General features: G+C 41.3%; 1 protein-coding gene and 1 long non-coding RNA gene across 3 annotated transcripts; one reads left to right on the top strand and one right to left on the bottom strand.

Moving 5' to 3' along the window:
- The first annotated feature begins 57326 nt into the window (after nucleotides 1–57326).
- Nucleotides 57327–105035, top strand: IL1RL2 (interleukin 1 receptor like 2). Its single transcript, XM_030838718.3, has 11 exons — nucleotides 57327–57405; nucleotides 58172–58240; nucleotides 59037–59268; nucleotides 62130–62325; nucleotides 74408–74567; nucleotides 78061–78135; nucleotides 90775–90904; nucleotides 91679–91815; nucleotides 95535–95678; nucleotides 102449–102610; nucleotides 104218–105035. Exons 1-11 carry the CDS (start codon nucleotides 57327–57329, stop codon nucleotides 104634–104636), a joined length of 1803 nt encoding a protein of 600 aa, XP_030694578.1. The 3' UTR covers nucleotides 104637–105035.
- LOC115843093 (uncharacterized) lies at nucleotides 100347–109222 on the bottom strand. 2 transcript variants are annotated; one of them, XR_011377898.1, is made up of 4 exons: nucleotides 108980–109222; nucleotides 106681–106795; nucleotides 104096–104300; nucleotides 100347–100560 (listed from the first exon to the last, which is right to left on the bottom strand). It is a non-coding gene; the product is annotated as an uncharacterized lncRNA (long non-coding RNA). The 2 variants fall into 2 exon arrangements; XR_009566237.2 differs by having other exon boundaries at nucleotides 104101–104300.
- Between the last annotated feature and the right edge of the window lie 19209 nt (nucleotides 109223–128431).

Here is a 128431-nt window from a genome sequence, read left to right as displayed (position 1 = left end):
AAGGTTCTGACTGTCCGTTTTTTTTTCTTTTCTTAAAAAAATTTTTTTCTTAATAATTATTTTTTATTTTAATAACTTTATTTTATTTTATCCTACTTTATTTTATCCTCTTTCTTTCTTTCTTTCTATTTTTTCTCCCTTTTATTCTGAGTGTGTGGTTGAAAGGCTTTTGGTGCTCCAGCCAGGAGTCAGTGCTGTGCCTCTGAGGTGGAAGAGCCAACTTCAGGACACTGGACCACAAGAGACCTCCCAGCTCCATGTAATATCAAACAGTGAAAATCTCCCAGAGATCTCCATCTCAACACCAGCAGCCAGCTTCACTCAACGACCAGCAAGCTACAGTGCTGGACACCCTATGCCAAACAACAAGCAAGACAGGAACACAGCCCCACCCATTAGCAGAGAGGCTGCCTAAAATCATAGTAAGTCCACAGACACCCCAAAACACACCACCAGACATAGACCTGCCCACCAGAAACACAAGATCCAGCCTCATCCGCCAGAACACAGGCACTAGTCCCCTCCACCAGGAAGCCTACACAACCCAGTGAACCAACCTTAGCCACTGAGGAGAGACACCAAAAACAACGGGAACTACAAACCTGCAGCCTGCAAAAAGGAGACAGCAAAACAATAAGATATGCAAAATGAAAAGACAGAAAAACACATAGCAGATGAAGGAGCAAGGTAAAAACCCACCAGAGCTAACAAATGAGGAGGAAATAGGCAGTCTACCTGAAAAAGAATTCAGAATGATAGTAAAGATGATCCAAAATCTTGGAAACAGAATAGAGAAAATGCAAGAAACATTTAACAAGGAACTAGAAGAACTAAAGATGAAACAAGCAATGATGCACAACACAATAAATGAAATTAAAAATACTCTAGATGGGATCAATAGCAGAATAACTGAGGCAGAAGAACGCATAAGTGACCTGGAAGATAAAATAGTGGAAATAACTACTGCAGAGCAGAATAAAGAAAAAAGAATGAAAAGAACTGAGGACAGTCTCAGAGATCTCTGGGACAACATTAAACGCACCAACATTCGAATTACAGGGGTCCCAGAATAAGAAGAGAAAAACTAAGGGACTGAGAAAATATTTGAAGAGATTATAGTTGAAAACTTCCCTAATATAGGAAAGGAAATAGTTAATCAAGTCCAGGAAGCACAGAGAGTCCCATACAGGATAAATCCAAGGAGAAATACGCCAAGACACATATTAATCAAACTGTTAAAAATTAAATACAAAGAAAACATATTAAAAGCAGCAAGGGAAAAACAACAAATAACACACAAGGGAATCCCCATAAGGTTAACAGCTGATCTTTCAGCAGAAACTCTGCAAGCCAGAAGGGAATGGCAGGACATATTTAAAGTGTGGAAGGAGAAAAACCTGCAACCAAGATTACTCTACCCAGCAAGGATCTCATTCAGATTTGATGGAGAAATTAAAACCTTTACAGACAAGCAAAAGCTGAGAGAGTTCAGCACCACCAAACCAGCTTTACAACAAATGCTAAAGGAACTTCTCTAGGTAAGAAACACAAGAGAAGGAAAAGGCCTACAATAACAAATCCAAAACAATTAAGAAAATGGGAACAGGAACATACATATCGATAATTACCTTAAATATAAATGGACTAAATGCTCCCACCAAAAGACACAGATTGGCTGAATGGATACAAAAACAAGACCCATATATTATGCTGTCTACAAGAGACCCACTTCAGACCTAGAGACACATACAGACTGAAAGCGAGGGGATGGAAAAAGATATTTCATGCAAATGGAAACCAAAAGAAAGCTGGAGTAGCAATTCTCATATCAGACAAAATAGACTTTAAAATAAAGACTATTAGAAGAGACAAAGAAGGACACTACATAATGATCAAGGGATCAATCCAAGAAGAAGATATAAAAATTGTAAATAATTATGCACCCAACATAGGAGCACCTCAATACATAAGGCAAATGCTAACAGCCATAAAAGGGGAAGTCGACAATAACACAATCATAGTACGGGACATTAACACCCCACTTTCACCAATGGACAGATGATCCAAAATGAAAATAAATAAGGAAACACAAGCTTTAAATGATACATTAAACAAGATGGACTTAATTGATATTTATAGGACCTTCCATCCAAAAACAACAGGTTACACATTTTTCTCAAGTGCTCATGGAACATTCTCCAGGATAGATCATGTCTTGGGTCACAAATTTAGCCTTGGTAAATTTAAGAAAACTAAAATTGTATCAAGTATCTTTTCCGACCACAACGCCATGAGACTAGATATCAATTACAGGAAAAGATCTGTAAAAAATACAAACACATGGAGGCTGAACAATACACTATTTAATAACGACGTGATCACTGAAGAAACCAAAGACGAAATCAAAAAATACCTAAAAACAAATGACAATGGATACACGACGACCCAAAATCTATGGGATGCAGCAAAAGCAGTTCTAAGAGGGAAGTTTATAGCAATACAATCCTACCTTAAGAAACAGGAAACATTTCAAATAAACAACCTAAACTTGCACCTAAAGCAATTAGAGAAGAACAAAAAACCCACAATTTAGCAGAAGGAAAGAAAAGATCAGAGCAGAAAAAAATGAATAAGAAATGAAGGAAATGATACCAAAGAGCAATAAAACTAAAATCTGGTTCTTTGAGAAGATAAACAAAATTAATAAACCATTAGCCAGACTCACCAAGAAAAAAAGGGAGAAGACTCAAATCAATAGAATTAGAAACGAAAAAGGAGAAGTAACAACTGACAATGCAGAAATACAAAAGATCATGACAGATTACTACAAGCAACTCTATGCCAATAAAATGGACAACCTGGAAGAAATGGACAAATTCTTAGACATGCACAACATGCTGAGACTGAATCAGGAAGAAATAGAAAACATGAACAGACCAATCACAAGCACTGAAATTGAAACTATGATTAAAAATCTTCCAACAAACAAAACCCCAGGACCAGATGGCTTCACAGGCGAATTCTATCAAACATTTAGAGAAGAGCTAACACCTATCCTTCTCAAACTCTTCCAAAATACAGCAGACGGAGGAACACTCCCAAGTTCATTCTATGAGGCCACCATCACCCTGATACCAAAACCAGACAAGGATGTCACAAGGAAAGAAAACTACAGGCCAATATCACTGATGAACATAGATGCAAAAATTCTCAACAAAATACTAGCAAAGAGAATCCAACAGCACATTAAAAGGATCATCCACCATGATCAAGTGGGGTTTATTCCAGGAATGCAAGGATTCTTCAATATATGCAAATCAATCAACATGATACACCATATTAACAAATTGAAGGAGAAAAACCATATGATCATCTCAATAGATGCAGAGAAAGCTTTTGACAAAATTCAACACCTATTTATGATTAAAAACCCTGCAGAAAGTAGGCATAGAGGGAACTTTCCTCAACATAATAAAGGCCATATATGACAAACCCACAGCCAACATTGTCCTCAATGGTGAAAAACTGAAAGCATTTCCAGTAAGATCAGGAACAAGACAAGGTTGCCCACTCTCACCGCTCTTATTCAACATAGTTTTGGAAGTTTTAGCCACAGCAATCAGAGAAGAAAAGGAAATAAAAGGAATCCAAATTGGAAAAGAAGAAGTAAAGCTGTCACTGTTTGCAGATGACATGATACTATACATAGAGAATCCTAAAGATGCTACCAGAAAACTACTAGAGCTAATCAACGAATTTGGTAAAGTAGCGGGATACAAAATTAATGCACAGAAATCTCTGGCATTCTTATACACTAATGATAAAAAATCTGAAAGTGAAATCAAGAAAACACTCCCATTTACCACTGTAACAAAAAGAATAAAATATCTAGGAATAAACCTACCTGAGGAGACAAAAGACCTGTATGCAGAAAATTATAAGACACTGATGAAAGAAATTAAAGATGATACAACTAGATGGAGAGATATACCATGTTCTTGGATTGGAAGAATCGACATTGTGAAAACGACTCTACTACCCAAAGCAATCTACAGATTCAATGCAATCCCTATCAAACTACCATTGGCATTTTTCACAGAACTAGAACAAAAATTTTCACAATTTGTATGGAAACACAAAAGACTCCGAATAGCCAAAGCAATCTTGAGAAAGAAAAACGGAGCTGGAGAAATGAGACTCCCTGACTTCAGACTATACTGCAAAACTACAGTAATCAAGACAGTATGGTACTGACACAAAAACAGAAAGATAGATCAATGGAACAGGATAGAAAGCCCAGAGATAAACCTATGCACATATGGTCACCTTACCTTTGATAAAGGAGGCAAGAATATACAGTGGAGAAAAGACAGCCTCTTCAATAAGTTGTGCTGGGAAAACTGGACAGGTACAGGTAAAACTATGAAATTAGAACACTCCCTAACACCATACACGAAAATAAACTCAAAATGGATTAAAGACTTAAATGTAAGGCCAGACACTATCAAACTCTTAGAGGAAAACATAGGCAGAACGCTCTATGACATAAATCACAGCAAGATCCTTTTTGACCCACCTCCTAGAGAAATGGAAAGAAAAACAAAAATAAACAAATGGGACCTAATGAAACTCCAAAGCTTTTGCACAGCAAAGGAAACCATAAACAAGACCAAAAGACAACCCTCAGAATGGGAGAAAATATTTGCAAATGAAGCAATTGACAAAGGATTAATCTCCAAAATTTACAAGCAGCTCATGCAGCTCAATAAGAAAAAAACTAACAACCCTATCCAAAAATAGGCAGACGACCTAAATAGACATTTGTCCAAAGAAGATATACAGATTGCCAACAAACACATGAAAGGATGCTCAACATCATTAATCATTAGAGAAATGCAAATCAAAACTACAATGAGATATCATCTCACACCAGTCAGAATGGTTATCATCAAAAAATCTAGAAACAATAAATGCTGGAGAGGGTGTGGAGAAAAGGGAACACTCTTGCAGTGCTGGTGGGAATGTGAATTGGTACAGCCAGTATGGAGAAGAGTATGGAGGTTCCTTAAAAAACTACAAATAGAACTACCATATGACCCAGCAATCCCACTACTGGGCATATACCCTGGGAAAACCATAATTCAAAAATAGTCATGTACCACAATGTTCATTGCAGCTCTATTTACAATAGCCAGGACATAGAAGCAACCTAAGTGTCCATCAACAGATAAATGGATAAAGAAGATGTGGCACATATATACAATGGAATATTACTCAGCCATAAAAAGAAATGGAGTTATTTGCAGTGAGGTGGATGGACCTGGAGTGTGTCATACAGAGTGAAGTAAGTCAGAAGGAGAAATATAAATACCGTATGCTAACACATACATATGGAACCTAAGGAAAAAATAAATGTCATGAAGAGCCTAGGGGTAGGACGGGAATAAAGACACAGACCTACTAGAGCATGTACTTGAGGATATGGGGAGGGTGAAGGGTAAGCTGTGACAAAGTGAGAGAGTGGGATGGACGTATATACACTATCAAACGTAGGGTGGATAGTTACTGGGAAGCAGCCGCATGGCACAGGGAGATTAGGTAGGTGGTTTGTGACCACCTAGAGGGGTGGGATAGGGAGTGGGGGAGGGAGGGAGATGCAAGAGGGAAGAGATATGGGAACATATGTATATGTATAACTGATTCACTTTGTTGTAAAGCAGAAACTAACACACCATTGTAAAGCAATTATACTCCAATAAAGATGTTAAAAGAAATCTCATATATTAACGCATGTATGTGGAACCTAGAATAATGGTACAGATAAACCAGTTTGCAGAGCAGAAGTTGACACAGATGTAGAGAACAAACGTAAGGACACCAAAGTGGGGAAACCGCGGTGGGGTCGGGATGGTGGTGTGCTGAATTGGGCAAGTGGGATTGACACGTATACACTGATGTGTATAAAATTGATGACTAATAAGAACCTGCAGTATAAAAAACAAAGAAAACAACTAATACTAAACTTTCTGTGGGTTATTTGTATGGAAATATGTTAATATAAATGTTTCAGACATTACATGAAATTTCTAAAACTCTTATATGTTCTGGTGTAATGTTATAAGTCACAATTCTAGTTATTACTTTAAAATGTATATCTCAAAAATAACTAAATTTCCTTGTCAATTGCATTATTATGACCTTTCATCAAATCTTTAACCGTGGTCATTTTTAAGTCTTTTGTCATTTACAGAGAGTTCTGGGTGTACTCTGATGCTTTTGCAAATATGTTCCTATAAAAGGGTTTCATCTTCAAGGAATTCATGGAAAAGACTGACAAGTACAGGTTTCTGGTAACTGACTATACTGCTGAACTGAATAAGTATTTTCCGAACTCTAATGGAAAACTGATGAATTCATAAAAGTGCTAACAAAAGATCAAGATGAAAAAAAATTACATGGGACTGAGTGAACTGATGAGGATGATTATAATTTTTATGACTTTCTGTTTGGAAAAAAAAAATCCCACAAGGACTCAGAGGCAAAAAATATACAAATCAACTTTCACTGCAAAGTAAAGGAGCTATTACAGTGGAGGATTACTGGACTGAATGTCAATATTATGACATAGTATGAATGTGTTTCATGTTTGGTAACTGCAATCATTGTTGCTTTTGTTGTGATCATACATTTACAATGCTTGGTGTCAGTTTATTTATTTTTTGTAAAAATAAAATACAGTGTGTGTGTGAAAAAAAAAAAAGAGATAAAACAGTCTGAGGGGCTTCCCTGGTGGCGCAGTGGTTGAGAGTCCGCCTGCCAATGCAGGGGACACGGGTTCGTGCCCCGGTCCGGGAAGATCCCACATGCCGCGGAGTGGCTGGGCCCGTGAGCCATGGCCGCTGAGCCTGCGCGTCCGGAGCCTGTGCTCCGGCAACGGGAGAGGCCACAACAGTGCGAGGCCCGCGTACCACAGAAAACAAAGAAAAAACAGTCTGAGGAAAGGGTAATGATTAAAATTTTATTATCAGAAAAACAAAGAACAAACAAACCAAAAAAAAAAAAAAGATTACATAGGAGTAAAGTGATGAATGTGGTTATATTTTTGGTTTTGTCTAAAATATTACTGGCTTTTAATCTGTGTTTTTCCAGGTAAAAAGAAAACTTTCTCCTTAAGGTAATTATGACTTATGGGAATTTGGTAAATTATACCTTTGTAAGGAAAACTGAAGCAGTTTTCTCTCTACCTGATCCCTCCAGAAATTGGAAACTCTTAGTTCCAGCAGCTTTATCAGATAAATTAGGAAGGCCACCTCCTAACAGGTTCAGAAATCTCAAGGTATTTGGGGGACCTCAAAAAGGAAGGAATTCACCCAAATTTGTAAGATAAAACCTGTGACTAGCCCTTGGTGTGGTTTTCCTAAAGGCCTTTTCGAAGGTTCAATCTGAAGACTCCTTATGGAAAGTTTCAGCACAATCAGTTTAAAAAGAGCCTATGTGATCAATTAATCACTCATTTTGCAAACAAATAATTTTAGTTTGGCTGTATTTGGTAGAAATGAGGATAATTTTAGAGAGAAGATTATGTTTCAGTAGATATTAAAGTCTAGTTTTGTTAATTGTGGTCTGTATTTACTAAGATTCACATCCCAGATAGTTCCTTGCTGCAAAGTTTAATGGAATTAGTAAGAGGACACTCTAAGTTTGTTTCTGAAGCTTATCTCAGTAATCTGTCTTTGGATGGAGATGAGATGCCCCATGACCTGCAACCAGATGATTATGCATAATTTAAAGGACTATCTCCAACCTAGATGGAAGGACTTTTATCAGATACTCTTAACTAGCTCATGCACAGCAAAACTGAAAGGAATTGAGTCTTTGATTAATATTTCCACTCAGAAAGGGCCTCTGCACTGGACTGGCCTATAGAGAGGATTGTTGACGTTAATATCACCTTAAAACAATGCTCAGAGAGAGGAGAAACTATCAGACCAGGATAGGAAGAAGATGACCTCTGAAGTGGAGAGCTGACCCAAGATGCTGGACCAGGCTTATATATCAATTACTTTGATAATTGCTCACACATTTGCTTATGAACCAACTGTATTTCACAATCTTATGCAGAGATTGACCCGATTGGGAGGTTTATAATTAACTATACCCAGTACTTCTTGGTTACCTTGGTGGATTTTTCCACTCCATGGCTCTTACTGGCTAGCCCTTAGGGAATTTATTCTAGGAGAAAGAAATTATAGTTCTGTTCAGGCCACTGTTGACATTATTGGCCAGGGGAGGTGGGATCCCCTCCCCTGGCCAATAAATAATACCTGCTTTGATCCTGGTCATAAATGTAAATTTTCTTCTAAAGTTACTCAAGCTCAATCACAGCAACAAGCAAAATTTCAGCCAAAGAATAGAACCTCCCACAATTATGGGATGGATTTATGTGGTTAACACCAGGCTATGGTCATTGAAGTTTAAAGGCTCCCTTATGTTGGGAACAATTAAACCACACTAAGGATATCCAGCCTAGTAACATTAGGAAATTGGGCTGGGTGCCCTATGGACAATGCCAAGATATAATTTCCCTTAAAGATAAGGTTTGGTACAGAATAGACTAAGTCAGATGACCTGGGGATATATTGGGCTGCACCTAATGGAAGTTCTTAACTTAAATTCTTACTTATGACCTTAGTAATACTGCTAGCTATATTGTTTTCTATATTTCCTATTTTACAAAATTCTTGCTTCTTGTATTACCAAATGTATGACAGACTGATAAAAATAATGATGACTAGGCAACTTGAAACAGTTGATCAGATATATAGTTCTATGTAAGATCAATGATTGTAATAGTGTAACTCTAGATATGGGAAGAAGCAACAAGAGGGAATTCTTTCCTGGACCATAACAGACTAGCAGGACAGGTGGTCCAGAGACTTTTGGCTACTGTTAATAAGGCCTAGTCCAGTAATAGCACATTGAGTGGCCTATTAACAAAATCCTCGCCTGACCTAGGAATGAACATGCCTAGCACCATGGGACGAAATGGTCATGAAATGCCTTCCAAACCATGGTCGAACTTATGACCATGAGGGGGCCCTGCAGACCAAAACTTGGCACTAGGTATCTGCCTCTGCAAGGATTGAGTCACAAGCCACTGCAGTTCCTGACCTTCAACACACCCCGAAGGGAGTTCAGGGTGGAGATCAGCAATGAGGCACTCCGTGTTCTGAGAAAAACTGGCACGACAGGCCTTCAGACAGTGAGATATTCTCAGGAGAAGCTTTCATGAGCCCAAATTCTTGCATCTCCTCATATCTAGAAAAGCACTAAAATCATTAATGGTGACACCTGCTTTGTCCATTAAGGAGAGAAATGTATTATACAGTCAAAATGGAGTAGCTGTGGTTCAGACATCCAAGGTAAAACTGGGTGGCCATTGTGAATGTCATTTCATATACAATTCTGTATTGCCAAGAACTTGAATTCCCTGAGTTGTGTCGGACTCAGATACCACCAGCCATTCTGAAAGCAGTATCTGCTGGTGAAACTGAACAGCACCCTGTGGGTTCCTCGGTCAAGTTTATGATTAACCTCTCTATCCAAAACGTTACTCCTTTTTTTTGGTCTGCACCTGTCCCTCCTCAGCATTGAGGAGTATCAGAGAAAAGGGGGGATTAGAACTGAGTAGAACCCTGCGGGCCCCCCATCCAGTATGGAGACCCCACCTTGTCTCCTGCCTCTTGTTTATAGAAAAGCTGAAGTCTCCCAGGCCTCACTGAGTCACAAAACAGCAGGTTGAAGCAGCTAATGATTAGGAAAATTGAGTCACAGTGTCTGATGCACATTCCTGAGTTGTTTTACAGATACTATAACTGCCAACAGAGGGAAAAAGCCAACTACATGATGACCAGACTGCAGCCATGACATATACTGCTCTATCTTGAGCAGTACTGAGTCTAGGGCTAGCACAATTCCAAGAACGGCCTTAAGAAAATGGGATTAACACTATTGCTCATAATAATCTATACCTTTGTGGGCATCATAATAATCGTAGCTTGTTCTTCCAGTATATGTAAACGGGCAACTACAGCTGTGAGCAAAGCGATGCTACAGACCCACGTCGACATCTTCCATGCTAAGAATACCACGCCCTAAGTCGGCAGGAAGAAGTTACGGAAGATGGACTTTCACCCATAATCCCATAGAAATAGAATGATGTTCTGACAAGGGGGATTTGTGAGCAGCTTTTGGCAGGAAAGCTCTCTTTGCAGGAGGTCCCTTCGTCTTGTCACTAACCTCAAACCAGGCGCCCCCATGCTCTACTCATCTCCAGCCCTAGCACACCTTTCAAATCTTTTGATCACACAATATCTTACCTAATCTGTTGGTTCTTTCTGTAGAGATCAAAGTAGAAATGAAGAATAAGTAATTAACAGATGACCAGATCTCTTCCCTAGCTTCACTTTTAGTAATCGTGTGAACACACTGTGTGAACAAGATAGCATATAAGAAAAATCACAAGAGGTCAACAAGCCTGCACACCGTGGGAGATGGTGACAACTCTGACACCCTATCTCCATGATTAACTGAGATCACTTCCCTTGTTCCTTTTAAAAACTTCCATGGCTGAGCAGAATTTTCAGAGGTGGTTTTGGGGGGACACTGAGTTCACCGTCTACCCAGATTGCTGGCGTTCTGATGAAAAGCAACTTTCCTATCAATCTCTCTCTCTCTCATTGATTGATTTTCGAATGGCAAGCAGTCAGATCAGATTCGGTAACAGCACTATTCAGACCTTTTCTGTCCAGGTGGGATATACCTCTACCTATCCTGAAGAAATGGTCACGAACACCAGCAGGTATCTGAAATTTCCTGCAGCTCAAGGCATTCCAGTCCAGTCCTTGGTGGTGCAGGTTCCTCTGGGGAAGCTTAAGAGCACTCTTTGGGTTCTTTTTAGCACAAATCATACAATTCTGAGTGACTGGCTGGCTGGCCTGTTGTAGGTTAGGCCCCATTATCTATTTTTGAATCCATTAAGGTGGCATCTCTCCCAAAATAGGTACAGCACAGTGTCCAAGAGTGCCTCAGGAATCAGAACAATCGTACACTACATTTTCAGCCAGGTGAGGTGGGATCCAAGGGAAACCCCACTCTTTGTCCTTTTCTGACTCCACTGGCTGGTATTTTGACAAGTCAATCTGTGGGAGAAGTGATCCCCTTGCCTCAGAGCATATTGTTTTTGATTAGGTGTCCCAGTGTCCCTATTTAATGGGTTTCGTACTGGCCATGTGTTTTTGGCCTTCCCTTGGGCGTTGTTAGCACACACATCTGTTCTTACCTTTTCACAGACCTCGGAGGAAAGTGTTCTCTCTCTTTTCCTGGGGTTTTCATGAGCACCATCTGTAGGCTTAAAGCGTGTTTGGGTGGGACTCTGATGTCAAGCTGCTCTGGTGAAAAACTTCAGGGTGAGGTCTATCAGAAAGCTAATCACCTCGTTCTCTACGGGCAGTTTTACCCTGGACTCCTACAGGGAATCAGGTGCCTCAAGTCCAAGGGAGCCCCTGGACCTCTGAATTCATCAGAGTGTTCCTCTCTTCCTACCCTATGAGAGGCTCTCATCTTTTATTGTTTTTCATCTTATGATTTAGCCTAGGGTAATCTGATTTCCAGCGTTCATGCAGTAAGGAACAGGAAGTGCATTGTTCCTTCCCCAACAGTGGCTTACCTCTCTTCGGGTTACTCACCCTCTGGGAATCCGGTGTTGCTGCCAAAAAAGTGCATTTTGTTTTGCATCTTCTTTCTTCCGTTGTTATTCCCTATTGAACATTTTAAAAGCAACATCTACCAGTTGAAAAGGGTTCACTCCAAATGTACCATCTAATTTTTGCCACTTTTCTCCTGATATCTGAGGCACTTTACCTCCCCCCCCCCCACCAAAGAAGGTCAAATGTACCATTCTAATATTTCCAGGGGCTTCGGGATCTGAGTTAGTATAATGTCTGTAGTCTTGATAAAGCTCTTCCAAAAATTCAGAGGGGTCTCCTTTTTGGGCTGAGTTTCTTGAATTTTTCCAACGGCTTTTGCTTTGGTTCCCCTTTTTCAAAGCCCTGCACTAATAAGTAGTTCTCCAACAAAGGCATTCTTCCTTCATTGGCGTCTCAATTTGGTTCAGCTGTCAAGTTGGCTTCAGGTGTAGAGGATCCTCCCTATAAGGAGGGTTGCCATCTTTCCAACTAAACGAGTCTGAGAAACCCAGCCAGCTGGTCATTTGCATTTAGGTCCCTATGAGATGATGGCATAAGGGACATTATTCTGCCCCAGGAGTGTCTCCTGGCCAAAACTGGGCGCCCTGTTGGATCTTAGATGGTAATACCAGACACCATATCCCTGTGCTCCAGGAACTAACACAGGATTTTCTAACTGATCCCTAGAAGGAGGGATAGTCCTGATTGCCAGGGTCAGGAATTGGGGCTGGATAGACATGGAAGGTAGTGGAAGGGTTGGATATATTGGAATAACATCTGGAGTGGCAGGGACAGCTAGCTCAGCTGGAGGAGTTAAGGTTTGAAGCAATATATCCTCACTCTCATTACCTTCCCTTTCTTATTTTCCCTGATGTAATGATAGCAGAAATGCTTGTACATAAGGAATTTCATCATTCTTTCCCACTTCATTACAGAATAGCAACCATAAAACCATAAACAGCAATTGATAATTTCTAACCATTAAAAGGATGCCTTTTTGCCTAGGCATCAACCAACTGGGTTGAATTCTGGGATGGGACTTTTGGAGATTTTAGGAACAAAGTGGAACCTTTCTCTTCTCCTCAGGAATGTCCCACAGCCAGGTCTTTTTTCCTTTTCTATTCCTTTCCTCCATTTGACATCAGTAAAAGTTTTAAACATCACAAAATTGATTTGGCTATAAATGGAGAAACAGTACCAAACAAAATGAAATGAAGAAACAAAAAGACAAACAGAAAATACTAAATAAACCCTCAAGTTTGGTCTTGGGGTTTTCCATATACCAATGACACAGGAGACCACAACGATGTAATGAACACAGCAAGGGTAGCAGTAAATGGTGCACAGGGTCCCAAGATAACCCCCTAAACCTCCTGTGGAGATCCTAATTGTGGCCACACATTATTACAATAAAATATCATCTTCTAACTCATGGGTTCATGGTTATAATCAGATCACTTACCCAAAATGCACATCAGAGTACTTTCTTTAGAGATGGGGAATGTTTCACCTATCTTTAAAGACAGAAATTCAAGAGAAACAAAACACAAACAGCACACACAAATGCTAGCATACAAAGAAGCAAACTAAAGGCTCCAATCAAGATGGCAGAACAGAAGGACATGGAGCTCACCCCCTCCCACAAATACATCAAAAATACATCTACACATGGAACACTTCTTACAGGATACCTACTGAACACTGAAAGAAGATCTCAGGCACCCAGAAGTGTAGGAAAGATCTCCCCGTAACTGGGAAGGATGAAAGAAACAGCAACAACAAAAAAGGAGGAAGTGGGATAGGACCTGAGCCCCTGGGAGGGAGCTGCAAAAGAGGAAAGGTTTCCATATCTTGGGAAGCCCTTTCACTGGCAAGGAGATCAGCCGGGACAGGAATGGAGTTTCAGAACTAGGAAGAGGGTGCAGCAGCCAGTGTGTGGCAGGCAGAACACAGACAGAATGGCCCAGAGGATACTTGCTAGCTCACTGAAGTCTCCGGGCCTAGATGTGCACCTTTTGGTATGTGCTAGGGCTAGGTGCTAAAACCTGGGTTTCAGAGAACAGACCTGGGGAGAGGACTAGGGTTGCCTGCTCAGAGCTAGCCTGAAGGGGCTGGAGTGTGGTGTGTGCCCTGACTGGGTGTGTGTGTGTAGAAGAAGCCAGGGCCTGCCATAGAAGTGAAGCGCCGTTGTTGAGGGGAGCGTGAAGGGAGGGGTGGGGTTTGCTTTAGCAGCCTGTGTCTGGGTGCCACCTCTATGAGCTCTGGGAGTGCACACGTGCCAGTGGTTTGCCCAAGCACAGAGGTGGGCCTGAAATCAGAGTTGAGCCCCAGGGGCTGCATGACTTAGGAAGCAGGGCTGAAATCTGAGTCCTATTTCTCAGCTGTATGATCCGAGGACTTATGCCACTGCCACAGGCTTTGTAAACTCCGCTCCTGTGGGACATCTGAGTGGACAAAGTGTGCTCCCGGGGCTGGGATGGGTCCAGCCTTAGCATTCGTGGGCTTTTTGGGTGCATGTTCACGGTGGCAAGGCTGTAGTCTGGGCTGCTTCCATAGCTCCCTAGGTGGGTCCAGATGTGCGACTACTACGGTCCTGATACCTGACTTCAGTTGATTGGTGCCCACAGATCTATGCTGGTGGCTTCTGAACACAGCACCTGAGGGACACCAGGGCTGATTTCCTGCATTCCCACAGTGGAGGCAGGGCTGAGGGCAGTACCAACATCAAGGTACTTTGTGAGCCCCCATAATAGGCTACAGGTGACACCACAGAGCACACTCCCCTGTGGACAGCTCCTGTGGAGGAATACTCAGTGGCTCCTCACCCAGTAGGAGTGCTACAATCCTGCCTACCTCACATTGCAGCTTAGAAACAGATCTGGGGGCTCCTACTCCAATATCTAGGGAGCACACCCTGAAACTGACAGGGCAGTGATAACTGCAGAGCCAAGAGGAGGTCCCACTCAATATCCAGTGAGAGCTCTGGTCACTACAACACCAGTCACACAACCTGATGTAATGGAGGTAATGGCTAGCACACAGGGAAGATGCAGCAGGTGTCTGTACTAAAAACAACCCTTGTGACAAAACAGTAAACCCACAAAGGCTATACAGGGATGCTCTCACATAAAAATAGCCCTCCAAGACCAGAGTAGATAATTGTTTCTTCTAAACTCGGAGTAAGAGAAATAAGTAAAATGAAGCAGATGAAACACTCCCAATGAAAAAATCAGGAGAATTCTCCTGAAATAACAATGAAACAGACCTCTTCAGTATAATAGATATCGAGTTCAAAAAGGAGATAATGAAAATACTGAAGGATTTAGGAAGAGCTATTGACAGAAATACAAATTACTGTAAAAAAGAGCATAGAAACTATAAAGAGTAACCAAGAGAAATTAGAAAACTCTTTTGCTGAGACAAAAGCTGTGCTGCTAAAGGCAATAAATAGCAGATTGAATAATGCAGAAGAATAAGTGATCTAGAACATAGAATAATGGAAATCACCGAATCAGAACATCAGACAGAAAGCCAAATGAAAAAAAAATGAAAGCAATATAAGAGGCCTATGGGATAATATAAAGCATGCCAATCTATGCATAATAGGGATCTCAGAAGGAGAAGAAAGAAAAAAGGGGATCAAAATGTATTTGAAGAAATTATGGCTGAAAACTTCCCAAACATAAAGAAGGAAACAGATACTCAGGTACAGGAAGAACAGATGGACCCAAACAAGATGAATCCAAACAGACCTACACCAAGACATTATAATTAAAATTGCAAAAGTTAAGAATAAAGAGAGGATTCTAAAGGCAGCAAGAGAAAAACAGAGCTCATTACAAGGGAACCCACATAAGGGGGTTTCTCTACAGAAATCTGCTGATTTCTCTACAGAAACGTTGTACGACAGGAGTGGCAAGATATATTCAAAGTCCTGAAAGGGAAAAATCTGCACCCTAGGATACTGTACCAGCAAGATCATTTAGAATAGGAGAGATAAAGAATTTTTCAGACAAACAAAAACTAAAAGAATACAGCAATACTAAACATACCCTAAGAGAAATATTGAAAGGTCTTCTTTAAATAGAAAAGAGGCAAGAATCTATAGGAAAGAGAAAAATCACAATTGGAAAGTAAATCACTTAAATGAGCCAGTAAACAGATTTAAAAAAATGTTTTTTAAGTTCTGTGAAAGTGATGATAACCACAATAACAGCAAAAGGATAAACATGAAGATGTAAAAGAGGACATCAAAATTAAAAAATGTGGGGGAAGAGAGTAAGAAAACGTAGATTTTTTTTTTCCGGAATATGTTTAAGCCTATATGACTATCAGTCAAAACAAGTAGACAGGGCTTCCCTGGTGGCACAGTGGTTGAGCATCTGCCTGCTAATGCAGGGGACACGGGCTCGAGCCCTGGTCTGGGAGGATCCCACATGCTGCGGAGCAACTGGGCCTGTGAGCCACAACTACTGAGCCTGTGCGTCTGGAGCCTGTGCTTCGCAGCAAGAGAGGCCGCGATAGTGAGAGGCCCGCACACCACAATGAAGAGTGGCCCCTGCTTGCCACAACTAGAGAAAGCCCTCGCACAGAAACGAAGACCCAACACAGCAAAAATTAATTAATTAATTAATTCCTACCCCCAACATCTTCTTTAAAAAAAAAAAGTAGACATAAGAAGGGGTTAACAAACTTGAAAAACAGGGTAACCACGAATCAAAACCATACAACAGATTTACAAAACCCAAGAAGAGAACACAAGCATAGTACAAAAGAAAATCATCAAACCACAAAAGGAAAAAGAAAGGTAGAAGAAACTCAAAATCAATGGGAAGACAAGGTTTAAAATGGCAACAAGTACATATCTATCAATAATTACCTTAAATGTTAATGGACTAAGTTCTCCAGTCAAAAGACAGAGTGGCAGATTGGATTAAAAAAAACCAAGAACCTAACATATGCTGCAGGAGACTCATTTTAGGGCAAAGGACACACATAGATGGAAACTGAAGGGATGGAAAAAGGTATTTCATGCAAACGGAAATGATAAGAAAGCAGGGGTCACAGTACTCATATCAGAAAACAGACTTTCATACAAAGGCTATAAAGAAAGACAAGAAGGACACTGTATAATGATAAAAGGATCAATACAAGAGGATATTATACCCATCAACATATATGCACCCACTATAAGAGCACCTAAATGCATAAAACAAATACTAACAGAAATAAAGGGAGAAATTGACAGGAATGCAAAAATTGTAGGAGATATTAACACCCCACTCACATCAATGGACAGATCTTCTAAACAGAAAATAAATAAGGCCTAAATGATACAACAATAAGACTTAATTGAAAATTTTAGGACATTACATTTTTTAAAAACCCAGAATACATATTCTTTTCAAGTGCACATGGAACATTCTCTAGGACTGACCACATACGAGGGCACAAAAAAGCCTCAACAAATGTAAGAGAATGGAAGTTATTTCAAGCATCTTTTCTGACCACAACAGCATGAAACTAGAAATCAACCACAGAAAAAGAATCAAGAAAAATAAATGATTACATAGAGACTAAACAACATGTTACTAAAAAACCAATGGGTCAATGATGAAATCAAAGAGGAAATTTAAAAATATCTTGAGACAAATGACAATGAAACACAACCATATAAAATCAATGGGATGCAAGAGTTCTTAGAGGAAGTTCATCTTGATACAGGCCTTCCTCAGGAAACAAGAGAAATCTCAAATAAGACAACCTAACCTACCACCTAAAAGAATTAGAAAAAGAACAAACAAAACCTTAAGTCAGCAGAAGAAAGGCAATAATAAAATCAGAGAGGATATAAAATAGAGATTAAAAGAATAGAAAAAAAATCAATAAAACCAAGAGCTGGTTCTTTGAAAGGGTAAACAAAATTGAAAAACCTCTGGCCAGGCTCACCAAGAAGAAAAGAGAGAGGACCCAAATAAGCAAAATAAGAAATGAAAGAGGCAAAATTACAAATGATACCACAGAAAATTAAAAAAAAAGAATACTATGATCAATTATATGCCAACAAACTGGACAGTCTAGAAGAAATGTATGGACAAGTTTTTAGAAACACACAGCCCACCAAAACTGAATCAGGAAGAAATAGACAATTTGAACATACTGATCACTAGAAGTGAAACATAATGTGTAATTTAAAAAAAACTTCCTGCAATCAAAAGTCCATGACCAGATGGCTTCACTGGGCAATTCTACCAAACATACAAAGAAGAACTTTTACCAATCCTTCTTAAACTCTTCCCAAAGAAGAGGAAATGCTGTCAAAGATATTCTATGAAACCACTATCACCCTGATACCAAAACCAGACAAACACCTAAAAAAGAAAAATACAGGCCACTATCTTTGATGAATATAGATGCAAAAATTTTCAGCAAAATATTAGCAAGTCAAATCCAACAGCATGTAAAAAAGATCATACACCATGACGAAACTGGATCCCTTTTAAAATCACATTAAGAAGGATGTCCAAGGACAAATTGGCAGAGTAGAAGGACCTGAGTTCACCTCTCTTGAAAACACCAAAATCACGACTAACTGCTGAACAACCATCGACAAAAAGACTGGAACCTACCAAAAAATTATTCTACTTCCAAAGAAAAGGAAGCCACGATGAGACAGTTGGAGGACCGAATCTGTAATACACTAAAATCCCATACCTGCCAGGTTGGTGACCCACAAACTGGAAAATAATTATATCACAGAGGTTCTCCCATAGGAGTGAGAATTCTGAGCTCCACATCAAGCTCCCCATTCTAAGGGTCTAGCATCAAGAGGAGACACAGAGCATCCGTCTTTGAAGGCCAGCAGGGCTTGATCACAGGAGCTCCACAGGACTTGGGGAAACAGACTCCAGTTCAGGGGGGCACACTCAAGGTACAGTGCATAACAGAACCCAGAGGAAAAAGTAGTGACTTCATAGAAGATTAGACCAGACCTACCTTCTGGACTTGGAGGGTCTCCTGGGGAGGCATAGGGCTCACTGTGGTGGCAGACAGTGGTGGCAGAGGTACGGGGGAGTACTCATTGGTGTGAGCTGTCCTGGAGGCTGCCATTTTGATGCCAAGACTTGACCCAACCCAAGAGCCCATAGGCTCCAGTGCCGGGACACCTGAGGCCAAACAACCAACAGAGCAAGAACACAGCCCCACCCATCAGCAAACAGGATGTTTAAAGTCTTCCTGAGTCCCCAGCCACCTCTAAACACACCTCTTGACATGGTCTTGCCGACCAGAAGGACAAGACCCAGCTCCACCCACCAGTGGGCAGCACCAGTCCCTCCCAACAGGAAGCCTGCACAAGCCTCTTAGACCAGCCTCACCCACCAGGGTGCAACATGAGAAGCAAGAGGAACTACAATCCTGTGGCCTGTGTGACCACAAACACAGGAAGTTAGACAAAATGAGATGGCAGAGGAATATACTCCAGATGAAGAAAAAAGATAAAACCCCGGAACAACTAAGTAAAGTGGAGATAGGCAATCTATCTAAAAAAGAATTCAGAGTAATGATAGTAAAGATAATCCAAGATCTCAGAAAAAGAATGAAGGCACAGACCAAGAAGATACAAGAAATATTTAATGAAAAGCTATAGCATATAAAGAACAGATGGAGAATACAATAACTGAAATGGAAAAATACACTAGAAGGAATCAATAGCAGAATAAATGAGGCAGAAGAACAGGTAAGTCAGCGGGAAGACAGAATGGTGGAAATCACTGCCACAGAACAGAATAAAGTAAAAAGAATGAAAATAAATGACAACCATTTAAGAAACTTCTAGGACAACATTAAATGCACCAGCATTTGCATTACATAGGTCCCAAAAGGAGCAGAGATAGAAAGCCTTGAGAAAATATATGGAGATGATAGCTGAAAACTTCCCTAACATGAGAAAGGAAACAGACACCCAAGTCCAAGAAGCACAAAGAGTTCATATAGGATGAACCTAAGGAGGAACACGGTGAGACACATAGTAATCAAATTGACAGAAATTAAAGACAAAGAGAAAATATTAAGAGCAACAATGGTAAAGCAACAAATAACACACAACGGAATCCACATAAGGTCATCAACTGATGTTTCAGCAGAAATTCTGCAGGCAAGAAGGGAGTGGCATGACATATATGAAGTGATAAAGAGAAAAGCCTATAACCAAGAATACTCAACCCAGTGAGGCTCTCATTCTGATTTGATGGAGAAATCAAAAGCTTTACAGACAAGAAAAAACGAAGAATTCAGAACCACCAAACCAGCTTTACAACAAATGATAAAGGAACTTCTCTAGGAGGAACAGAAAAGGCACAACTAGAAACATATCAATTATGAAAGGGGAAAGCTCACAGGTAAAGACAAATATACAGTAAAGGTAGAAAATGATCCACATGCAAATATGATCTCAAAACTAGCAACCCTGAGGAGAGGAGAGTACAAATGCAGGATATTGGAAATGCATTTGAAATTAAGAGAACAGCAACTTTAAAAATCTTGTATATATATCGACTGCTATTTCCAAACCACATGTTAACCACAAACCAAGAATCTACAATAGATACGTACACCAAAAAGAAAAAGGAGTCCAAACAACACAAAAGACAGTCATCAAATCACAAGAGAAGATAACTAAAGAGGAAGGGAAGAAAAAAGTCCTACAAAAACAAATCCAAAATAATTAACAAAATAGCAATAAGAACATATATACTGGTAATTACCTTAAATATAAATGGATTAAATGCTCCAACCAAAAGATACAGACTGGCTGAATAGATACAAAAACAAGACCCATATGTATGCTGTCTACAAGAGACCCACTTCAGATCTAGGGACACATATAGACTGAAGGTTTGTGGATGGGAAAGGCTGTTCCATGCAAATGGAAATCAAAGAAAGGTGGAGAAACAATACTCCTATCAAACAGAATAGACTTTAAAATAAAGACTGTTACAAGAGACAAAGAAGGACACTACATAATGATCAAGGGATCAATCCAAGAAGATTTAACTGTTGTAAATATATATGCACCCAACATAGGAATACCTCAATATATAAAACAAATGCTAACAGACACAAAAGAAAAAATTGACAGTAACACAATAATAGTGGGGGACTTTAACACCCCACTTACATCAAAGGACAGATCATCCAGACAGGACAGATCAATAAGGAAACACAGGTCTTAAATGACACATTAGACCAGACGCACTTAATTGTTATTTATAGAGCATCCTATCTGAAAGCAGCGGAATTCATATTCTTTTCAAATGCATGTGGACAATTCTCCAGAGTAGATCACATGCTGGGCCACAAAGCAAGCCTATGTAAATTTTTAAAAAACTGAAATCATCAAGCATCATTTCTGACCACAACACTATAGGTTAGAAATCAAATATAAGAAATAAACTGCAAAAAAACACAAACACATGGGGCCTAAACAATACGGTACTAAACAACCAATGGATCACTGAAGAAATCAAAGAGGGAATAAAAATACCTAGAGACTAGTGAAAATGAAAACACATCAATCCAAAATCTATGGGACACAGCAAAAGCAGTTCTAAGAAGGAAGTTCATAGCAACACAGCTTACCTCTGGAAACAAGAAAACTCTCAAAACTAACCTTACACCAAAAGCAACTGGAGAAAGAAAACAAACAAAACCCAAAATTAGTAGAAGGAAAGAAATCATAAAGATCAGATCAGAAATAAATGAAATAGAGACTAAGAAAACAACAGAAAAGATCAATGAAACTATATTTGAAAATATATTATTTCAAACTATATTTGAAAATATATTATATTTGAAAATATAAACAAAATTGATAAACCTTTAGCCAGACTCATTAAGAACAAAAGCGAGAGGGCTCAAATCAGTAAAATTAGAAATGAAAAAGGAGAAGTTACAACTGACACCACAGAAATTTGAAGGATCATAAGACTACTACAAGCAACTATGTGCCAATAAAATGGACAAACTAGAAGAAATGGACAAATTCATAGAAAGGTACAATCTCCCAAACTCAACTGGGAAGAAATAGAAAATATGAACCAACCAATCACAAGTACTGAAATTGAATCTGTGATTTAATACTCCTAACAAACAAAAGTTCAGGACCAGATGGCTTCACAGGTAAATTCTACCAAACATTTAGAGAAGAGTTAACACCTGTCCTTCTGAAACTATTCCAAAAATTGTAGAGAGAGGAACACTTCCAAACTCATTCTATGCGGCCACCATCAGCCTGATACCAAAACCAGACAAAGATACAAGGAAAGGAGAAAAGGAGGGAGGAAGGAAGGGAGGGAGGGAGTGAGGAAGGAAGGGAGGGAGGGAGTGAGGAAGGAAGGGAGGGAGGGAGAGGGAGGGAGAGGGAGGGAGAGCGAGCGAGGGAGAGCGAGCGAGGGAGAGCGAGCGAGAGCGAGGGAGAGCGAGGGAGAGCGAGGGAGAGCGAGGGAGGGAGAAAGAGAGAGAGAAAGAGAGAGAGAGAAAGAGAGAGAAAGAGAGAGAGAGAAAGGAAGGAAGAAAGAAAGAAAAGACAGAAAATTACATGCCAATATCACTGATGAACACAGATGCAAAAATCCTCAATGAAATACTAGCAAAATGAATCCAACGATACGTTAAAAGGATCATACATCATGATTAAGTGGCATTTATCACAGGGATGCAAGGATTTTTCAATATCTGCAAATCAACCAGTCTGATATACCACATTAACAAATTGAATAAAAACCATATGATCATCTCAATTGATGTAGAAAAAGCTTTTGACAAAATTTGATGCCCATTTATGATAAAAACTCCCCAGAAAGTGGGCATAGAGGGAACTTACCTCAACATAATAAAGGCCATATATGACACCCACAGCTAACATCATACTCAATGGTGAAAAGCTGAGAGCATTTCCTCTAAGATCAGGAAAAAGACAAGGATGTCCACTCTTGCCGTTTTTATTCAACATAATTTGGAAGCCCTAGCCATGGCAATCAGAAAAGTAAAAGAAATAAAAGGAATCCAAATTGGAAAAGAATAAAAACGTCACTGTTTGCATTATGACATGATATATACATAGAAAATTGTAACGATGCTATCAGAAAACTACTAGAGCTCATTAATGAATTTGTTATAGTTGCAGGAGACAAAATTAATACACAGAAATCTGTTGCATTTCTATACACTAACAACAAAAGATCAGAAAGAGAAATTAAGGAGCCAATCTCATTTACCATCGCATCAAAAAGAATAAAATATCTACGAATAAATGTACCTAAGGAGGCAAAACACATGTACTCCAAATATCATAAGATGCAGATAAAAGAAATCAAAGATGACACAAATAGATGGAAAGGTATACAATGTTTCTGGATTGGAAGAATAAATATTGTCAAAATGTCTATACTAGCCAAAACAATCAAATGACTCAGTGCAGTCCCTACCAAATTTCCATGGCATTTTTTGCAGATCAAGGACAAAACACTTTAAGATTTGTATGGAGACCCCAAAAACCCCAAATAGCCAAAGGAATCTTAAGAAGAACAGAGCTGGAGGAATCAGGTTCCATGATTTCAGACTATACTATGAAGTCAAAGTAATCGAAAGAGTATGGTACTGGCCCAAAAACAAAATTATAGATCACTGGAACAGGATAGAAAGCCCAGAAATTAACACACACATCTATGGTCAATACTCTATGCAAATGAGGCAAACATATACAATGGAGAAAACACAGTCTCTTCCTTCAATAAGTAGTGCTGGGAACCTTGGACAGCTACATGCAGAAATATGAAATTAGAACATTCTCTAATGTTCTTTAAAAAAAAACACCTCAAAATGTATTGAAAACCTATGTAAGATGAGATACTATAAAACTCCTAGAGGAAAACATAGGAAGAATATTCTCTAACATAAATCATACCACTGTTTTCTTAGTTCAGTCTCCCAGGCAATAGAAATAAAAGCAAAAATAAATAGGACCTAATCGAACTTATCAAATTTTGTACAGCAAAGGAAACCATAAACAAAATGAAAAGACAAGCTACAGATCGAGAGAAAATATTTGCAAATGATGAGCCTGAAAAGGGATTAATTTGAAAAATATACAAACAGATCATTCACTTCAATATCAAAACACTAACAATGCAATCAAAAAATGGGCAGAAGATCTAAAGACATTATACCAAAGAAGATATAATGATGGCCAAGGAGCACATGAAAAGATGTTCAACATTGACAGTTATTAGAGAAATGCAAATCACAACTACAATGTGGAATCACCTCACAATGATCAGAATTTCCATAATTAAAATGTCTGCAAATAAATGCTGGAGAGGGTGTGGGGAAAAAGGAACCCTTCAACACTGTCACTGGGAACGTACTTGGTACAGCTAATATGGAGAAGAGTATGGATGTTCCTTAAAAATTACAAGAACTTTATTTATGAAAACCAAATAGAATCACAAACTCAAAAACTAAGAAAACAAACTTATGGTTAAAAAATGGAGAAAGGTGGTGGGTAGGGATACATAAGGAGTTTAGGATTAACATACACACAGTACTATATACAAGATGGAAAATCAACAAGGACCTACTGTATACAACAGGGATTCAACTTAATATACTGTACTAACCTATATGGATAAAGATCCAGAAAAAGAACAGACATATGCTTATGTATGAGTAAATCACTCTGCTGTACAACTGAAAAAAAAACATTGTAAATCAACTCTACTCCAATATAAAATAATAAAAATTTTAAAATGATTGGAAAATGTTGTTATGCATATTTTACCACAATCCAGAAATTTGATAAAAACACATAAAAATAAATAAAATACTTCAAAATAAACATGAACACATAGGTGAAAGACTTATATACTGAGAACTATGAAACATTAATAAAGGAAATTGAAGATAATTCAAAGAAATGCAAAGATATTTCATGCTCTATGATTGGAAGCTTTAATATGGTTAAAATGGCCATACAACTAAAAGCAATCTAAAGATTTACTGCAGTCCATATCAAATTACCCATGACATTTTTCACAGAACTAGAACCATTAAGCCTAAAATTTATATGCAACCATGAATGACCTAGAATCGCCCAAGCAATCCTGAGGACAAAGAACAAAGCAGGAGGCATGACCCTCCCAGACTTCAGGTAACACTATATAAAGCAACAGTATTCAAAACAGTGAGGTACTGGCACAAAAACAGACCTATGGATTAATGGAGCAGAATAGAGAGCCCAGTAACAAAACCACACAGCTATGGTCAATTAATCTTTGAACAAAAAAGCAAAAATATACAACGGGGAAAAGATAGCCTCTTCAGCAAGTGGTGCTGGGAAAGTTGGAGAGCTGCATGTAAATCACTGAAATTAGAAACCACCCACACACCATACAAAAAAAGGAACTCAAAATGGCTTAAGGACTTAAATAGGAGACATCACACAATAAAACTCCTAGAGAAAAATGTAGGCAAAACATTCTGACAGAAATGGTACCATTGTTTTCTGAGTTCAGTCTCCCAAGGCAATAGAAAGAGAATCAAAAATAAACAAATGGGACCTAATCAAACTTATGACCTTTGGAACAGCAAAGGAAACCATTAACAAAATGAAAAGACAACCCACAGAATGGCAGAAAATATTTGCAAACGATATGATTGACAGGGCGCTAATCTCCAAAATATACAAACAGCTCATTCACATCAATATCGAAAACACTAACAACCCAATTAAAAAATGGGCAGAAGATTCACATAATACGTTTCTCCAAATAAGACAGATGGCCAAAAAGCACATGAAAAGATGCCCAACATCAATAATTAACAAAATGCAAACTAATGAGGTACCACCACAAGGATCAGAATTTCCATAATTCAAATGTCTACAAATAAGAAATGCTGGACAGGGTGTGGAGAAAAAGGAACCCTCCTATGCTGTTAATGGGAATGCACAGTGGTACAGCCACTATGGAGAACAGTAAGGAGGGTCCTTAAAAATTAAATGAACTTATTTACAAAACAGAAACAGACTCAGAGACTGAGAAAACAAATTTATGGTTACCAAAGAGGAAAGGTGGTGGGGATGGGTAAGTTAGGAGTTTGCAATTAACATATACACGCTACTGTATACATAAGGCATATTCAACAAGTACCTAATATATGGCATAGGGAACTCAATGTAATACTCTGTATAACCTATATGGGAAAAGAATCTGAAAACGAATAGACATAATTGTAAGTAAGTCACTTTGCTGTACAACTGAATCCAACACAATACTGTAAATCAACTACTACAATAAAAATTTTAAAAAGTAAGATCATAAATGTTATATTATGCATACACTGTAATACTACAATAAAGAAATCTGCAAAAAGTAAAATAAAATACAAAAATATTGCATCAAAATGAATAAAATACTTAGGTACCAACCTCACAAAGGAGGTCAAAAACATATGCTGAGAACCATAAAACATTAATAAAGGAAATTGAAGATGATGCAAAGATATCCCATGCTTCTGGAATAAAAGCATTCATATTTTCAAAATAGCCATACTACCCAAAGCAATCTACAGGTTTAATGCAATCCCTATCGAATTACCCATGACATTTTTCACAGAACTAGAACCAATAAGCCTAAAATTTATATGCAACCATGAATGACTCAGAATCGCCCAAGCAATCCTGAGGCCAAAGAACAAAGTGGGAGGCATAACTCTCCCAGACTTCAGACAGTACTACAAAGCAACAGTATTCAAACCAATGAGGTACTGGCACAAAAACAGAACTATGGATGAATGGAACAGAATAGACAGTCCAGTAACAAACCCACACAGCTACGGTCAATTAATCTTTGACAAAGAAAGCAAGAATATACAATGGGGAAAAGTATCTTCAGCAAATGGTGTTGGGAAAGTTTGACAGCTGCATATAAATCATTGAAATTATGACACACCTCTCCCCCATACACAAAAGGCAACTCAAACTGGCATAAGGTATTAAATAGGAGACCTCACACCAAAAAACTCCTAGAGAAAAACATAGGCAAAACATTCCCTTACAGAAATTATACTGTGGTTTTCTTAGGTCATTCTCCAGAGGAAATAGAAAAGAAAAAAAAAAAAAAAAAGAGGACATAATCAAACTTCTGCATCCTTGCACAAAGGAAACCACAAACAAAATGAAAAGACAAACCACCAAATGGCAGAAAATATTTGCTAATGATGCAACTGACAAGGCACTAACCCAAAATATACAAATACCTCATTCACATCAATAGCAAAAACACTAACTACCCAATGAAAAAATGGGCAGAAGATCTTAATAGACATTTTTCCAAAGAAGACATACAGATGGCCCAAAAGCACATGAAAAGATTCTCAAAATCAATAATTAGAAAAATGCAAATCAAACCTACAATAAGGAATCACCTCACAATGATCAGAATTTCCATAATTAAAATATCTACAAATAAGAAATGTTGGACAGGGTGTGGAGAAAAAGGAACCCTCCTATATGGTTGGTGGCAATGTAAATTGGCATACCCATCAAGGAGAACAGTAAGGAGGGTCCTTAAAAATTAAATGAACTTATTTACAAAACAGAAACAGACTCACAGACTGAGTAAAGAGACTTATGGTTACCAAAGGGAAAGGAGATGGGTAGGGTTGAATTAGGAGTTTGGGTATAACATATACACACTACGATATACAAAATAGATAATCAACAAAGAGCTACTGTATACCAGGGAACTGTTCTCAGTACTCTGTGTGTCTTATATGGAAAAAAAATCTGAAAAAGAATATATATATATATATATATATTTATATATATATATATGTAAATCACTTGGCTCTACATGTGGAACACAATATTGTAAATAAACACTATTCTAATATAAAATAAAAATCTTAAAAAATGATTAAGATGATAAATGTTATGTTATGCATATTGTACAATAAATTTTGAAAAAAATTGAAACGAAATTTTAAAAAATCATATCAAAATAAATAAAGTACTTAGAATTCAACGTGACCAAGGAAGTGAAAGACTTATATGCTGAGAACTATGAAACATTAATAAAGGAATCTGAAAAAGATTCAAAGAAATGGAAGAATATCACCTGCTCTTTTATTGGAAGCATTAATATTGTTAAAATGGCCAGGAAATCTACAGATTTAATGTACTCTCTATCAAATTATCCATGACATTTTTTTTTTTTTTTTTTTTTTTTTTTTACAGAACTAGGACCGATAATACTAATATATATATGGAACCATAAGTGACCCAGTATCACCACAGAAATCCTGAGGACAAAGAAGAAAGCAGGAGGCGTAACCCTCCAAGGCTTCAGAAAATACCTCAAAGCTACAGTAATCAAAACAACATGGTACTGGCATAAAAACAGACCTATGGATCAATGGAAAAGAACAGAGATAACAGTAATAAACCCACACACCTACAGTCAATTAATCTTAGACAAAGGAAGAATATACAATGGGAAAGAGACAGTCTCTTCAGAGAGTGATGTTGGGAAAGTTGGACAGCTTCATGTAAATCAATGAAATTAGAACACACCCTCACACCATACAAAAAAAGGAACTCAAAATGCTTAAGGACTTAAATCGAGACCTCAAACCATATAACTTTTAGAGGAAATCATAGGCAAAACATTCTGTGACATAAATCATACCACTGCTTTCTTAGGCCAGTCTCCCAATGCAATAAAATAAAAACAAAAGAAACAAATGTGACCTAATCAAACTCATGAGCTTCTGCACAGCAAGGTAACCATAAATAAAATGAAAAGACAACTTACAGAATGGCAGAAATTATTTGCAAATGATGTGACAGACAAGGGACTAATCTCCAAAATATACAAACAGCTCATTTAAATCAATATCAAAAACACTAACAACCCAATTTAAAAAATGGGAAGATCTACATAGACATTTCTCCAAGGAAGACATACAAATGGTCAAAAAGCACATGAAAAGATGCTCAACTTCGATTATTATTAGAGAAATGCAAATCAATACTACAATGAGGTATCACCACAATGATCAGAATTTCCATAATTAAAATGTCTACAAATAAGAAATGCTGGACAGGGTGTGGAGAAAAAGGAACCGTCCTACACTGCTGGTGGGAATGTAAAGTGGTACAGCCACTGTGGAAAACAGTAAGGAGGTTCCTTAAAAATTAACTTATTTACAAAACAGAAACAGACTCACAGACTCAGAAACTGAGAAAATAAACTTATGGTTACCAAAGAAGAAAGGTGTTGGGGAGGGATGAATTAGGAGTTTGGGGTTAACATACACACACTACTAAATACAAAATAGATAATCAACAAGGATCTACTACATAGCCCAGGGAACTCTACTCAATATTCTGTATAACCAATATGGGAAAAGAATCTGAAAAAGAATAGATTTATGTATAAGTACATCACTAGGCTATACAAGTGAAAGTAACAAATCATTATAAATTAACTCTACTCTGATATGAAATAAAGTTTAAAAAAAGTGATTAAGGTGATAAATGTTAATGTTATGCATATTGCACAATACAAAAATTTGGAAAAATGTAAATTAAAATAAAATCACATCAAAATAAATAAAATAATTAGGAATAAACCTGACCAAAGAGGTGAAAGACTTATATGCTGAGAGCCATAAAATATTAAGAAAAGAAATTGAGGATGATTCAAAGAAATGGAAAGATACCCCATGCTCTTGGATTGGAAGCATTAATATTGTTAAAATGACCATACTTCCCAAAGAAGTCTACAGATTTAACGCAATTCCTATCAAATTACCCATGACATTTTTCACATAACTAGAACCAGTAAGACTAAAATTTATACAGAACCATAAATGAGTTAGAATTGCCAAAGCAATCCTGAGGACAAAGAACAAAGCAGGAGGCATAACCTGCCCAGACTTCAGACAACACTGCAAAGCTACAGTAATTAAAATAACGTTGCACTGGCATAAAAAATAGACCTATGGAGCAATGGAACAGAACAGAGAGGCCAGCAATAAACCCACACACCTATGGTCAATTAATTTTCAACAAAGGAAGCAAGAGTATACAATGGGGAAAAGCCGGTCTCTTCAGCGAGTGGTGTTGGGAAAGTTGGTCAGCTACATGTAAATCACTGAAATTAGGACAACCTCCTCACCCCTCCACACACCATACGAAAAAGGGAACTCACAATTGTTTAAGTACTTAAATTGGAAACATCACACCATAAAACTCCCAGAGGAAAACATAGACAAAATATTCTGACAGAAATCTTAGCACTGTTTTCTTAGGTCAGTCTCCCAAGGCAATAAAAATAAAAGCAAAAATAAACAAATGTGACCTAGTCAACTCATGAACTTTTGCATGGCAAAGGAAATCATAATTAAAATGAAAAGAGAATCCACAGAATGGCAGAAAATATTTGCAAACGATGCTACAGAGGAGGCACTAATCTCCAGCTCATTCTTCTGAAATGGAAAAACAACCGAATCAAAAAATGAGAAGATCTAATAGTTATTTCTCCAAAGAAGACATACACATGGCCACAATGCACATGAAAAGATACTCACCACTGATAATTATGAGAAATGCAAATCAAAACTACAATGAGGTATCACCTCACAACGTTAAGAATTGCCATAATTAAAATTTAGACAAATAATATATGCTGGAGAAGGTGTGGATAAAAAGGAACCCTCTTACACTGTTGGTGAGAACGTAAATTACAGCCACTATGGAAAATGGAATGGAGGTTCCTTAAACATTTTTTTTTTTTTTTAACCGAGTCCAAACTTGTAGTACTGTAGACAGGCCAATAAATCAAGCTGTGTGTTGTTTGGGCAAGAAACAGGGACTTTATCTGGAAACCAGCTGACTGAGAAGATGGTGCAGACTGGTACCCCAAAGAACCACCTTGCCTGAGTTAGAATTCACGCTTCTTTTATACAAAAAGGAGAGGGAGTAAAGTCAAACAATTCCAGGTCAGCCTCCAGAGGGGATGTGTTAACTTCTCCTGTCCTGTAGGCATTCACAGATGGGCCTGGTCAGGATGTCTCCTGTGAGCTGAACAGAGATATTTTTAGTTTAATGATCATTACCTGGGAGGCAGGGTTCCCAGAAATGGACCATGATGTATAATTAACGCTTACAGGCAACACCTATTTAGTGATTAACTTAGAATACAAAGGATTTTCCCTATGACAGAAAGTCTGTGTCCAATATCTGAGATAGAATCTCAAAAGATATTTTCTTAATTTTACCTCTTGATCAGTACAAGTAAGAGTAAATTCGTTTAATCCAGAAATGAATCTTTTTCAAATTCTGGGGATTGGGGAGTGGAGGGAGAGGAGGGCAGATCGTCCTGGTGTCAGCTTCTAAAAATGATAATAGCTTCCATTTGATCCAAGTTTAGCAAGTCAGGATCTGGCTTGGTGTTTACGATACAGCTGGTTTCCCAAACATTCATTGAAGGGCTAAGTATATATAGCATACAGTTAGAAAATCAGAGATTCCCATAAGCGAGTTTGTCAGAAGAAAACCTTTTCCCCTTTGAGGCAAGAATCTGTGAGTGTGGTGACTTTGGCTTAATGTGGAGGCCACAGAGAGGGTAGCAGGTGGGGAAGAGAATGATCTGGGGGTAGAAGGGGGAAGTCCTTTCTTACTAAAATAAAACGCCCAAGTGAATCATGACCGTAGTAAGAATTCAAAAAAGAGGGAAAAAATAGACCACCCCTGAAAAAATGTACATGGGGAGATAGCTGGGAGGGACTATTTTTGGTGTACTAACATTTACTTTAACAGCCGAAGTATGTGTGTGTGTGTGTGTGTGTGTGTGTGTGTGTGTGTGTGTGCACGTGCGTGCGTGCTGGTTTTAGGGAGGAGAGCTACAGGAAATAGATGATAATATTTAAAGTGAGTATTAATCTTTTAAACTGAAAACATGCTCATCTTAACATGCACGGCTCAGATTTCTTCTAAGGAAGGTCTGGCTGTTTAAAGTTCATAGATCCTGTAATGGTCACCTTAAATCTGCAGCCCAAACACATGGCAGCAGTCACTAAAAACTGCAACTGTCAGACCAGTTGAGCCTGGAGCACCTGAATCATGGAGACTCACAGGATCCTGTTGACTTGCTCTGGGCTCAACCAGTGGGGAGATGAATTTACTCAGAGTGAAAGTCAAGGAAACTCATTTTTCTCGGAGGCCTTGACCAGAAGTCATTCCAAGTGTCACTTAGTTCCTGCTTCTGGGTCTGGGATGAGCTGCGCTGATACCAGTCTGTGGTGTTCACTGGTTTTCCTTTCATTGAACACATCCTGGAATGAGATTCCTCGGACGTCTTCAGTGAGAGTGTATCACATGTTTAATGGCCCTCGTGTGAACCCATTTCTGCCTTTGCTCGCGTGGTGAATCCTGTCTGGCTACCCACATTTTTCCCTCCTCAGCCATCTCACATCGCTTATCCCACTTAGCCTGAGACACACTCCTTCTCATTTGCCTCTGTAGCTGTGGACAGTGGCCATCTGTTGAAAGACTTTATTGGTGTATCTATCCCATAATCCTACCTTCCACACTACACTTAATTGCTTCTGAATTCTTAGTTGCCTAAAACTGGACCCCAAATTCCTCCCTCAAATTCCAAAACAGGGGAATATATTTGCTTTCCAGTTGAATTTTGATTGTTTTAAAAGTGCTAACGATGTGCCTAACATATTAGACACTGAGAAAATTACAAAGTTGCAAAACCCTTAATCTCTCTAGTCATAGAGAGTAGTGTCCACAGAAGGTAGTTCAGGAAACCAACTCATTATGATAGAGGGTCTTAACTCCCCGACTGAAATACTGAGACTTTATTATTTAGAGCTGGTATATAGAAGCTCTTGGATATTTTTGAATGGAAGAACACTAAGCCATAAAGAAAGTGTTAACAGAGGGGCAGGCGTTATTATGCAGGCAAATTAGAAGGGAGTAAAGGGTCAGAAAGAGAGGTCTTGAGGAAGTTGGTATAGTAATCCTTCTGTGAGTTGACTGTATTAAAAACATTTTTCTTACATTTTAAAAACCCTTTTTACATTGTAGAAACAATACTGGCTTGAGAGAACATAGAAATTGCTGAATATTGTGAGGGAGGAAAATTCACCCATAACCTCACAAGTTAAAGATAATTATTAACATTTCATTGTCTTTCTATGGATATAATTGAGACCATATAATACATGCATTTTAATCCCTAACTTTTTTTTAACTTAGTAACAATATTCGCCCACATTATCTGAAATATGATCTATGAAGGAGCATTCACTTTATCGAGTGCATGCTCTATACGTTAGCTTTTCTGCTTTGGTTGTACATCTAGATTATTTCCAGTTTGTAGCTATCAGGGGTCAAAATGAAGTAGTCATCTTTACCCAAATATCTCTGTCCACTTCCCTGATGATTAGCTTCACATACATTCCTAGAATCAATGGGCCAGAGGGCAATGGACCTTTAAGTTCTTCACTAATTGTGTCCATGGAGACATTTGCTTTGCCTTCCCACAGGAAGCGTGACACTGAAAATAGTCACTGTAAAGTCTTTGCCAACTTGATAGGGTATCGCTATGATAAATACTTCTTTTTCAAATTAAATAATTCAGCTCAAAGTTTCACTCAACACTGACAGTTCCTGGGGGGCAGCCCTTGCCCCCAAATTTGCCATAACTCTCAGCTAGTTAGCAAGAGGGCTGAGAAGGGAGCCCAGATGTTTTGCCTCCCAGATAAATGACCTCTTTCACCAACCATTGTTATGAGATGACATTGACTGAGGATAAATGTAAGACCCTTCACTTACAATAAGGAACATGCCTAAGCACAAGTGCAGAAAATACGGCTTAGAGGCTAGAAATGTGGGGAAAAAAGATTAGTGTCTTAGTGCACAGTAATGTCAGAATGAATGAATGTGGAAAAGCAAATCAAAACACTTACAAGCCCAATGAGACCACAGGTGATTGTAACACAAGCCTAACATTTAGAATGTCAGGGATGAAGTTCCCGTGTCCTCCATGTCTGAGAGGCCAGCAACGGAGTGGCTGTGAGGCCTGCTGAATCCTCTGGCAGGTACTAGGTCTGGAGAGAAGGAATGTTGCAGGATCTTTGACAACACTGGATGCGTCGCAATGTGGAAGACTGGGTTCTTCTTTCTATGGACCCAAAGGGTGGAACAAGAATCCCTACGTGGCTGAGATCTCCCCTTCCCGTTAGGAAGCAGTGACTTGCTTCAGCTTGTAATGGGCTGCCTTGGAGGGAATGAGTTCCCTCAAGCCTAAGCTGAGTCAACTCCTGCAGGACTCTGAAGAGATCTGAACACTGGATGTGAGATTAAACTAGGTGACTTGTGGGCAGGACGTCTCTAGAGGGGAGCCGTCCTGAGCCAAGTCAACTGGTGCTGGTAGGTGGATGGGGTTGCTGTGATGGCTGTGTGAAACACAAGTCGTTAAGTTGTAAGGGTTGAAAAATGTTGGTTACTGCCCCATGTGTAGGAGGGTGCTCACTACTCTACACAAGTCATAGCCAAACCTTCGGTTCTATTCAGAACCTCTGATGTTGTGAATTTGATTTAAGATAGATTGATATGAAGAACTCTAATGTATCCCAAATGTATCCCAAATGTAATCCCTCTAATGTATCCCAAATGTGTCTCCATATGTGCATGTCCACTGTCATCAGGCTACACCTGCCACATCACCTCTTCCTTGGTCTACTTCAGTAGCCTCCTAACTGGGGCCACGTTTCTCCTCTTGCCATCTCACCCCTCGTGACCAGTTCTTCATACAGCATCCAGAGTGAACTTTCTTTGAATTTTTATAACCTACATTTTAGAAGAGAGCTCATAAGTGAATAGCTCCTTGAAGCTTCACAGGCACTCCCATGCCACCGGCATCGAAATCAAGAAAGGGAGATGATCAGCACGGAAACATCACTGTCATGTTCCCCCAAGTTACTTATTACCCCTGCCCCAAGGGAAACCACTGTTCTGACTTTCAACAGCATAATTTTTCCTGTTTTCGAAATTTATGTAAATGCAACCAAGTAGTATGATCTTTTTTCTGTTTTCTTTTGTTGTACATTTTATCTGAGATTCATCCACGAAATGCATCCATACTGTTGCTTGTGTTTGTATGTAGTTGTTTCTCATGGTGCTATAGTATTCCACTGTGAGAATCTACCACACCTGTTTTATCCATTGTATTGTTGATAGGCATTTGGGTAATTTTTAGTTTTTGACTCTTATGAGTACTATTCCTATGAACATTCTAGCAAATGTCTCTTTTGGTGAACGTATCTATGCATTTCTATTTGGTGTATCTGTCAAAAATGGACTTGCTGACTTAGCTTTAGTAGAAATCACCAAACAGAGTTCCTGAGTGGTCATGCCAACCTGTACCGCCACTGGCAGCATATGACAGCTGCAGTTTTTCCATAGCCCCATCAACACTTAGTATTGTCAGCCTGTAATCATAGCCATTTTGGTGGACTTTTAATGGTCAGAGTGACATTTTAAAACTGTAGATAACATTATCTCTCTGTTCTGATCTAAATCTTCTAACAGCTTTCAATTTTGCCTAGAATAAAATCCAACCTTCTTCCTATTGCCTACAGGCCCCTGTACGGTACAGCCCTGGCTACTCTCTGACTTTATTTACCCAACGCTTGCACATATTCACTGTATTCTGGTCACTGACTTCATTTCTGTTATTTAGAAATTTCCACACTCTTTCTTCCTTCAGTTATTTTGTCGCAGTGTTCCTTCTATGAAGAGAAGTCTCCCTCAGATGTCTACCTGGGGATCTCCTTGTCATTACTCAGGCCACAATCACTTCTGCAGTGAAGCCTCCCCCATCACCCTCTCTACCTCTTCATCGTATTTCATATCCTCATGGCTCTCACCAACCTGAAATCATCTAAGTGCTCTTATTCAGTGCTTTTTCCCCACATCTCTCACCTCCCCCCACCCCCCCCCACACTAGCCACTATACTGTAAGCTCTGAGATTGTCAGTCTTCTGTCCAGCTGTTTCCAACACTTGGAGTGTCATCTGACACAAAGGAGGAGACTGGATAAATATTTGATGAGTGAGTGAATGAACTGATGACTGGAGCTGAGGACCCCAGGAAACTAAATGTGTTAGCATCACCCTCCTGTCACCCCTGTTGCTTCTTCCATCTCTAGAAGTTCATTTTATTCCAGCAACAAAAGTCAACTGCAGAATTGCTGCTGTGTATTCTCAAGCCTCCCAGAGAGAGGAAAAAAAAAAAGGTAAGAAGCTTGAAGGTATAAAGATCTTGGTAGGACCCCACTCCCCCACACTGAGTTTTGGAACATTTGGCTATGCCCTGTGGACACATTTCTGCTTCATTCTCACTGGGAAACTAGTTGTACATTATGTTCAATGGGAAATCAGTAATTTAGTTAGAAAAAAGTTAATATACATTATATTAAATATACATTTGTATATGAAACCTTTAAAATATGTTGCCTTGCTACTCTTCTGAATATGCATCACATCCTTGTCTGAATATCAAATGAATTGAACGTAAAATTCAACCAATCCAAAGTCATCAATGCCTCCATCACATACAGGCCATTGCTTCACACCTGCTCTCAGGATGAGGTAATGAATTGGTAGAGGAATTGTTTCAGGTGATTAAAAAAACTGAAAGAGTCCATTATCTATGGCTTGTGACTAATGGTATGAAGTTCTAAGAATATTCTCATTGCAAACATATCTGCAATATTAAATACTGTGGCATGGAAGTGTTGGTTGTAGGATGATGGTAAAGAACTCAGTACTCATCAAGTATCTATTATTGTCAAGCACTCTTCTAAGGAGTTTTTACAATTACCACCCCTGAAAAGTGGGTCTATCATTGCTATGTTATAGATAAGTGGTACTGCTGGGTTTGAACTCCCTTTCAGGGAGAGAACAGTGAGCTACAACTGTGCCTCCCCCTTTGAAGGTAACCACATAAAATATCAGAGGTCGAACATAACAAGTTCTCTACAAATTGATGAGAGGAAGACAAACAACTAGGTGGGTGAAAGGGAAAAACATAAGGAATTTCAGAGGACAAAGGTGAACATAGGCAAAGGTGTTCCATCTTCCTAGTAATCAGGGAATTGTAAAATAAATGCACACAATAGCTTTCCCATCATTGGACTGGCAAAAGCTGGCACAGTGTAAAAGTCTGACATACCAAATATTGGCAGGAACATGAAAAAATGAAACGCTTCTCCTCTAAAGGATACTAATGTAGAGAAAGCTAGGGATCCCCTAATACAGTCAAAGGTCCATCTACCCAGTGTTCCTGCATTTTCACTCATCAGACAAGCTCTCAAAAACCCACACTAGAATTCTTGAGAAGATGACAGAGTAGAAGAACCTTGAGCTCACCTCCCCTCATGAGCATAACAAAACCACAACTGCTCTACAACCATCGTTAAAAAAGACTGGAACCTAACAAACAAGATACTCTATACCCAAAGATGATGAAGAAACCACAATGAGATGGTAGGAGGGGTACAATGCCAATATAATCAAATCTCATAACACATGGGTCAGTGACCCAAAACTGGAGAATAATTATATCGTAGAAGTTCTCCCACAGGACTGAGTTCTGAGTCCCACGTCAGGATCCCCAACTTGGGGTTCTGGCATTGGGAGGAGAAGCCTTCAGAGCATCTGGCTTTGAAGGCCAGCAAGACTTGATTGCAGGTGCTCCACGGGACTGGGGGAAACAGACACTCCACTCTTGCAGGGTACACACAAGTTCTAGCATGTACCAGTCCCTAGGGAAAAAGCAGTGACTTCATAGGGACATAGGCCAGACCTACCTGCTGGTCTTGCAGGGTCTCCCGAGGCGGCAGGGGGTAGCTGTGGCTCACAATGGGGAAAGGACACTGCTTACAGAGTTATCAGGGAATATTTATCAGCATGAGCTCTCCTGGAGGCCTACATTTTGCACAAGGACCTGACCCCACCCGACAGCCTGAAGGCTCCAGTGCTGAGATGCTTCAGGCCAAACAACCAACAGGGAGAGAACAGTCCCACCCACCAGCAGACAGGCTGCCTGAAGACTTTCTGAGCCCACAGCCACCTCTAGAAGCACCACTTAACAGGACCCGGCCCACAAGAGGGTCAATACCTAGCTCCAGCCACCAGTGGGCAGGCACCAGCACCCTCATACCAGGACGCCTGAACAAGCCTCTAGACCAGCCTCACACACCAGGGGGGCAGACACCAGAAGCAAGAAAATCATGATCCCACAGCCTGCAGAAATGAGTCTGCAAACACAGGTGAGAACCTACCCGGGACCAGCTGGAACCTGGCCCTTGGATGACGAGAGGGGAGTGAACTGCTGGGACACATAGGACATCCCCTACAAGAGGGCCACTTCTCCAAGGACAAGAAACATAACTAACCTTCCATATACATAAAAATACAAATAGAAATTTAGACAGCAAAGGAATGTTTCAGAAAGTGGAACAAAATAAAACCTCAGAAGAACAACTAAGCGAAATGGAGAAAGCAATATACCTGAGAAAGAGTTCAGAGTAATGATTGTAAAGATGATCCAAGAACTCTGGAAAAGAATGGAGGTATAGCAAGAGAAGTTACAAGAGGTTTTTAACAAGACTTAGAAAATATAAAATACAAACAAAGAGAGCTGAAGACTACAGTTACTGAAACGAAAAATACACTAGCAGGAATCAATAGCAGAAAAATTAGGCAGAAGAACAGATAAGTGAACTGAAAGACAAGAGTGGTGGAAATCACTTATGTGGAACAAAATAAAGGAGAAAGAATACAAGGAAATGAGGACAGATTAAGAGATCTCTGGGACAACAAACACACCAACATTTGCATTATAGGGGTCCCAGAAGGAAAAGAGAGAGGGAAAGGCTCAGATAAAATATTTCAACAGATAATAGCTGAAAATTTCCTAGTGGGAAAGGAAACAGTCACCCAAATCCAGGAAGTACAGAGTCCCAAGCAGGACAAACCCAAGGAGGAATACACCAAGACACATAGTAATCAAATTGACAAAAATTAAAGTTAAGAGAAAAGATTAAAAGCAACAAGGGAAAAGCAACAAATCAACAAGAGAATCCACATAAGACTATGAGCTGATATTTTCGGCAAAAAGTGCAGGCCAGAAGGGAGTGGTATAATATATTTAAAGTGATGAAAGGGAAAAACCTACATCCAAAAATACTCTAACCAGCAAGATTCAGATTCAGATTTGATGGAGAAATAAAAAGCTTTACAGAGAAGCAAAAGCTAAAAGAATTCAGCACCATCAAACCAGCTGTGCAACAAATGCTAAAGGAACTTCACTAGGCAGAAAAGGCCAAAACTAGAGACAAGAAAATTTTAAAATGGGAATGCTCATCGGTAAAGTCAAACATAAAGTAAAGGTAAGAAATTATCTACAAATAAATATGACATGTAAACCAGTGCTCATGATAGGAGAGTGAAAATGCAGGATATTTGAAATGCGTTTGAAATTAAGAGACCAGCAACTTAATACAGTAATGTGTATATATATAGAGACTGCTATATCAAAACCTCATGGTAACTGCAAACAGAAAATCTGTAATAGATACACACACAAAAGGAAAAGGTATCCAAACACAAAACTAAAGAAAGTCAAATCACAAGAGAACAAAAGAGGAAAGGAAGAAATAAGACCTGCAAAAACAGGTTGAAAACAGTTCACAAAATGGCATTAAGAGCATACATATTGATAATTACCTTGAATGTAAACAGGTTAAAGACTCCAACCAAAAGACACAGACTGTCTTAATGGATACAAAAATAAGACCCGTATATATGCTGTCTACAAGAGATCCACCTCAGATCTAGAGACACATACAGACTGAAAGTGAGGTGATGGATAAAGCAATCCTAAGCAAATGGAAATCAAAAGAAACCTGGAGTAGCAATACTCACATCAGACAAAATAGACTTTAAAATAAAGACTGTTACAAGAGACAAAGAAGGACACTACATAATGATTAAGGGATCAATCCAAGAAGAAGATATAATAGTTGTAAACAGAGACGTACCCAACATATGAACACCTCAATATATAAGGTAAATGTTAACAGCCATAAAGGATAAATTGACAGTAACACAATAATAGTTGGGGACTTTAACATCTTACTTACATGAGTGGAGAGATCATCCAGACAGAAAATCAATAAGGAAACACAAGCCTTAAATGACACATTAGTCCAGAAGGAATCATTGATATTTATATAGCATTCCTTCAAAGGCAGCAGAATACACATTCTTTTCAAGTGCACATGGAATATTCTCCAGGATAGATCACATGATGGGCCACAAAGCAAGCCTTGGTAAATTCAAGAAAATTTAAAGGTAACAAGCATCTTTTCTGACCACACCACTATGAGATTAGATATCAACCACAAGAAAAAACTGCAAAAAAACACAAACACGTGGAGGCTAAACAATATGCTACTAAACAACCAATGGATCACTGAAGAAGTCAAAGAGGAAATCAAAAAAATACCCAGAGACAAATGAAAATGAAAACAGAATGACCTAAATCTACGGGATGCAGGAAAAGCAGTTCTAAGAGGTAAGTTTAGAGCAATACAAGCTTACCTCAGGAAACAAGAAAAATCTCCAACAACCTGTCTTTACACCTAAAACAAGTAGAGAAAGAAGGAAAAACAAAACCTGAACTTAGCAGAAGAAATCATAAAGCTCAGAGCAGAAATTTTAAATGAAATAGAGATGAAGAAAACAATACAAAAGATCAATGAAACTAAAAGCTGGTTCTTTAAAAAGATAAGCAAAATTGATAAACCTTTAACCAGACTCATCAAGAAAGGGAGAGACTCAAATCAATAAAATCAGAAATGAAAAAGGAGAAGCTACAATGGACACCACAGAAATACAAAGGACCATAGTAGACTACAAGCCATTATGTCAATAAAATGGAAAACCTAGAAGAAATGGACAAATTCTCAGAAAGGTACAATCTCTCAATACTGAACCAGGATGAAAGAGAAAATACAAACAGGCCAATAACGAGTACTGAGATTGAATCTGCTGAAAACAATCTCAACAAATAAAAGTCCAGGATCAGATGCCTTTACAGGTGAATTCAACCAAACTTTTAGTGAAAAGATAACACGTATCCTTCTGAAACTATTCCAAAAAGTTGCAGAGGAAGAACACTTCCAAACTCGTCCTATGAGGCCACCATCATCATGATACCAAAACCAGACAAAAATACCACAAGAAATTACAGTCCAATATCCCTGATGAACATAGATGCAAAAAATTCTTAACAAAATCCTAGCAAACCAAATTCAACAATATATTAAGAGAATCATACACCACGATCAAGTAGGATTTATCCCAGGAGTTTAAGGATTTTTCAATATCTACACGATATTGTGGACGTGCCTGCACGTCCAGAGCCTGTGCTCCACAATGGGAGAGGCACAACAGTGAGAGGACCGCGTACCACAAAAAAAAAAAAAAGAAACAACCCAATCAGAAAATGGGCAGAAGACCTAAATAGACAGTTCCCCAAAGAAGACATACAGATGGCCAAGAAGCACATGAAAAGCTGCTCAACATCACTAATTATTAGAGAAATGCAAATCAAAACTGCAGTGAGGTATCACCTCACACCAGTCAGAATGGGCATCATCAGATAATCTACAAACAACAAATGCTGGAGAGGGTGCAGAGAAAAGGGAACCCTCTTGCACTGTTGGTGGGAATGTAAATTGATACAGCCACTATGGAGAACAGTATGGAGGTTCCTTAAAAAACTAAAAATAGAACTACCATATGATCCAGCAATCCCACTACTGGGCATATACCCTGAGAAAACCATAATTCAAAAAGACACATGCACCCCAATGTTCACTGCAGCACTATTTACAATAGCCAGGTCATGGAAGCAACCTAAATGCCCATCAACAGATGAATGGATAAAGAAGTTGTGGTACATATATACCATGGAATATTACTCAGCCATTAAAAGGAACGAAATTGAGTGATTTGTGGAGCCGTGGACGTATCTAGAGACTGTCATACAGAGTGAAGTAAGTCAGAAAGAGAAAAACAAATATCGTATATTAATGAATGTATGTGGAACCTAGAAAAATGGTACATATGAACCAGTTTGCAGGGCAGAAGTTGAGACACAGATGTAGAGAACAAACGTATGGACACCAAGGGGGGAAAACTGCGGGGAGATGGGGATGGTGGTGTGCTGAATTGGGCGATTGGGATTGACATGTATACACTGATGTGTATAAAATGGATGACTAATAAAAACCTACAGTATAAAAAAAACAAACAAAAAACAGCTTGAATTTTACATCTGCTTTTGCATTTGATCTGGTGTATTTCCACACATCATGTATCCTCTGGAAAACCCTACTGTACACTTACGAGGTGAGAGTAAAAAAGGAAAATATCGTCTTAGTATTACCACAACAATACTTTTGATCTCAGGCACCTCCTGAAGGTGCCTATCTCCATGGGGTTCTGGACCACTCTTTCCAAACTGTTTACGTGTAGGATAAAAGAAGCAAAGGAGTTATCACCATTGGATAAAGCAAAACTTGCCATGTGTTTAACCAGTACTGGCTGTTTAACCTAGTATTTAAGCAGTGTAACAGTCAGACTCCAGAATTGAGGTGGGTGGGATGGCCAAAACCTCCAAGCACTGAACTGGGAGTCAGTTCCAGTTCATGTGCTTTTTCACAGTAGTTGTTGTTCCGTGGTTTTGTGTGCCATTGTTAAGCAGTGGGAGAAGAAAGTTGAGCCGTATCCCTGGGGAAGAACCAAAGAATTTGAGAGATACAAATGACCTTTAAAAATAATCTAGTCATAACATTTTAGACTTTTCAGAATTAAGAAGTACCTGAGAGGTCATCTAATCCAATCCTTACGCTTTGTAATTATTAGTAGTACTTGTGATGTACAGCCTAAGCGCTTTACATACAGTCAGCCTCTCTTTCTCGTGTTACTTTGATCTTTACTGTTTCTTTTTAATGTTTCTTATAGTAGACAATGTCAAATATGTAGCCCATCACCCACCTAGTACTACCCCTACTCACTCCAGCCTCCTCCCTAGATTACTGGATGCAAATTCTAGACATTTTATATCTATAAACATATCCATATACATCTCTAAAAGATAAGGGCTTTGAATAAATAACCATAATTCCATTCTTACACTTAAAAATTTAACAATAATGCTTTAATAGCATCAAAACCCAGTGAGTGTTTGCATTTCCCCAATTGTGTCATACATACATATATTATTTTCTAGTGTGTTTGAATTGGGATGCAAATAAATTTGTACAGTACAGTTGGTTGCTTTATCTTTTAAGACTGTCCATCTCTTTCTCTCTTTTTCTTTCGTAATTTCTTGTAAAAACTGAGTCATTTGTCTTGTCGAGTTTCCTTGAGTCTGAACTTTGCTGATCACATCTCTGTGGTGCCTTTTAGCATGTTCCTTTCCCTTCTGCATTTCCTTTAAATTGGTACTTAAGTTTAGAAGTTTGCTCACACTTCTTCAAGAGTGGTAAGTACTTCTATCAGGAGGTACTGACTCTCTTTTTGTGATGTCAGTAGCTATTAATGATCTTTGCTTACATCCATTAAATCATAAAGAGCTGCAAAATAGTGATATTCTAATCTGTTATTCTTTATTTATTAGATGGAATTCTCCTATAAATAGAAACTCTCCCTTATCTACTATGTGATTACCCAGTGGTATAGTTCATATAAGAAAGTCAGGATGAATGCTTGATTCTTTCTTCTGAGTCATCCATTTTCAGAATAGTGAACTGGTTCACTAGCATTCGCCAGTGGTGACCGGTTAGGGTTTTTTGTTTTGCTTTGTTTTTGGTATCATTATGAATGCCTATATTTAAACATTTTTTAATATGCTTCAATCCATTGCTGTTATCATTGTACATTATTCCTTACCTAGTAGTTTCACATGTTTGTTCTTCTAATAGAGTAAGCTTGAAGATGAGGACATGTCTTAGTCAGCTTTGTGTCCCTGGTGCCTAGCACATGGCTTTCAATGTTAAGTGAAAAAAAAAAAAAGAATATAACCTCCCACAATTACGGGATGGATCTATGTGGTTAACACCAGGCTATGGTCATTAAAGTTTAAAGCCTCCCTTATGTTGGGAACAATTAAACCACACTAAGGATAAACAGTCCAGTAACATTAGGAAATTGGGCTGGGTGCCCTATGGACAATGCCAAGATATAATTTCCCTTAAAGGTAAGCATTGGTATAGAGCAGACTAAGTCAGATGACCTGGGGATATACTGAGCTGCACCGGATGGAAGTTCTTAAATTGTTACTTATGAACTTACCAGATATATTATTTGTAGATTTTTAAAATTTGTTTTACAAAATTGTTGTTTCTTGCATTACCAAGTGTGTGGCTGAGACCTCGATAAAAATAATGACGACTAGGTGACTTGAAACAGTTGATCAGATATATAGTTCTATATAAGGTCAGTGATTGTAATAGTGTAACTCTAGATATGAGAAGAAGCAACAAGAGGGAATTTTTTTCCTGGGCTGTAACAGACTAGCAGGACAGGTGGTCCAGAGACTTTTAGCTACTGTTAGTAAGGCCTAGTCCAGTAATAGCACATTGAGTGGCCTATTAACAAAATCCTCGCCTGACCTAGGAATGAACATGCCTAGCACCATGGGATGAAATGGCCATGAAATGCCTTCCAAACCATGGTCGACCATGAGGGGGCCCTGCAGACCAAAACTTGGCACTAGGTATCTGCCTCTGCAAGGATTGAGTCACAAGCCACTGCAGTTGCTGACCTTCAACACACCCCGAAGGGAGTTCAGGGTGGAGATCAGCAATGAGGCACTCCGTGTTCTGAGAAAAACTGGCAGGACAGGCCTTCAGACAGTGAGATATTCTCAGGAGAAGCTTTCATGAGCCCAAATTCTTGCATCTCCTCATATCTAGAAAAGCACTAAAATCATTAATGGTGACACCTGCTTTGTCCATTAAGGAGAGAAATGTATTGTACAGTCAAAATGGTTCAGACATCCAAGGTAAAACTGGGTGGCCATTGGGGATGTCATTTCATATACAATTCTGTATGCCAAGAACTTGAATTCCCTGAGTTGCGTCAGACTCAAACACCACCAGCCATTCTGAAAAGAGTGTCTGCTGGTGAAACTGAACAGGACCCTGTGGGTTCCTCGGTCAAGTTTATGATTAACCTCTCTATCCAAAACATTACTCCTTTTTGTTGTTGTTGTTCTGCATCTGTCCCTACTCAGGATTAAGGAGTATCAAGAAAAGGGGGGATGGAACCAATCGGAACCCTGCAGGCCACCCTCTCCCCGCAGTACAAAGGCCCCTCCATGTCGCCTGCTTCTTGTTTATAGAAAAGCTGAGTCTCAAAAGAGCAGGCTGAAGCCACTAATGATTAGGAAAACGGGGTCACAGACTCAGTGTCTGATACATGTTCCCGAGTTGTTTTATAGATACTGTAACTTCCACCAGAGGGAGAAGCCAACTGCATGATGACCAGACTGCAGCCGTGACACAAGCTGCTCCACCTTGAGCAACACTGAGTCTATTGAGCACAATTCCAGGAACCGGCCTTCAGACAATGGGATTAACACTATTGCTCATAATCTATGTATTTGTGGGCGTCTGAGTAATTGCAGCTTGTTCTGCCCATACATGTAAGTGGGCAACTACAACTGTCAGCAAAGAGATGCTACAAACCCACATCGACATCTTCCAGTCTAAGAATATGGCGCCCTACGTCAGCAGGAAGAAGTTAAAGATGGACCTTCATCCATAATCTCATAGAGATGGAATGAGGTTCTGACAAAGGGGATTTGCAAGCAGCTTTCGGCAGGAAAGCTCTCTCTGCAGGAGGCACTCTACTGCCTTGTTACTATCCTTAAACCAAGTGCCCCCACGCTCTACTAGTCTCCAGCCCTAGCACATCTTTCAAATATTTGATCACACAATATCTTGCCTAATCTATTGGTTCTTTCTGTAAATCAACGTAGAAAAGTAATTAACAGATGACCAGATCTCTTCCCTAGCTCTCCCTTCAGTAATCTCATGAACAAACTGTGAAAAAGGAAGTATCTAAAGAAAAATCACCAGATGTCGACAAGACTGTACGCAACCCTACACAGTCTGTGCTTTTCGTAGACCTCAGGGGGATAGAGCTATGGCTCCTTTGCAAAGGTTTTCATGAGCACCATCTGTAGGCTTAAAGCATGTTCTGGTGGGACTCCAATGTCAAGCTGTTCTGGTGGAAAAACTTTAAGGTGGGGGCTTCCCTGGTGGCGCAGTGGTTGAGAATCTGCCTGCTAATGCAGGGGACACGGGTTCGAGCCCCGGTCCGGGAGGATCCCACAGGCCGCGGAGCAACTGGGCCCATGAGCCACAACTACTGAGGCTGCGCGCCTGGAGCCTGTGCTCCGAGCAAGAGAGGCCGAGACAGTGAGAGGCCAGTGCACCGTGATGAAGAGGGGCCCCTGCTCGCCGCAACTAGAGAAAGCCCTTGTACAGAAACGAAGACCCAACACAGCCAAAAATAAATAAATAAACAAATGTGGGCTTTTAAAAAAACACACAACTTTAAGGTGAGGTCTATCAAAAAGTTAATCGGGGGCTTCCCTGGGGGCGCAGCGGTTGAGAGTCCGCCTTCCGTTGCAGGGGACACGGGTTCGTGCCCCGGTCCGGGAGGATCCCACATACCGTGGAGCGGCTGGGCCCGTGAGCCATGGCCGCTGAGCCCGCGCGTCCGGAGCCTGTGCTCCGCAACGGGAGAGGCCACAGCTGAGAGAGGCCCGTGTACAGCAAAAAAAAAAAAAAAAAAAAAAAAATTAATCAGGGACTTCCCTGGCGGCCCAGTGGTTAAAACCTCACCTTCCAATGCAAGGGGTGCAGGTTCAATCCCTGGTTGGGGAGCTAAGATCCCACATGCCTCGTGGCCAAAAAACCAAAATATAAAACAGAAGAAATAGTGTGACAAATTCAATAAAGTCTTTAAAAATGGCCCACATTTAAAAAAAAAATCTTAAAACAGAAAGAGAAAAGTTAATCAGCTCATTCCCCACTGGCATTTTTTCCCAGGGCTCCTTTGGGGAATTAGGCACCTCATGTCCAAGGGAGCCTCTGGACTCCCTGTTCATTCAGCAGAGGGTTAGTCTTTCTACCACGCGAGAAGCTCTCATCTTTTGTTGTTTTTCCTCTTATGTTTTAGCCTAGGGCAACCTGATTTCCCATGTTATTTCTCCGGACGGTGAAGGCATTGTTTCTTCCCCAACAGTGGCTTACCTCTTTCAGGTTACTTGCCTTCCGGGAATCCAATGTCACTGCCAAAGAGGGAAGTTGTTGTTTTGTATATTTTTCTTCTGTGTCTGTTCTCTGTTGAACACTTAAAAGGAACATTTACCAATTGAGAAAGTGCATTAGGTTCATTCCAAATGCACTAAATTTTGCAACTTTTCTCCCAGTATCTGAGGCACTTTGCACCCCTTCCACAGAAAAGGTCAAATTTACCATTCTAATATTTTCAGGGGCCTCAAGACCTGCATTAGTATAATGTCTGTAGGCCTGATAAAGATTTTCCAAAAATTCGAAAATGTCTGTTTTTTTAATTTCTTGACTTTTGTTCAAATTCTTTTGCCTTGGTTTCCCTTTTCAAAAACCTGCCACCATGCACTTCTGGGAGTACTCTAATAAGGGCATTCGTCCTTTATTGGGGTCCCAGCTCGGTTTACCTGTGGGCGCTGCTAAGTGGGCTTCAGGTGTGGAGGATCCTCCCTGTAAGGAGGGTTTCGATCTTTCCAATTAAACAAGTCTGAGAAACCCAGCCAGCTGGTCATTTGCATTTAGGCCCCCTATGAGATGACAGCATAAAGTACACTATTCTGCCCCGGGAGTGACTCTTGGCTCAAATTGGGTGCCCTGCTGAGTCTTAGAAAACGATACCAGACCAAATCCCTGTGCTCCAGGAACTAACACAGGATTTTCTAATTGTTCCCTATAAGGACGGACAGTTGTGAGCCCCAGTGTCAGGAGCCAGAGAGACATGGAAGGCAGTGGAGGGGGTGGGTATAGTGGAATGATGGCTGGAGTGGCAGGGACAGCTAGCTCAGCTGGAGGAGTTAAGGCTTGAAGCAATGTATCAGTCTCATTACCTTCCTTTTCTTATTTTCCCTGATGTAATAGCAGAAATGCTTGTACGTAAAGAATTTCATCATTCTTCCCCGCTTCTTCACAGAATAGCCACCAGAAAACCATAAATAGCAACTGATCATCTATAACCATTAAAAGGATGTCTTTTTGCCTGGGCATCAATCAACCTGGCTGATTTCTGGACTGGGGCTTTTGGTGATTTTAGGAACCAAGTGGAACCTTTCTCTTCTCCCTGGGAATGTCCTACAGCCAGGTCGTTTTTACTTCTATTCCTTTTCTCTATTTGACATCTGTAAAAGTTTTAAATATCACAAAATTGATTCAGCAGTAAACGTGGAAACAGTACAGACAAAATGAAAAGTTAGAACACACCCTCACACCATACACAAGAATCAACTCAAAATGGCTTGACTATCTAAATGAGACAGGACACCATCAAACTCCTACAAGAGAACATAGGTAAACACTGTCAAACATAAATTGTACCAATGTTTTCTTAGGTCAGTCTCCCAAGGCAATAGAAATAAAAGCAAAAATAAACAAATGGGAACTAATTAAACTTGTAAACTTTTGCACAGCCAAGGAAACCATAAACATAACGGAAAGAACTTAAGGAATGGGAAAAAACATTTGCAAATGATATAACCGAGAAGAGATTAATTTCCAAAATACACAAACAGCTCATACAACTCCATATCAAAAGAAAAACCCAATCATAAAATGGGCAGACGACCTAAAAGACCTTTCTTTAAAGAATACATACATACAGATGGCCAATAGGCACATGAAAAGGTACTCAACATCGCTTACTTTTAGAAAGACACAAACCAAAACTGCAATGATGTACCACCCCAATCTGTTCAGAATGGCCGTCATTAAAACATCTACAAATAACAAATGCTGGAGAGGTTGTAGAGAAAATGGAACCCTCCTACACTGTTGGTGGGAGAACAGTATGGAGGTTCCTCAAAAAACTAACAATAGAGTTGCCGTATGATCCTGCAATCCCACTCCTGGGCATATTACCCGGACAAAACTCTAATTCGGACAGATACACGCACCCCAGTGTTCACAGCAGCAGTATTCACAATAGCCAAGATATGGACACAATCTAAACGTCCATCAACAAATGAATGGATAAAGAAGACATGGTACATATATATACTCAGCCATAAAAATGAATGAAATGCCATTTGCAGCAACATGGATAGAACTAGAGATCATATTAAGAGAAGTAAGAGATCATATTAAGAGAAGTAAGTCAGATAGAGAAAGACAACGTGTGATATCATTTATTTGTAGAATCCAAAATATGACTCAAATGAGCCTATCTATGAAACAGGAGAACTCACAGCTGTAGAGAACAGACGTGTGATTGCCAAGGGATAGGGAGGTGGGGGAGGGATGGATTGGGAGTTTGGGAGTAGCAGGTGGAAACTATTATATATGGGTTGGATAAACAACAAGGTCTTACTGTAGAGCACAGGGGACTAAATTCAATATCCTGTAATAAGCCATAATGGAATGGATTATGAAAAAGAACATATATATATGTACACACATATGTATAACTGAAACACTTTGCTCTACAGTAGAAATTAACACGACATTGTAAATCTACGATACTTCAATAAAATACATTTTAAAAAAACCAAAGAAGCAAATGAACTGGTTCACCAATTGGGTAAAAGCCCAGCAACTCTTTCCTCTCTCCAACAGGCTGCCCCACTCAAATGCAAAAACAACTGGCTCATTCCGCAGAATAAAAGCCCCACACGGAGAGCTTTCTGGCTGTACACACCAGAGCAACTTACCCTACTGCGTGCAGTCCTTCGGCTCCCAAATATTGATTCCTTGCTCCAATTGCCAAGCGCTGGGGCGGCCAGAATGAAGGGAAGATCCTCGGACAAGCGGTCCCGGCAGCGGCCAGGACCTTACCCCCAAATTCCCAGGCTGGGATCAGCTAGCCAGGAGCAGCGAGGCTCCTGGCGGGTTTCATCCAAATCAGTTGCCGGGGCTTCCCTGGTGGTGCAGTGGTTGAGAGTCCGCCTGCCGATGCAGGGGACACGGGTTCGTGCCCCGGTCCGGTAAGACCCCACATGCCGCGCGGAGCGGCTGGGCCCGTGAGCCATGGCCGCTGAGCCTGCGCGTCCGGAGCCTGTGCTCTGCAACGGGAGAGGCCACAACAGTGAGAGGCCCGCGTACCGCAGGAAAAAAAAGGAAAAATCTGTTGCCAAGTCCAAACCTTACTACTCACCCCGTGACAGGCCAATAAATCGAAAGTCGAGCTGTTGGGGCAAGAACTAGGGACTTTATTCGGAAAGCGAGCACACCGAGAAGACGACAGACTCCCACCTCGCAAACAACCACCTTGCCTGAGTTAGAATTCACGCTTCTTTTATACTCAAAGGGCGGGAGTAAAGTCAAACACTTCCTGGGTCAGGTGAGATCCAGAGGGGAGGTGTTAACCTCTCCTGTCCTGCAGGCATTCACAGGTGGGCCTGGTCAGGATGTCTCCTGAGAGCTGAACAGAGATATTTTTAGCTTAATGATCATTACCTGGGCGGCAGTGTTCCCAGAGATGGGCCATGATGTATAATTAACGCTTACAGGCAACACCTATTTAGTGATTAACTTGTAATAGAATACAAAGGTTTCTCCCTACGTCAGAAAGTCTGTGTCCAATATCTGAGACAGAATCTCGAAATATATTTTCTTAATTTTACCTCTTGATCAGTACAAGTAAGAGTAAATTCGTTTAATCCAGAAATGAATCTTTTTCAAATTCTGGGGATTGGGGAGTGGAGGGAGAGGAGGGCAGATCGTCCTGGTGTCAGCTTCTAAAAATGATAATAGCTTCCATTTGATCCAAGTTTAGCAAGTCAGGATCTGGCTTGGTGTTTACGATACAGCTGGTTTCCCAAACATTCATTGAAGGGCTAAGTATATATAGCATACAGTTAGAAAATCAGAGATTCCCATAAGCGAGTTTGTCAGAAGAAAACCTTTTCCCCTTTGAGGCAAGAATCTGTGAGTGTGGTGACAGTGGCTCCCCCACTGGGGGAGATTAATTTACGCAGAGTGAAAATCAAGGAAGCTTGTTTTTCTCAGAACCTTTGACCTGAAAGTGATCCCACGTGTTCCTGTTTCTGGGTCTGGCATGCGCTGCACCGATACCAGTCTGCAGTGTTCGCTGATTTTCCTTTCATTAAACACATACTGGAATGAGATTTCTCGGATGTCTTCAGTGAGAGTGTATTGCATGTTTAACATCCATGGTGTGAACCCATTTCTGCCTTTGCTCGCGTGGTGAATCGTGCCTGGCTACCCAATTTTTCCCTCCTCAGCCATCTCACATCGCTTATCCCTCTTAGTCTGAGACAGATTCCTGCTTCCCATGTGCCTTCTAGTTGTGCACAGTAGCCGTTTAAGTACTTTATTGTTACATGATATTCCATAATCCTTCCTTCCACACTACACTTAATTGCTTCTGAAGTCTTATGTTTCCCCCAAGTGGATCTCAGCCTTTCCTCAAATTCTAAAATAGGGGAATATTTTTGCTCCCGAGTTGACTTTTGGATTGTTTTAAAAGTGCTATCTATGTGCCTAACATAATAGGCACTGAGAAAATTTCCAAGTTCAAAACAATCTAGTCATAGAGTGTAGTGTGGAGAGAAAGCAGCTCAGCAAACGAACTCATACAATAGATGGTCTTAAATCCCTGACTGAAACATTTGGACTTTATTATCTGGAGTTGGTATATGCGTGCTCTTGGAGATTTTTAAATGGGAGAACACTAAGGTATAAAGTCTTGATGGAGGGGTGGGTATTTTTATGAAGGCAAATTAGAAGGGAGTCAAGTGTCAGAGAGGTCTTAGAACGTTGGGACAGAAATGCCTCTGTGAGTTGATTGTATTAGGAACATTTTTCTTAAATAAATTGAAAATACTTTTTTGTATGATAGAAGCAATGTAGGTTTGAGAGAACACAGAAATTTCTGAAACGTATAAGGTAGAAAAAACTAACAACTAGAGATAATTATTAACATTTTATTGTAGTTTTATGGATATAATTGAGATCATATAATATATGCAGTTTAACACCTTAACTTTTTAAACTTAGTAAAAATATTTGCCCACATTATTATTATCTAAAATATGATCTATGAAGGAGCATTCGTTTTATCGAGTGGATGCTCTATATTTTAGCTTTCCTGCTTTGGTTGTACATCTAGATTATTTCCAGTTTGTAGCTATCAGGGGTCAAAATGAAGTAGTCATCTTTACCCAAATATCTCTGTCCACTTCCCTGATGATTAGCTTAGCATAGATTCTTAGGATCAATGGGCCAGAGGGCAATGGACCTTTAAGTTCTTCACTAATTGTGTTCTGTAGAGACATTTGCTTTGCTTTCCCATAGGAAGCGTGTGACACTGAAAATAGTCATTTAAAAATCTTTGTGAACTTGATAGACACAAAGGGTATCACTGTAATAAATATGGTTGAAAGGTTCAGTCAACATTCACTGTACCTGTGGGGGGCAGCCCTTGCCCCCAGATTTGTTACAATTCTCAGCTAGTTAGCAAGAGGGCTGAGAAGGGAGCCCAGATGTTTTGCCTCCCAGATAAATGACCTCTTTAACCAACCATCTTTTACCAGATGACATTGACTAAGGATAAATGTAAGACCCTTCACTTGCAATAAGGAACATGCCTAAACCCTGATGGAAAAAATATGCTTAGTGGCTACAAAAGTGAAAAAAAAAACATTTAGGATGTTGGTGTGCAGTAACCCCAGAATGAATGAATGAGCAAAACCAAAGCAAAACAAACATGTACAAGCCCAAGCAGACCACCATCCCTTCTAATTTGTGTTGTTAACACAAGCCTAACACTTAGAATGTCAGGGATGAAGGTCCCACATCCCCCATGTTTGAGAGGTCAGCAGCTTAGTTGACTTGCGGGCTGTTGGAGGCCCTGATTTCAGGTACTAGGTCTGGAGAGATCAGTGGTTGCAGGAGTTCTGGCGACATGGCATGTGTGGCGATGTGGAAGACTGCGTTCTCCTTTCTATGGATCCGAAGGATGGAACAAAAATCCCTACATGGCTGAGGTTTCCTCTTCCTGTTAGGAAGGAGGGATTGGCTGGTAGGCCTACAATTTGGAATAGGCTGCCTTGGAGGGAATGAGTTCCTTCAAGCCTGATCTGAATAAACTCTTGGCAAGAATATGAAGATATCTGAACACTGGGTGTGAGATTAAGATGGGTGACTTGTGGGTGGGATGTCTCTAGAGAGATGCTGTCCAGAGCCAAGTAGACCGGTGCTGGCTGGGTTGGGGGTTGCGATTATGGCCGTTTTGTGTGTGTGTGTGTGTGGGGGGGTGTGTGTGCGCACGCACACGCACGTAAGCTGTGAGGCCTGAAAAGTGTTAATTATTGCCCCATGTGTAGGAGGGTGCTCATTACTCTGCTCAAGTGATAGCCAGACCTTAGGTCCTATTCCAACCCTGTGATGTCGTGATTCTCCGAATTTGATTTAAGATAGACTGATGTGAAGAAGGAACAGAGAGACCCTCTAATGCATCCCAAATGGGTCTCCATACGTGCATGTCCACTGACATCGGCCTACACCTGCCACATCACCTCATTCTTACCGGGAAACTAACTGCAGGTTATGTTCAATGGGAAATGACCAGCTAGTTAGTTAGAACAAATAATATTACTATGCATTATATTATATATACATTCGTATATGAAATCTTTAATAAAATGTATTCCCCTGCTACTCTTCTGAATGTACATCACATCCTCATCTGAAGATCAAATCAATTGAGGGTAAAATTCAACTAGTTCGAACTGAGCAATGCATCCGTTGCACTCGGAGCATTGCTTCACACCTGCTCTCAGGATGAGGTAATGAATTGGTAGAGGAATTGTTTCAGCTCATGAGAAAAAAAAAAAAATTGAAAGAGTCCATTACCTATGGCTTGTGACTAATGGCATGAATATCTAAGGATATTCTCACTGCAAAGCTATCTGCAATATTAAATACTGTGGCAAGGAAGAATTAGTCATAACATGATGGTAACAAACTCTGTGCTCATCAAGTTTCTATTATTGTCAGGCACTCTGCAAAAGAGGATTTACAAATGTCACCTCTGAAAAGTGGGTCTAATCATCGCTATTGTATAGATAAAGGGTGCTGCTGGGTTTGAGCTCCCTGTCAGGGAGAGAACAGTGAGGTACACCTGTGCTTCACTTTGAAGGTAACCACATGAAACATCAGAGGTAGAATTGAATGAGTTCTCTACAAATCGATGAGAGGAAGACAAACAACCAGGTGGGTAAAATGGGAAAAACATGAGAAGTTATTCCACACAGAGGACACAGGATGAACATAGGCAAAGATGTTCCACCTTCTTAGTAATTAGAGAATTGTAAAATAAATGCACACAATAGCTTTCCCATCATTGGACCGGCAAAAGCTGGCAAAATATAAAAGTCTGACATACCAAATATTGGCAGGAACATGAAGCAATGACATACTTATCCTCCAAAAAATATCAAATGTGGAGAAAATCAGGGTTTCCTAGTATAGTTGAAGATGCATCTACCCAGTGATCCTGCATTTTCACTCACTGGACAATCTCTCAAAAATCCACACAAGGGCTTCCCTGGTGGCGCAGTGGTTGAGCGTCCGCCTGCCGATGCAGGGGACACGGGTTCGTGCCCCGGTCCGGGAAGATCCCACATGCCGCGGAGCGGCTGGGCCCGTGAGCCATGGCCGCTGAGCCTGCGCGTCTGGAGCCTGTGCTCCGCAACGGGAGAGGACACAACAGTGAGAGGCCCGCGTACCGCAAAAAAAAAAAAAAAAAAAAACCCACACAAGAGGACATTACAAAAATCTTCACAGCAGCACTATTTTTAAAGCAAAACATAAATTTGATATTTAAATATCCAACTTAAATATCCAAAGGAGATAGATACATAAATTGTGGAATATTCATACAATAGAATACAATATAGTAGTTACCTTGAGTGAACTAGAATTACACTTCTCAAAATATTTGAATGTCACAAATATAATATTGAATGAAATAAAACGTTGCATAAGTATATAGTACTTTTTATATAAACGTTAAAAAACCCTACACAACAATATATTGCTTAAGGAAGACACACACACACAACACACACACACACACACACACGTCAGAATGATAAACAAGTTTAGGTTGGTGAGTCTGGAGGGTGGGAGAGATGTACACAGGAAACTTGGTAATTATGATTTCTGAGGCTGGGTCTTGCTTATATGACTTATGACTTATTGAATTATTTAGCTGTTAGCTATTGCTGACGCCCATTTAAATAGAAAATTTAAAAAGTGAAAATCAGAGAGGAAGAATAAAGTGAATGAATTGAGGAAGTTTTGGCATAAAGCAGCATTTCTCGTCGCCAGAACAAAGCAAACCTGTTTGGATTCCTTCCTTCCCCTTTCTCATTAGCAAACAATGTTCTCCAGTTTCTCTGATTTTTCAGAGTAGTTGAGAACCTGCAGTAAAGGTTTTGATTTTCTATTGTTTTTAATTGCAAAGGTTGCAATCCCCAAGTCAGTTCTGCCCTCAGAGCCAAGCAGTTCATTCCGCCAGTACCGGGAAAGACATTTGGTACAGAAACCATCTCTGGAAGTGCAAGTTTCGCGACCATAGCCTCACCGACAAAGTGAAGTGTCAGCCGTGTCCCATCAGAGGGAGGCATGCAGGAGGGCTGGCACGCCCGTCTTAACTTCCTAAGCTTTGGAGCAACTATACTGATTGGACTTGGCATGCAAGTTTTTCCTCAAACTATACAAAACAGGATAGGACACAGATTCCTCTATTTATAAGGTAGAAACTGAACAAGACAACAAAAAAGATTTAGGAATAACTTTCAACACTGCTTATAACAATAGTTCTGTATGCGAGTCACTTGGTATCTTTTATAGTAATGCTAGTTTGGGGGCATAAACCTTGCAAAACGTATAAGTATGGAGGAACCTCACTTAATGCTGATGCCAGGGGAAAAGTAATAAAGATCTCCACTTCTGGCTTACCAAGGGGGCCTCAGAGTAGAGAGCCCTAGGGCTCCCTGAGGTCTTTTAAAAAGATCCCTGAAACCAAAACCATTTTCATCGTAATATTAAGACCTTCTCTGTCTTTTTTACTCTCATTCCCTCACCAGTGGACAGTGGACTTTCTCAGAGGCTACATGACATGTAACATCATAAGAGACTGGATATGAGAATCCAACTGTCTTCTGTTACATTAAACATTAAATAAGCGATTTCCAAACACTAAGTATGGGTATGTAGAGGTGTGTAGAACAATACCACTTGTCTCAATAAGTCTGTTTTGAAAAGTAGAGTTATTTTTCATAAAATGTATGAGATTTATATTAATGTGTAGAGAGTTTATTGTTATTTTAAGTAAATAAGAAAATAAATGTTTTAAACGCTTTCCAGTTTAATTTCTAACATAGTAAATATCGACAGATATAAACCACATAAACAAAACCACTTTGGAATCCTCAATAATTTTTAAGAGTGTAGAAATTTGCAAACCACTGGCTTCCAGCTGGTCACAGAAAGCTTTGCTGTCATCTCCCCTTGCTGCTAATGGCTGCTTTTCTCGCTGTTGGGAATCCCACAAGGACCACCAGAAATAGCTTGGCCAGAAACCTGTTGAATGGAGATTACATTTTCTATTTTTTTCTAAGTCTCAGTGTCCTCCGGGATGTCTCTGGGTGTCTCCTGATGGCCAGGGCAACAAGTCCCTGTTGATGTTGTCAGGGTTGGAAGTTTCAGACAGGAACTGTTTTCCTGCTCCGGCTATTTGAGGATCCCCGTGGGATGCCTGCTTTACAGAAGTTAACAGCACGACCCAGGCAGATAAATAATATCACTTAAAAGCCATCTGGGTCGGCGTCTACTCCGGGGGCATTCTATACAGGCCAATGCAGGGCATGTAATAACTGCTCGAATGGAGTTCGGAAAGGAAGGAATAGTTCATTTGGTGGCACAATTTGGAATAGATTTCAGCAGACAATTAATGGGGATGGAGGACTTCTTAGCTGCCAGAAAATCCGGCACAAAGCCTTCGAACCCACTTCCTAGTGCGATGGCACGCTCCTTCCTAAGCTAGCACCGGGAAGGTAGGGCTGCCCCGCCCATCGTAGTGAGGAACTAGCCTGGTACGGAAATGCCACGACAGGACTCAGTCCCGGGCTGTCAGTCTCCACTTTCTGCGAGTTCCTGCGCGCTCCGATCCAGTTCTGCAGGTACACACCCGGCTCACGGAGTCTGCAGCTGAGCAGGGCGCGGGCGGGACGAGGAGGTGGCAAAAATGTGCGCGACTGGGCGGCGGGCGGCGATCGGGACTCCCGGGCGGCCCCTGACCGGCTGGGCGACCTTGGGGGAGCGGACTCCGTCTGTGGAAGAAGGTGTGGAGCCCGCGTCCACTGCCGGCCCGTCTTCCTCCCTCTTTTCCTGCCGACCTTTGCCATATAGGCCTAAGCTGCCTTCTCCCGAGTGAGCAGGTTTCCGTTTAGACGGCCAGGCCCAGGAGGAACCTGAGGCCAAGGACGCGCAGGGAAGGCTACGCGCGACGCACGGTGGGCACTCGGGCGTCACCACGGGGAACGGGGGCCGCGGGCTGAGGCGGGCCGGGCGGCGAGCTGCATGGCAGAAGGGGATGTCCCTGCGCCCCCAAAGGAGGCGACCGGGCAGCCTGGAAGAGTACCCGCCCCGATGCCCACACTGCGCCTCCGGCCCCTCCCGACCCCTCCCACTGATGCCTCTCCCCCCGGATTCTGGAGGTGGGCACTCGGAGCAAGGGTGGGGCAAGGGAGGGAGCCGTCTTTGGGGGCGCGTCCGGATACATCTGGGGCCAAAGTTGGAGGTCTCCTCATGGAGCAGGAAAGGTCAAAAGCCTAGCTGGGATCTCTAGCTGGGATTCAGAGGTCGCAGAACCCTGGCCTCGTGCCGCGGGAGGGCGCGCTCCGCCCGCTGCGCCCCTTTCCACGCCTCCGTCTTTCTTCCTCGCAGCCTGTAGGGGAATGCCATTGTTGCTGCTCTGCGTCGTGTGCACCGCTCTTCCACGATTTATCAGAGCAGGTACGTTCGGTTGGTTCGGGTCTCAGTGGCCCCCCTCCCTCTCTGCCACCCTGCCGCTCTGGGCGAGCCCCTGTGCAGACCTCCTGGGGGATCACGTGAGACCGGAGCCTGGCCGGTGACACTCGCCCCAGGGGTCCAGGCAAAATCCCGCGGGAGACGCTCAGCCCCAAGCATCCCCTTCGAGCTTTGAAGTGACTTGAAGAGGGGTAGGAGATGGGCAAATTTGCAAGTCAAGGCTCGAGTTAAAATGCTCAAATAGATCTATAATACCGTCTACTTTATATGACAAACGGACATGTTAGACCCAAGGTAATAGCAAAGAAACCAGCCACGGAACAAATTACTTCCAAGAAACACTAAGCAATTTGTTAGAAATGAACTTTAAAGCGAGCGGAATTGTTTAACAATCCTTTCGGGGAGGAGATACTTACACCTTTTATTGGGGACGGACGAATTAACCGGGTAGCAGAGCAGAAGGAAAATAGGTCAAGTGGGGCTCAGAATAGGAACGTTTACACTGAAGGAGGAAGATGAAGGAATTGAGGGTCTTAGAAGGGAAAGAGGGGACTCATTCCAAATGGGGAGATCACTTGTTGAGGGGGAGGACCGAGTAAATTCCCTCTTATGGACAGATGTGAAAGACTTCGGGTCATGCTTTCACATCAGCAACTCCCATACTGAGAAAACTCTCACATAAAATTTCAAATCAGCAAGAAAATCGAGGTGTTTGTGGAAACTAATCATGACCGACACTAGCGCTCTCGGCTGTGATTATTTTTTTCCTTTCTTTCCCTAGATGCTTGCGAGGACGTGAGTATGCAGGATACTGTGTCAGTGGGCCAACCTACGGCTTTTCACTGCATATACCCCCTGCCAACATCTGGGAAGGTAGATGCAACATGGTATAAATATCCTAGAAAAATCCCAGTATCCAAAAACATACAGTCTCGAATCCACCAGGACCAAAACTGGATTTTGTTTCTCCCTGTGAAAGGGGAGGACTCTGGGATCTACTACTGTGATACAAAGTAAGTTCCTCATTCATGAGAACTGTCTCTCTCATTTATATATATATATATATATATATATATTTATATTTATATTTATATAATATGTATAATATTTATATAATATATAATTCTTTTAGAAAAACTCTTGATAAACTCTTAATCAATGTAGAAAACAATGAGAAGAATATAGTTTTGTAATTGTTACGAGGTGGTTTCAATGAACAGACTTTTAAGCAGAACAGATTTGTAAATCAGTTGCTGGACCTTGAAATGCATCTTTTCCTATTGAGATGATGTCCAAGGCCAGACCAGCTTACAAAGCCTGTTTAATTCCAACATGATTGCTGCCTTCTTTCTTGGAATGCCAGAAGTTTTTGCGACAGGTGGTACATCCAGATAGGTATAAGCCTCCTTCAAGCACTTTTTGTAAGGGTTCTGCTATAGGAATTTAACAGTGACCAAGCACCCAGTATGTTCTAGACCCCATGCTAAGCCTTATGCTAGTAATGTAAGTAAGTGACAAAGGTCTGGTGGGAGATAGTTGAGCCTGGTTGGCACTGTGGTGAGCCAGAAAGCGTATGTCACACCAAAGGTGGCAGTCTATGCAGCAGTTCAAGTCCATCTTCCAAAATTTCAAGGTAACCTGGAAATTGGAATGTGTGTGTATGGGTGTGTGTGTGGTTAACTTTCCAATAAGCTTTGTGCATGTGTCCTAATTAAAACACATCTGTGGACCACATTTTGGCTGAGGGCCCCAATTTTGTTATCCCCCTTTGCTAATGTGCATGACCTTCATGAGTCATTTGACCTCCACGAGCCTTGGCTTTCTTATCTGTAAAGTGGGAGTAATGTCAGCCAGATAGGGTAGAAGTTAAAATGACCCCAGCTCATGTGTGAAGTAGGTACTCCAGGAATGTAGCTGCATCCTCCCTCTCTTGCGGTTCCTCGGTATTTGCCAGCCTCTTTCTGTGTTTCAGGATGGCCATGTCCTTCTCTGATTCCTGCCAGATTCCTCATTTCCGTGTGATTGACTCGAAGTACATGGTTACTCAGTGGCACAGGTGGAAGTGCCAGTAGCCCCTTCCCCAAAATTTCACTCACTCTGCAGACCGGCTGCTGACGTCTAGAGGGGGTCTGCTCTCCTCTTTCCTCCAGGTTATTCATTAACCAGAGTTGGAGGTCGTATGCCGCACAAATCTGTCTGGACGTCCAGGCTGGATTTATTTATTTTTTATTCTAACTGGGACTTCATTTTTATTTATCTTTATTGGGGTATAATTGATTTACAATGTTGTGTTACTTTCTGCTGTACAGCAAAGTAAATCAGTCATACGTATGTCCACTCCTTTTTAGACTCTTTTCCCATATAGGTCATTACATAGTATCGAGTAGAGAGTTTCCTGTACTATACAGTAGGTCTTTATTAGTTATCTGTTTTATATATAGTAGTGTGTATATGTCAATCCCAATCTCCCAATTTATCCCTCTCCCCCCCTTTCCCCTGGTAACCATAAGATTGTTTTCTACATCTGTAACTCTATTTCTGTTTTGTAAATAAGTTCACTTGTACCATTTTTTTTATATTCCACACATAAGCAATATCATATGATATTTGTCTTTCTCTGTCTGACTTACTTCACTCAGTATGACAATCTCTAGGTCCAACCATGTTGCTGCAAATGGCATTATTTCATTCTTTTTTATTAGGTTGCTTTCATGTCTTGGCTTTTGTAAATAGTGCTGCAATGAACACTGGGGTGCATGTATCTTTTTGAATTATGGTTTTCTCCGGATATATACCCAGGAGTGGGATTGCTGGATCACAGGCTGGATTTAAAATATTTAAATATGGGAGCTGTGAAATGGGGCAAAATAATCTTTCCTAGAACGTAGACATCAATACTGTCTGTCATGGAAGAAAATAAACATGAATTCTCACAAATCTTTAATATATAGATATGATACATGTTTAGTAAACTGTATATTTTTACTTTGAAATAATTCAAATTCATATCACATTTGCAAGAATTGTATAAAGGGCTCCTGCCTACCCTTTATCTAGATTTCTATTATTTAACATTTTGCCACATTTTCCCCATCATCCCCTGTGTATGTTACACACGGTATTTTTTCTAAACCACTTTATTCCAAATCATCTCAGTTGTATGCATCAGGTCCCTTTACCCCTTAATATTTCAATGTGTCTTTCCTCTCAGCAAGAATATTCTCTTAGTTATATTAGAATAGTTATCACATTCAGGAAATTTAACCATCACACAATACTTTATCTAGTAACCAATTTGTATTCTAATTTTCTCAATCTTCTCAATGATGACTTTTATAAATGTTTTTCTTCCTTTTCCTGTGGAAGATTGAATCCAAGATCACTGCATTGCATTTGGTTGTCATGTACTTTTAATCTCTTTTCATCTGGAACAGATCTTCAGCCTGTTTTGTGTGTGTGACGTTGACGTTTTTAAGAAGTACAGACAATTATTCTATATTGTATCTCTTACTTTGGGTTTGCCAGATATTTATTCATGAGTCGGTTCAGGCTGAGCCTTCTTGGCTGGAATGCTATGGAAGTGGTTTGCATTCTCTTCAGACAGCACACTCAGAGACACCTAGCATCCGCGTGTCCCTGCTTGGTGATGTTCATTTTGACCATTTGGTTAAGATGTCCTCCCGTGTTTCCACCATCCAAATACATCTCTTTTCCTTTCGTAATGAATGACTTGTGAGATGTATGCTGTCTTGTTTGAGGCAGAGGGTTTCCACAGTGCTTGGAAGAGGATTTGGAAATATTTGCAGATAAACAGAATTATTTGGTTTTGTGACTGTTTGAGTTTATGAGGTTTCAATCTGTTGTTTTCTTACAGTGATACAAACACCTGTCCCAGAATGCAAGTCAACCTCACTGTATTTAAAAAACATTGGTGTGGTACTTCTGGAAACAGTCAACCGCATGTGCCAGATGAGTACAAACAGATTTTATACGTTGGAAGAGATGACATTCTTATATGTCCTCTGAACTTCCCAAACAGTTTTCATTTGGATTCAGTAAAGTGGTATAAGGTAAAACAAAAAAAATTTCCTATTGCTATTTTCCTTCCTCTTCTTTAAAACCTACTTGTTTTTTTAGTTTAAGCTGTACCTTTTGAAGCAGAACTGGTAAAGAGAGAGATTTGTGTACGTAAGATTTGTTAGCTAATTGCTATGGATAATTTAACGCTGTTAATTACTTATTTTTTTAATTTGTAGTTATTAGAGCTTGGTCATAGCTTATTATTGGAATCCACCCCTCCCCCAATTATTCTTACTTTTCAGACTATCCTTCGTTATTCTTTTTAATTAAGATTGATAAGTAGTTTCTTTGAATGGGTAGTACACACATAGGGTTCAGGAATCACGAAGTATCAGAAGGCATGCCCCGGAAAGTCCCCTTCCCACTCCTGATTCATATTTGCCCAGGCCCATCTCACCTTCCATGACATGTGGCTGCTGTAATTGGTTTCTTGCAGACCTTGCATTATTCTTGTGTAATGCCATGCAAGCAAATAAAACTATACCTCCTAGTCCTTTCTTTTTTTATGGAAACAGGGCATCCTATACTCACCTTCCTGCACCTTGTGTTTTCACCTGCAAACCTTCTCTTTGCTTGATTGCACTGGCAGACAATAATGGCAAAGGCATAATCCTTGGCACAGAGGTGCACAGGCGAGGTATTTAATATCTGAATTAGTTCTCTCCCAGCTCTGCTTGTTAGCGTTTGCCAGTACAACCATCTGGGTCATGAGTACTCTTTGTGGGAAGGTTTCTATGTACTGTTTCAATTTCTTTAATGGTGATAGGATTATACAAATTTCTTATTTATTCTTGAATGGGTTTTTGTAGGATGGTTTTCTAGGAAATTGTTCATTTCATTAAACGTTTCAAAGGCTCTGGCATGAAATGGTTTATCATTTCTCTGCTTTTAATGTCTGCTTCTGTAGTAAGGTTCATCTTTTATCCCCATTACAATATGTTTCTCTCTGTCTCTGTCTCTCTTTCTCTCTCACACACACACACTCTCTTTCTCCTTCTCACTTGATTAGTCTTATAAAAGATTTGCAGTCAGTTCTATTACTCCTTTCAAAGCACCAATTTTTGCCTTTGTCAGTCCTCTCTGTTATGTATTTCACATTCATTTAGCTTGTTTCTGTTTTCCCCTCTCACAAGGAAAGTGGCAATGAATGCCCTTGTCGTGTATTTTATTTTATTCTAATTTTTTTCTTTCCCATTATGGTTTATTACAGAATATTGAATATGGTTCCCTGTGCTCTACAGTAGGACTTTGTGTATCTCTTTTATATATGATCGTTTGTATCCGCTAGTCCCAAACTCCTAATTTATCCCTCCCCCCACCTCCCCACCCCTCTTTCCCCTTTGGTAACCATAAGTTTGTTTTCTATGTCTGTGAGTCTCTTTCTGTTTTGTAAATAAGTTTGGTTGTATCATGTTTTAGATTCCACATATAAATGATAGCATACAATATTTGTCTTTCTCTGTCTGACTTACTTCACTCGGCATGATAATCTCTAGGTCCATCCATTTGCTACAAATGACATTTTTTAATGGCTGAGTAGTATTCCATTGTATATATGTACCACGTCTTCTTTATTCATTCACCTGTCGATGGGCATGCTTTCAGTGAAATCCTCATGTGGTGAATCAGCTGGAAGGGCTTGAGTATGGTGCCACGTTGATCGTTAGGCTATTTCAGAAATTGAGTTAGGAAGCGGGGATCATCAAGAGAGCATGTGAAGTAGAACGGATAGAATGGGGGGGAAGGGGAGGGTGAGCAGGGGGAGGGAACTCATTCCTGCTGCCCCCGATTGTCCCTGTCAAGTGAAAGGAGATGTGATGTGGAGAGTGTGAAAGAGCAGACAGGCGAGCAGGTGGGAGAGAGAGTTGAAGGAGATGCAAAGACTTTCTACGGTGAGGACCATGGATTTGTTTATGTTTGTGTGTTTAGCTCCTGTCGTGCTCATCCGGTTGTAGGGGTGTAGGAGAGGGATGGCAGGATGAACTCAGCATGGGGTTTCTCTGGATAAATACACTGGAAGGATGAAGGGTTTCCTTAATCCTTGACTTGAGGACTTAAAAGGAGATCATTCAAGTGATGGCCACGTGAGTCTAGGTGGGACAGGAAAGGAAATGATGCCTGAAGGATACTGGTGATTAGGAGAAATTAGAGGGGTCCAAGGACTGATCCAGGTTAAGATGGAAAAATGGGCTGGATAGCTAGAAAGTTCACCATATCACATGATGGATGTGGTGGGTACAGGCTCCCCATCCACGGGGAGGCTCTTTATATTATAGAGGTTGCAAGGCTATTGATAAAAAAATAAGAACAAAGCACCCAGAACCACACCCTACGTTTTCCTAACCTATAGCTAAGGTTCTGGATGTGGTACAGTTTCTCCAGCTGGCTTCAGTGAAAAGCTAAAGTGAGTATGGTGATCTGCTTTTCTACTGGACGTGGGCTTTCTGCCGCAGTGTTCCGGGGCCCAGTCTCCAGCTTCGTGGGAGCTGAGAAGCAGTAGGCATGTCTTCTGACTTATTGTTGTTGTGGCTCCAGCAAACGTGCTGGGACTTCACTTGCTGCAGTTGTGTAAGTGGCAACTCCCGGTCCCTGACTTGCAGGTGGTATATCTCAAAGTCTCGATTCCCACCATCAGGATGGTCGTGGAGGAAGCAGCTATCATGCGAACTCGTTCTGCATTGTGCTTCAGCGCCTAATGTTCTGTTTTAAATTCTTTTCTGCTTAAAAGAGCTAGAATTTTTTTTTTTTCGAAACAAATCCAGTCTGGGAGACATGGCCTCATAGAATTGTTTGGGAGAGTAATTGAAATAATCTATCCACTAAGCCCTTAGTTCAGTGTGGGTACATAGTAATTACTTAATAAATAAATACTAGATATTATTACTTAGTTAAAATAAAAGAAAGAAACAGGTGGAATAATAAGAAATTATCATCAGAATGGTATATTTTTTCTAAATTAACAATTTTTTATTGTGCTAAAATATGTATAACATAAAATTTAGCATTTCAATGATTTTTCAGTGTACAGCTCTGTGGCATTAAGTACATTCACCTTGCTGTACAACCAGAACTTTTTAATCTTCCCAGATGGAAACTCTGTACCCACTGAACAATAACGCCTCATTTTCCTCCCCACCCCCAAGCCCCTGGCAACCACCATTCTATTTTTTGTCTCTAGGAATTTGACTATTCTAGGAATCTCATATAAGTGGAATCTTATAGTATTTACACTTTTGTGACTGGCTGATTCTACTTAGCATAATGGCTTCAAGGTTCATCCGTGTTGTAGCATGTGTCAGGATTTCTTTCCTTTTTAAGGCTGGATAATATTCCATTGTATGTATAGACCACATTTTGTTTATCCATTCATTTTTCAATGGACACAGATTGTTACCATCATTCGGCTCTTGTGAATAATGCTGCTTTAAACATTGATGTACAAATATCTCTTTGGCCCCTGCTTTAAGTTCTTTTGGATATATTATCAGAAGTGAAATTTCTGGATCATATGGTAATTCTATGTTTAAGTTTCTGAGGGATTGCCATAATGTTCCCTTTTCTCCTCTCTTCCTCCCTTCCTTCCTTCCTTCTTGTCATTCTAATGATAAGAAGTGAGTTTATGTGTTCAGCACTTATTCTGTACATGGTACATTACTTTCCCAATAATGCTTTCAGTGGTGTGTGTGTGTGTTTGTGTGTGCAAGACAGACACATACACATAAGCTGTCTGGCTATAAAGCCACGGAAGGGACTGGGTATTATTTATTACTCTCCCCCTAAAGTCTATCGTAGTGTCCTCACTCTATTAAAAAAAGAATGAGGTCTTCCTGATTTCACCTGAAGAGTTTGATTGATGTTTCTTCCATTGATGTTTGAATGATGTCTCCAAGTGACTGTGTCAGTGTTCAGACAAATCACATTTCACTGTTCTCACCAGACTGGATGAGGCACCAACGTGTGAGTGCAATGCAGTGAATTTGTCTGTACAGTGACACAGCGACTTGGAGAAAGTATGTGACCATATGGTAGTTGCTATGCTCAGTATGTCTAAGTTCCTGACATTTCCAGTTTCTATTCATTCCCAGCAGAGATAAGAACGACATGAGGAGGGAGAACCACAGCAGTGTGTCCGAGTTCCTCCTCCTGGGGCTCCCCACCCTTCCAGAGCAGCAGGGCGTGTTCTTTGCCCTGTTCCTGGGCATGTACCTGACCACGGTGCTGGAGAACATACTCATCCTCTGCTCATCAGGCTGGACTCTTGCTTCCACACCCCCATGTACTTCTTCCTCAGGCACTTGGCCCTGACTGATGTCTCCTTTTCATCTGTCACTGTCCCAGAGATACTGATGAACATGCAGATTAATACAAATCTATCACATAGACAGGGTGCATTTCACAGGTGTATTCTTATACACTTTTTGGTTCTGTTGATAATCTCCTCCTCGCCGTGATGGCATATGATTTATTTTTGTATACAGCATTAGGAAGTGTTCTAATATCTTTCTTTTACATGTAGCTGTCAAGTTTTCCCAGCATCACTTATTGAAGAGGCTGTCTTTACTCCATTGTATATTCTTGCCTCCTTTGACAAAGATAAGGTAACCATATGTGCATGGGTTTATATCTGGGTTTTCTATCCTGTTCCATTGATCTATATTTCTGTTTTTGTGCCAGTACCATACTGTGTTGATTACTGTAGCTTTGTAGTATAGTCTGAAGCCAGGAAGCCTGATTCCTCCAGCTCCATTTTTCTTTCTCAAGATTGCTTTGGCTATTCGGGGTCTTTTGTGTTTCCATACAAATTGTGAAATTTTTTGTTCCAGTTCTGTGAAAAATGCCATTGGTAGTTTGATAGGGATTGCACTGAATCTGTAGATTGCTTTGGGTAGTATAGTCATTTTCACAATGTTGATTCTTCCAATCCAAGAACATGGTATATCTCTCCATCTGTCTGTATCATCTTTAATTTCTTTCATCAGTGTCTTATAGTTTCTGCATACAGGTCTTTTGTCTCCTTAGGTAGGTTTATTCCTAGGTATTTTATTCTTTTTGTTGCAATGGTAAGTGGGAGTGTTTCCTACATTTCTCTTTAAGATTTTTCATCATTAGTGTATAGGAATGCAAGAGATTTCTGTGCATTAATTTTGTATCCTGCAACTTTACCAAATTCATTGATTAGCTCTAGTAGTTTTCTGGTAGCATCTTTAGGATTCTCTATGTATAGTATCATGTCATCTGCAAACAGTGACAGTTGTACTTCTTTTTTGATTTGGATTCCTTTTATTTCCTTTTCTTCTCTGATTGCTGTGGCTAAAACTTCCAAAACTCTGTTGAATAATAGTGGTGAGAGTCAGCAACCTTGTCTTGTTCCTGACCTTAGAGGAAATGGTTTCAGTTTTTCACCATTGAGAACGATGTTGGCTGTGGGTTTGTCATATATGGCCTTTATTATACTGAGATAGGTTCCCTCTATGCCTACTTTCTGGAGAGTTTTTATTATAAATCGGTGTTGAATTTTGTCAAAAGTTTTTCCTGCATCTACTGAGATGATCATATGATTTTTATCCTTCAGTTTGTTAATATGGTGTATCACATTGATTGATTTGCATATATAGAAGAATCTTTGTATTCCTGGGATAGAACCCACTTGATCATGGTGTATGACCCTTTTAATGTGCTAGTATTTTGTTGAGGATTTTTGCATCTATGTTCATCAGTGATAGTGGCCTGTGGTTTTCTTTTGTGTGTGTGTGACATCTTTGTCTGGTTTTGGTATCAGGGTGATGGTGGCCTCATAGAATGAGTTTGGGTATGTTCCTTCCTCTGCTGTATTTTGGAAGAGTTTGAGAAGGATAGGTGTTAGCTCTTCTCTAAATGTTTGATAGAATTCTCCTGTGAAGCCATCTGGTCCAGAGCTTTTGTTTGTTGGAAGATTTTTAATCACAGTTTCAATTTTAGTGCTTGTGATTGGTCTGTTCATACTTTCTATTTCTTCCTGGTTCAGTCTCGGAAAGCTGTGCTTTTCTAAGAATTTGTCCATTTCTTCCAGGTTGTCCATTTTACTAGCATATAGTTGCTTGTAGTAATCTTTCATGATCCTGTGTATTTCTGTAGTATCAGTTGTTACTTGTCCTTTTTCATTTCTAATTCTATTGACTTGAGTCTTCTCCCTTTTTTTCTTGATGAGTCTGGCTAATGGTTTATCAATTTTGTTCATCTTCTCAAAGAACCAGATTTTAGTTTTATTGATCTTTGCAACTGTTTCCTTCATTTCTTTTTCATTTATTTCTGATCTGATCTTTATGATTTCTTTCCTTCTGCTAACCTTGGGTATTTTTTGTTCTTCTTTCTCTGGTTGCTTTAGGTGTAAGGTTAGGTTGTTTATTTGAGATTTTTCTTGTTTCTTGAGGTAGGATTGTAGTGCTATAAACTTCCCTTTTGGAACTGCTTTTGCTGCATCCCATAGGTTTTCGGTCATCGTGTTTTCATTGTCATTTTTTTCTAGGTATTTTTTGCTTTCCTCTTTGATTTCTTCAGTGATCTCTTAGTTATTTAGTAGTGTCTTGTTTAGCTTCCATGTGTTTGTATTTTTTACAGTTTTTTTCCTGTAATTTATATCTAGTCTCATAGCATTGTGGTCGGAAAAGATGCTTGCTACGATTTCAATTTTCTTAAATTTACCACAGCTTGATTTATGACCCAAGATATGATCTATCCTGGAGAATGTTCCATGAGCACTGGAGAAGAAAGTGTATTCTGTTGTTTTTGGATGGAAGGTCCTATAAATCTCAATTAAGTCCATCTTGTTTAATGTGTCATTTAAAGCTGTGTTTCCTTATTTATTTTCATTTTGGATGATGTGTCCATTGGTGTAAGTGAGGTGTTAAAGTCCCCTACTATTTTTGTGTTACTGTCGACTTCCCCTTTTATGGCTGTTAGCATTTGTCTTATGTATTGAGGTACTTCTGTGTTGGGTGCATAAATATTTACAATTGTTGTATCTTCTTCTTGTATTGATCCCTTGATCATTATGTAGTGTCTTTATTTGTCTCTTGTAATAGTCTTTATTTTAATGTCTATTTTGTCTGATATGAGAATTGCTACTCCAGCTTTCTTTTGATTTCCATTTGCATGGAATATCTTTTTCCATCCTCTCACTTTCAGTCTGTATGTGTCCCTAGGTCTGAAGTGGGTCTCTTTTAGAGAGGATATATATGGATCTTGTTTTTGTATCTATTCAGACTGTATGTCTTTTGGTTGGAGCACTTAATCCATTTACACTTAAGGTAATTATTAGTGTGTGTGTTCTTATTACCATTTTCTTAATTGTTCTTGGTTTGTTTTTGTAGGTCTTTACCTTCTCTTGTGTTTCCCGCCTAGAGAAGTTCCTTTAGCATTTGTTGTAAAGCTGGTTTGGTGGTGTTGAATTCTCTTCACTTTTGCTTGTCTGTAAAGGTTTTGTTTTCTCCATCAAATCTGATTGAGATTCTTGCTGGTTAGAGTAATCTCGGTTGTAAGTTTTTCCCTTTCATCACTTTAAATATGTCCTGCCACCCCCTTCTGGCTTGCAGAGTTTCTGCTGAAAGATCAGCTATTAACCTTATGGGGATTCCCACCACAGAGGCTCAGGCCTGACACCAGGCCGGAGCAGCAGGACCCTGTCAGCCACACAGCTCAGAAGAAAAGTGAGACAAAAAGGAAGAAAAAAATAAATAAATGAAAAAATTATTTAAATAAAAAAATTAAAAATAATAATAATAAAGGAGAGAGCCACCAAACCAATAAACAAGTCCACCAGTGATAACAAGGGCTAAAAACTAAACTAAGATAAACATAAAAATCAGAAACAAATCAGTCACAGATAGTAAAACTCAAGTTTACAGTTGCTCCCAAAGTCCACTCCCTCAATTTTGGGATGATTCGTTGTCTATTCAGCTGTTCCACAGACGCAGCGTACAAGTTGATTGTGGAGATTTAATCCGCTGCTCCTGTGGCTGGACAGAGAAATTTCCTTTTCTCTTCTTTGTTCGCACAGCTCCTAGGGTTCAGCTTTGGTCTTGGCCCCATCTCTGCGTGTAGGTCACCTTCAGGCATCTGTTCCCGCCCAGAGAGGACTGAGTTAAAGCAGCAGCTGATTAGGGAGCTCTTGCTCACTCAGACCAGGGGGGAGGGAGGGGTAAGGTAGTTATAATTGGAATGCGGGGTGAGCCTGCAGCGGCAGAGGCCAGCTTAACATTGCAACAGCCTGAGTCGCACCATGTGTTCTCCTGGGGTACTTGTCCCTGGATCACGGAACCCTGGCAGTGGCAGGCTATACAGGCTCCCAGGGGTGGGGTGGTGGTGATGGTGGTGGTGGTGTGGATAGTGACCTGTGCTTGCACACAGGATTGTTGGTGGCTGCAGCAGCAGCCTTAGCATCTCATGTCCGTCTCTGGTGTCCATGCTGATAGCCGTGGCTTGCGCCCATCTCTGGAGCTCATTTAGGCAGTGCTCTGCCTTCTGTGGGCAGCGGGGAAGGAATCCCCTTTCCTCAAACACCGCAACACAATGGTCTCTCACCTCTTAGGCAGTTCCAGACTTTTTCCTGGCCTCCCTCCCAGCTAGCTGTGGTGCACTAGCCACCTTTAGGCTGTGTCCACGCAGCCAACCCCAGTCCTCTCCCTGGGATCTGACCTCCGAAGCTAGAGCCTCAGCTCCCAGCCCCCGCCCACCCCGGCGGGTGAACAGAAAAGGCTCTCAGGCTGGTGAGTGCTGGTTGGCACCAGTCCTCTGTGTAGGAATCTCTCTGCTTTGCCCTCTGCACCCCTATTGCTGCACTCTCCTCCGTGGCTCCAAAGCTTCCCCCCCGCCACCCCCCGTCTCTGCCAGTGAAGGGGCTTCCTAGTGTGTGGAAACTTTTCCTCCTTCACAGCTCCCTCTCCAAGGGGCAGGTCCCATCCCTATTCTTTTGTCTCTGTTTTTTCTTTTCTCTTTTACCCTACCCAAGCATGTGGGGATTTTCTTGCCTTTTTGGAAGTCTGAGGTCTTCTGCCAGCGTTCAGTAGTTGTTCTGTAGGAGTTGTTCCACATGTAGGTGTATTTTTGATGTATTTGTGGGGAGGAAGGTGATTTCCATGTCTTACTCCTCCACCATCTCGAAGGTCCCCCCAAGAATGGTATATTTCTATTTTTAAGAATTTAGAGACAGAGTAGTTCTGGATAATGACAAAATCTGGCTTGTGGCAGGGAGAATTGAAGACTCATAGGAGTAGAGGTGGTCCTTGAGATTGGAGGTGTTCCAGAGGAGAAAGTTCAGGTGTTAGAACATCCATGCTCATAGACTCTGAAGTATCCACATTTGGAAAAACAGGAATGTCTCCTTTTGTTTTTCAATTCCAAATTACTCCTCAATACAATGGTTTCTGCCCTACCACCATACTGGATCTATAGTTGCTGAGTTACTACTGGCTTCCCAGCTGCTAAATCTAACATTCATTTCCAATCCTGATCCTGATTTTGATCTCTTGTGGTGTCCATCGCTGCTGGACGTGCCCATGAGCTGAGAGCTTCATCTTCTCTCCCTTCTGAAACTTACTCATTCTTTATCTCCCCACCCCCTGGCTTTTCCTTAGTAATCATTACTGTGTTCTCATTCTCTGGGTTTGGGTCTTAGATTTTAGGGGTTCCCAGTTTCAGCCATGGTCATCTTCAGTTCTTGCTTTGATTGCATTCAGGTGGAAGGCTCATAGGACCATCGCACACAGATGGCTCCCAACTCTCCTTTCTCCCATCTCCAGATACTTCATCCAACAACCTAACATACATTCCATGTAGACATTCCCATCACACAACTCACCAGATTCACCATGTCTAGAGCCACTTTTTAATCTTAACCTCAAATCTGATCATTCTTCTGTATTTTCTTTGCATTCCATCTCCTATCTAAGGACACTTTTGCATCCCTAAGCTGGGACCATACCGGTCCTGTTCTCTCTCCATAGTCCAAATTTGTCACTAAGGCTGTGAATTAGAACTGCTTAAAATCACTATTTTTTGTTCCCTTCTGGTTATCCCCAGAATAGGCAGTGTACTGCCTTAGTTCATGTTCTATTCAGCCTTAGTGTGTGGAAATAACTTCCTAAATTGTTCCCTAGTCATTAGGATTGCCCCCATTTTAATCCTTTCCCACACAGCAACCAGACAGATTGTGCTCCAAGGCAAATATGCACACCTTGGTCCCTTGCACAGACAGCTTCAGATGCTCCTCCCCTTTTCATGGTTTTCTATGATTGGGCTCCTGACTCCCTCACCAGTTTCATCTTCATCACTCTCCTATGACCACTACAGCTTAGCCAGGATGCTCTCGTCTATTTTGTACCTGTGAACCATTGTACATGCTGGGTCAGAATTGTTCTTCTTGGTGCTAGAAAGACAAAAATTTTCAAATGTTGGCTGCTAATATTACTAATTAAAATCTTATTAGTGAGATATCACCGCTCACTTTTAACTAAAAATCAAAGTGTTCTGAGAATTAAAACTCTAAAATAATGCAGCGGATTACAATAGAGACAGTTCTAGTTACTGAAAAAGGACAGAATGGCTCTTCAGCTGTCCAGGGTAAACTTTAATATGATTAAATATTTGTATGTCTTGAATGAGTCAATCAGAAAGGGGACTGATCAAGATCAGAGCATAGAAACAGAGTCCCAGAGATTGCGCCCACACAAGCCCCACCCAGGAACGAGGTTTCCATAATCCAAACGCTCACACTTTTTGTTTGTCCCTATTCTAAAGAAGGCAATCACTCATATTATCAGCATCTGACTCTTACTAGTAATTCCCATTCTACTCAGTAAGCAATTATCTGATTATAATTTGGTTTCCCCTATAGAGTGTTTATAGAAAAAATAATATAAGACTTCTAGAAAGTTATTGTTCACATGATAAATAAATAAACAAATGTTCATTTTGGCATTATTGAGTTTCACCTTCCATGATGGAAGCATTCACACTGTTCCAGTGGTGGAGAGTGAATTCTGACCATGGTTGACTCAGTGAGGATAGAGCTCAAAACTTGAGCGATTACGTCTTTATATAATTAGGGATTGTATGTTTGTCTTCTCTATTATAAGGATTGTGAGCTCTGAGGGACTGCATCTTATTCCTGCATGACCAGGGCCTCTCACAATGCTAGCAAAGAGCAAGAAAAATATTTGAGTGAATAAATGGACTCAATTATCCCAGATGTTATTTTGTAGATTGGCACTTCCTGAAGAAACGGGAAAAGGTTTGAGAAAGAGTTCAGGAGTGGGCCTCTGAGATGGAAAAAACGATTCACATTAGAATGTGAGCTTATGACAGGACAGATGAATGGTGAGGCTTGCCCTCTGGGTGGAAACTGAGGAGAACAATGAGAAAGGCCTTCCTGAGACTAACCAGCCTTCAAGTTGGTTTTGTGTGAGGCCATTTCCTTGTTGATGCAGTGGAAACCTGGGTGACTTAAGAAGTGACGTGATATCTGCTCCGCTTAACCTTGCCATGTACTTTGACTATTGCTCAGGCCTCCAGATAGAAGGTTGGTGAAGTTATTTTGGACCTCGGCAAAGTCCAACCCCTGATAGGTGGAGAACGTGTGATTGGACCTGTAACACAGAGGACGCAGTCCTTATTCACCTGGGCTTGCAGTCTTGCAAAGGGGCTTGGTGCCATTAGACGGTGGTCCATTGAGAGACGTGGAGGACCTTCCTGCTTGTTCACATCCTCCTACCAGACTCCTTTATGGACTAGGTCCAATCCTTCTCCATAAGGTCTTCCTTCCAGCCTTCATAGGCCTCTCTCCTCTCAACTCCCCGTATACCTCATATTTATAGCCCTCACTGTAACCTGTAGAATATTCTTTATCAGTTTTCTGGGGAGATATGTACATATCTTATATAAATATACATATGTCTTCAATTAGATTGTAAATTACCTAAGGTCTAGAGATCACATAGGTTTCTTGTCTCCCCATGGTTGATAGAATGGTGCTAACTAGGAATGTAACTGATACCCCAAAATACTCTTTGAAATGAAAAATATATTTTTAAAATTTAGGACTGTAAAGAGATTGAAGGAGAACGATTCATTTCTCGGAGAAAGAAGCTTTTAGTGAAGAATGTCTCGACAGAGGATGGAGGGAACTACGCGTGTCAAGCCACGCTCACATACGCAAAGCAGCAGCACACTGTTTTAAATAGCATTTCTGTGAACATCAGTAAGTACACTCTTACCCATCCCCTTGACTGCCTCTTGGCTTTGTGTGAGAGGTTGGCTTTGGGCAGAAGGGATTCCCGATCTTGATTTTCCTGAGGGTTAGCAGTCCCTCAAACACGTCACTATTAGAATCAGAGGGTAGGAAGAGTGGGGCAAAAGGGCATGGGCTGTTTAGTTTTCTTATCTGAAAAAAAGGAATACTAAAATTATTGGTTTATTCATGAAAATTAAATGAGATCATGTCTGTGGAGTAGCACCCACGGTGCCTGGCGAAGTATAGGTATTCAGTAAAGGGCAGACATGAATACCTCAATGATCTTATGCTCTAGTCTTACATTGGTGGCTGAGGGAATTCTTTATAAGATGGAATTTCAAAGGCAAAATGAAGAATACCTTAAGAGATCACTGAGTCCAATAATCTGTATTTTATGTCATTGCAATAAATGTTTATTTATAATCTGTTATATGCCAAAAATTGTTAAAACCTATAATTAAAAAAATTTTTTAAATTCTTTCTTGTATTTGAGAAGCTCTCAGCCTGGTTGTAGTGGTGCTAGAAATGTAAATGGATCATCTTAACATTATGTGGTAAGGAGAGTGTTATAGACAGTGTCCAGGGAAGCAGGAAAAAAAAATCAGAAGTAGCTGCATAGGTGGCAAGTAAATAAATGGTCTTGGAAGCTTTCCAAGAGGAAATGTCTTCTCAGCTGAATTTTGAAGGACGAGCAGGGTTTACAGAAGTAAAGAAGAGGGAGGAGGGGCAGAAAGAAGTGTCTAAGGCAAAGCAGAGAAGTGTCCACCATGATAGTTTATGTTGGATCTAAAAGTAATTTTGTTAGAGCATGAAAAGCTGTGAGCTGAGGAGTGGTGGGAACTGTAGTCATGGAGTTAAACAGGGGAAAGGTCAAGGGGTCTGATTATACGCAGGTTTTACCATGAAGCACTGAAGAGCCCTTGGATGAGTGTAAATGCAGAGACATGAGGCTGCATTGGTGATGGATGAGATCAGTCCTAAGATGGTTTGAGCAGGAGTTGAAGGGGGTCTTGAGGCCTGGAGACCACTTAGGAGGCTGCTGCAACATCTGGATGTAACCATCTGAACTTCGCTGGAAGTGGTAGGAGATTCTTCAGGCAGTAATTTAGTGACCCTTTACTGAGTGCCCATCAAGGTCAGGTCCTGTGCTGGGCAGGGAGAACATGATGGTGAGGCAAACAGCCATGACCGCGGCTTGGATGGAGCTTTGAAGTCTGAGCAGAAAGGAAAATGTGATATCGAACAGACAAGGATCTGTTGAGAAGGAAGTGGGTCAGGGAAAGCTTCCCAATAATAGTGATGCTGATGGTCAGGAAGCATTAACTGCTGAAACGAGTGAGGTTTTTTCTAGACTGAGGGGGCAGCCAAAGTGAAGGCCCTACAACAAGTCAGACCATGGTATGTCTGAAGGATGGGAAGTAGGTAGGTTGGTGGGATGATGCTGAATAAGGGAGATCACAGTAGGCAAAGAGGTTGGAGAAGCAGTCAGGGGCCAACGTTAGGTAGGAACATTCAGTCCAGTGTGGGAAGCATGGATTTTCTCCTAAGAACAATGGGAAGCAGCCAGAGCAGTTGAGAGCAGGAGAGTAGCATGGTGTAACATGTTTCTGAGAGCTCACTGTGGCCACTGTGCACAGAACGATCCCTATAGATAAGAATGGCAGTTAGGAGGCAGGTGCAGAAATGCAGGTGAGACATCAGCTAGGCACAGGTGGATGGACTCCAGGCATTCTAGGAGGTAAAATCCACAGGTCTTGGTGTCAGATTGAATGTGGGGTGAGAGATATGGCAAGATCCAGGAAGCTAGGCCTTTTGGATGGTGATACGATTCAAGGAAAAAAGATAACTCTGGAGGAAAACTGGATTTAAGAGTGAGATCATGAGTTTGGTCATGGGTGAGCTGAGTACTTGGTGACTTGAGATGTCAAGTAGGTCATGGCCTATATGGGTCTGGAGCTTAGAGTTACACCTTGCAAAGTCATTGAACTTTAGACGATAATTGAAGAGGTGGATGTGAATGAGAGTGCCTAGGGAAAGAGTAGAGAGTAGAAACTAGGGTTTAGGTGTAAAGAAAGAGGCACAGACTGAGAAATGCTAAGAGGTAAAATTAGTTTGGCTGGGTGATGATCATATGAAGAGGGTGGGAGGAAAGCTGTTACTTAGAATGACATCTAGATTTTCTATGTGTGTGATTGAGTGGGAGATGGTATATTAACTGGCTGGTGATGACTTCTGTTTGGGACATACAGTAAGTCCCCCACATAAGAACAAGTTCCATCCCAAGAGCATGTTTGTAGGTCCAACAAAGTTAGCTTAGGTACCCAACTAACACAATCGGCTATATAGTACTGTACTGTAATAGGTTTATAATAATTTTCACAAAAATAATACGTAAAAAACAAACACACAAAATAAAGAAAACACTTTTAATCTTACAGTACAGTACCTTGAAAAGTACAGTTGTACAGTACGAGAGCTGGCATACAGGGGCTGGCATCGAGCGAACAGGAAAGTACCAGCTACATCACCGCTGCTTTTACACTTGCTTCTGGACATCCTGGGCTTGAAATAAAGATACTCTACTTTATACAGTACTGTACAGTAAAGTACACAAAAGCACAACCACTTGTAGAGATTGCACACATGTGACAATGTATGCCAGACACATGAACTAACTTATGTGGGCACGCAAACGCAAGTTAGCATCTTTGAAAGTTCACAACTTGAAGGTTTGTATGCAGAGGACTTACTGTACTGAATTTGAATAGTTTGTAGAATGTGCAAATATTATTGCCACCGCAAAGGACATATGGTTTTGCATTTTTATAGCTTCCCTCTTATAACTTTTTCACCTCGCACCCCAAATGGAGAGGAGAAATGTGGGATCCAGAGGGTGATTGCTAAATATTGGTAGACAAATGGGGGAGGGAGGTGTGGAGAAAGACAAAGGGGTGGGGAGTCAATACAAGGAAGGCAGTTATAAAGTGGGGGGGAGGGATGAAAAAGCTGAAGAATAAGGAAGGTTTGCGAAGAATATGGAATAGCAGGGTTGGAGGATGGAGGAGTGGAACTGAAGACAGACCATTAGAGCCACTGTTTCTTTCTGTCTAGGACCCAGGCCAGAGCTTCGCTTATCACCAGTGCTTAAGACGTGTACTGAATGACTAGGCAATGAGAAGTTAGTACACAATCTCATCAGTTTATATTTATGTCAAATATATAATGATGATGTGAACTCTCTTGGTAGCCCAGCTTTTAGATTGTCCCCTTAGCAATTCAATTATTTCTGGTTGAAAACTATGCACTTATGGAGTGATACTTTGTCACATCATGGGTATTGTTTTTTCTTGACCAATATTTGTTGAAGGTCTGCTCAGTACCAGGTTTTCTTTATGTTATTACTGCATTCAAGTAGTTGGGAATGTTTCTAATACAATTTCATGTGGGTATGATTTCTTAGCAGAAAAAGTGGGAAATGGAAGAAGAATCCCTAAGATCATTTATCCAAAAAATAATTCAATTGAAGTAAAACTTGGTGAGTAAACTTATTGAAGCCACTGAAATCCTAAGGGCAGGAATCAGTAAGTCCACATATCCTTGTGAATGTTTTTGAATTTCAGGAATGAAGACAAATCCCACACAGGTGTATCCAGTTTCCAGCTTTGGATATACCTGAGTTCATCAGGAGAGGTATCAAAATAAAAAATCACAGAGCAGAAGGCTGGGGAGGTTGTGCTTTGAAAGGTCTGGCTGCAATCACTATGCGTCTGAAAGATTACTGTAAATCTGTTCACGCAAAGACAAATCCTTCCTGAAAGACATGATATGTAATATCAAACTACTATTAAGTAATGTTGATCAAGAGTCCTGGGTTATATTATCTCACACTAGGAAGGATATGAAAGGAGTAGGGGAAGTTATCATGTTATTTTCCTTATTTTACATAGGAAAGGATCAATAAACACTGCCTCAGTTTGTGATCTAAGTGGAGAAAAAGGGACTCAAATAATTTTTTAAAATTTAAAGGTAATCACTAGTAAGGTAAAAATGTGTTGAGTACCTTCTAAAGAAAAAATAAATTAAACAAAGTTTTTATTAAAAGACAGATGCTCGGGACTTCCCTGGAGGTGCAGTGGTTAAGAATCCTCCTGCCAATGCAGGGGACACAGGTTCAATCCATGGTCTGGGAAGATCCCACATGCCATGGGGCAACTAAGCCCGTGTGCCACATCTACTGAGCCTGAGCTCTAGAGCCTGTGAGCCACAACTGCTGAGCCCACTCTGTACAAATACTGAAGCCCACCCACCTAGAGCCCATGCTCCACAAGGGAAGTCACTGCAATGAGAAGCCCATGCACCACAACGAAAAGTAGCCCCCACTCGCTGCAACTAGAGAAAGCCCGCGTGCAGCAACAAAGAGCCAATGCAACCAAAAAATTAAAAAATTAAAAAAAAAAAAGGCAGATGTTCAGGTTGAGTCAAATATTAAAATCCAATTATATGCTCTCCTCAAAATACACAGATCTAAAAATACATGTCCTAGAAGGTTAAAAATCTGTGCATAAGCAAGATATGCATAAGATTTGCATACAATAGCAATACAAAGAAATCAGATTCGCAACATTAATCTTTCAATCTGATAATATATCTTTCAATGCAAAAAATTAAATGACAAATTGAATCATTTTATACTAATAAAAATTATCCTTCCCCAAATAAAAATGTTTATGTGTCAAATAGCCATGCATCAAAATAAAATATATAAAGCTAAACTCTCAGAGATACAAGGACAATACAACAAGACAGTACAATAGTTTCAGTTATAGTGGGAGATTTTAACATACTCTGGCTTTGACAAATTTGCTAGTCAAATAAGGATCTAAAATACTCTAGTAATATATTAAGAATAATGTATTTAATGGATAGCACTCATAAACATCTATGAGAAACTCAGAGACCCAAAAAAGGAAATTATACAGACCACGTGGTATAATCCCCATGTAGGTAATCTAGAAATTTACAGCTAAAGTCAAAACAATGATAAACCCAACAAAAAATAAATCCACTAATTAAAAAAAATAAGCAACAATAAATTTAGCTTCTAAGTATTTACTTTCTTGGTTAGATTAAGCCAAAGCCATTGGTACAGAATATTTAGAAAATAATGGCAGAGAGAACATATCAAATGGAATGTGACCAATGGTGAGTTCTAAACAAGCGTGTATCTTTAAATATCATTATGATTAATAATAAGTGTTGAAAACATTAAAATCCATCATCTAACCATTTAACTCTATAAAAAAGAGCAACTAAACAACTCCATGGAAGGAAATAAAAAAGATAGGTGTAAAAAATTATAAAGTTATTATAAGGAAAACAACCAACAAATAGAATTGATAAATTCCAAAGTTGGTTCTGGGATAGAAGAGTTGGGGCGGGGGTGGGGTGGAATAGAAAAAGAAGATAGAGGAACCTCCAGCAAACTAATCCCCCCCAATGCAGAGAAACTCAAACATTAAAGACAGAAATGAGAAAGCTTACAAAGCAACACATGGAAAGGAGATGAAATTTACTCAGTACTTAAAAGGCTCTGGACCCACAAGTTTCGAGGAGAGTTCTTTAGTTCTTCTGAATTTTCAAAGAAATAATAATGCCCATAATAAAAGATAGTTGTCTACATATCACTCACCATGTGAATACCCTAGTGGATTTCATAAACACCTAGAAAGGATAAACATACCTGTTATTAACTCTCTTAATTAACGTTGTTGCCCTCTCCTGTCTTTGAAAATTCTAGCCATTGTGTTTAGATAATTAGAAAGAAAATATAAGCCATGAGAGAGGAAGATAATCATATAACTATTAAAAAAATTTAAAATCTTCCCACAAACAAAATTCCAGATTCAGTTGGTTTTACTGGTGAATTCTACAAAACATTTAATAAAGAGATAACATCAATTTTCAACAAATTGTTTCAGAGAGAAGTAAAAGAGGAAATAGTCCTTATCTCATTTTATAAGGTCAGGAAAACCTTGACACCCAAACCCAACAACGACATTATTAATTTTTTAAAAATTTATTTTTGGTTGCACTGGGTCTTCATTGCTGTGCACAGGCTTTCTCTAGTTGCGGCGAGCTGGGGCTACTCTTCACAGTGGTGCATGGGCTTCTCACTGCGGTGGCTTCTCTAGTTGTGGAGCACGAGCTCTAGGCGTGCAGAGTTCAGTAGTTGTAGTGCACAGGCTCTGTAGTTGTGGCTCACGGGCTGTAGAACACAGGCTCAGTAGTTGTGGTGCATGGGCTTAGTTTCTCTGTGGCATGTGGGATCTTCCTGGATCAGGGATCGAACCTGTGTCCCCTGCATTGGCAGGTGGATTCTCAACTACTGCACTACCTGGGAAGTCCAGGACGTTATTACAAAGGAAAATTTCAGGCCAACTCTCATTCATAAACACAGATGAAAAATGTAAGCAAATTAATTTTAACAACATGCATAAAAGACTAAATTGGGGTTATACGGAGCAACACAAGGTTGTTTCATATTAGATAATTCACTCTTTTATTTTGCATAAACAAACTAAAGGAGAAAAATAATACACTTACCTTATAGATACAAAAAAGTCATTTAGAAAACTTGAACTAGGAATTCATTATTTTAAAAAAACAACTCTTTTATTAAGAATAGAAGGGAATGTCCTTAATCTGATTTTTAAAAATCTATTTTTAAAAACCGATAGAAACAACACAGTCAAGACTGAATTATTGAACGCTTTTTCTTTGTTTTGAGGAAGAAGACAGTCAAAATCTTAACAGATTTTGGTTTTTGCAGAATTTGATATATTGATTATAACATTGGTATGAAAACTCAAAGATTGAATAATAGTTAAGACACTTTCAATGAAGAAGAACTGAATGGGAGGATGAGTGACACCAGATTTCAAGATTTGCTAAAAAGCTATGGTAATTTAGACACTCTAGTCCTGGTATGAGGATCGACAATAGAACAGAACTGAAGGCTCAGAAATAGATCCATTCATGCAAAGCACTTGGCTTTGACACTACAGAGGAATGGGGAAAGTGCAGTCTTCTCAATAAATGGTCCTAAACAATTAGATGTAATATAGAATAAGGCAAAACTTTCCCCCTTTCTCGTGCCTTTTATAAAAATAATTTCAAGTGAATTGTAGACCTAAATATGAAAGTCAAAACCACACATTTCTAGAAAAATACCTTTATGATTTGGGGTAAGGAAAGATTAAAAAAAACGAATAACATACAAATTACTAGTATTGAAGGAAAAAATTGGTAAATGAGGCTACATTAGAAATAAGAACTTCTATTTATTCAGAGAGTGGACAGACAAGCCACAGAGTAGAAGAAGATACTTGAAATAGGTGAGCAAAGGTCTTGTATGCAGGGTCTAGCCCAAGCTCCTCCAAAATAATGAGAAGAAGGCCACCCGGTAGGAGGACAGACAAACCACTTGGACCGACAGCTCCAGTAGAGGATATCAACACAGCCAATAAAAAGGTTAAAAAGGTGCTCGATCAGGTGCAGTCTAGGGAGATGTAACTTAAATTCGCTAGGTGATATCAGGACACATACATAAAGATGGCTAAAGTAAATAGACTGACAAGCCCAGGCATCATGGAGTCTGTGCAGTAACAGGAACTCTCACACTGCTGGTGGAAGTGTCAGGTGGTACAACTATTAGAAAACAGCTTGGCATGTCATTTCAAGTTGGAGCTAGGCATAATCTATGATCTCCCAATTTTACTGGTAGATAATTCTGTATACTCATCATGTACACGGGTGTATACTCATCATGTACACGGGTGTATATACACATGTGACCTGGGAGACATGCAGAAGAGAAGAGAGTTCAAATAGGCCATAGGCATAGGAGGTAAATAATAGAAACCATGCCAGTGCGTTTATAGCAACAGTAAGAGAAATGAATAAGAACTAGTATGTTGGAGACCTTCAAGATGGTGGCAGCGTGAGATGTGGAGATCACCTTCCTCCCCACAAACACATCAAAAATACATCTATGTGTGGAACAACTCCTACAGAACACCTACTGAACGCTGGCAGAAGACCTCAGACTTCCAAAAAGGCAAGAAAATCCCCACATACCTGGGTAGGGCAAAAGAAAAAAGAAAAAGAAGAGACAAAAGAATAGGGATGGGACCTGCACGTCTGGGAGGGAGCTGTGAGGGAGGAAAAGTTTCCACACACTAGGAAGCCCCCTCACTGGCAGGGATGGGGTGGGGAGCTTTGGAGCCACAGAGGAGAGCACAGCAACAGGGGTGTGGAGGGCAAAGTGGAGAGATTCCCGCACAGAGGATCGGTGCCGACCAGAACTCACCAGCCTGAGAGGCTTGTCTGCTCACCCGCCGGGGCAGGCGGGGGCTGGGACCTGAGGCTCAGGCTTCAGTTGGAGCGCAGGGAGAGGACTGGGGTTGGCGGTGTGAACACAGCCTGCAGGGGGTTAGTGCACCACGGCTAGCTGGGAGGGAGCCCAGGAAAAAGTCTGGACCTGCCGGAGAGGCAAGAGACCATTGTTTCGGGGTGCATGAGGAGAAGGGCTTCCTACTCCGTAAGCCTGCAGACAACAAAGCACTGCCTAAGGGAGCTCCAGAGATGAGCATGAGCCACAGCTATCATCTTGGATGTCAGAGGTGGGCACAGACTGCTACCTCTGCCACTACTGCCATCAAGAGTCCCGTGTGCAAACACAGGTCACTACCCACACCCTCAAAGGAGCCTATGCAGCACACCACTGCCAGGCTCCTGTGATCCGGGGTCAACTTCCCCAGGAGAACACATGGCGCACCTCAGGCTGTTGCAACATCACACTGCCCTCTGCCACTGCAGGCACTCCCAGCATCCCATTTGTGACTACCATACCCCACCCTCTCCCCCGCCTGAGTGAGGAAGAGAGCCCTAATCAGCCACTGCTTTAATCCTGTCCTGTCTGGGTGGGGAACAGATGCCTGAAGGTGACTTACATGCAGAGGCAGGGCCAAAACCAAAGCTGAACCCCAGGAGCTGTGTGAACAAAGAAGAGAAAGGAAATCTCACTGTGCAGCCTCAGAAGCAGTGGACTAAATCCCCACAATCAGCTTGGTAAACCCTGCATGTGTGGAATACCTGAATAGACAACGAGTGTTCCCAAAATTGAGGCGGGGGACATTGGGGGCAACTGTGGACTCAGGGTTTGCTTTCTGCATTTGATTTGTTTTTGGTTTTATGTTTATCTTAGTTTAGTTTTTAGTGTTTGTTTTCATCTGTGGGTTTGTTTATTGGTTTGGTTGCTCTCTTCCTTTTTTTTTTTTTCTCTTTTTCTGAGTGTCTGTTTCTTTGTGTGATTTTGTCTGTTTAGTTTTGCTCTTACTATTTGTCTTGGGGTTCTGTCTGTTTGGGGTTTTTTTTTTCTTTTTGTGAGTGTGTGTGTGTGTGTGTGTGTGTGTGTGTGTGTGTGTATGTATGTTTCTGTGATTTTGCCTGTTTAGTTTTGCCTTTATCATTTGTTTTGGGGTTCTGTCTGTTCTTTTTTTTTTTTTTTAACCTTCCTTTTATTCTGTGCTGTGCGGCTAGCAGGGTCTTGGTGTTCCGGCTGGGTGTCGGGCCTGGACCTCCGCGGTGGGAGGGCCATGTCCAGGATGTTGGACAACCAGAGACCACCTGGCCCCATGTAATATTAATTGGTGAGAGCGCTCCCAGAGATCTGTCTCAACACTAAAAACAAGCTCCATCCAATGGCCAGCAAGCCCCAGTGCTGGACATCCCATGCCAAACAACTAGCAAGACAGGAACATAACCCCACCCATTAGCAGACAGCCTGCCGAAAGTCATACTAAATTCACAGACCACCCAAAATACACCACTGGACATGGCTCTGCCCACCAGAAAGAGAAGATTCAGCCCACCCACTAGAACACAGACACCAATCCCCCCCACAAGGAAGCCTACACAAGCTACTGAACCAACCTAACCCACCAGAAATAAGAGGAGCTACGAACCTGCAGGCTGTGAAAAGGAGACCCCAAACACAGTAAGTTAAGCAAAATGAGAAGACAGAGAAATATGCAGCAGATGAAGGAGCAAGGTAAAAACCCACCAGACCAAATATATGAAGAGGAAATAAGCAGTCTACCGGAAAAAGAATTCAGAGTAATGATAGTAAAGATGATCAAAAATCTCAGAAATAGAATGGAGAACATACAAGAAATGTTTAACAAGGAATTAGAAGAACTAAAGAGCAAACAAGTAATGATGAACAACACAATAAATGAAATTAAAAATAGAAGGAATCAATAGAAGAATAACTAAGGCAGAAGAACGGATAAGTGACCTGGAAGACAGAATAGTGGAAATAACTTCTGCAGAGCTGAATAAAGAAAAAAGAATTGAGGACAGTCTCAGAGACCTCTGGGCCAACATTAAACACACCAACATTCGAATTATAAGGGTCCCAGAAGAAGAGAAAAAGGAAGGGTCTGAGAAAATATTTGAAGAGATTATTGAAACTTCCCTAATATGGGAAAGAAATAGTCAATCAAGTCCAGGAAGCACAGAGAATCCCATACAGGATAAACCCAAGGAGAAACATGCCAAGACACATATTAATCAAACTATCTAAAATTATATACAAAGAAAAAATATTAAAAGCAGCAAGGGAAAAGCAACAAATAACATACACGGGAATCCCCATAAGGTTAATAGCTGATCTTTCAGCAGGACTCTGCAAGCCAGAAGGGGGTGGCAGGACACATTTAAAGTGATAAAAGGGGAAAATCTACAACCAAGATTACCCAGCAAGGATCTCATTCAGATTCAATGGAGAAATTAAAACCTTTACAGACAAGCAAGAGTTAAGAGAATTCAGCACCACCAAACCAGCTTTACAACAAATGGTAAAGGAACTTCTCTAGGAGGGAAACACAGAGAAGGAAAAGATCTACAAAAACAAACCCAAAACAATTAAGAAAATCGTCATAGGAAAATACATATAAATACCTACCTTAAATGTAAATGGCTTATATGCTCCAACCAAAAGACACAGACTATCTGCATGGATACAAAAACAAGACCTGTATATATGCTGTCTACAAGAGACCAACTTCAGACCTAGGGACACATACAGACTGAAAGTGAGGGGATGGAAAAAGGTATTCCATGCAAATGGAAATCAAGAGAAAGATGAAGTAGCAATACTCATATAAGAAAAAATAGACTTTAAAATAAAGACTATTACAAGAGACAAAGAAGGACATTACATAATGATCAAGGGATCAATCCAAGAAAAATATATAACAATTGTAAATATTTATGCACCCAACATAGGAGCACCTCAATACATAAGACAAATGCTAACAGACATAAAAGGGGAAATCGAGAGTAACACAATAATAGTAGGGGACTTTAATACCCCACTTACACCAATGGACGGATCATCCAAAATGAAAATAAATAAGGAAACACAACTTTAATGCACATTAGACCAGATGGACTTAATTGGTATTTATAGGACCTTCCATCCAAAAACAACAGAATACACTTTCTTCTCAATTGCTCATGGCACATTCTTCAGGATAGATCATATCTTGGGTCCCAAATCAAGCCTTGGTAAACTTAAGAAAATTGAAATACTATTAAGTATCTTTTCCGATGACAATGCTATGAGACTAGATATCAATTACAGGAAAAAAACTGTAAAAACTACAAACACATGGAGGCTAAACTAGACACTACTAAATAACTAAGAGATCACTGAAGAAATCAAAGAGGACATCAAAAAATACCTAGAAAAAAATGACAGTGAAAACATGACGACAGAAAACCTATGGGATGCAGGAAAAGCAGTTCTAAGAGGGAAGTTTATAGCACTACAATCCTACCTCAAGAAACAAGAAAAGATCTCAAATAAACAACCTAACCTTACACCCAAAGCAATTAGAGAAAGAAGAACAAAAAATACCCAAGGTTAGCAGAATGAAAGAAGTCATAAAGATCAGATCAGAAATAAATGAAAAGAAATGAAGAAAAGAATAACAAACATCAATAAAACTAAAAGGTGGTTCTTTGAGAATATAAACAAAATTGATAAACCATTACCCAGACTCATCAAGAAAAAAGGGAGAAGATTGAAATCGATAGCATTAGAAATGAAAAAATAGTAACATCTGATGCTGAAGAAATACAAAGTATCATGAGAGACTACTATAAGCAACTATATGTTAATAAAAGGGACAACCTGGAAGAAATGGACAAATTCTTAGAAAAGTACAACATTCCAAGACTGAACCAGGAAGAAATAGAAAAAATGAACAGACCAATCACAAGCACTGAAATTGAAACTGTGATTAAAAATCTTCCAACAAACAAAACCCAGGACCAGACGGCTTCACAGGTGAATTCTATCAAACATTTAGAGAAGAGCTAACACCCATTCTTCTCAACCTCTTCCAAAAAATTGCAGAGGAAGAAACACTCCCAAACTCATTCTACGAGGCCACCATCACACTGATAACAAAACCAGACAAAGATGTCACAAAAAAGAAAACTACAGGCCAATATCACTGATGAAAATAAATGCAAAAATCCTCAATAAAATACAAGCAAACAGAATGCAACAGCACATTAAAAGTATCATACACCATGGCCAAGTGTGGTTTATCCCAGGAATGCAAGGATTTGCAATATATGCAAATCAATCAATGTGATACACCATATTAACAAATTGAAGGATAAAAACCATGTGATAATCTCAACAGTTGCAGAAAAAGCTTATGACAAAATTCAACACCCATTTATGATAAAAACTCTCCAGAAAGTGGACATAGAGGGAACCTACCTCAACATAATAAAGGCCATATATGACAAACCCACAGCCAACATTGTTCTCAATGGTGAAAAACTGAAACCATTTCCTCTAAGATCAGGAACAAGACAAGGATGTCCACTCTCACCACTATTATTCAACATAGTTTTGGAAGTTTTAGCCACAGCAATCAGAGAAGAAAAAGAAATAAAAGGAATACAGATTGGAAAAGAAGAAGTAAAACTGTCACTGTTTGCAGATGACATGATACTATACATAGAGAATCCTAAAGATGCTACCAGAAAACTACTAGAGCTAATCAATGAATTTGGTAAAGTTGCAGGATAAAAAATTAATGCACAGAAATCTCTTGCATTCCTATACACTAAAAATGAAAAATCTTAAAGAGAAATTAAGGAAACACTCCCAATCACCACTTCAACAAAAAGCATAAAATACCCAGGAATAAACCTAGCTAAGGAGACAAAAGATCTGTATGCAGAAAACTACAACACTGATGAAAAAAATTAAAGACAATACAAACAGATGGAGAGATATACCGTGTTCTTGGATTGGAAGAATTAATATTGTGAAAATGACTGTATTACCCTAAGCAATCTACAGATTTAGTGTAATCCCTCTCAAACTACCAATGGCATTTTTCACGGAACTAGAAAAAAAATTTTTTCACAGTTTGTATGAAAACAAAGAGACCCCAAATAGCCAAAGCGATCTTGAGAAAGAAAAACGGAGTGGGAGGAATCAGGCTCCCTGACTTCAGACTATACTACAAAGCTACAGTAACCAAGACAGTATGGTACTGGCACAAAAATAGAAATATAGATCAATGGTATAAGATAGAATGCCTAGAGATAAACCCACACAATATGGTTACCTTATCTTTGTCAAAGGAGGGAAGAATATACAATGGAGAAAATACAGCCTCTTCAGTAAGTGGTGCTGGGAAAACTGGACGGCTACATGTAAAAGAATGAAATTAGAATACTTCCTAACACCATACACAAAAATAAACTCAAAATGGATTAAAGACCTAAATGTAAGGCCAGACACTATCAAACTCTTAGAGGAAAACATGGGTAGAACATTCTATGATGTAAATCACAGCAAGATCCTTTTTGACCTTCCCCCTAGAGTAATGGAAATTAAAAAAATAATAATAATAAATGGGACCTAATGAAACTTAAAAGGTTTGCACAGCAAAGGGAACCATAAACAAGATGAAATGACAACCCTCAAAATGGGAGAAAATATTTGCAAACAAAGCAATTGACAAAGGATTAATCTCCAAAATATACAAGGAGCTCATGCAGCTCAATATCAAAAAATCAAACAACCCAATACAAAAATGGACAGAAGACCTAAACAGACATTTCTCCAAAGAAGATATGCAGATTGTCAACAATCACATGAAAGGATGCTCAACATCACTAATCATTAGAGAAAGGCAAATGAAAACCACAATGAGGTATCACCTCACACCGGTCAGAATGGCCATCAACAAAAATTCTACAAACAATAAATGCTGGAGAGGGTGTGGAGAAAAGGGAAACCTCCTGCACTGTTGGTGGGAATGTAAATTGATACAGCCACTATGAAGAACAGTATGGAGGTTCCTTAGAAAACTAAAAATGGAACTACCATATGACCCAGCAATCCCACTACTGGGCATATACCCTGAGAAAACGATAATTCTAAAAGATACATGCACCAAATGTTCGCTGCATTTACAATAGCCAGGACATGGAAGCCACCTAAGTGTCCATCGACAGATGAATGGATAAAGAAGATGTGGCACATATACACAATGAAATATTACTCAGGCATAAAAAGAAATGAAATTAAGTTATTTGTAGTGAGGTAGGTGGACCTAGAGTCTGTCATACAGAGTGAAGTAAGTCAGATAAAGAAAAACAAATACGGTGTGCTAACACATATATACGGAATCCAAAACAAAAATGGTTCTGATGAACCTAGGGGCAGGACAGGAATAAAGATGCCGACATAGAGAATGGACTTGAGGACACGGGGGGGGAAGGGTTAGCTGGGAAGAAGTGAGAGTGGCATGGACATATATAAACTACAAAATGTAAACTAGATAGCTACTGGGAAGCAGCCGCATAGCACAGGGAGATCAGCTTGGTGCTTTGTGACCACCTAGAGGGGTGGGATAGGGAGGGTGGGAGGGAGGGAGATGCAAGAGGGAGGGGATATGGGTTTATATGTATACATATAGCTGATTCACTTTGTTATGCAGCAGAAACTAACAGAACAGTGTAAAGCAATTATACTCCAATAAAGATGTTAAAAAAAAAAAAAAAGAACTAGTATGGTCCATTGTCTGTATGGACTATGGTGACAGCATCGGTGTCATGGAACAGCATGGGTGAGCATCACCAACTAAACATCGATCATTGGATGCCAGGGTTCAGGCATGAGTAGGAAGTGATAAAATATAAAATAAGGACAGCAAGTGGGCGGCTTCTGGCGTTTTGGCAATATAGTATTTTCTTGATGAGGTGAAGGTGATGTGCATATTTGATTTTTAATAATTCAGTAACTTTACACTTATACTCTATACTTTCTACCATAACTGTGTTATATTTTACAAATTAAAAAAAAATACCACCTAGAGTAAAGAAAGTTAAAGTAGACTGTTAGAAGTACAGTAATTTTTTTACATGTAGTAAATAGATCGAATTTATTAGGCTTTGGGGGCAAAATAAGATGAAATGTAAATTTATTTAATATGATTTTTGAATGCGTGTGGAGGCAGGATAAAGAGAAGAGAGAAAGGTTAGGGGTCACAAATGCTAAAGTAGAAATATCACTGGATTCGGAATTAGGAAACCAGAGTCACATCTCGTTCCTTCCTCTAAGGTGTGACCTTGGGCAAAGCACTTGATCTGTCTGAACCTCAGTGTTCTCATCTATAAGATGGAGATAATAGCTCTGCCCCTTTTCTGCCTGGTAGGAGTGTCTGAAAGATAAGAAGACTGAATGAGAATACGTGTGTGACATACTTTGTAAACTTTGCTAAGTTTACTGAGAGTAGAAGCAGTGTGTGTGCCCCGATATTGTGGGGAAATTGGTCTCAAGCTGGTGACGTTTGACAGCTTATTCCTGTCTCTGTACAATAGGCATCCTGGAAGATCATGTGTCCTTGTTCTCTCAATCCAGGGAGAGAATAATGTACAGTAGATGAACATTGACCTCAGGGGGACATTTTTGGTCATTGAAATATATTCAAGGCTCAGAAGCAAGGTGCCTTTGTTAAGCAGGTCACTTTGGGAGTGTTTTCATTGTGTGTTTACGAATTTGCTTGCACAGGCTCCACCCTCATCGTGGACTGCAATATAACAGACGCATGGGGTAACACAAACCCGCGCTGCTGGAAGGTCAATAATACATTGGTCGATGTTTACTACAAGGAATCTAAACGAATTCAAGAAGGAATCGAGTAGGTGTTTTGCTTTTCTGGCTTCCCTAAAACCTAGCAAGAATTTCTCCATCTAAATGATTTTGGTGCTGGTACTGCTTTATTTGAGGTGGCTTTCACTGTCTCTCCCCTCACTCCTTTTGGTTGTAGCTTTCAAAGCCCTTTTCAGTACTGTGGGGTCAAGCCTCTGGTTCAGAGAAGATGCTCATGTTATTAATCCTGCTTGGATCACAGAGAGAGGAGGCAAAACAACAAAGTATGGCTTCAAGCAGCAAGATCGGTTTCTCTCCGCTACTCCTTTCAATGAGTCTCATCCCTATTTAGGAAGGCCATGGGCCTTCAAGGCTTAAATAGCAAAATGGCCACAACACGGGGATTCTTGGGAGAGACGATGCATGATCGTTAGCTAACGGAGTGGTGTAAACCCAATTTATGGTGGTTTAAGTGGAGTGGTATGAAACGAGACTGACGAAGCCAAAAGGCAGAAGAACTTGTGTTGGGCTTTGCAGTGGAGGTAGGTTAGGATGAGTGGAGAGGGATAGGGGAAGGCCCCTTTGGGCTGAGGATGGTGTCTCTAATTAAAAGGACTACACTTCTGCATCGCCGTCCAGAAGAAAATGCAAATTTGGTGTTACACAATCCGTCACCTCATTGAGCCAGCAGGGTGTATTTAGGGTGAAATGATGGCCCCAAGTGTTCTCCAGGAACGAACTTTATTCTCCAGACAAAAGCTTATAAAATATGTTGGTTAAATACAACTCATGTACATATTAATGACTGGCTCTTCTTTCATAGAAACTACACTGTTTCTCAAGGACACATGTTTTACACAGTGAACATAACCTTCTTAGAAGTGAAAATGGAAGATTATGGCCGCCCGTTCACATGCCATGCTGGAGTGTCTGCAGCTTACGTTATACTAAAACTCCCAGGTAATACTCTAGTGGGATGCGTTCTGCTCAGTGTTACAGGTGATGGCAAGGAAACACAAATGAAAGAGGAGTGACTTTAAATGTTTGGTGTGAGGCAGCAGAGTGGTATTAAATAGGAAAACTCAATATGAAATCTAGATAAAAGCTGATACCCTGTCTGATCATGTTCTTGGGGTCAGGCTGTGGCTTCACTCCAGTGTCATTAGAAAGCTCCCTATTAATATGCATTGAGATTTTAGGCATCAGACCTCTAGAAAACAGAAGTATTCCTTTATTAAACCCGCTTGCTCAACTTTTATAATCATGTACTTGTGATTTTCAGCTTTTAGGTTGTTTATTATAAACCATGTGATGTAAAAATAAAGTGCTAACGTATATTTTTATCATGTAACTTTGTAAAATTATCTGTAGAGGCTGAATTCTGATATTGGAGCAGGAAGGCTTCCAATTCCATGTGCGTACACAGATTGTGCACTTAACACTGTACAGAGTGTGTTGATTATCCATTGGAGGTGATGGAACCAGAGAGTAAATAGTGGAGGATGAAATCATAATCTCGAGAAAAACTTTCAATTCTTAAATGTATCGGGAAAGGTCATAGAAAGTCGTTTGGGATCACTTTCCCCCAATCAGTCATGTGCATCCCATCTCCCTCTATGGTACATCTGGGTGATTCTATCCTCAGAGCCACTCTTTCTATACACTCCTCTCTGATATTATCCCTTTTCCTCATGGTTTCAACTGTCATCCCTGTGTGTGTGAAACAAATTCCACATCTCCAATGACATTTTCCCTTCCCATGTGGCACCTCTGCATTTCCAACTGCTTACTGGACAGATTTTGAACTTTCTATAAAGAGAGTTACATAGTAGGTTTTCTTTGATGTGTTGCTTCTCTTCTTAGGTTTACAGGGTTCACTGAGGCAACGGTGATGTAGCGTGTAGCAGAAGTTCATTCATTTTCAGTGCTGAATCCTGTTCCATTGAATAACTAGGTTACAGTGTATCCATTCTACTTTAACTATGTGGTCATTTGAGTTGTTTCCAGTTTGGGACTGTTAACAAATCATGATGCTATGGAAATTCTTGTGTGTTGGTCCTGGTGCTTATGTAGAAGCATTCCTTTGTGATACATCATTAGGAGTAAAATTGCTGGAGCGAGTGCCTCAGGGTCCACACCAGAGAAAAGAGGGGAACCTGATTGTGGGAAGCCTTGAAAATTGCACAAGACCTGAAGTGGTTATAACTGAAGTCTGCCCCAACCTAGACTGAGGAAGACCAGTGTCAATTTCTATGTCAATACTGCCTTATAGGTAATAACCACGTGGAAGCACTGTGTTCAGAAGGATTCTGAGGCAAAGTCCAGGCTCAGAGCAACTAATGATGTTATCAATTAACACCTGCTGATCGTACAGGAGAGGGGACATGTCCTTAATCTCCTTTGTTTTAGGTTAGTTAGGAAACCTACGCTTACTAAATTCATCTTTGTTCCTATCAACACTTATTTCATATCTCACATGCAATGTATATTTGGACATGTGCACTCTGTTTTGTTTTCCCTAAATTCTTAGGAACAAACCCTCTTAAATCCAAGCCTCTTGGGCTTCCCTGGTGGCGCAGTGGTTGAGAGTCCACCTGCCGATGCAGGGGACCCGGGTTCGTGCCCCAGTCCGGGAAGATCCCACATGCCTCAGAGCAGCTGGGCCTGTGAGCCATGGCCGCTGAGCCTGCGCGTCCGGAGGCTGTGCTCTGCAACGGGAGAGGCCACAACAGTGAGAGGCCCGCATACCACAAAAAAAAAAAAAAAAAATCCAAGCCTCTTGTTGGTTTCCTTGGGACCTGAAGTAAGGTTACAACTTCTCCATTGGACTTCCTGATTTTTGTTGAAGACACCTTCAGATGTGAATCATATTTGGATTATCGGAAGCAGGCTCTCTAGAGAGTTGTTTGGGTTGGGTGTGCTCTTCTATGAATTTCCTTTAATCACTTGTTCTCAGCTACCATCTCAGTTTAAGGCTGGTGGTAGCCATGTGGACCCAAGAGGTAAATACCCCCTTAAATAGGGCCTTCAATAGGACACCTGATGTCTCAACAGAGAGTTTTCCATTTATTTCCGTTTCAAAGCCAATACTTCCTTTGAACTTATTCATTAACTTCCTGTTTGGAATTTCATTGTCTTTTAGCTCAATTATAGAGCAGAGGGTGTCGACACTCCTGAATGCAGCGAATGATCAACCCAAGAATTTCAGGCCAACGCTCCTGTTTACTTACCAGAGGCTTTTTGAATCTCATGAATATTGTGGCCATGGTCTTTTTATCATGACCATTTGTAATGCCAAGATCCCCGATGTGTACAGTAAAGGTCCCCAGACACAGGTCTTCCCGAGGGGAGAGGTGGCACCGTTGCTCCAAGAGCTGGTAAAAAGCATAGAAGTGGGAGGTGGCAGTGGGAGGAGGTGATTCCATCCAACAGATAGAAGCTAGAGGTTCAAACACACGGTCAGGACCAAATGGGCATCAGCGTGCAGAGCAGATCCACTTGGCTATGCTGCGACTTAATCAATGGATTAATTTGGGGGACACAGAGTGTGTTTTTAGTTATTGTGCTTTATTATGCCATGTATTTGAAGACATACAAGCACGCATAGAGATTTCTTTGCAAAATGTTTGCAACGTGGTGTGGCCTAGGGCAGGTTGTGATCAGCTCTTTAGTAAGCTCCCCTCCCCCCTCCCGCCCACCCTCCTACACACACGCACTTTCCAGTGGGGACCGGAGGACCAGGGAGGGGGCCAATGAAGGAAGTGGTGGATGTGCGGTGGATTCTAAGAATGGGGAGGATTTCTCTTCCCCTTTCCCACTTCCTCTTTTCTAGTTCTCTCCTTCCTAGAGCCTCCTTTGACAGCAGCGCTCTGGGCTGTGGGGAGGCAGAAAGCTGTGCTGTCCCTCTTTTCAGATAGGTAGGAGCATGCTTTGAGGGGACTTGGAGTCGCAGAGAAACTGGTTCTTCTCCTTGGTCATCTCTTGCCCACTGCTTTTGCTTTAATTGCTTGGCAATGTGCTCACAAAAGAGAGCAGGGTGTAAACGCCCTTCCTGAGACCATGTCTTGCAGACAGGGGCCCAGCCTGGCCTCTGCTGGCCCAGAGGGGATGAAGTGGGAGTCTGGCTCTCGGCCAGTCTTATGAAGCCACGGAGATGGCTTCCAAGGGAGGCAACTGAAGGTTCTTTATTTATGACGGGGGTCCTGCTGCTCAAGTTTGAGTAACTGGGAAGGCGGTTATAACAGTAGTATAATCAAGAACATGCAACAGAACCACCTGGGGAACTTTCCCAGTAAAGGTTCTCAGGCTCCACCTACGGAGAGTCTAGTGTTGAGTAAGGAGGACCTGGCCATGTGTGCTTTGATAGGTGAGCAGTCTTCCTGCGGTCAGAGCCATGCCACATCCACCGTCTGGAGCTGGGGGTCTGCAGAATTTCCCTCTCCAGATTCCCAAGAGCACATTTTCTTCCCCAAATTCAAGGTCAAGGCCAAATTATTCTACCCCCCATACCTAGTACTTAACTGTAAAGGAATAATTAAGTGTTCCCCTCTCTGCCATCTAATAGCCATTTGGCGTATGTAATGGGACTTGTGTAAGTTAAGTGTATAATTGACTCTTCGTAGTATTATTATTTTATTATTTATTGGGTTTTTTTTTTTTTTTTTTGCTGTCATTTGTAGTTCCAGATTTTCGCGCTTACTTGATAGGAGGGCTTCTTGTTTTGACCAGCGTGGCGGTGTCTGCAGTGTGTATCTACAACGTTTTTAAGATCGACGTTGTACTTTGGTATCGAAGTGCCTTGCATTCTGCAGGGCCCATAGAAGGTGAGTAGCCATTGAAACGTGCATCGTCCTGGAATCTGCTCGTCCGCATAACGGTTGTAAATATACTTGACCATCTTTACTAGCTTGCCTTTCGTGTTGTCGGCAACTTTAGAGGAGAGCATCTCCCTGGGGCTTCTCGTACTTTAGAGAAAGGATTTGCCCGTAGCCACCAGCACTGTACAATCGCGTAAGGCTTGCAAGCTAGGAGTGACCTGGCAGATTGTCTTCTGGCTCCCAGTGCAACTGTTTTAGGAAGGTTCTCACGTCCACTGGTGTAGGCAAAAGACAAAAATTTCTCTTGGAGCAGCGTGGGCTCTGTCTACGGTACGTTTTCAACACAGCACACGTGCATGCAGAATTTATGTCACAGAGAGCAAGGAGTTGCCTGTGTTTGCAGCTCCTTCTGGGCCTGGGCTGGGGGCCCAAAAAGATTTATCTCCAACTTTCAGGTTTGGAGAGAGACAGACCTGGGTTTGAATTTGAGTTCTCCACTTACTCCCTGTGTGATTTAGGTATTTAATTCTCTTCTCTTTCTTAGGTATAGGTGGAAAGGAGGGAGGGAGGGAGGAAGGGAAGAGGAGGGGAGGGGAGGGAAGGGGAGGGGAGGGAAGGGAAGGGGAGGGGAGGGGAGAGGAGGGGAGGGGACCATGATCAGAGCCTGCCTCACAGAGTCCTGTAGGAATAGCAGAGTTGAAGCTCAGGAAAGCACTGAGGGTCCTGAGGTGCAGGGGGCTCCCATGTCTGAAGGTCCAGGCAACCTGCCCCTGCTGCTCTGCCAGGGGGTTCACTTTGGCGTGGGGAGCCGCGTCCTGCCGGCACTAGTCACCGGAGAAGTGCCCGTGTGGTCCCGAATCTGAGGATCCGGCATTTCCCATCACTGTGCTGCTTTTTTTTTTTTTTTTGCGGTACGCGGGCCTCTCACTGCTATGGCCTCTCCCGTTACGGAGCACAGGCTCCGGACGCACAGGCTCAGCGGCCATGGCTCACGGGCCCAGCCGCTCCGCGGCATGTGGGATCTTCCCGGACCGGGGCACGAACCTGCGTCCCCTGCATCGGCAGGCGGACTCTCCACCACTGCGCCACCAGGGAAGCCCCCCATCACTGTGCTTTTAACTCTGTGCTATTTTCTTTGTATCTCAGAATAGATGTGATCAGTCAAGGCCTCGCACAAAAGTAATGCGTCTGCTTTAACGTGTCCTAACTGGATAAAAAAGTCACACATGGCTGAGAGAGGTCCGTGCGGCTTTCCTGCACGGAGATACACAAACGCGTCCCTTTCAAGTCCATAGACTTGCAGTGTTGCTGGGAACTCAAGGAGGTGGGGTGGGTCCCAGCGCGTTTTAGGAATCCCTATTACACAGAAGGGTGGTAGTCATACTGAGTGCCTGCTTGGCATATAAAACCACGTGTCTGTCCACATGTTTGATAAACCGTAAGTATCCTAACTTGGAGTTTAAGTTAAATTTCAGAATTCAGAATTGGCGGCCCTTGAGCAACCTGGAAGGAACCAGACTCTGGTTTTGTTTTTGTTTCTTTGACGGCACAATTCACTTGTGGAAATCGGCGTTGCATGTCCAATGCAGCCTGAAGCTCTTTCAGCGTTGCGGGCGCTGAGCTGGGCCCTGGCCCCTGTGGCGCCTACTCTGCGTAAGCCCACCTCTGCCTGTGGTCCTCCTGCATCTGTGTGAGAAGACACCTCAGGGCAGCACGGCTGCTTGTCTTTTCTGACACAGAGATGCTTTGTTTGTTGACTGACAGGGGACTGCGTGGGTTCAGTGTTGTCCCCGGAACTCCCTCCCTGACCTACCGGGATCCCCGGAGCGTGAATGCCGAGTGTGTGGTGAAACCGCCACGAGTGAGGTCAAGTGTAGCAGGAAGAGAAAAAAGGAATTGTGCCTCACCCTGAGCAGGGGAAGCTGGACAGTTGATTGACTCAGGGAGCCCCACCCTCTGCTCAGACTGGGCTGCTGCCCAGATTTGGTACCGGCGGGCTGAGGATTTGGAGATGGGAACCTACAGTCAGCCAGCGGTCTTCTTCCTTTTAAGTCAGAAAAGTACACGCACGCTTGGTGATTAAATTTCCTCCAGCTCAGGCTCTGAGAACTGCACTGTGAGTCCTCTTTGAGTGTGACTTCAACAGTGAGTTAGTGATGAGACCTTGAGATGAGTCCCAGATGCTGTTTCCAGTTTTGTGTCCCTTGAGGATATTTTCTGGTTAGTTGAGAACATGTGGAGTAATGGACAACAAATACAAGTGAGGGAGAGAGAGAACATGTGTCCTTCTCGTGATAAGTTGTTTATTCCAACCAGACTCGTCAAGCCGCAGCTGTGATTAATAGTGAGGTGTGTATAACTCACAGTTTTATTGAGTCATGGACAGGCCTGGCTAAGTCCAGGAGCTCTGTGTATTGTCTGTTAACTCACAGGAGGGAGTTTAAAAATTCTTATCCCACGTGTGCATGTGTGTACACGAATCTAAGGATTCGTTTACAAATCTACGTGAGAGATGTGTCTATGCCTCACCTTATTCCAAATGGGTTTGTGGGGAATGCACCTGTAGAACAGATGATTAAAAACAAAAACAAGGGCTTCCCTGGTGGCTCAGTGGTTGGGAATCCTCCTGCCAATGCAGGGGACACGGGTTCGAGCCCTGGTCCAGGAAGATCCCACATGCCGCATAGCAACTGAGCCCGTGAGCCACAGCTACTGAAGCCCATGTGCCTAGAGCCCATGCTTGGCAACAAGAGAAGCCACCGCAATGAGAAGCCCGCGCAACACAGCAAAGAGTAGCCCCCCGCTCGCCGCAACTAGAGAAAAGCCTGCGCGCAGCAACGAAGACCCAACGCAGCCAAAAATAAAATAAATTAAAAACAAAAACAAAACAGGTACAGTGAACAAAGGGTAGAATGATAACATAAGCAGGGCAGGGGACAGTTAATGACCCACCTTGGATGGTTTTTAAAGATGCTCTTGCTTTAAAAGTGAAGGCAAAGCCATGACAAGGTTCATGGCACTGTTTATACAAACTTTTCATTCGCTCAGGAGAGCACATGGCTTTTTCTGGGCCAATTCCTCAGGAAAATTGTTTTGTAGTGAGATCTTGTTTTTAAAGCATGTGATGTAATGAACTTTGCTTGCAACAAAATTCCTATGGTAAATGTAAAAGCTTGTTTAATGTGCCTTTTCTCCAGTGTCTTCATGCTAGGGCAAAAATGCCAAAAACTCATGCAATTCAGTTAGCGCGCTTACCTGAAGGTCAAATTGATTCCGTCTGATTTTTCCACGGGACCAGTTTGATCAGGTTTAAAATTTAACAACATCGTATTGAGAGAAGTAGGGAATCAAATCATCTTTAGGCAACTTTCATAAACATTAAGTTGTGCAAACAAATGACTATTTTTGCCAACAGCCAATGAGGGTGTACACAGATGCTTTAACATCAAAAGTAGGGATGAATCTCCTTAGAAAATGAAAGGGACTTCACCAGAACCTGGGTGCCCTGTTTCCCCACCATTCCACAGAGAGAGCAGGGCCCACTTTCCTTAGGAAACTCACTAGTAGGTCTGTGTCTCTGTAATTTTCTTGATGATGTAGACAGTTGCGGGGAGTGGTCCCCCTCATTGTTATTTGTTGCTATTCATTGTTATTTCCCCAATCCCGGCCCAGTTACTGTGGCTGGGAATCAAATTACCTCAAAACTTTACGGCATAAAACCACCACTTATTTTGCTTATAGATTCTGTGGGTCAGGGGTGCGGACGGGCAAAGCGGAGGTGGCCTTTCTCAGCCCCGTGATGCCTGGGGCTTCAGCTGGAAGACAAGCAGCTGATTTGGGCTGTTGACTGGTGGCCTGGGCTCCTCTCCAAGTAATCGCTCAATGGGGGCTACTACACTGGGCTTCCTCACAGCATGCGACGGCTTCCAAGGGCTAGTGTTTCAAGAACAGCAGAGCTAGGTAGAAGCCATTATTTTTTTGATGACTCAGACCCTGAATTTCTAGTATCAATTCTACCTTGTTCACTTGTCAAGGCAGCCGCAGAGTCTTACCCAATTCTAAGGAAGGCGAAACAGATTCTGCCTCTCTGTGGGGTGTGGCAAAGTGCAGAGAGAACATATGGGACTGGAAATACTGCTGGGGCTATTTTTGGAAACTACCATCTGACACAGCTGCACAGGATGAATCAGGGATGAGCTTTGTGAAGCTTCCTTCTCCTCATTTAATCAATCGAGCCTGTGTAATGAAGCCTCCATAAAACCTGGAAGGACAGGCTCTGGAGAACTTCTGGGCTGGTGAGCAGGTAGAGTTTGGGGAGAGTGGTGCCCCCCAGAGAGGGCGTGGATGCTCTATCCCCTTCTCCATCCGTTGCCCTGTACATCTCCTCATCTGGCTGTTGATTTCATACCCTTTAAAATCCTTATATAATAAGTCAGTGGTCTAGTAAGTAACATGCTTCTCTGAGTCTGTTCTAGCAAATTAATCGAACCCAAGGAGGGGGTCGTGGGAATCTGGTTTATAGCCAATTGGTCCGGAGTACAGGTAACACCCTGGACTCGCTCCTGGTATCCTGAATTAGTGTTACCAAACTCGCTCGAAAGCCAATACTCGAGAGACAAGGGTTGGGTAGAAAAGGAAATGGTGCTTTATTCAGGAGGCCGGCAACCAGGGGAGAAGGAGGACTGGTGTCCCAGAACCAACTCCAAAGATTCCGCGTGGCCATGAAAGTGTTAAAGGGAAAAGGGGAAATAATCTCAGTTAATCACTGAGAAAGGGGGTCAGATTCTTCACCATCTCCCACTGCTTGCAGGCTTGTTGACTCCTCATGATCTTTCTTTAGATGCTATCTTGTGCACACAGTCTGCTTGTGAGATTACTGAAGGGGAAGCTGGGGAAGAGATGTAGTCATCTGTTAATTATTTATTCTTCATTTCTACTTCTAAGAAAAGAATCAACAGGTTAGGCGAGGCCTTGTGTGATCAAAAGAGTCGAAAGGTGTGCTTTGGCCAGAGGTTAGTTAAGCATGGAGGCACCTGGCGTAAAGGTTAAGTTAAAATATAGCTTTGCTAGAGCGACAGGACAAAAGGGCCTCCTGCAAAGAGCTGCTTCCTTCAAGGAGCTGCTTACATTGGGGTGGGTCGGGGGGAGTCGTTGGAACCTCCAGTTTGGAGCGCCTTGGTCAGAAGCACAGGTAACAACTGGGCGTCTGAAGTGGAATGTGATCTTGTGGGACTGAGCCCTTTCCCTGTGCAATCTGATTCTATCTCTGGGTAGAAAGTGTCAGAATGGAGTTGAATTCTTAGACACCCTGCTGGCATCCAAGAATTGCTTGTTGGTGTGGGGAAACCTCCACACACACATATTGCAATTGGGTCTGGGAACCCTCTTCAGGGACCCAATCATAAAGGGGCCCTCACACTTTCGTGAGTTTTACTTCCAGGAGCCTGACCAAGCTCTGATGGTAAATATCAGAGAAAAATTCCATTATGTGCTTCCAGCAGGGAGAGGGGAAAGGGGAGAGGGAGAGGGGAAAAGACACCAGAGCATTCTGTTCTTAACAAGGACTGCCCTCGGGATACACTAGTTAATGAGAGCCTAACCTGCTGGGGTTTTATCAGGGGCCTGACTGGCCTGAGCAAAGGGAAATAACAAACTCCAGCCCTCTCTAGCCATCCTGCCCAACCTAAGGGCGGAGAAAACACTGAGAAACATTTGTGAATTTCATAGTCCAGAGGCATAGGCTCACTAAAAGACTGAGATCTAATCATAGGACTAGAGAATACTTCCCCTCTTTCCATTCCTCACCACATGTTGCTAAAGACCTACTTAGAGCAATTCCTTTTACCTGGTAGATCACATCCAGCTATCAAGAAAAACTATAAGGCCTATTAGAGGACAAAAAACCCCCCCACAATTTGAAGAGACAGAGCAAGCATTAGAACTAGATATGGTGGGGATGTTGGAATTATCATACTGTGAATTTAAAACAACTATGATTACTATGCTTAGGACTCTAAAGGATAAAGTAGACAGCATGCAAGAACAGATGGGCAATGTAAACAGATGGGAATAGTAAGAAATAACCAAAAAGAAATGCTAGCAGAAAACAAACAAAAATGAAGAATGCTTCTGATGGGCTTATTACTAGACCAGACACTGCTAAGAAAAGAATCTCTGGGCTTGAGGATACCTCAGTAGAAACCTCCAAAACTGAAAAGCAAAGACCGGAAAAAATAAAAAAACAGAACAAAATATCCAATGACTGTGAGACAACTACAAAGAGTGTAACATACATGTAATGGGAATACCAGTAGGAGAAGAAAGAGAGGAACAGAAATATTTCAAACACTAATTACTGAGAATTTCTCCAAATTCATGTCAGATACCAAACCACAGATCCAGGAAGCTCAGAGCACTCCAATTAGGATAAATACCAAAGACAAACAAACGAAACTACACCTAGGCATATCATTTTCAAACTACAGAATAAAAAATTCTGAATGAAGCCAGGGGAAAAAGACACCTTACCTCTAGAGAAACAAAGATGAATTACATTCAACTTATCCTCAAACAACCATGCCTGAAAGAAGAGATTGGAGTGAAAATTTAAAGTGTTGAAAGAATGAGATGCAGTGCTTGGCAATGAGTCAGCCAACGAGGCACCCGGAAGTCATTGAACCCAAGGAAAAAGACACCATGATAGCAACTCAGATGTTCACTTTGTGCACATAATTTGGTAGGAACAATTTCACGAGCTTGTCCCATTTCCTTTTCAGATGGGAAGCTGTATGATGCATACGTCTTGTACCCCAAGCCTCAAAGAGAAAGCCACAGCCATGATGTGGACACTCTGGTGCTGAAGATTCTCCCCGAGGTGCTGGAGAGGCAGTGTGGATACAAGTTATTTATATTTGGCAGGGATGACTTTCCTGGACAAGGTATGTTTTAAATGAGGTATAAAAATAAGAAATGAATAAAATAGAAAGGAACTGAAATTCCCTGCTGGTCCAGTGGTTAGGACTACGTGCTTCCACGGCAGAGGGCACAGGTTTGATCCCTGGTCGGGGAACTAATATCCCGCATGCTGCAATGCAGCCAAAAAAAAAAAAGGAAAGGAACCTCTCTGTTTTTGACTTTACAGACAGAAGGAGCTATGCTTGCCTTTCCCACAGAACCACAGGGAGCCTTTCACTCCCCTGCCCACAGCCCCAGAGCTGAGGAGGTAAGACCAGGCTCTCTTCTCTCATTAGGCTCATCCCTACAACAGGATAACGGGGATTCCTGGTTGAAATCATGTGACTTTCACTTTGGGTAAGGAGGTGGTTGACCCATTTGTATGAACCGCTGGATGATGACATACACAGCCTTGGCCAAGAGACGAAAAAGGGACAACTGGTCATTTGCTGTCACACCCTTGAGACTAACCGCTGAGTATTTTCTGTCAAGTTGAATTTGTAAAAGAGCTCATGTTTAAGGCTGGTTTTATAAACTTCAACTCTCTCCAGCCCTGCCCTACCTAAATAAAATAGAAGTTATTTATTTCCCCCTTTTAATAGGAGAGTAGCTTTGGGAAATGCAGTTAACATCACTGAACCTCAGTTGTCCCATCTGTCAAATGGGGTTGAGAATGCTTCCCTGACTCAGTTGAGAGAATTAAATGAGGTAAAACCTGAGTAGGGACCAGTATGGAGCTTAGCACATATCAGCTACTCAACAGATGAAAACATCCCTCTTATCCTATACCTTCTCTTTCTTAGACGGCGATACAGTAAACAGCTGATATTTGAAATATCACCAGGAAACCAAGATTACTACCTAGTGGCCTGTTCTGGGTCATTTTAAAAGGTTTCTAAGAACTTTGGATTTGTAGGCTGCTCCTATCCATAGCTTATCACATCTTTTCAAGTTATGAAATCATCCTCCATGAAGAAATGAAAATGTGATCCAGTGCTTGTTATAAACCTGCAGAAGAGCTCTCATTTCATAAGCGTATCAATATTTATTCATTCATTCACTTCTTCAACAAATATTTATTGAGCATCTGCTATGTGCCAGGTAATGTTGTAGGCACTAGAAATATTAAAATAAACCAAAGAGAAGAAAGAAGTGCTCTTGGGGTGGTTACAGTCTATTCTTATATCCTAAGCATAAGGAGGATATAAAACTTGGCCTTTGTTTTGAAAAAAGACCAAGTTTTATCCGTAGTTGGATATTTCAAGAACTTTCCCCTCCCCTTCCCAAGAAATCATTAGGATATGTTACGTGGTTTCAAGTTAGTCTTTTAAGCCCTGGTCATTTAAATAGCTATGAAGCACAAGAGGAAAACACAAATAAAGATTAGTACAACATTTGAGCTAACTACATGTGTCCTATCCTTTAAAAGTCTGTTGCTTTTTAAAAAGTATTTATCCTCTAATATATACCAAACCTTTAGCTGAGTTTGGAGATACAAAGTTAGACATGATAAGATCCTTGTTCTGAGTAGTGCATGGTCTGTGGCTCTTTTCATCATGAGATGTCCTGCATCTTCTTTCTTTATTTCCAGCTGTGGTCGATGTCACTGATGAAAATATTAAGCTGTGCAGAAGACTGATCATCATCATAGTTCCCGAAGCGCTGAGCCTTGACCTATTAAGGAACATGTCAGAAGAACAAATCGCAGTCTACAATGTTCTCATCCAGGATGGGATAAAGGTCATTCTGATTGAACTGGAGAAGGTCAAGGACTATACAACCTTGCCAGAGTCCATTCAGTACATCAAACAGAAGCATGGGGCCATCCAGTGGAGTGGGGACTTCACAGAGCAGTCACAGTGTGCAAAGACCAAGTTCTGGAAAAAAGTGAGGTATCACATGCCACCCAAAAGGTGGCCACCTTCTCCTCCCGTCCAGCTGCTAAAGCACACGCCCTCCGACCTCATGGACAGCAAGCGGGAGGCCAACGTGGGGTTCATCACCCCGTGATGGAGAGTTGGTTGTCATGTGGTGGCTCACACTTAAATTAGGATGCATTGCATTTGGGCCATTCGCTTGAGGCTTACGGTTGGTACTCGTGGAAAGGACTGTGTTTATTTGCTCATTTTGGTCAGAGCTACTTCTTTAGGGAAAGACATTACCTCTCCCGAAGCCCTCGTTCACTGACTGGCGCTGAACACTCTTGAACACTGATGAGCCTGGAGCATTAGCGTTTGAGCCCCTGGGGATGGGACGTGGAGGGTTGTAGAGCGACAGTTCAGATGTCAGGTGGTTTGGCATGTGGTGTGGCCCTGGTTGGGCTGGGTAGCCAGGATACAGGAGGGCAGTGTGGGCTTGGGTAGGGCTGGCAAAGGTAATGGCCCTCACTCTTCATGCCTGACCAGTTGTGCAAGGCCCTTGTCCTCAGGGAATATTTGCTGTGTCTCTGAGCCCCTCACTCCTCAAATGCAAATAAATACCTGTGACCCCGCAGTCTGAGCACCTTGGCACTGGAAGCAACTTTGGGGTCCCCTGTGGGGACCAACTCTGGTGCCACTGAGATTGCCCGTGAATCACCCTGCTGGTGGGCCCCATGCTTTGAAAGACTCTACCTGTCAGACCAAAATAAGTAATTACTCACTTAGTTTCCCAGCTGGCCTACGCCAGCCAGAATTCTGAGCCACACATGATAGATGCAGTTACCACACCAAGAGGATGTACTTCTAATCCAAGCAAACAAAAGCCGTCTTTCAGTTAGCCAGCACACTCTCATCACAGGTCAGTTTATGATTTAGCAAGTCACAAAGATTTCTGACACTAAAATTGAGCTGTAAACTCTTATCATTACTTTCAAAGACCCAAACTGTTGGAGCTTAGATATAGTCCAACTCTCTTATTCTGTGGTTGACAACAACAGCATTCAAAGGTGGCTGCTGTGGTGAGAACGTTCCTGTCCGCAAAATTCATATGTTGGAATCCTAACACCCAACGTCATGCTTTAGGAGGTGAGGCCTTGGGAGGTGATTAGGTCTTGAGCGAGGAGCCCTCATGGATGGGATTGGTGTTCTTTATTTTAACACCTTTATTGGAGTATAATTGCTTTACAAGGTTGTGTTAGTTTCTGCTGTATAACAAAGTGAATCAGCTATACGTATACATACAGCTCCTCCGTCTTGAGTCTCCCGAAGCACTTTGAAAAGCCAGGTGAGGGAGGGGTGTGGCAGGGGCTGTGATCAGCTTGTGCACAATTCTCTGATTAGCTGATGGTAAGGTAGCAGGGTGGTGTCACAGGGGTTAACACTATCAGTCTTGGGACTTCCCCGGTGGTCCAGTGGTTAAGACTCCGTGCTCCCAATGCAGGGGGGCCAGGTTCGATCCCTGATCAGGGAACTAGATCCACATGCCGCAACTAAGACCCTGAACGTCCAAATAAATAAATATTTAAAAACAAAACAGAACAAAACATTATCAGTCCTTAGGCTCCAGGAGGCCTGGGGCTATGTGCTCACGGTCATCGGTTCACATCTTCCATTTGTTGGAGAGGGGGAGGTTTTTTACATCTGTAACAACAACTGAGGAAATGTGCCTCAGATACTGTTACCTGGGTACTTCAGAGAGGAGCTACGGCGGAGGATATGATGGCGGGGGAGGTCTGTCCTGGGAAGGCCCCATGGGGTCCTGCTCGGTTACAGTGAGAGGTGAATAGGTCAGAGTGAAGGTGAAATACAGGTGCTGCACCCCTCATTACCTTTTGGTTCACCTTCCTGTAATGACTGAGCTGGCCACAAAACCCACTTCCTTTGGTCTCCCACCTCAAACGCCGTGAGTCTGCCCATGAGAAAGGGCAGGGTGAAGACTGAGTCACATCATTTAAAGGGTCCAGGAAGGGCTGGTCTTTTCCCAAAAGACTGAGATGCAGATACACACGTGTAAGTGCTTGGCACGCTCTGTGGTTCCACGAGGCACTGTCTGACTAATGGGGGGGGTGGGCAGCGGAGCCCCTGTCCCTTCGTGCCTCCTGCCATCCCCCATGCCCCCCCGCACACTGACTCACCAGGCTTCCTGCTGTGTCCCAGGCCGCTGACCTTTCCTCAGCTCTCCATCCTGCTTCATGTTTATAAACTTTCCTCCAACACTCATTTGTGTGGTTGATTCATCCAGGGCTGTGTCTGGAAAGTTAAGAAAGTGGATAATTCCTCCCTGGTTTCCTTTTTTAGAGACTATTCTATAGACGACAAAGCCACAACATCTGGAATAAGTGACGGGCTGGGTCGGGTGGTGACCCGGGCTCTCAGAGCGGCAGGACATTGGGCCTGAACTGCTGGAAGCCACAGATCTCAACAGGAATTCTTCTGGAGCCCTTCAAGGAGGGAAACTCTGAGTGCGTCCATCCCTTCTCTCTTGCCGAACCCAGGCAGCTTCTAAGGGATGCTGACGTTGTCGTAGTGAAACTGAACCCTTGTCCCGTCCTCTTCCTCCTCTGAGAGGAAGGGGAAAGCAGACCTTGTAGCCCTGGGTCTTGTCCTGAGTCACCTCTCCCCAAAGGCTCTTTTATTGGTATTACTATTTTTTAACTCAAATCCACAAAATCGAGAAAGCCAACACAATGCCTGCCTGTGAGTGGTAAAGGGAAGTGCGGAACCCATAATCTGCATGTTTGCCGGCACAAAACCAATCCATTCAGGTAGGTTTTTCAGTAATGTGTCTATTTTTTCCTAGATAATCTGTTGGTTTGGGTCAACCATTGACTCAAACTCTGACAAAACACAAAAATTAGCTCTTTTCTACTTTGGCAGGGTGTAAGCAAGCTGCTTTAATATGACAAGCAGCTGTTTTGTTTTTCCTGCCTCTCTTGACTGCTGGGGAAGGGTTTGCATTCTAAGCGGTCTTTGTCAGAGGCTCTCTTGTTAATGACAGTGGCCACTGCTCACCCTTGATGCTCTGGCCTAACCATTCTTAGGAGCAGAGCTGACACTTATCTGCAAGGACCAAAAAGCTTTTACCGAAGGAGAAGGGAGAGCAAGAGAAAAGGGAATCCACCGGGAGACACCATCAGATGATTGGACCACAGGGTGGAGGTTTTCTTGTCTTTATCAGGAGGCTGCCCAGCCCCCATCTCCCACCCCCCTCAGAAGACACATAAGTGCATCTTTTCGGATTTCAGGCCCAAAATGGGGCCAAGGGGGTTAAGAGTGCACTCACACCGGCTGAAACAGGCGGCACTAAAGTGTTTCGCTGGATGGGTCATGCTGTGTTTCGGTCTGTCTCATCTTCTCTGCCTGCTTCCAATTTCCTGCTGCAGGAGGGGCTGGGGGTGGGATTCTGGAGACCCAGCTGGGCTCAGCCACAGAGGAGAGCTGGATGGGGTGAGAGCCTGGGGTCTCGGTGGGCAGGAAGCCTGTGCCTGTGCCCCTTCCCCTCTGTGTCCACAGTGAAATAATAAGCTATAACTGTTGCAAATGTCAGCAGACCAGGAAGAAAATTTCATTCTCAATTTTGAAATATACATAATAGTTGTATTTGTTGAGCACTCATGAAAGTGATCAAAGTTCTTTTTTATCCATTGAGAAAATTAAAACCTGTTTCTATTACATCTAAGTAACCAGCTGGTCACCATTTAAGTATTTATACCTTGGCGCTGGTGTCAACTGAAAAACTGGCAAAACCCAAAGTGTGGTTACAGTTATAGAAAAATGTGAGGATAATGTGCAAAAGAAAAAATGTTCCCCCTTACTCAGTGGATGTATTATTTCTTAATCTGCATCACTGGGATCTACTGTTTTATTGATTTATTCATGTTGTCCCTGAACTTACCTGGAAAACCCTGGGGATGGAAGATTCATATGGTGATGGTGCTGTGGTTCCCGCGGGCCCTCTGACCCCCATTTCCCCCCATTTCCCTCTGTTTTTAGTGCTGTATCAGCGGGATTTACTCGCCCTCCCCCCAAACACCACCATCTCTGCCGTCACTCCCCTTAGCGTCTTTCTGGAAAATAAAAACATTAATAAGGACTGAGGCTTGGGCAGGGGCTGGATGATTTTTCAAAATATCTATCAAACATGGCCAGCTACCCAGACCAAGCCACGTGCAAGACAGACCAGGGCTGCAGAGCCTGGATTCCCAGGATTTGGCTGAAGGACTTGCATCATCTACCAGCAGCTTTCACATTTTTTAAACTGCGAACTACAGAATTAGATATGTTTTACATTGCAACCCAGTAAACACACGCACGCACACAAAAGAATGAAAAAATTTTCTGTTCTATTATTGGTTCTATTCTATTCTGTTTAGTTTTGCTCAATTTTTTCGAAATGTGGAGCCCAGTCCCTCGATTGTTTAATGACCCACTTACGTGTTTCCAAAGTAATTAGACAAACACAGATCCAGCTTCCCAGCCTGCGGGTCACCACGCAGGAATGATAGTCCGCTTTCTTCAATCGACAGGCTTTATCGAGTAGCGATTTCGGCTCTTCTTTGATTGCCTAACTTCTGGGTCAATTCGTTTTATTTGTTGTTTTGTGACCGCAGGGCAGAAGTCTTCCCAACAGCCAAGTGAACAGAATTTCCTGCCTGTGTAACAGGATGACATCGAGAGGAAAAGAAAGTCGCCCCGTGGGTGAAGAACCTTGGGAAAGAGAAAAGCATTTCCTCTCTTGAGACCCAGGAAAAGCGAGGTTCACCCCCCCCCCGACTTGGAGACATCAGACGACACGTGGGTCCTCCCCACGGCGCCACTGCGCCCTCTGCTGGTGGCCGAGACGCTGCTCTCCATCCCTCGGCGCGGAACCCCCTGGGCCAGGGGCTGCATCGCTGGGCCGAGAACGCATCCTCTTCTTCGCTGGCGCTCGCGTGCAGCCTGTCGGCGTCTCCACCTTAAGGCCAAGAGTCTCCTTCTTCTTCTTAGGCTGTGGCAAACGTTGAGAGAGTGCCATTTTCTAAATCTGTCACTGTGTTCCTAATCCTTGGGCTTCCAAGACTGTAGCCATCTGTCCACAAGTTGTGACGGGGAACGAGAGGTCCTGATTATACGCCCACAAGGCAGGGATCTAAGGTGGTGGTTCCAGAAACGTAGCCCTGCCATCAGCCTGCCTGGATTCCAGTCACAGCTCCACCACCTACTAATTGAGTGCATTTGCTAAACTGGTGACTTCTTAGCTTCTCAGGCAAGTCACAAACCCTGTGCCTCAGTTTCTTCCTCTGTAAAGAGGGGATAATAAAAGTACCTACCTTGTAGGATAACCAGCAAGTAAAATGCTTCTTGGTGCCTAGCAATACCTCAGTGAACATTGGCTTTTATTATTATTATATTGTAATAATTAATAGTATTTATACTCTATTCGTTTGCACTTATTATTTTTGTTCCTACAGTAATCATGACAAAGATGAAGGGTAACATTTATGAAGCGCTCACAGCATTTCAGACACTCTTCTGTATGCTTTATACTTATTGACTCATCGTCAGCTCTGTGAGGTGGCCCCCTAAGGACCTTCCTCACTTTGCAGGTGAGGAAGGAGGCATAGTCTGGTGTTCGAGGGGCTTGGGAGGCAGATAACCTGGGCTCAAGGTAGCTAATCTCTCTGTTCCGTTAGCCCAGTGTTCCATCCCTAGAATCCAGATGAGAATAATACTTCCTTGATAAGAGGATGGTACGTATTAAATGCAATATGTGGAAAGCACTTCAAGCCCTAGACAAAACGGCTAGTTGGTATTCCTGTGAATATGGTAAACCCAAGATTACCTTATATCACTGAGTACATATTTAGAGCAGTTCCACCTTAAGAAAAACCTGATTCTACCAAAAAATATATAAGCTCATGAATTCAGAGAGTGATTATATTTTTGCTTTTTTAGTGAAAGTATAGATTACAGGGCTCATTTGGTGAGTGATTCTCAAAGTTTATATGAACCAAATTAAAAAGACACGAAACCACAAAACACTGAAAAAATATAGATGTATGTTAGATTGGATCCAAAGGAAAGGAAGGACACATTTTACTACATAATCACAAGTAAAGTAGAAAAGTGTAGAATAAACTGAAAAAGAATGTGAGCAAGCATATGAAAGATAAAGGTTGCCATTCTTAATGCCCCCTAGAAAAAAGGCCAAAGGATATGAACAGGAAATTCACAAAATAAGGGCTAATTCGTGCAAATGCCTAGTGAATGAGAAAGTGGAAAACATCGCAAATCACCCGTTGCTACTAGTTTAGGACAGTTACAATGTGCCAGACTCTATGCTAACCTCTTTAATATACTCTCTCATTTATTACTCTCAATGATCCTATATTTTCTCCACTTTAAAAATGAATTAATTAAGGATGGAGGAGATCACCCAGGGGTAATGCAGTTGTAAGAAATGCCCTAGGAAAAGTATCACTAAGTGTTTCATGATACTGTAACATTACCATTAAATTTTTTGGTGTGATAACAGTAGCATTGTTAAGTTTCCAAAAGAGTCCTTGTGTTTTAGATGTGATATAGTGAAGCATTTATGGATGAAATACTAAGATGTCTGAGATTTGCCTCAAAATAATTCAGTGTAGGGAGAGGAGGAGCCCTTTAGAGAATGGAGGAAACAAGATGGCCATGAATGAGGCTCATGGGGGCCCATCGTATTATTTTCTCTATTTTTGGATACGTATGAAATCTTCTCCAAAGTAAGCTTGAACGTTAAAGTAGTTAAAAAGATTTTTAAAAAAACAACTAACTCTCAGACACTTGAGCAAATTTGCCTATGAAAAAAGAAACACATTTTTCTTTTCTAGCTAGGGAAAAAGGCATTTTGTTGTCCTTTGTTTTCAAAATATAATCAGCTTCTTCTTTTCCTGATTATTTGCTCATTGGAAAAATTCATAAAAACATGAAATTATTTTAAAAACAATATTTATTAGCATTTTGGTGTATATATGGCTATTTACATGGGTTTGATCTTGCAATACATATCTAATTGTTCCCCAATAAAATATGAATATATCAGCATAATAACATATCATGGACATAATTACAAGCCAGTAAAATAAAGCTACATCCTTTTTTGTTGAAATATAATTGACATGTAGCATTATGCTAGTTTCAGGAGTATGACATAATGATATAATATTTGTATATATTGTGAAATGATCATCACAGTAAGTCTGGTTAACATCCCTCGACATACATAGTTACCATTTTTTTTCTTGTCATGAGAACTTTTAAGATCTACTTTCTTAGCGACTTTCAAATGTACAACACAGGATTATTAACTATGGTCCCCACACACCATTTTTAATGGTTGCATAGCATTCCCCTGGATAGATGTATTATCATTTTTTTTTTTTAAACATCTTTATTGGAGCATAATTGCTTTACAATGGTATGTTAGTTTCAGCTTCACAACAAAATGAATCAGTTATATATATACATATGTTCCCATATCTCTTCCCGCTTGCGTCACCCTCCCTCCCACCCTCCCTATCCCACCCCTCCAGGCGGTCACACAGCACCGAGCTGATCTCCCTGTGCTATGCGGCTGTTTCCCACTAGCTATCTACCTTACGTTTGGTAGTGTATACATGTCCATGCCTCTTTATTGCTTTGTCACCGTTTACCCTTCCCCCTCCCCATAGCCTCAAGTCCATTCTCTAAGGATGTTTAGGTTGTTTCCAGTTGGTTATTTTTGCAAATGTGGTGCATTCGTCTGATGATTTGCCTTGAATGATGACTAGAAATAGAATTTCTAGGTTAAGACATCGGAAACATCCTTCCAAATTCCCCTCCAGAAAGTTTGTGGTTGTGACTCATACCATGCGTTGGTTGAAGATGCCAGAGAGTTAAGTATTTATTCTAAGGTGTCCCAGTGAAGAATTTCAGGCTCATGTTTGAGTTCCTATTTTGGTCATAACAATGGGAAATTTCTTGTTTCATATGTTTTTGCATGTTTCAAAAGAGATGATCAACAAGATGCATGGGGTGGGATGTTTGGGGTCTTGAAGGATGCAGTCACACACTTCTCGGGGCTGGGGTGCAGCTGTGCAATTCCCAGGCCCGTCTCCCTGGAGCGGGCACCTGTGGGATCCAGCGTGCTGTGCTGCTGGTGGCCCTGGAGGGTGTGGTCTCAAGCAGGACTTTGTCGTGGAGGTGGGGCCACTCCTGCAGCTTTGGGTTCTGTTGCTGCCCCATCCAATTGGCTGCATCCTAAACCTTGAGGAGCCATAGTATTGGGTTGAGGAGAGGCCCGGGGCTCCAAACGAAGGGGAGTGGCATCTAGGCTGCCGCTACCGCTACCCACTCTGGTAGCGTAAGTTACTGCCACAACAGCAAGTCACAACCCGACTGTGTTTTCTCCTTTCCCACCCCACCCCAGGTGAGAGAGGCCAATGTCTTTGGGGTCTTTGGTTTTAGGGCCCCATGGGGAAGAGGACGGAGTTCGGTCAGATAGGGTGCAGTGGTGAGCTGCTCCCCTATGAGGCAGAGCCCCTAAAACTAACAGGAGGCTTGGGCTTTCAGGATGTCCCTGCCCTGCTTCGATGTCACCCTCTCTGAGTTCATTTCCCACAGCATAGTTGATAGGGCACAGACATTCTTGAGAAGAGATGCTTGGGCCCTTGAGAAGGCTGCAGGTTTTGTGTGTAAGTATTAATATCTGCTTGTTGGAATAAATCAACAAAACCAAATCCTTTATTGGGGGAGGGGTGGGTGCACAATCGCAGGATATGTACTCCTAGTCTTTGTGCTTGAAAAACCATTCCCTTCTCAGTTTTCCCCCTTTTCGGTTTCAAGTAACATCAGTCAGCTTGGAAAATCCCCACAAATGACTAACTGAATGAGAGGCAGGCTCTGTCCGTCTCATTCGGGGTAAAGATAAAGCACCCACATCCCTTGACTCTGACAGCGGCCATGTGTGCCCCCGGGGACACAGCCATTGCCTCCGGGGGAGTCAAGGGCCTCCAGCACAGCATGGTGCCGGCAGATCGGCGGATGAATGAGCAACGGGAACGTGGGACGCAGGGATATTTACTTTTGGCCTGATGTTCTTTGTATCTATAATCTGAGACTGTGCCAGATTTCCGTTGCACTGCTGCAGTGCTGGTCTCCCTTAGGAAATTTTGCCCAGTGTGGCTCCCGGGGAAGCCGGGAACAGGTGAGCAGCCCAACACTGGGCGGGAGCCCCTCCCAGGGCTGTGCTTGCCCCGCCTCTCAGGGTGTGGCCAGGGAACCCGGAAGATGTGCTTTGCCTGTGTTCCTAGAAGCCCCATCTTTCACGCACACACACACACACACACACACCTGCTCCAGCCTTCACCTTCCACACCAACGGCGAGAGTCCAGTCTGTAGACACTCAAGAGACCAGGAAAGAGCCCTGGGAGGTCGTTTGTCAGAGGTACTGTGCTCCAACACGTGTCCCAAACAGGACTTTTGTGGTCTTATTGTCATCTTCTACCATGTGTTCATTCAGCCAATGGGCCTCCTACGTAGATACAAAGATGAACAAAACAGCCCGGTCTGTGCCCTGATGGTCTGTGCAAGCTAGTGGACAGGTGAGGTAACAACAAGAAGGGGAGAGGAGGGACTTTCCTGGTGGTCCAGTGGGTAAGACTCCGCCCTCCCAATGCGGGGGTCCGGGAACTAGATCCCTTCCCGCATGCATAACACAACTAAGAAGGCCGCATGTCACAGCTAAAGATCCCGCATGCCATAAATAAATAAATAATAAATAAATAAATATTTTTTTAAAAGGAGGGGAGATGGGCAGAGGGTGCAGGGGGGTGCAGAGCAGAGGGAGAGAAGAAAAAATCATGGGGGAGAAAGTTAACTGATTGGAGATCGTATATCTTATCTGTATCTCTAGCTATCTGTATCATCTGTAATATTTTAAATGCAACAAAGGTCACAAGGGGACATGGCTGGCCTGGATGTTACCTGGCTAAATGAAGAGGCTGCGGGGACCCAGCTGTCTTCCATTGAGCATCCCCGTTCCCCATGGTCCGGCTCCCCACGGCCATCAGGCGTCCGCGTGGGAAAGAGCTGCGGCCAGAAGCCACTGGGATCCTTGAACAGGGCTGTGGCGTCTGCCAAGCTGGTTGGTTTAAATTAAACCTAAGACTAAACCCTCCACCAGACATGTCCGTTTCGGAGAATGGAGAATAAATCATTTAAAGTGGTTTTCCCTTAGTACTCGGGGAAATTGTCCCGAGTTTGGGGAGGGTGGCGGTAGCTGCGGGAGGGGGGAAGATTCAGCCTTGCTGATGACAGAGAATCTGAAGAATGGCTTGTCCTCAGGGCTGCTGTCCCCTCCTCTGCCCCAGGGCAACCCCCAGCCCCCCAGCCCCGCCCCCAATCACGGCTGGCGGGTCGCTGTGGCGCAGCCCCTCTTGGGAACGCCACCGACTCCCCTGGGAGGTGGCTATCTGTGTGCTCCCAAGGACAAGAACGGACTGTGAAAACCCCTGCAGACAGCTTAAAGCTGGTGCTGAAGCAGCGGCCCACGTGGCACCCGCGATTGCTCCAAGTGTCCTGCAGGGGGCGACCTGGCATTTTTTTCTTCAATTTCTAAGGGTTCCTGTAAAGAACTGTAACGTTGATTTGACACAAAGCAATAAAAATCTATGCTAATAAAATACGGGGGGAGGACAGACTGGCTAGCTGATTCTACATTCCTCCTCCTTGCCTCAGAAACACAAGAAACGTCCGCTAGAGACACAACTCACAGCCTTAGCTTCTGGTACGGTTGGATGGGTAAGTGTTTCGCTGGTGATTCTTCTAGAGATGGCCCATCAAGGATGGAAAAGTGCAACATGAAATCTCACTCCATCATCCCAACCACTCCCTAAGACTGGTAGCAGGTGGAAGACCCCAGGTAACTGAGCTACATGACTGTGGTACTAATGTGGTCGTCCCGCACCCGCCAATGCTGAGCCCCCTTCCCCATCAGCTCCCTTAATGAGCACTTGGCAGGATTTGATAGCTTCGTAGTCACTTTTGGTGCTTTGAAGTGTCATTTGGGGTCTAGAGGATGCAGCTCTAGTCCAGATTACGTCATCATTTGAGACAGAGCCTTTCTGCTCCTCTCTGCCGCTAGGAGGCGATGGGAGCTGAGCCTCTAGTGGTCGGATTGACGGTGGGTGTAGGTCATGCCCCCCTCCTCTTGCTCTCTCTCTCTTACCTCAGTTGGAGCAGTGAGATGGAAAAGATAGAAGCCTGTATCCTTGACTGTACAAGGTGGCAGCCCCCTCCCTGGGGCATCTCAGTGGCTGTCCTAGCTCGTTGCCCACGGGACTGAGGTGGATGGATGGTGAACTTCATGTCTTACCTACAAGGAGCTCACACCTGGCTGTCCTTCCAGGCCCAGCAAGCAGTGTGGGCCCTCACACCATATACCTCGGTGTTTGCGCTCCCGGCTCAGCAACCTGCCATGGTCCCGCACGCGCGGGATCCATCTTTCCAACTGCTTGGAAGCCAGAACCCCTGGTGCTGCGGGCACAGGTGGGAGTGGGCATCCCTGGCCTGCCGCACCTGGTAGTGCCCACCAAGCCAGCTCTTCTCAAGTCAACTTTTATCTAGCTCAGAAGCACAGGGGCCCTTCAGTCAATCTACCAGCGAAGCGGACACACAGCAGGAATTGCGATCCCGTCCCTCTTTCTTGCTAGCACTCTTAAGGTTTAGGAGCAATTCTCTTGGGCTTCCCCCACCAGGAGAGTAGAGAAGAAATAGTCTCTTTGCGTGAACCAAATACTCATAGCAGAGGTGGCCCATGACTTCTCTCCGGACGCGGGGTGGTTGTTCCTCGGGGTGGGGTGTGTGCACTGCTGAGCAGGACTCGGGCCAGCCCCTCTGCAGCATCCCTCCCTCTCAGTGGGCCTGCGGCCGAGCTGTCTGCTCTTAGATTATGGGGAATTAAGCACATTCTCTCCTCAGTCTTGAAAATCAGGGACAAGAGAAAAAAAAATCTGCTTGGGTTCCTTTTTCACAGATTTTTAGATGAGGAAGACGGAAGGTTTTAGGTGACGAGGTCGACACTCCATGAGCAGAGTTAGGTCCCTTAATTCAGTGCTCTTCCCAGAATCACCCCATGAGGCACGATGCTAGAGGCATCCCCTCGCCTCTGTTCACCCAACTCTGACCCTACACACCTGTGAATCAGTGTCAGGGAAAGAAAGGAGATGGAAGGGCTGGAGGAAAGGGCCGTGGGAGGCATTTGGGGTCATCCTGACATGGACTGGAACAGGCTTTAATGGGAGAGAGCTCTTAAGAGAAACAGTGAATCAGCTATATGTATACATATATCCCCTCTTTTTTGGATTTCCTTCCCATGTAGGTCACCACAGAGCACTGAGTAGAGTTTCCTGTGCTACACAGTAGGTTCTCATCAGTAGTCTGTTTTATACATATTAGTGTATACATGTCCATCCCAATCTCCCAACTTATCCCACCCCCACTTCCCCCATTAGTGTCCATATGTTTGTTCTCTACATCTGTGTCTCTATTTCTGCTTTGCAAATAAGTTCATCTGTACCATTTTTCTAGATTCCACATATATGCATTAATATATGATATTTGTTTTTCTCTGACTTCCTTCACTCTGTATGACAGTCTCTAGGTCCATCCACCTCTCCACAAAAGACCCAATTTCATTCCTTTTTTATGGCTGAGTAATATTCCTTTGCACCACATCCTCTTTATCCATTCATCTGTCGATGGGCATTTAGGTTGCTTCTGTGTCCTGGCTATTGTAAATAGTGCTGCAATGAACATTGGGGTCCATGTGTCTTTTTGAACTATGGTTTTCTCAGAGTATATGCCCAGTAGTCGATTGCTGGGTCATACGGTAATTCTATTTTTAGATTTTTAGGGAACCTCCGTACGGTCTTCCATAGTGGCTGTAAAGCAAGTATACCTCAATTAAAAAAAAAAGTCATAGGTCACCAAAATATTTAGAGTAAGAAAACTATACTAATTTTAAAAATAGCATACGTAAACTTGGCCCAAATCCAAAAGAAAATAAGTACAGATATTGGTTAAATAACGCTTGGTTTCAAAGATATATTAAGATATGTTTTAATAGAATTCCCTTAAACAGTATATTCAAAAATATAAACATATGATGAAATATCATATTTGTCAAGCGTTAATTGTAAGTTTGAAAATTGTTCAACTCAGTAGCAAAAGTTTTCAATGAAATTGTTTATGGTTTTAATGATCCTATATATTACAAGTGAATTTCCTTTTACTCTTATTTGAAAGAATAAAATGTGATATCTCATAAAAAAATAGTCTCTTAATTTCCCCAAAAAAAAAAAGTGAAAAGCTTGTGAATGAGAAGAATCCGACTTTCAAGTTACAGAAACACAGAACCTCAGATCTGTCTTCTGGGTCGTCACTTAGCAGATTTGTGACCTTGGACAAGTCATTTATCAGAACTGAGCACTGGTCCCCAAAGTCCTATCCAAAGCGGACACTTTGCTGGCTATTGCCAAACGCTCTCCACAGTGATTTAACCAGTTTGCAGTGCCACCAGCAGTGGAGGAGAGCTTGTAGCTGTCCAAGGTGTAGCCTGAAGAAATTCACATATGTGCAGAAGGACACATGTGTAAGAGCACTTACTGATGCATTGTTTGTAAGAGAGAAAACTTGGAAGCAAATTAAATATACCCATGGATAGGAAAACATCTAAGCTGTGGTATATCTCCCAGATCGACTATTATTCACAGTTTAAAGAGAATGAATTTGAGCCACATATATTAACATGGGTCAATTTCAAAACATGTTGATGGAAAGTTTCAGAAGAATACACACAATATTTAAACTAGTTACATATAAAAATACAGTAACGTACAAAACAGTACTATATATTACTTATGGATATGCCTAGATGTTATGAAATTGTGAGTGCAGTGGTGACCCTGGTGGAAGGAGACAGTGACATGGGCTGGGTGGGCCACATGGGGGTGCCTGGTTGTATCAATAAGTGTTTCATTTCCTTAAAAAGAAGAAAAGGAGAAGGGGGAGGAGAACTGAAACAAATGTTACAAACTGTAATTTGGGGAAGCTGAGAGATAGATGCATATATGTTAATTATATCATTCTCTGTATTTTTTTTACATGCACGAAGCATGCCATTATTAAACCAGACTCACATGGGTACAGAGTTTCAGCTGCGGAAGATGAACCAGTTCTGGTGGTGATGGTTGCACAACAGTATGAATGGACTTGGTGCACAGAGCTGTACTCTTAAACATAGTAAAATTTACGTCATGTATATTGTACCATAATTTTTAAAACCTGAAATGGATCTGTCTCCGTGTGGCCCTTGCATGCCTATACTATGTCCTTGAAACAAAACAGTCATCTTAGTTGTGAGATTATCATCATCTTATTCACCTCTAAATCTAATGCAGGATCCTTGATTGTCACATGTCATTCTGGGCTCAAGCTCTTGGGAACAACAGTGACTCTCAGCGACAGTCACTGAACACCGAGTATCTTTGATTCTATGTCACAGACAAAAGCTCTTTATTGACTTGAATGGTCCTTGAGGCCTAATACTTAATCCTGTGTCTCAATTAGATTTGCCTTTCTGCATAGCTGGTTGGCCACCTGGTCAAATTTTAGGGACTCTAGAACTCTATGTTCCTCCAGAAAATCTCCATCAGTCTACTACTACCCTCGTCTCTGGAATTAAATGAAAAAAACAGTTAAGTGTGTGCAGTACCAGGAAGAGTAGTTTCTTAAAATGAAGATGTCCCCATTCACACACATGCAGGGGGAAACTTTGTTGATTGTGTCACAGAGTGATGGGTAGCTGAGGAGTGGAGGTATGAAACAGAAGCTTTGTTACAGGAAAGGACTGTAGTGTGGACTGTGGTGTTACAGGAAGAACTGACAGTGTGGACTGCTGTGGGGAGAGGGTATACGTGGGCACCACACTGGGGTGCAGTGTATGTTCTTTGTAACCAGGAGGAAGGACAAAGTCGAATGAATGCGGGTGTTTGTAAAAACATGTAAACATGTCACAGGACACTACACCTGGTAACTTCAAATGGTACTTCTGATGACTACAGGGGTTAATGTTTTGTTGAGCATCTACTATGTGCTGGGCACTTACCTTACAGAGGCTCACAACACCCAGGTACATTTTGCAGATGCAAAAGTCAAGCTTTGGAATTTCAATACCTTTCCCAAATACCTAATAGTATTTGAACCCAGGGTTAGCTGACTTTAAAATTCAATATGCCATGATGTCTCTAAATGACGGTTTTCCTCCTGTTTATTCCTTGTTCCTAGACAGGACCTGGGTGTGTGGTGGACCACACTTCTGGTCTAACCCATACATTTTCTCACCCTTCTTTTGATTCCATTGAGAAAATCCTTCTTTTATGCATATGGACCCTGTGGTCTATGACCCAGGCTTTGTCAGTCCTAATACAGCATTGTCTGCACAGAATTTGAAGATAGCCTTGTGACCCAGGATGGGTGAGCGAGAATCCTCCAAGATTCTTTTCAGCTGGACTAAGTGGGGAAAATTGTCTGCTTCTCTCTGTGTCTCTGTTTTCTTTCTCTCTTGGAACTAGATTGCCAGTAGCAATTTTTCTTTCCATAAACATAGAAATTGTTAGACTTAAGAAAGAACCATGCCAAAAATGAAAAGCTACAGAGATAAGCAGAATCAGAGAAGGAGAAAGTGTGCTAGAAAGAGCAAGCCAGACTCATGACATTGTTGGAGACCCTGAATCCTGCCATGCCTGAATTCCCTTAGAATACTCAAGTTCAGGAATTCTATCTTCCTCATTTCTACTTAAATTGGATTTCTGCTTCTTGCAATTGAAAGAATTCTGACAAATATAAACCTCATCAACACTTTAATCTTTTCCTTCAGATTTTCTTTCTTATTGATATACAATCCAATTGTATATCAATGCATAAACAATGCAATTTTTTCTTCAGAATAATGTTGCTTATTTCCCCCCTTAACAAAGGAGATAAAAGAACCATATTAGGTTTGGAGCTCCTTGGATGAGAGTGTTTTGGTTTAAATTATAAAATGGCTCAATGGCTCAGAAGCAATTTTTAATGTATATTGGTATAACCTAGCCACATAAATGCTTTTGATAGCCAGTAAAATGAAATGAAAGCTGAACCAACAATGGCAGGCTTCCCTACCCTTCTTCACTATGTCCACCCACCACAAGTCTTAGGAATAAATGAGTGAATGGGGGCTGATCCCTGCTACTAATATGCAGCTTGGAGCAGACAGGTTAGTTATTAATCGGTCTCTTCTGGGCAGCTGGCATCTTCTTCTCCTCCTCCTCCTCCTCCTCCTCCTCCTCGTTCTCCTTCTTCTTCTCGTTCTCGTTCTCCTTCTCCTTCTCGTTCTCCTTCTCCTCGTTCTCCTTCTCCTTCTCCTTCTCCTTCTCCTTCTCCTTCTCCTTCTTCTTCTTCTTCTTCTTCTTCTTCTCCACCTTCTTCTTCCTCTCCTTCTTCTCGTTCTCCTTCTCGTTCTCCTTCTTCTTCTCCTTCTTCTTCTCCTTCTTCTTTTCTCTCTCTCTCTCTCCCTCTCTCTCTCTCTGTTGTTGCTGCCTAACACGTACAGGATAAATTGCAGAAATACAAAACAAATTCTGCTGATAATATGCAGTTGTTTCTTCTGGCCAGGAAGCCCTGGTTTACTTACCACCTCACCACTACTACCATGTGTGAATTCACACATGAAAAGACAAGTTTGTTTACTCCTATTTGTTCCTGAACAAAAGAGTTTATTTATTTTTTACTCCCTTCGCTGGGCTCCCTAATAAGATGCCTCCCTTAAAAAAAGGAAAACAAACAAACAAAAAAAAACCCAACAAGCAAATATTGCAGAGGAGAAAGAAGAATCGTAAGGTACCTGTTGAGGGGGCAGTTCCAAAGGAAACCGTTGAAGATCAGAAAGGTCAGAAAGAGATGTGGATCATTGATGTTAGGACAAACATAACAGGCAGTGGCCAGAGAGTGTTTTGAACAATAAAACATGAAAAGTTAGTGAAGGCCCTAATGGAAACCTGTTCTGCCTTAGAGATCTCAACAGAGAGCTACTTATAAAGACTTAAAAAACTCTGTATTTTAAGTTTCTCTATGCCTATTTTCAAACAGACTACTGAAATCTGACTGAAGAACAGAACTATAAACATCCCTCGTAATGCTACCGATTTGTGTTTTCAAAGATATTTTGATTGAGAGCAATAAGCTGGTTTTAAGTCTGAGGGTTGGAGAGGAGCAAACTATGCCACCTCAAAATCTGCCTGTTTGGCTTAAGGAGTATTTTGAGCTGATTATTTTTAAGAAATGGCAGATACAGGAGAAGCTTGGAACAGAGTAGAAATTACCCTTTTCTAAGAGATATTTACACTTATAAAGGAAGTCTCCGTTTGTAAGTCTCCCCTCAGTACCAGGAAGAGGATGACTGAATCACAGGAAACTCATCCAGGGAAAAGGCACCCTTCTGAAATCTGCATAACAACCTTACCCTTGTTTATTGTACTTTTTCTGATAATTTCCCATAACTGGTCCCCGCCCCCAACATCTTTCTTTTGTCTTTAACTGGAGATGATATTTAAGGTGGTGGCTTGGGCCATTTCAGGGAGTTTTACTAAGTTTTCCTGGGTTTCACGCATATAGCAGAAGGTGTACCTGTTGTTAAACTTTTGTTTGTTTTTCTCTTGTGAATCTGTCTTTTATTGCAAGGAGACCTCAGTTACAGAATGTAGAAGGGTAGAGGGAAAATTATTTTTCTTCGCCTACAAGATTAAAACATGAATGTGACACAGATCTTGAAAATAATCTGATTAAGAAATAAATTGAAGTGTTCTCAGCATAAGATAAAATATATCTCCCTCTTGCAGTGAAACACCATCTTCAATCTAAGTCTGTTCTTCTTTCATCAATGTTCTTACCGGCACATGATTTTAATGTGATGTAGGAAGAGCAGTGAGGATGGGGCACAGCAGGTCAGAGAAAACTTTCGGGAAAATGTGATCCCCAATCCAGCTGGAGCCAGAGCATGAAGCTGGAAGGAGGGTGGGGCTGAAACGTGGGTGAGCAGAGGGGGTGATGGAAGGGGGTGAGTGGGAGCCTGGAGCAGGGCACAGACTGAGAGAGGGTTAGGATTTCGTATGTGGATTACATTTTAAAAGACTTTTCTGATTATAAATGCTCGAGTAAATTTTGGAAAATGCAAAAAAGCACAAGGAAGAACATTCACAATCTTAGCATACAGACATAAACACTGTTCATATTTTTATACTTTGTTTTCACACCTAGAAATGAGAGCTATCCCTGACTATTATACTTATTACTATACTTTCTTTCAGCACTTCCTTTGTTTATTCATTCATTTCCCAAGTTTCAACACATTTCTAAAGGTATTTTGATGTGAACTGCTTTGGATTTATGCATTAATTTACATTATGCCTCTTTAAAAATTTGTAATATCTCTCAACTCAATATTTCTTTAAGGTCCCTTCATATAATTTAATAATTTTTCCATATAGGTCTTTGCCCAAGCTTCTTATAGAGTTCCTTCTCAGGAATCATCTTGTTTTTGTTGTTATTGGGACTGTTACTAGTATCTTTTTTCCCTGGTTTTCTTCTAACCGTTAATTCTTTTTTTTTTTTTTTTTTTTGCGGTACGCGGGCCTCTCACTGTTGTGGCCTCTCCCGCTGCAGAGCACAGGCTCCGGACGCGCAGGCCCAGCGGCCATGGCTCACGGGCCCAGCCTTTCCGTGGAATGTGGGATCCTCCCGGACCGGGGCACGAACCCGTGTCCCCTGCATCGGCAGGCGGACTCTCAACCACTGCGCCACCAGGGAAGCCCTAACCGTTAATTCTTGACTAATGGGGTACTGCTGATTTTTGTATTTTTATTTTATAACTGGCCAATTGCCACTAGTTTTAATATTTGGGGGCAGATTCAATTATTTTTCCTACATAGATGATCATAACCAAAAATAGTAATAGACTTGTCTTTTTCTTTCCATTATTTATGGTACTCATTTCTTTTTCTTGTCTAGCTGTTAGAATGTCTAGAATTTTATTAATAGAAATGAAAATAGATATGTCTGTATGTTTTAACTTTAGCTATGATGTTGGCTGTTGTTGTTAAGATTTTTAAATTATTTCAGATTCAAATTGTTTTAAGTTTAATAATCTTTCAGGACTAATTTACTAAAAGTTTATATTGGAATGTGCTTGGATTTTATCATGAGCCTTTGGCATATATTAAGATGATTATATGCTTTTTCTCCTTTCTCACTTTTTGATGTGATTAAACATATTAATACATATCCTTGTATTAAACCATTTTTGCATTCCTGAATACCCATTGTTCTCTTATTTGTTAATACATTACATTTATCAAATTTTATTTGGAATTTTCATTTATATTTACAAATGAGATTGATCTTTACTTTTTAAAACTCGGTCCTGTAGAAATTTTGCTGGCTTTATAAAATGAATATGAAGATTTCCGTCTTTTATTGGCTCTGGAAGTGTTAACATAGACTGGTAACTCTTTCTTCCCTATAGGTTTGAAGACTTTGCCCATGAAACTATCTGAGTACAGTATCACTTTGGTGGCGATCCTTACATTGTATTTGTTATTTCTGTCACATTTATTGATTAATTTGGTTTAAAAAGTTTTCTTTAATCAATTTTGCTACTTTACAATTATCTAGAAATTGTGGAGACATCAAAAAATTTAAATTAATTACCATAAAGAGATATAAGTAATCCTCCTAAAAGCGCTCATGTCCTAAATGTATACACTGTTGTTCTTTGTTTCATCTCTAACTTTGTTTCCTTTTGCATTCACTTTTCCCTCCTGCCTTTTGACCAGGCAGAGATGTCTATTTCACCTTCTACCCTCCACACCACTTGGATTTATCAATGCAAACATTTTCTCCTAGTCAATTAATTTCTTTTTATTTTTATCTTTAAGTCTTTCTACCCTTTTTTTAAACTTTATTTGTGACTGTTGATTTTTGTAACTTCCCAAGATAAATACGTAATAACTTAATTCAAGTACTTTATTTTTAAGATATAAAGAATTGTCCCCTCAGTACAGCTTTAGCTGTATCCCAGAAGTTTGATATGTGACATTCTTCTGGCTAATATTTAAGTTTTGATTTTTAAGTTTTTTTTCTTTCCAGTTTTATTGAGATATAATTGACATACAACACTGTAAGTTTAAGGTGTGCAACATAATGATTTGACTTACATAAATCACGAAATGATTACCACAATAAATTTGGATTTTTTAAGTCTCAATTTCCATTTTCACCAATTTTAGTGACTTTCTTTTTTTCTAGTGGTTCTTTGTTTGCATGTAACATTGTTAATTATTTCTAGTCTTATTGCATCATGGCCAGGAAATTTATTCTTTACCATTTACAATAGAGTAAGTCCCCTACCTATGAACCTTCAAGATGCAAACTTTCAAAGATGCGAACATGTGTTAGCATGTCCAATCATGTAAATTAGTTCACGTGTCTGGCGTACATTGTCATGTGCGTGCATCCTCTACAAGTAATTGTGCTTTTGTGTACTTTACTGTACATACCGTATAGCGTACAGTAGTACAGTATCTTTATTTCAAGCCCAGGATGTCCGGAGGCAAGCATAAAAGCAGCGGTGATGTAGCTGGTACTGTTAAGAAGTGTTCTACTATACTTTTCAAAGTACTTGTACTGTAAGATGATATATGTTTATCTTTTGTCTTTGTTTTTCATGTATTATTAGTGTGAAAAGTATTATAAACCGATTACAGCACAGTACTATATAACCAATTGTGTTGGTTGGGTACCTAGGCTAACTTTGTTGGACCTAATGAACAAATTAAACTTATGAACGCACTATCAGAACGGAACTTGTTTGTATGTAGGGGACTTACTGTAGAGTGTTAAATAATGTCTCGCACACATTGTTGTAATCCCATTGGCATTAGAAGGAAGATGATAATCTTCCTGTTACTACTTTGATTCCAAGTTTGCACATTCTCAAATCATTTTACTCACAATTTGCTAAGTACTGTGTCCAGCCAAGCATAACTTGGACATGGTTCAAAGTGCATAAAACAGATAACTAATGAGAACCTACTGTATAGCACAGGGAACTCTACTCAATGCTCTGTGGTGGCCTAAATGGGAAGGAAATCCAAAAAGGAGGGGATATATGTATACATACAGCTGATTCACTTCACTGCACAGCAGAAACTAACACAACATTGTAAAGCAACTATACCCCAATTTAAAAAAAAAAAGTGCCGTAAGCATATCTGTTGCCAGAGGGCACATGTGAAAGGTACCTTCACCTCTAACCTGTCACTTCCTGTCCCTCACAGCTCAGGGACTGATAAGGGTGCTGTTACCTCAGGGGCATGCGATGGTGGAGGTCTGGGCTACAGAAACCTGCATTCTGAGCTCTGTTGTAAGTACAGGGTGGTCGGGATGACGGGGGTGGGGGTCCATCTAGTGAAGTGCTGCTCTTGAAGGGCACATCTGGAATATCACAGGTGAGGCTGCGTTCACTGTCCTGGCAAGTACAGTGAGCTGAGGCAGGTGTCCTTCTAGGGCATTCTACACTGTGGACAAGAACCCCCATCTGTGCTGGTCTCTTTGGCCATAATTCATTCTCCTATGTGGGGTCATTCTTTCCCCCCCAAGAAAGCCACTGCTCTTTTCCTCTTTTCCCTGCATCTACCCCTGTAAGGGAAGACCTTGCCAGTGATTCAAAGGTGATGTGACTTTCTAAATGAGGATGGCCTCGCAGGGGATCCCAAGAGATTTCTTATCCTCACTTATATTATGACATAGTGGAAACTTCTCTCGTTTAAGAGGATCAGTCCCTACATATATATTCAAGTTTAATTTCTGGCTGGGTGTCCCTCTGGTAGAGCCACTCATTACATAAGAAAAAAGAAATATTCCCTGAATCTCTATTTTCTTTCTTTTATGTAGAGACCATTAACAAAATTTCATATGTATACCTTTAAGCTTCTAACTGGACCATAACTGGTTGCTTTGCTATTACTCTATTCTTCTTCTTTCTTTATACATTAATTTTTATTGAAGTACAGTTGCTTTACAATGTTGTGTTAGCTTCTACTGCACAGCAAAATGAATCAGCCATACATATATATCCCCTCCCTTTTGGATTTCCTTCCCATTTAGGACACCACAGTGCATTAAGTAGAGTTCCCTGTGCTCTACAATATATTTCCATAAGTTGTCTATTTTATACATAGTATCAGTAGTGTATATGTATCAATCCCAATCTCCCAGTTCCTACTCTATTCTTCTTTAATATTTGTCTTTGCCTTCTTAATTATCCCTGAACATTCTTTTCCTAAAATGTACAATTCTTGCTCAAAGCTAATATCCATTACCTGTGAAAAAGCGACAAAATGAGTGAGAAGAGTGTCACTTGCATTTAGAAAAGCCAACTCCCATGCTCTTTCTAATATGACCCAATTGCACCTTATTTTGTTCAAAATGCCACAGTTTATCATTAGTTCTAGTTGTTATAGCAACAGAAAGAGCATAGATGACTTGAGTTCAGATCCCAACCCAGGGTCACAGTATCTGGGTGACTTTAAGAATACTTCTTAGCCTTTGCTTTCCGATCTGCAAGATGTAATAACATGTGGACACGTTTAGGGATAAAAATGAGAACCTGTAACATTGTCGGCTCTCTAACTGTAGCTGCTGTTGTTATTGTTACCAGCCAGTCCGGCCTCCTCATTATGCTGCAGACAAGACTCTCCTTTCTCCAGTCTGTGCCTTTGCTCCGTCCCCATCTCTGATGCTCCTCTGTGCACACTCTCCCCCAGAGCAGAGCTCTCCGCTAGAACACGGTTCTCAACCAGGGGAGGGGGGATTGTGCCCCAGAGGACATCTGGCAACGTCCGGAGACATTTTTCTTTGTTATAACTGGGGGGATTTGGGCAGTTAGTGGCATCAGGTGAGTAGAGGTCAGGGTTGTTGCTGAACACCCTACAATGTACGGGACAGTGCTCCCGATGAAGATTACCAGGAAACACCAGCCCAAACGGCAATCGTGCTGAGGTTGAGAAACCCTCAGAATCACCTGGGGAGCTCCCTCCAGGTGTGGTCACTGAAGGATTCTGATATGCCATATGGAAGTAGGGCAGAATAAGCCAGAAGGTTTAGCATCACTGACCCATAACAAGATGAGATCATCTCCTGAATGAAGCTGCCCTGGTTTCTCCAGCCTCTATTGACTGCTCTTTCCTTTGGTCTGATGGTACCAACCAGCAGAATGGCTTCTAAGAATGTCACTGGGCTTTGATTGTCTCCTGTGGGGAGGTTCAGTGAAAGCAGAAGCTTGACTGGGGCGTGAGATACTCCATGAAAGTGAATTTACCTCTCTTTTCTGTATTCTAAGCCCTTTGGGAATCTGAGGCCAAGTCTGGGGCCACCCTTGGCAATGCCGGGGGTGCTTATTTACAGAGTTGCTCATTGGTTGACTAATACTGAAGAAATAGCTCTTCATTTCACCAGTGGAAGTGGTAAGATGGATTTAGTGACAGGCAATTCAGACTTTCAAAACCACAGCAGTGTATCTCCTGAAAGTAGCAAATAACAAAGCAAAAAAAAAAAATTTTTTCTTGCCTTTCTGAGAACATTTCCTTTCTCAGAAAAAAGGTGTTACAATCACTCTTTCTTGTAAAGTGGTAACTGAAAGCAGCCCTTTGTCGTAACCGCTGATTCAGCTGGTCTCTAGAAGACGTTGTGTCTTAGGACAATTCCTCAGCCTTTCCACCCCCTCCCCATCTCCT

The sequence above is a fragment of the Globicephala melas genome, chromosome 12 (genome assembly GCF_963455315.2).
Source record: "Globicephala melas chromosome 12, mGloMel1.2, whole genome shotgun sequence".
In the NCBI taxonomy this organism is placed as follows: Eukaryota; Metazoa; Chordata; class Mammalia; order Artiodactyla; family Delphinidae; genus Globicephala; species Globicephala melas.
Note: the sequence above shows the minus strand (reverse complement) of the source record. Positions and strands in the feature narration are given on the sequence as shown.

What these genes read in the sequence shown, in the direction of transcription:
- IL1RL2 (XM_030838718.3), top strand. Translation starts at nt 57,327, where the DNA reads ATGCCACGACAGGACTCAGTCCCGGGCTGTCAGTCTCCACTTTCTGCG. An exon ending in TAGCATTTCTGTGAACATCA is followed by an intron (nt 74,568 to 78,060) that starts GTAAGTACACTC and finishes ATGATTTCTTAG; the next exon opens with CAGAAAAAGTGGGAAATGGA. An exon ending in TTCAATTGAAGTAAAACTTG is followed by an intron (nt 78,136 to 90,774) that starts GTGAGTAAACTT and finishes TTGCTTGCACAG; the next exon opens with GCTCCACCCTCATCGTGGAC.